Source organism: Phocoena sinus, chromosome 6, assembly GCF_008692025.1.
Source record: "Phocoena sinus isolate mPhoSin1 chromosome 6, mPhoSin1.pri, whole genome shotgun sequence".
In the NCBI taxonomy this organism is placed as follows: domain Eukaryota; kingdom Metazoa; phylum Chordata; class Mammalia; order Artiodactyla; family Phocoenidae; genus Phocoena; species Phocoena sinus.
The window spans coordinates 80,335,619-80,466,109 of NC_045768.1; the positions used below are offsets into that span (position 1 = coordinate 80,335,619).

At 42.0% G+C, this 130,491-nt stretch overlaps 1 protein-coding gene and 1 long non-coding RNA gene across 4 annotated transcripts; one reads left to right on the plus strand and one right to left on the minus strand.

Moving 5' to 3' along the window:
- The first annotated feature begins 17,900 nt into the window (after nt 1-17,900).
- Nucleotides 17,901-77,768, plus strand: ACO1 (aconitase 1). Of its 2 annotated transcripts, XM_032634699.1 has the most exons (22): nt 17,931-18,011; nt 19,471-19,699; nt 38,370-38,488; nt 39,542-39,710; nt 40,771-40,908; nt 48,791-48,860; nt 48,991-49,174; nt 49,746-49,885; nt 51,544-51,715; nt 53,005-53,105; nt 54,506-54,622; nt 55,723-55,882; nt 57,151-57,286; nt 59,907-59,991; nt 60,775-60,931; nt 62,334-62,458; nt 64,318-64,422; nt 64,893-65,035; nt 67,501-67,648; nt 71,821-71,943; nt 75,197-75,382; nt 76,889-77,765. In XM_032634699.1, exons 3-22 carry the CDS (start codon nt 38,392-38,394, stop codon nt 77,000-77,002), a joined length of 2,670 nt encoding a protein of 889 aa, XP_032490590.1. In that variant the 5' UTR covers nt 17,931-18,011; nt 19,471-19,699; nt 38,370-38,391; the 3' UTR covers nt 77,003-77,765. The 2 variants fall into 2 exon arrangements, with proteins under 2 accessions (XP_032490589.1, XP_032490590.1); XM_032634698.1 differs by lacking the exon at nt 19,471-19,699 and having other exon boundaries at nt 17,901-18,011; nt 76,889-77,768.
- On the minus strand, nt 51,626-75,759 carry LOC116755362. 2 transcript variants are annotated; one of them, XR_004350339.1, is made up of 3 exons: nt 75,708-75,759; nt 71,148-71,202; nt 51,626-51,729 (listed from the first exon to the last, which is right to left on the minus strand). It is a non-coding gene; the product is annotated as an uncharacterized LOC116755362 (long non-coding RNA). The 2 variants fall into 2 exon arrangements; XR_004350340.1 differs by having other exon boundaries at nt 51,710-51,827; nt 75,708-75,751.
- Nucleotides 77,769-130,491: the final 52,723 nt, after the last annotated feature.

Sequence of the window (130,491 nt, forward strand, 5' to 3'; positions counted from 1 at the left end):
ATCCAAATCGGAAAAGAAGAAGTAAAGCTGTCACTGTTTGCAGATGACATGATACTATACATAGAGAATCCTAAAGATGCTACCAGAAAACTACTAGAGCTAATCAATGAATTTGGTAAAGTAGCAGGATACAAAATTAATGCACAGAAATCTCTGGCATTCCTATATACTAATGATGAAAAATCTGAAAGTGAAATCAAGAAAACACTCCCATTTACCATTGCAACAAAAAGAATAAAATATCTAGGAATAAACCTACCTAAGGATACGAAAGACCTGTATGCAGAAAATTATAAGACACTGATGAAAGAAATTAAAGATGATACAAATAGATGGAGAGATATACCATGTTCTTGGATGGGAAGAATCAACATTGTGAAAATGACTCTACTACCCAAAGCAATCTACAGATTCAATGCAATCCCTATCAAACTACCACTGGCATTTTTCACAGAACTAGAACAAAAAATTTCGCAATTTGTATGGAAACACAAAAGACCCCGAATAGCCAAAGCAATCTTTAGAACGAAAAAAGGAGCTGGAGGAATAAGGCTCCCTGACTTCAGACTATATTACAAAGCAACAGTAATCAAGACAGTATGGTACTGGCACAAAAACAGAAAGACAGATCAGTGGAACAGGATAGAAAGCCCAGAGATAAACCCACGCACATATGGACACCTTATCTTTGATAAAGGAGGCAGGAATGTACAGTGGAGAAAGGACAGCCTCTTCAATAAATGGTGCTGGGAAAACTGGACAGGTACATGTAAAAGTATGAGATTAGATCACTCCCTAACACCATACACAAAAATAAGCTCAAAATGGATTAAAGACCTAAATGTAAGGCCAGAAACTATCAAACTCTTAGAAGAAAACATAGGAAGAACACTCTATGACATAAATCACAGCAAGATCCTTTCTGACCCACCTCCTAGAGTAATGGAAATAAAAACAAAAATAAACAAATGGGACCTAATGAAACTTCAAAGCTTTTGCACAGCAAAGGAAACCATAAACAAGACCAAAAGACAACCCTCAGAATGGGAGAAAACATTTGCAAATGAAGCAACTGACAAAGGATTAATCTCCAAAATTTACAAGCAGCTCATGCAGCTCAATAACAAAAAAACAAACAACCCCATCCAAAAATGGGCAGAAGACCTAAATAGACATTTCTCCAAAGAAGATATACAGAATGCCAACAAACACATGAAAGAATGCTCAACATCATTAATCATTAGAGAAATGCAAATCAAAACTACAATGAGATATCATCTCACACCAGTCAGAATGGCCATCATCAAAATATCAAGAAACAATAAATGCTGGAGAGGGTGTGGAGAAAAGGGGACACTCTTGCACTGCTGGTGGGAATGTGAATTGGTTCAGCCACTGTGGAGAACAGTATGGAGGTTCCTTAAAAAACTACAAATAGAATTACCATATGACCCAGCAATCCCACTACTTGGCATATACCCTGAGAAAACCAAAATTCAAAAAGAGTCATGTACCAAAATGTTCATTGCAGCTCTATTTACAATAGCCAGGACATGGAAACAACCTAAGCGCCCATCATCGGATGAATGGATAAAGAAGATGTGGCACATATACACAATGGAATATTACTCAGCCTTAAAAAGAAATGAAATTGAGCTATTTGTAATGAGATGGATAGACCTAGAATCTGTCATACAGAGTGAAGTAAGTCAGAAAGAAAAAGACAAATACCGTATGCTAACACATATATATGGAATTTAAGGGGAAAAAATGTCATGAAGAACCTAGGGGTAAGATAGGAATAAAGACGCAGACCTACTGGAGAACGGACTTAAGGATATGGGGAGGGGGAAGGGTGAGTTTTGACAGGGCGAGAGAGAGTCATGGACATATACACACTAACAAACGTAGTAAGGTAGATAGCTGGGGGGAAGCAGCCGCAAGGCACAGGGATATTAGCTCGGTGCTTTGTGACAGCCTGGAAGGGTGGGATGGGGAGAGTGGGAGGGAGGGAGACGCAAGAGGGAAGACATATGGGAACATATGTATATGTATAGCTGATTCACTTTGTTGTAAAGCAGAAACTAACACACCATTGTAAAGCAATTATACCCCAATAAAGATGTTTAAAAAAAAAAATATATATATATATATAATAAAACATCTCTATACTTTAAAAAAATAAATAAATAAATAAATAAATAAAATGTTCTACTCCAAAATAGTTTTTTAAAATAGTCTCAAAGTTAAAAATCAGTGTGTCACTGGAGAAAATCTTGCTGATAAACTAGCCAGATCCAAATTCATGATGAAAAAATATATTTATACATATATATATATATATAAAATTTGACTAGAACTTTATTCTCCAACCGAATTAATATTTATACTTCTTTTTCCCAAAGGGCTAAACCATTTTTTCCAGCTGTACTGAGGTGTAATTAACAAATAAAAATTGTATATTTAAGGTATACAATGTGATAATTTGATATATGTATATTGAGAAATTATTACCACAAGCAAGCTAATGAGCACATCCAACACCTCACATTGTTGCCCTTTTTTTGTGTGTGGTGAAACACTTAAGATCTACTCGGTTAACCAATAAAACTATACGACATTAATGAAAGAAACTGAAGAAGACACAAATAAATGGAAAGATATCCCATGTTTATGAACTGGAAGAATTAACATTGTTAAAATGTCCATACTACTAAAAGCAATCTAGAGATTCAATGCAACCCCTACCAAAATTCCAATGGCATTTTTCACAAAAATGGAAAAAGCAATCCTAAAATTCATATGGAGGGCTTCCCTGGTGGCGCAGTGGTTGAGACTCCACCTGCCGATGCGGGGGACATGGGTTTGTGCCCCGGTCCAGGAAGATCCCACATGCCGCGGAGCAGCTAGGCCCGTGAGCCATGGCCACTGAGCCTGCGCGTCCAGAGCCTGTTGCTCCGCGATGGGAGAGGCCACAACAGTGAGAGGCCCGCGTACCGCAAAAAAAAAAAAAAAAAATTCATATGGAACCACAAAAGACTCCAAATAGCCAAAGCAATCTTGAAAAGAACAGTGCTGAAAGTATCACATGTCCTGGTTTCAAACTATATTACAAAGCTATAGTAACCAAAACAGTGTGGTTCTGGTTAATATTACACTTTAAAAACATCAAGTTTTCAGCTTTTGCCCTCGTCTCCTTAATAGCATAAAATGACTATCTCAGTGCTTTACACCTTCAAACCATCCTTGTCAACAATTATTTTTCTTCTCAAGATTCCTGCTACTGAAATGTGTGGCCTCTAGTTTCAACTATAATTTTGATCAAAGCTAAATCAGGAATATTTTGATCTTATAATTTTATTTATAAATTAATATTTAAGAAATAGAAATTTTTAACAAGTACAAATTATCAAGTTCTCCCATCAAATTAAAAAAATTAATATCCAGCATTATGAAGGATCCTAAAAGACAGTTATTCTGCCTCAGAAGGTGGAAATTTAAACTATTATAAGTTTTCTGGAGGATAATTTATAAACATAATTTAAAAGTTTTAAGAATGTACAAACCCTTTGACCCAGCAACTCTTCTTCTAGGAATTTTTTTTCCTATTTTTTGGCCATGCTGTGTGACATGCAGGATCTTAGTTCCCCGACAAGGAATCGAACCTGTGCCCCCGAAGTAGAAAGCACAGTGTCTTAATCAGTGGATTGCCAGGGAAGACCCTCTTCTTCTAGGAATTTGTGCAAAGGAAATAATTATAAATGTGGTCAGAATTTTATGCATAAAAATGTTCATCTTTATAACGGAAAAATAAGGAAATTTTTACATAGCTGAAAATGTAGAATGGTCAATGGTTAAATATTGGGTTGGCCAAAAAGTTCGTTCGGGGTTTGCTGTAACATCTTAATGGGAAACATGAACTAACTTTTTGGCCAACCCAATGAAATACAATCTATTTGTGTGATGCAATATTATGCAGCAATACAAAAATCATGGTTTCAATTAACTTTCAATGGTCTGAGAAAAGTTTTTGATGTTATGTTTTGACAAAAATGCAACATACAAAACTACCTGTTGTGTGTTCCCCACTATTGAGATAAGACAGAGACCAATAGAACTAAACATACTGCCAGTGATAAGTCATTCATGGGTGGTAGGATTATGGGCAGTTTTTAATGGAGTAGTGTGTGTGTGTGTGTGTGTGTGTGTGTGTGTCTGCATGTGCACATGGGTATATTTTCAAAGTTTTCTGCAGTGTATGTGTTTTACTTTTACAATGATAATGAAAGTGATGTACAGAACTGTTCTTAATTTCACCTCTATTTAAAACCACTTTTTTATTTCACTGCACAGCCATAAATGTCTCCTTCATGAATACCTCATTTTGCTTTCTCCAAAAGTTGCAAAAACAACTTAGATAATGAGCAGTTTATTTGCAGTAATAACGTATTGGCTCCACTTAGGGAACAAGCTCACAGAACTTTTCCCTATGGCAAAACAAAAATGTCACACAAAGAGGCTTTACAATGTTTATGCTAACTCTGCCATTTTACGTGCTTGAGCTCATTATTAGTCTCATTAATTTTGTGATTGTTAATAGTGCTGCTATTTATATGATGACTTAACCTTTACAAATTTCAATCAAAGATTTCAAAACTTAATGAAGAATGTGTCTAGAATATAAGAGGATTTTTTCTCTGAGTGATTTTCCCCAGCAGGAGGCATATTTTGATCCTCAATATACTTAAAAGACTGGAATGCCTAGCTAGGGAGAAGTCAAGAAACAATTATTTTATCAGTACAGGTATAAAAATTGTAGATGAGAAATTGGCCTTCATAAAAATATGTATGAATGTCAAAATATACATGAAATGAAAACAAACTACGGGGGTATTTTCTAAATGGTCCCTTTTATGTAGGTAATCTTAAAATAAGCAAGGAGTAAAAACGTTTTTTAACGAAAAGTCTTAAGTTATAGCAAAAGCTGTTCTAGGCTTAAATCTGAGCAGGATAAACTAAAATTTCCAAGGGATAGAAATACAGAAGATTGCACTGTTCGCTTTTGCCAACAGATGGTTTAGGCCATCTTGCACAACCATTTTATCCTTGGTCATAGAGTTGTCCACTAGTCTGTGTCAGCTGTGTTTCTGTATAGTTGTGTAGTGTTTTACAGCATTGTTAAAGCCATTATACATGATAAACACAAAAGCAGTAAGAACTATTATATCTTCCATCTTTTTCTCTACTTCAGAACAGTTTATAGGGCAGATAATTACCTGTTGTTTAAAAGAACCATCTGATGGCAAAAATCTGCAAGTCTGATGAAATATTCCATTGCTAAGGCTGTGGTGAAAAGGCACTGGGTAATTGAAATGCTTAACAGTTCTACCACACCTGTGGAGATAATGAAATTGCTGCCTCTCAGCTCCAAATCTAACCTTTCGTACTCTGCTTTTTGATCCTGGGGCCAGGACTCTCCAACCACCTTTCTGCTTGGTCAGGTGGCTCTAAGTTAGGATGTGTCAGTGCGAGCCTGAGAGGCTACAGGAAGATGAAGGGACTTGCTTCTTCCTGTCTGCTTCCTGGGGGCTTCCTGTTTGCTTGCTGTTCCCAGGAGCTGGCCCTGCAGTGCCTTCACTCTGCAGCAGCAGGTACCTTTGCAGAGCAGCAGCCAAATTCAGTTTTCAGTTTTCCCCATACTTGCAAACCCCTGTCTCCCACAGAGACATCAGAATCAGCTGGCCCTCTCCTCCTGCAAGGCCTGGGCCCCAGGCCCATAAGGCTCCCCGTATCAGACTCAGAACCTCCCACCAGTCCAGCAGTACCATCTCCTCGGAGTTCTGAGTTGCAGCTCCATAGGACCTCTCCTCTAAGTTTCCTCAGCTGAGGTTTGGGAGCAGCTGCCTACAGTTGCTGCCTTTTGATACCTTAAAGTTCTCTTTTTACCTTCAGCTATTAATAACATTATACCTAATGAACAAGCCTTTATATTAAATTCTTTTGGTTCACATAACTGGTGTGGTCTCTGTTTCCAAATGTGACCTTGTCTTAGTCAGTTTAGGCTGCTATTACAAGTTACCATAGACTGGGTGGCTAAAACAGCAAACATTTATTTCTCATGGTTCTGAAAGGTAAAGTCCAAGATGAAGGTGCTGGCCTGGTTGGATCCTGGTGAGAGTCCTCTTCTGGGTTGCAGAAGAAGTTACAATTGCTAACTTTGTATGTTCACATGGCAGAAAGAGACCTAGCTAGCTCTCTAGACTCTTTTTCTAAGGGCACTAACCCCATTCATGAGGACTCCACCCTCATGATCTAATCATTTCCCAAAGGGCCCACTTTCAAATACCATCACATTAGGGGAGTCAGGATTTCAACATATAAATTTTGGAAGGACACAAACATTCAGTCCATTGTAGAACCTAACTAATACAGAAAAGAAGTGGGCAATATCTAGCAAAAATGACATGGATTTACCCTTTGACCCGTCAATACCACTGCTAGTACTCTATGCAGAAAGATATATGGTCTTTCTTTGAAATGCTATTCATAATAGCAAAGATTGGAGACAAAAATGTCTACCAATGGTACATGCACATAATAGGATAAAAAGAAATAAAGTCATAAAAAGAAATGGGAAAAGGCACTATATACAGCCATGGAGTGATCTCCATGATACGTGGTTAGGCAAAAAAAAAAAAAAAAAGGCAAGAGGGAGAAAATGTGTGTAGGATGCTGCTGTTTGTCTAAGAAAGGAAAGAATAAGAACACAGTCACATATTTACTTTTATTAAATTAAGTTGAAGGATAAAACAAAAAACAAGATACCCATTGGAGGTAGGAAAGAATAGGTTGAAGAAGATTGGGACAGAAGCTAGACTTCTCTACATTTACCTTGTTTTACAGATTTGACTTTAAGAGGTTCTGGTGAACAATTCCACCATGTAGGTGTGTATGTGGAGTGGGGGTCCCCACACCAACAAGCAATTCTTCAACACCAGCTAGGTGTCCTAGAAATCAACTGAACACTGACAGTACCTGGAGATGGCATCAGATCCCACAGGTTAAGGGCTCCATCCTATAAGACTGTCCCCCTGACACCCCCAACTTTAGACACCAATCACAAGCCCAGGTTATCACCTGTGCTTCTGACCAACCAACAGTAGATTGGAGGCTCCAATGACCTTCAAATTCAATTAACTTGCTAGAATAACTCACAGAACTCAGAGGAACATTTTACTTATGAGATCCATCAATTTATTATAAAAGGATATAACTCAGGAACAGACAGATGGAATAGACACACAGGGCAAAGTATGGGGAAAGGGCATGGAGCTTCTATGCCCTCTCCAGGCACACCAGTCTTCCCAAAGCTCCACATGTTCACCAGTCTGGAACCCTCCAAACCCTGTCCTTTTGGGGTTTATGGAGGCTTCATTACATATACTGGGTTGATTAAATCATTGGCTATGACTGATTCAACCTCCAGCCCCTCTCCCCTCCCTAGAGGCCAGGGGGTTGGACTAAAATTTCCAGCCCTAATCACAGGTTAGCTCCTCTGGCAAAGAGGTCCCATCCTTAGGTGCTTTCCGAAAGCCACGTCATTAACATAACGAAAGACACCTTTATGCTCTTATCACTCAGGAAATCCCAAGGGTCTTAGGAGCTCTGTGCCAGGATCAGGGACAAAGACCAAACATATATTTCTTACTACAAATCACAATATCACAACTTTGCAACCATAAAAATAATTTAAATAATCATAAATAATATTTAATTTTTTTAATGATGTATTATATAAACAAATAAACAAAAACTATATCCACTGAAAAGGCAGTGTTTCTACAAAGACCAATCCAACAGCAATGAGGACCCCTAGTGCCCAGGTTATGACTCTAAATACCATTTCCCACTAAGAGGAATCAGGGCTCCTTTGAGAAATGGCAGATTCTAGGTCAGGAGCAGAAAATGTACAAAGCAAGTAAGGAAGCTCTTGTTATACCAGAAAGCAAGAACAGTATCAAGGGACTTCCCTGGTGGTGCAGTGGTTAAGAATCCGCCTGCCAATGCAGGGGACACGGGTTCGATCCCTGGTCAGGAAAGATCCCACACACCATGGAGCTACTGAGCTCGCGCGCCACAACTACTGAAGCCCGCGTGCCTAGAGCCCATGCTCTGCAACAAGAGAAGCCACCGCAATGAGAAGCCTGTGCACCGCAACAAAGAGTAGGCCCCGCTCGCTGCAACTAGAGAAAGTCCACGCATAGCAACAAAGACCCAACACAGCCAAAAATAAATTTAAAAAAATTTTTTAAATAATATGTTTTTAAAAAAAAAGAACAGTATCAAGGATGACTGGGTTCTGTCAAAAGGACTCAGGAGTCAACCTGAAGAGATTCTATTAGAATATCTTCATTTGCAACCCCTAATGATTAATGAGTCTAAACATTGATCATCAATGCCTGCTCACATTCACAAAAAAAGAGAGACAGTCAGATACAGTAAGTCCCCTACATACAAACAATTTCTGTTCCGAGAGCAAGTTCGTAAGTCCAATTTGTCCCTAAGTCCAACAAAATTAGCCTAGGTACCCAACTAACACAATCGGCTACATAGTACTGTACTGTAATAGGTTTATAATACTTCGCACACAAAAAATACATAAAAAACAAACACAAAAAATAGAGAACACATTCTTAATCTTACAGTACAGTACCTTGAAAAGTATAGTGGTACAGTACAACAGCTGGCATACAGGAGCTGGCATCGAATAAACAGGCTAGAAGAGTTACTGACTGGAGGAGGGAGAGGAGGTGGGAGATGGTAGAGCTGAAGGATCGTCAGCAATAGGAGACGGAGGGCAAGCTGCAGTTTCACTCACACCTGACTTTGATGGAATGCATCTTTGAAATTTTGCAACTGGAAATTTCACAACTTGAAGGTTCGTATGTACTGGACTTACTGTATTATATACCTCCTGATAAAAGTACACAGTATCATCTTTGAAGTATTCTTGTGCAAAACATGGGAACATTAATCTAATCAAGCTTCAAGATACATGTATCTATTTGCAGGGGACAGAAGAACATATTAATGACATCATGGAGATGCAATTAGCAAAATCCAGGTGGTAGAACACAATTATTTCTTCAACAAATAAACTACAAGAAAAAAAATAGAGTGTAAATCTGTAGCTTAACAGAGAAAAGATAATGGGCGTGGTTTAAACAAACAAATTGTTTCAAAAACTTTATAAGACAGGGAAATTTGAACATGGGATATTTTATGATTTTTGGAATTATTTTTAACTTTGTTATGTGATGATACTATAGTTACATTTTTAAAACAAAATATATAATACATGAAATTGTATAAAGACAGGTATTTACTTCAAAACTGTCAGGTTGGGCTTCCCTGGTGGCGCAGTGGTTAAGAATCTGCCTGCCAATGCAGGGGACACGGATTCGAGCCCTGGTCCAGGAAGATCCCACGTGTCGCGGTGCAACTAGGCCCATGCATCACAACTACTGAGCCTGTGCTCTAGAGCCCGCAAGCCACAACTAATGAGCCCACGCACCACAACTACTGAAGCCCGCGTGCCTAGAGACCATGTTTTGCAACGAGAGAAGCCACCACAATGAGAAGCCCGCGCACAGGAACAAAGAGTAGCCCCTCTCGCTGCAACTAGAGAAAGCCTGTGCGGAGCAGCAAAGACCCAACACAGCCAAAAATAAAAAATAAATTAAAAAAAAAACAAAACTGTCAGGTGTGAGGAAGAATTGAGGATATAGAAGAAAGAAAATTGTCCAAGAATTTATAATTGTAGAGTCTGGGTCATGGGTATGTTGACTGAAAAAAAAAACATATGATGTAAAAGTAGTAAGTTTCAGTTTTATTTGGAGACCTTGCTGAGGACAATAGCCCAGAAGACAGCCTCTCAGGTAACTCTGAGGAACTGCTCTGAAGAGGTAGGGGAGGAACTAGTTTATATATGAATTTTTTGGCTGGAAAATACATGTAGTCAAGCATACATCTTGGCGAAAGGTTACTGCTAATTACAAAAAAGGATATCTCAAGCTAATGACTTTAGTGTTTTTCTATGAATGGGAAGATGCAAGAATCTGGGGTCGTTGAAATTCTTCCTTAGATATGCATCTTAACTATCTAGTGGCCCCATACCCAAAGCACAGAATGCCATTTTCCCATTTTTCTCCATCCTGAATTCCCCTCAGGCGTGCTAAGACTGGGCGTGCTAAGGCATGGGAGACTGCAGCGGGTTTCCATTTGACCGTTTGGATCAGGGTGACACTCTTTGTTCTTTTTGCTTACAGGTACATGGGGGTTCATTATAAAGTTTTTTATGCTTTTTTTATACGTTTATATTTTCCATAATAAAAAGTCCAGGGCTTCCCTGATGGCGCAGCGGTTGGGAGTCCGCCTGCCGATGCAGGGGACGCGGGTTCGTGACCCCGTCCGGGAGGATCCCACATGCCGCGGAGCGGCTGGGCCCGTGAGCCATGGCCGCTGGGTCTGCGCGTCCGGAGCCTGTGCTCCGCAACGGGAGAGACCACAACAGTGAGAGGCCCACGTACCGCAAAAAAAAAAAAAAAAAAAAAAAAAAAAGTCCATTTAAAAGGCAAAATCATCTCCCTTAAGAACATTTTTGAATGTATCTCTTTGATAACTTTTCCTATTACTTGAGTGATTATTGTACTAGCCAAGTTTTTCATTTCTTCTAGAGTCAACTTTTGGTGATACAATAATATCAACTTCGTGTGTATTTATGTAGATTTATTAAAATAAAAAGCTTAAGCGACACATTTACCACTATGTACAGTTTTGGTTACCTCCAAAATATTTCAGGTGTCAGGGAGAAGGAGAATTGTGATGCTTTTCTTATAATTATTATTAGTGGAGCAATATATCCTATGTTCACAAAATAGCTCTTGAGAAATTCAAAGAATACAGATATTTTAAAACAAAGCAAATTCCAGTTAATGATTTTAAAATAAAATATATTACAAATGAAATTATATGATTTTATAAACATGCTTCAAAATTATCAGGGATGGGAAGCAGATATAGAAATAAGAAGACTGGCTGAGCCAGTTGAACTGAGTGATGTCTATATGGATGCTCATAATACTAATATCTCTACTTCTGTAAATGGCTGAGATTTTTCATTATTTTAAATCTTTTAAATAAAGCTGAAAAGGTGACAAAATTAAAAAGTTCTAAATTTCCAGCTTTGCAGAATTTGGCACAGCTGCAAGACAAGTTTAATAAACTGAATTTTTTCCCCTCAATGTAAAAACAAAATTACACAACTAAATTTGTGCCTGGTGATTTCAAACAAACACCAGAGCATCCTTCACCCTCCCCAAAAAACGCAGATACCTATCAGGGTTTGGGATTTTACCCTACTTACAAGATAATAAGAGCCTGTTACTATTTTATGAATATTGGCAGGAGACAGGAGACTCCTAAGTCAAAGAAAAATGTTATTACTCAAGACACAGCGAGCACCATGAGCATCACGTCCTTTCCTTGGGTCCCATGGGAGAGATGCGGAGGGTCCAGAAGGATGTAAGACATACAATGGGTTTGTGCTGCAGAAGAGGAGCACTGAGCTTGGGAATTCACTGCTTTTATGGTGATAACAAAGTCTGCACTTTGAACCCACATGTACCCATGACCCAGACTCAACAATCATAAATTCTTAGACAATATTGTTTCATCTATACCCTCATTCAATTCTTCCCCCCACCTAGTACTTTTGAAGCAAATGCCTGACTTTATATAATTTCAGAGCTCAAAGCCGCTCTCTGTAATCACCACCCTAAGGAACGGCCTGGGTAAAGAGTAGTCAGGACCTTGTGTACTTGGCATACCCAGCAAAAATGTGCAGGGCTGCTCAGGGCCCATGGAAGTTTGCCTTCCCCATCAATCTACCTGTTGTCCCTCCACATCTTGGCTTCTGGCAAAATTCACAAACGCATGCCACTCTGCTGACCACTCTGATTAATTTAACCAACAGAGGCTAGAACTAAATCTGTTCAAATGGCCTCATACAGCATTTAATTAAGGTTACTATCAATAGGATTCCAAACAAGCCAGACAAAGTTAGCCTGCAGTATTGACCTCAAATATGCCTTTGGGGGTCCTGGAGTCAGACAACTGTCCCGGGGAGACCAGAGGATTTTATTTCAGACAGTCAGGATGTAGTCTAGTGTAAGGCCAGTCCATTATCCATTACAAGCCATGAAACAGAGTTTACACAGACCTGCTGATCTTTGGTGTCATTGCCAATAATTACAGAAGGCAACAGATAAGCCAAAAAAAAGAAAAACACCCAAGACAAAACAAAACGAACAAAAAAAAATCCATCCCCAATGGAGAGATATTCTATGGCCCATTTCCAGTCATATGCAAACCCAAACAGGCACAGGTAATTCTGATCAGGTTTTTCATTAAACTTGATTTGGATCAGCCTTAACATTGGTTAAGTCACATGGGCAGTGTCACTGAGTGGTTGTAGCTGGCATAACCTAAAACCTCTCAAGCATCAGAAAAGCACGTGAATTTATAACAGTCAGAATGAAACAAGGTTGTGCCAGCCTGTGTGTTTGTACCTGCTTAAAGGGGGTCCGTGTTGAGAGCTGCTCTTGATGGCATCAGGCACAGCAGAAGAATTAAGAATCAGCCATGTCCACAGAATGACAGCTGCAGCTGCTATGTGACTCAAGTGGCAGTGGTGGATCTAGGGGACAAAGGGATTATTAATTGCCCCCACTCTTACACATTTTGGGTCTAAAGTGTTCCCATCAGAGATGCCAGGGTTGTTTAATCTATGAGTCTATAGTATTTCAATTGGCAGACCAGATAGCAGACCAGGCAGCTAACTCATTGGCAATATCCCATGAATCAATAAAAAAAAATCTTTCATCAAAAGGAGTATTGGCCAGAGTTATGAGAATGGCCTTGAGTTCTGCCCACTATGTGGACAACCACACCAGTTTTCAAGATGGCATATATTAAGCAGCACTTGAACAGCTGAAGCAGCCCGGTGGACACTAACAGGACCCAACTAAGCCAAACCATCAGTGAACAAGAGTTAGGCTTTAAGGAGAACCTCTGGGAGTCAAGGGCCCCATTAAACCAATGGATTTATTTCAGGTTATATACGTAATGGAGAAGAAAGTTTCTCCAAAACAATAGCTGCCCCTTTTTCATATACACTGAGATGCTGCTGGGGCCAGGTCACTGTGCCCTTAAATATACAATCTCCATTTGACAAGCAAGTAGACTGGACCTTTTCCTTATTAGTTGTCAAGTCTGAATTGACCCACCCAAAAATGGGGACAGCAGGCTTCAGAGTCCTAAGCCCTCTATGCATGTCAGCTTGGCAACACATTAATAGCCACCCCACTTTTTAAAAGGGGTGCACGTAGTGCCTGCATCCGGCAGGTGGCGATGTTGTACTGGGAAATTGCCTCTCTGAGCTGCCACCATTTAAGTCTTCAGAGCTGTGATTTCCATTTCTTCTCAGATTTTATATTCTTTTGGGAGACCGCCGGGAAGAGGACAGAGATTACCTCTCTACACGCCACAGCGCCTGAATGAAAGAATCCCTTCTGGACTTCATGAGCATTTACAATACAAGCATGTACAACATAAATATCAAGTAGATGTTCAGCAGTGAGAGACTCATTACCAAATCATTTTCTGGAAAAAAGTATTAAATAAGTCAGTAGGAGCAGCCTCAGAACAGTAAAATTACTGCTCCTTATTTCCAACACCTCCATCCCCAGGATGGGGAGTTTCTTTACCTGTGTGCACCTAAATCACAGGGCAGCAGCAGGGATCTCCATACTACCATAAAGGAGAAGCAGCCCTGAAAATTTGTGAATAAGGAATTCTAGACCATATGGGAACAGACCACAGTTCCCTCCTAGAACATTTAAGCTCCTCTTCCTTTCTGCAAAGAATTAATAACTTATAATCTCATGGTATCCAATGATTTCATTTAAATAAAATTGTATTTGTTTGCACAGGGTTTCAAGCACAAGCTCTGGAATTAAGACCAGGCTTTGTTCAAATCCCAGCATCACCATTTACAAGTTATGTGACCTGAAGCAAATTACATAATCATTCTGAATCTCAGTTTCCTCATCTGTGAAATGGTAACATGCCACCAGATACAAAGTGTTCTCGTAAAGATTCAATGGGACATTTAATCACATTTGGTTTTTATTATTAGCTTTGTTGAGGGGAACGGTGCTTAATTGTAAAGCCAATGGCCAGAGGACCCTGGTTCCCTGGGAAGGCAGCTCAGGAGTTCAGGCATTTAGGCAGTAAGAAAGCACAAAAATTAAGACTATGAGAGGCATGGAAGGGGATGGCAGTTGGATATCTGTTGGGGGCCAACATAAGCCTAAGAACTGCCTTTCCTTTTTATGAATGTAGCATTTTTTTGTAGAAGAACAGAAAACATTTATCTCAGACTTCCTCTGGTATGAGGAAGAAATACATTCAGTGATGAACTCAGGCATTCTTGAGTCATACCAAACAGGAATTTCAGAAGGGACCACTTTATACCTCATTCATTGCCATACAGATATCTCCCCTCTACTATGGTAGAGAATACTGAATGGTTCCACTATGCTAGAGAACACTGAACACCAATGGAAAGCACAGAGTAGAAGGCAGTAATTAGTCAGCAAACTTGTACTGAGCAGCTTCTATGTGCCAGGCTCTGTGTTAGGGGTGATGAGCAAACTGACATTATCCCACCTTCAGGGAGGGTATATTTCCAGCTTGCAGCTCCCTGGGGGGCAATATGCTGAACATGCAAGAGCAGAATCACCTGTAGTATTTAGAGTCCTCAAACTCTGAGCACAGATCCTACTCCTGAACTAATTCTAGGTCGGGGCACAGGAGGCTGTATTTTTAATACATTCTAACACCCAGTTTGGGAACCACCACTGGTGTTACTCAAAGGGTAACACCTTTGAGTAACTCAGTCTGTCTAAGAGTGCAGTATAGGAATGTGTTTTTTCAATGAACCTCGAGGTTTGAGAACTGCCATGCTAGACTGCCTCTCTCTCTCTCTCTCTCTCTTTCCCTTTTCGGCCACGCATGGCATATGGGATCTTAGTTCCCCTGACCAGGGATCGAACCCATGCCCCCTGCAGTGGAAGAGCGGAGTCTTAACCACTGGACCTCCAGGGAAGTCCCTAGACTGCCTTTCTCTTACACCACTTCCTATTAGATAATATGTGTGAAAATGCATTATGACAGCAAAGCACGATGCCAAGTTAGTGGGGTCCAGTTTATTCAAGCAACTGAAGTCAATGTGGAGCATAATGAGGCATTCCTCAGAGCTTAACAGGTCTCTGACCAAAACCTCATGATTCTTTCTCTTTTTTCTTTTTTAATTATTTTATTTATTTATTATTTTTGGCTGCGTTGGGTCTTTGTTGCTCTGAGCGGGCTTTCTCTAGTTGCAGCGATTAGGGGCTACTCTTCATTGCAGCGTGCAGGCTTCTCATTGCGGTGGCTTGTCTTGTTGCAGAGCATGGGCTCTAGGTGTGCAGGCTTCAGCAGTTGCGGCACACGGGCTCAGTAGTTGTGGCTCGCAGGCTCAGTAGTTGTGGCGCATGGGCTTAGTTGCTCCGCAGCATGTGGGATCTTCCCGGGCCAGGGCTCGAATCCGTGTCCCCTGGATTGGCAGGCGGATTCTTAACCACTGTGCCACCAGGGAAGTCCTCATGATTCTCCTTATAGTAGCATAAGCTTCTGGCAGGTAAGGCTGATAGAACAGTGCTGTTACCTCACTGAAGGCCCTTCTGCCACTGGCCCCTGGAGCAGATTCATGGTGCCTGAGCAGTTACCACACCTGGAGGACTTCCTCTCAGAAGGCCCTTAAAGTCTACACATTCCTCTGGGCCACTTGCAGAATCTTTTGTATCATGACCGAAATATTTATTAGGCGAAACTTGTATGAGCATAGTGATGTGGTTCTAACCCCCTTAAATGCTTTCTCAACACACCATGAAATCCAAACTCAGGATGTGGGATTCAGGATGAGGAAGAAACTGGATGGGTTGGAGGGGACAGGCAGATGTCTAGAGAAGACACTGAACTGCCACTTTAGATGTAAAGAATGGCAAGTGCCTTGGGAATACTCAGGTGGTGATGCCCCACAAATGGCTGCTGACAAAGAGTGTGGAGATCTGAAGAGGGTTAAGGTCAATGACAGAGGCAGAGGGGACTTCAGCTGGAAGTTTGCATACAGAGAAAGTAAACGAAGAATTCATCAGTGTATGGAGTCACGTGTGAAGTGAGAGGAGAAAGAGTGCAGTGAAACAGCCTAAGAAAGAGGGACCAAATTCAGAAGTGAATCATGAGAGCAGAAGGCTCTAAAGCCAAAGGAGGTTAACATCTCAAGGAAATACCTGTCAACCAGTGTCAAACACCACAGAGCAGTCAGCAAGGGCAAGAACAGAAGAGAGGTCACTGGATTTGCAATCCGCACATCACTGGTGATGTTTCCCAGAGCAAAAGAGCAGAGTGATGTGGGAACTAGTTCCTTCATGGTTTTGGCCAGAGTGTTTACTAATAAATCTCAATTCCTTTTATAGTTCTGATTTAATTATTTCCTGTCAAGGATTACCAGTTCTTATATTATATGTATGTTATCACTGAACATTAAGAAACTTTGCTTTTTGAAGGGCTCCCTCAGTAAGAACCAAAATGTAGCTGGATGTCTTTTCTCCCTACCCCTCAGCTTTCCCTACACTCTAACTTCCGAGGCGACCCCAGTATTATTTTTCGGGGTTTGTGGTGAGCCTCTGGTATATGGTGGCCACTCAAGGAAAGTTTGCTCAATGAATGTGAATGCAAGGACTTTAGGAAGTGGGTGGGAAGAAAGTCTTCTCTCATACAGTAAATACGTAATATTTACTATAGTAATATGAAATATAGCAAATATGTTCTCTTTCAAAATTAAATATAACCAGGGAATAGCTGTACCCTGCAGTGCAACATGATGAAGTGTGGGCTTAGGAGTCAGATAGAGCTGAGGACTGAATCCCAGCTATGGATGTCTGTAAAACGGGGTCATATTCCTCACTTCATGGGGCAACTGGAGGAACTGAACTAAATAACATATGTAAAGACCCCATCATCGAGCCTGCAAAGAGTAGGAGTGTGGTAACTAGTAGAGGTCATTATCAGTATCAGCTATTAGTCATCTTATAAGCTGTTTATTCAGATAAGATAGAAAACGACAATAACTCTCTATATAAGTTGGGCAGGAAAACCTCACCTTTCATCTAGAAAGATCTAATCACCCACATTTACCTCAGCGGGCGCAACTCCAACCAACCTACGGAAAGTAGGTGCGGTGAAGAAGGCCCTCTTAGCGTCTGCTGAGCCATTTCTCTGACTTCTGACAGGGTGAACAGCGTACATTAGGAAGAGTTGTTACACGTTAAAAATAAATAAGTTGATTAAACATTGAAACTTTGCACTCCTAGCCACGGAAACGTTGAAGTCCCGCCAGGTCACTCAGCACGCTTTGCAAGGCATTAAGGTGGCGATGGGGTGAAGGCAAAAGGGAGAGAGGGGAGGTGACCACACGTACCGGGGTGCCAGATAGGGAAGCCTCCAGCTTGACGGCCAAATCATTTTAAAAAGCGACATTTTCCCCTCGTCCCTTCGGCTCCCCTCCTAGAGAGCTGGACAGTCACACTCCACGGCCCAGAGTGAGCGAGTCCCAGGCCTGGGCCCGCAGGGGAGGAGCCTGCCGCTGGCCCCTAGCAACCCTCCCTCCCGCGGGGGGCGAGGTCTCCTTCGCCCCGCAGACCCCGCCCCGCCCCGGCTCCGCCCCTCGGCCGGTGGCCCCGGGGCGACAAGGGGAGGAGCTCGGCGTCTGGAATCGCGCAGCGCACGGGATCGTGCCCCGCAGCCTGGTTCCCGGCCGCAGGTCGGAGCCTGCAGTGCAGTTCGCGGTAAGTGAATACGTCGCGGCCCGACCGACGTCCGGCCCCGGGCGGGAGAGCCGGCCGCCCTGGCCCCGGCAGGGTGGGCGCGAGTCCGCGGCGCCCCGGGCACCTTCCCCGAGCCTGGACTGCCCGGACTGCAGCGCGCCGGGCGGCCCGGGGCGGGGATCCGGGGAAGGCCGAGGGGAAAATCGGGGACTAGTTCCTGGGGACTGACCCCTTCGCCCTGTCCCCAGCCTGTGCTGAGCCGAGGACAGGTCTTGGGGACTGGAAATGGCTCTCCTAGGCCTTCTTTGTCTGGGCTGTGCGGGCCGCCCAGAGTCCACGCTGAGACTGTTCCGGCCGACTGAACTGGGGAGTCCTAACCTCAGGGAGGGTGTGCGGGCCTCACCGGGGAGTCCTCGCCGAGCTGGGGGTGGCGGGATAGGGAAATCCTCGGAGGTTCTGACAGATCGGGGAAAACACACCAAGTGGTAAGGGGAAAACGGAGTGCGGGGGGAAGAGACCCTCAGTGGAAGGGGTGGGGATAGAGCCCATCCTAATAGATTCAGAGATCCAGGAAGGAGCACGGGCTGCCTTTACTAATTCAGCCAGCACATCAGAATGGCACATCTTCCTTCCTGCCACATATATAACCCTCCTTACAGCGGTGTGTGTGTGTGCGTCTTGGCGGGGATGGGGGTAGGGAGTCGGGGACAGCCTCTAGGGTAGCAGTACTCAAACTTTTCTGGGGGCGGTGCTCAAAAACCCCTTTAGACTCAAAAATCAGTATACTAAGGAACTTTTATGTGGGTTATATATTTCAATATTTGCCAAATATAACTAAAATTGAGAATATTTTACTATATTTAGTAATGCATTTAGACATAATAGTGGACGTATTGTACATATCTTTATGAAAATAACCATCCTTTTCAAAACAACGTTACTGAGAAGAGTGGCATTGTATTAATTATATTTTTGCAAATCTCTTTAATGTCAGATTTAAGAGACAGCAGCTAGATTCTTTTTTTGTTTTTCATTTGCTTTTTCATCAGCTAGATTCTTATATCTGCTTCTGCATTCAGTCTGTTGCAGTATTACATGTCATGTAGCCTCTGGAAAAGTCCACTGTGTACTCCGCAAAATGTGAGAGTGAAAATGTCAAATAGCATCTTGGCATTGTTACGAAAGTGGTTTTGACTTTGTGGATCCCTAGAGTCCCCTGCACCACACTTTGAGAGCCACCGTTGTAGGAAAAGCTTCAGAGGCTTAAATCATTGGGCCTGCTTCTTGTTTGTGATCCTTCCTCTGAATGGGAACACACACCACACCATGCATGGATGGTTAACCTCTGGTAGTTGCAACCAAGCTTGACCCCACTCAGGAAACCAAGAACTAGGTCCCCACATAAGGCATGATGAGCCCTGCTGGCCTCCTGAAAACTGGCAAGGCTCTCAGATGCCTTTGGTTATTTCTGTCCCTGCAGAGGTGACCTGTGCGTGAGTCCAGACTGTACCAGTGATGTGACACACAGGACCCACGCACTCGGAGACGTGCGCATGGGGACCCCATGCCAAGTGTGGAGGGGTTTGTGTGAGTTTGCAAGTGTTTGAGAAGAGATTTGCAAAAGAATAGGGAGGCGTGTTGTTGCCTTCCTGTCCTCCGTGATCATTTGTTTGTGGTTGAGCAGCCTTGAGTTTATTGGAATATGACTGGTGAGTAAGAGCACCCAGCCTTGGTGCTCTTTCACTTTCCACTTTCAGAGGAGTGTCCCTGTGAGTGGCCCTTCCTCAGCCTCTGCCAGAGCCCAGTGCCCTGCATGCTGCTGTGTGGTAGGTGGGATCACTCACTGGATTACTTCCGTGGCTCCTTGTTCTGTCAGCACAAATTCCAGATAGAAATTACATACATATTTAGCCTTATAAATGTTTGGAAGACAGGCATACCAAACTATCAACAGTAGCCAGTTCTGGACAGTGGAGTCAGAAGGAAGGCAGGGAACTTATCTTTGTTACTCTTTGTGGTAACATATGTCTGCCTACCTTGCAGCATTCATGTATTGCTTTTACAACCTGAAAACAAAACAAAAAACTGAAATCCCAACAACCTATACTTTTTCAAGGAAGATAAGATTATTTCTGTTAGAATGTTACCATCACTCCCTCTCTCCTGATAAAACAAATTACTGCATCCTATTTCTAAACTAGTATATATGATACTAGTATATATTAACTCAAAATAATATTGAGAGAGAGAGCCCTCTCAGATCAAAGCATTTTACTGAACAATATTTGTTTGACGTAAGCCCCTGTCCAAGGTTAGAAGCACCAGATCAGACTTTTTAAAAAATTTTTTTGAATTTTATTTTATTTATTTATTTTTATACAGCAGGTTCTTATTAGTCATCCATTTCATACACATCAGTATATACATGTCAATCCCAATGGCCCAATTCATCACACCACCACCACCCCACCACTTTCCCCCCTTGGTGTCCATATGTTTGTTCTCTACATCTGTGTCTCAATTTCTGCCCTGCAAACTGGTTCATCTGTACCATTTTTCTAGGTTCCACATATGTGTTAATATACGATATTTGTTTTTCTCTTTCTGACTTACTTCACTCTGTATGACAGTCTCTAGGTCCATCCACACAGATCAGACTGTTTTCTAATGGACTATTATGCAGCCCTTAAACTGATGTTGTAAAACGCTGTTTCATTAAATGCCATGAAGTACAGTTTTAAAATTGAAAAACATGTTACCCAAGACTGTTTCTCTGTGATCCTACCGTGACGAGGAGAGAAAGCATGTGCATGTATGTACAGATGTGCACACGCGTGGACAGAGGCAAAGGATGTGCCAAACGCTAGGTGGTTTTTCTCTTGGTGGTGGGGTACAGTGGGTTTTTAATTCTCTTCACTTTGCTTATTAATATTTTCTAGCAAGTACTAAACAAATATTAAAATTGACTTGACCGGACTTCCCTGGTGGTGCGGTGGTTAAGAATCCGCCTGCCAATGCAGGGGACACGGGTTCGAGCCCTGGTCTAGGCAGATCCCACACGCCACAGAGCAACTAAGCCTGGGCGCCACAACTACTGAGCCTGTGCTCTAGAGCCCGCGAGCCATGACTGCTGAGCTCCCATGCCACAACTACTGAAGCCTGCACACCTAGAGCCTGTGCTCCACAACAAGAGAAGCCACCACAATGAGAAGCCCGCGCACCGCAACGTAGACCCCCCTCGCCGCAACTAGAGAAAGCCCACGCGCAGCAACGAAGACCCAACGCAGCCAAATATAAATAAATTAAAAAATAATTTGACTTGACCAAAAATAACCCCTACAGTTATTTGTACATTAAGGGCAACATAGTTGGCTTTGTTTTTCTTAGACTGACTTAGCACCAACTTGGCCAGTAGCAGACCCCTGCTACTCCCTTCCTCCCAGTGGGAAATTGAGAAAGAAGTAAGGAGCAAGAGGCATGGGGAACCGAAAACAGCCCTTAGTTATGTTGTGCAGTGTCTACTTCCGCCTGGGGAGTCAGCTCCAGCCTCAGCCCTGCCCGTTCCCTCCAACTGACCTAGAGGTTAGAATGTTCTTATCGGATCAGCACCATCACCTGAGAAGCCATCAGCTGACCAGACTGAATGGCCTTCATTTCTTTTTTAGCCATTTTTAATGGAAAATTGCATACATCCAAAGAAGTGGAGAGTATAAACCCCCCGCTTCAACAATTATGAACATTAGCATTTGACCAGTCTTGTTTCATCGGGACCTTTCCTCAAACTCACTTCTTTTTTTCCCTCTTCCAGGAGTTAGCATCTTCATTTTCAACTGTATAAACTAACAAAGTATCTTTGTTGTGTCTTTTAGTAACAAGCATGTACTAACTGCTTTAACAAAATCTTAAAACTTCTGTCTTAATGTCAGCACAACCGAACCCCCGGGCAGACTTCGAACACTTGCTGTGTGGTCCCCCTTCTCTGCTTCTGCATTTCCTCTCCTCTCTGCCTTCTAGGCTAAATCAGTCTTCCCTCTTTCCTTCTTCCAATTCTCCTCTGTTAAGCCTTTCTCAACTCCCTTAGTTATAGCTGTCACTTTCCTCTGACCTCTCTTATGACCCTTAGCATATTATAGTTCTTTGTGAGCTTATCTCAGTCTCCTTAGATCATAATCTTCATGTAAAACAAGATTTTCCTTATCTCCCTTTCTCCTATGCTACTTAAAAATGCTTAATGCAAAGAAGATGCTCAAGAAATAGATGCTAAATTAATTTAAATTGATTAAGTTCATTGGAGAAAAATTTTGATTACAAAAGAAATGCATTATGTTCAAAGGAAAAATTTCAGGTATTGCCTAGGACCACGAACATTTTATCTCACCTGCAAGATTTTTAAAGATTTTAAAGTACTGCAACAAAAAGAATCTTCAATTTGAGCCAGTATAAAGAAGACATCTTTTTTTTTTTTTTTTTGAGGAAAATGGTCTTTATGGTCTGTTGTCATTTTTTTCACATATATCTGGAGTGTTTAGGTCTTCTCTTATTCTAGAATGCTTTTTTTCCCTTGGTAGGGAAGAGTGACTCTGACAACATTAGAATATCTATTATGTTTTAAGATGTAGGTTTAAATCTTCAGTAGAAGAAACTGGCTATGTTTAGGGTCCACATGCCCCATGAAGTAAGTTGGTATCAATCTCATGAATAACGGCAGCTCATAGGTATAGAGTTGCAGCTCATAGGTATAGAGTTGCTCCCGGTGTTCACCATCTCTTCATCTGTTGCCTCCTTTAATTATCACAGTGGCCCTTGTGAGCTGGGCAGGGCAGTGCAGGGCAGCTGTTGTTGCCTTAAATCTGCAAAGAAGTAAACTGAGGCTTAGGCAGATAGAGGGAATCTTGTCTATGGCAGAAAGTGGCAGAGTCTGATTTTAAGTGTAGATTGGAAACCAAAGGGCTTTGGGATTGGATGTTGGGAACGTGCAAAGACGGGAAACTCTCTCTCCAAGCACTACATATATTTGGGGAGCCAGACCAGGTTCTCGAAGTAAGTATGTATATCCCACTGTGTAGAACTATCAAAGTGATATCACACTCTCTGAGCCAGTCACTTCCCAGATTCCTCAGGTTCTGCTTTAGTCTTTGTCCTAGAAGTTAATCCACTTTATGATGAATTGGCAAGGCTGCTGTGCGTGCATGCTGCTGGGGTTCTCTCTCATTCTCTTTTCGTGCCTTAAGAAGAAATCTGGGGAAGCCCATCTTTGAACAGTGTGAATTGCCTGAGCTGTTACTCAGACTGACGTGTATGGAACACTTAATTATTCCTTAACCTCGTCATTCTTTCATGACCATTACTGTAAAATTACAAAGCAAATTGTACACATTGTGGCCTAGTTCATGAAGAAGACATGTTGGTCGAAGAAAGTGTCCTCCTACAGGATTGCCAGGTTTGAATTTTTGGTTGAGAAGCGGAGAAGTGAACAAATCATTTGTGGATAGTCGGTTACATGCAAGAGCTACACAGATACGCGCAGGACAGTTCTATAATAGTGGTGGGATAAAGACCAGCCTCCAGACTGGTCTTAAGAATTGCTGTGTTTCATAAAAGGCTTATTTGCTTAGATAAGGAATCAGATACATTTTAAGGGTTGGTGATGCCTGGTGATGGGTTTTTGACATCAACCCATACTTTAAAAGTTATCTGTCATACAAATTTTGCCAAAATCAAGGATATTTTAGGGGAAATTAGAGGTTGACTATCTAGTCCTCACATATGTACCTTAGAGTTTGAAGATTGTTTTAAAGTGCGATTTAACTTTTTTAATCCATTTGGTGAATGTGGGTTTTTGGATGAGGAGTGGCTATAAAATGCTATGCCTATTTGGAAGCAGCAGGGTGCGAGGAAGTTGGCCCTGACATCAGGGGCCCTGGGTTTCACTCCCAATCTGGCCACTTACCAGCCACAGGGCATTGGCAAGTTACCCTCTCTGATCCTCAGTCTTCTCATCTGTATAATGGGATGGTAGTCCCTATCTCACAGTTGCTGAGGGACCATATTAGACAATGTGTATAAGATATCTGGCACTCCACGGGCACTCGGCACATGTCAGCAGGCTGCAGTGCCTATGGAGTGATATAGCACTCATGGCAGAATGCCTGTCCAAACTTCTCTCAGCCCAGACCTCCTGAGCTCCTGGCACATATATGCTGCTGCCTGCTGTTCCTCTTCAACCCAAATTCCCCATGTCTAAAACCGACATCCCGGTTCCCATTGGCTCTGCCAGTTTGCCCAAATGAGGAACACAGGAGCTATCCCAGATCTCTCTTTCTTTCTCACCCACCCTCAGTCCATTCTCCTTTCTTAACTCTCCCTGGGATTTATGGCCCCTGCCCCCTTCTTCCGACTTGATGATTGTAATAGCACCATAACCTGCCTCCGTGACACCCATCTAGCATTATTCTCCCAAGTCAGCTCTTACCACTACCAGAGTGATCTCTGAAAATCAAATCAGGTCTTGAAGATTCCAGCTTAGAATCTTTTAATGTGCTTCCTTGTCTTCAGGATAAATCTGAGCCTTTCTGCGAGGTCCCTCATGATGTGGACCCCGCCCCTCCCTTTCCCTCTCCTCTTACCCTGCCCGTTGTGAACCCTGTCCTTCGTCCACATGGAACTGCTTTATGGCTCCCACAGGGTCACGCTTCTGCACCTTTTTTTTTTTTTGCGGTACGCAGGCCTCTCACTGTCGTGGCCTCTCCCGTTGCGGAGCACAGGCTCCGGACGCGCAGGCTCAGCAGCCATGGCTCACGGGCCTAGCTGCTCCGCGGCATGTGGGATCTTCCCGGACCAGGGCACGAACCCGTGTCCCCTGCATCGGCAGGCGGACTCTCAACCACTGTGCCACCAGGGAAGCCCTTCCGCACCTTTACATGTGCTGTTTTCTCTGCCCGGAATATTTTTTCCCCAACTCCTTCCCTCAGTGTAGTTCTGGAAGGCTTGTGCATGGCGTGCCTGTCCCTGGAGGTCTTCCTGACCCCCTCCGATGCTGGATTAGGTGCTATCCCTAGATGTTTCTTTTTTTTTTTTGCCTGCACCGTGCAACGTGCAGGCTCTTAGTTCCCCAACCAGGGATCGAACCCGTGCCCCCTGCAGTGGAAGCTCGGAGCCCTAACCACTGGACCACGAACAAATTCCAGCACCCCTAGGTGCTTCTTTATCGCTCTCCATCCACTGCTGCTGTAGCATGGACTGCTTGATAGTCTCATAAACTCCTGACCAGTCTGTGTGTGACTGAAGAGCAGGCGGACTCATCTTTTTCCCATCAATGTCAAATCAGTGTCTATCAATGTCAAATGTATGAATGAATCTGGGTCAGTCCCTTTTCTTAGACAAGCCGGCGAGGCCCAGGTAGTAGATGTGTCATGGTCGAATGCTGCTCTATTACTTGTCACATCTTTGACCCAATGAAATGGCCATTGCGTGTAGATGCCATGCCACTCTGTGGGCCGCTGAGATGGGACTAGAGCATCATTGCTTAAGAGCTGGGCTTAAGGCCAGATGGACGTTCCCTCCATCTGGGTTGAGTTCCCTCTCAGCACACCTGCAGTCTGGCTGCAGCTTCCCAGCTCCTAACCACGTGGCTATACCACTGCAGGGAAAGAACGTGCTGGTCAGAAAACAGGAGCTTCAGGTCCTCCCGGCAGCTGCCTTTCTTCTCAAAAACCAAGAAACGTGGGCTTATACCGCAAGCTTCTGGGAACTCTATTAGTACGAGTCATCATTCTTGGGTCTGAGCAGTGCTGAAGTGGGTTGGGGTAGATGACCTCAGAAACATGGTGAATTCATGGAGAGAAATGCTGCCCTGTGAGACCTCCGGCAGCCTGACACCTAGCCTTTCGTGGTGACACTCTTTCTAATTCCTAAAATTTGAGTTAGAAAAGTTACCAAGGATCTACGAAATGAGTTTGGAGCTTGAGGAAATCACGCCACTCTTAAAGGATGGCTATCGACGAGGCCTGCTCTCTAATGCTAGTAACACCTACAGTTGCTGCCCCCTCGCACCCCCTACTCTCAGGACTTAGATGCAGTAGGACTTCAGGGCTCTGCAGGCATCATTTTTGAAGCCCTGCTGGCAATGGTGGGTTGCTGCAAGGTAGGGGACCCACAGTCTGAGAAGGGGCTGAGGACTAGCCTTAAAGAGGAGAGGATGGAGCTTCCCTGGTGGTGCAGTGGTTGAGAGTCCGCCTGCCGATGCAGGGGACGCGGGTTCGTGCCCCGGTCCGGGAAGATCCCACATGCCGCAGAGCGGCTGGGCCCGTGAGCCATGGCCGCTGAGCCTGTGCGTCCAGAGCCTGTGCTCCGCAACGGGAGAGGCCACAACAGTGAGAGGCCCGCGTATTGCAAAAAAAAAAAAAGAGGAGAGGATGAGGTCAGGAACTGAGGACTGGCCAGGACACCTAGTTCTGAGGGGGTCCTGACCTGCTTCTTCCTTTACTTTCTGGACAAATGTTTCATGACCCCACAAAGACTTTCCTTTCTCAGTGCATCTCTGGAATAATAAATCTGAAGTTCAGCAAGACTTTTTGTGAAACTCTGTTTATATTAGTTCATAGTGATACCAGAAAATAAAGGTAACTATTTCTGTTCTTTGGAGTTTGTGCTACTGCAGTTAATTTAAAATGAGCTTAAAGGATGTGTCAGGCAAGTTTTCTCTCGGGAATTTCATATGATGTTGTGCTGTCTTGGCCACTGAGCACAGCACAGTGCCGTGGTCACGGCTCTGGCCCCCCAAATCCTGACCATTACCTTTGGCAGTGGCTATGGATATCTGCTGAGTGAGTCATGATCATTTTTATGATACATCCTGAAAATTTCCAGTGTTACTTAATGAAGTTCAGGGAAACAGAAGGGTTAGATTTCAGGAAGGTAGCTACTTTTTAAATGACAACCTAATGTTTTCATATTATGAGTTAATATCTTACCAAACCTAAATTCTGATGTTGGAAATGTACAATTTAAACCAAGTGTAAAGTTAGGAGAGTACTTTGTAGTTTGTCCTTAGTCAGAGTTCCTACAGTAGCTGACTCTACCACTCCCCACCTCAATCTTTTCCTTTTCTGCCCTCGCTCACTCTGCTCTGGCCTCCTTGCCTTCTCTCAGACCCACCTCAGGACCTTTGCACATGATCTGACCCCTCCTCAAGATTGCGCTGAGCTTGCCCCCTCACTTCCTTCAAGCTTGTTCTCAAGTGGCTCCGTATCATTGAGGCCTTCTTCGATCTCCTGATACCCTTCACGGCGACACTCCTTAGTGCCCTGTCCTGCTTTATCCACAGAACTGGTCACAGTCTGATGTTCTGCTTCTATGTTTGTTTATTGTTTAGTCTATCTACCTCCACTGAAATGGAAGCACCATGAGGGGGCTTTGTCAGTTTTGTTCCCAGGTTCATCCCTGGTGCCTAATACAGTTCCCGGCACATATTACGCAGTTAACATAAATATGTGTTGAACAAATGAATGAATGAAACAGAATTTTTTCACCCAGAAGGGACTTTTTAGATCATCAAGTAACCTTATATTACAGACTGGGAAACTGAGGCACAGAAAGGTTATGTGGCTTATTCAGAATGAAAATGAATCATTTAAAAACTGTTATAGCTCTTTTTAGAACTCTAGGAATATATGTGGAGCATTCTGGTCAGTGGTCCAGGATGAGACAAAAGAGTTAGTGAAAACAGACTGATAACTTAAAATTTTAGCAAAAAGTGACAAGTTATTGTGTGATGGCAAAGCTCTTTGAAAGCAGAGTCTTGTTGACTTTTGTGGTATAAAGTGCACTTTGCATTAATTAGTGCCCAAGAAAAATGTGTTGATGGATTTGGTTATACTGTCATAAAGTCATTCTTTCTCTAAGACCCTCCTTCTGCACTGAGACAGGAGGGACAGGGGCAAGGCACAACCTTTAAAAGAATGACATATCCTGAGGATACGACAAAAACTCATTAAAACCAACTAGGTCCAAGATGGAAGAAGATTTAACTTCCCATAGACCTTGAGCCTCATTACACACTCATTGTAATATATTAGCATATGCTAAACAACACACAGACAGGCACCATGACAGTTCTGAGGCCAACCGTGAAAGGCCAAAAGGTGGGTGGTGCCCTAATTCCTGGAAATCCCCACCCCCTCTCCAAGATAGAATATTCCACTCATTAGCTATGAAATTGCCCAGCACATAGAAACTAACCAGCCCCACATTTCAGGGGCTGCTCTCACTTTCCAAGAGAACCCCACCCCTGGGGCTGCTTCTTTCTGTGGAGTGTGTACCTCTGTAAATAAACCCACTTTCACTTTACTATGGCTTACTCACTTGGCCAGCCATCCCAAGGACTCTAGGCCTGGGACATGACCATTCTCTCATGCCCCATTTTTCCTACAACAGTACTACTTTTTTTCCGTTTTTTTTTTTTTTCCTTTCTTTCTTTTTCATTCTCTTCCAAAATATACAATTGCACTTATGGCTTTAAAATTCTTTTGGTTACGAGTATCACATTTAAGAGATTTTTGTGTTGTTTTTGGTGTGTGTGTATTTTTTTTTTCAATACTTTTATGAACAGCTAAGAAGATCAAAGAAGTGACTTGGTCTCTGGGAAAATTCAGAGCTATTCAGCTATTCCATTTTTCCAGATGCGTCTGCATCAAATAAAGCAAAGAACTAATATTTCTAGCTCTCCGCTTTGTAAAAGAACTGAGTTGACAAGCCATGGTGGTTTGAGGGCCTGAATGGTTCTGACCTCAATCTTGTTTATAGACATCCATGGAATCTCACTTTTGACAAAAAGTTGTTTATAAGTAGCATGATGTTTAGATACACAACAGTTTGGGGGTGGGACCAATTAATTTCTCTTTAAACAGAAAAAAATGAAGCACAGCTAATCTTTTTAGTGAACTGAAGTAAACCCTAAAAGATGCAGTGATACTGCTTTAACTTCGGAGTTGGAAGCCATGAAAATTCAGGGAGGGTATATTTAAGAAAATGTGAGAAGAGAAGGAGAGAGGTGGGTAAACCACATGAATACAGAAGAAACCTCTTTCTGTTGTTAGCATAGATTTTAAAAAAAATCTACTCTTGTGTCTTTAGATATCCTAAATAAACAATTCTGAGGGTGTGTTGTCTGTACTTTAGACCACACAGAGCAGTGATTCTCAACGAATCACCTGAAGGCTCTTTCAAACTATCCAAACTCTCCAGGAAACTAATTACACACAATCTCCACCCCACCCCCCAACTTTATTCTCCCCATCCCATTACTGAGGGGAATTCTGCTGCCCAGGGTTACGCCTGTCCTCTGCTCTTTCCCACTGATGCGTGGAAATCCTGTGGCTGGTGGTAGGGCCCATTCATATGCATGCCTCTTTCTCTATCATAAGACAACCTAAGAAGATTCAACTCCGACAGCATAAGCAGCTAAATCTTAGATTTATATACTCCAAAGGCTGGAAAAACACCTGAAAACGTGACTCTTATTTTATCTGATCGTTGGCATTTAGCTAAAATCAGTCGACTATTCCAAACATCTCTACAAATCTGGCTGTACCAAACAGGCATCATGACTGTCAGCTGGGGTATAGTCCCAGGCGATCCTCTAGCAAGAGCAGTGATTTAGCATTGTACTACCCATATGCTGTACTCGGGCTCCCTCACAAAACCCATTTGCAAGACTGCTGCCTGGGCTTGGAAATGGTCTGGGTTACAGGTAGCAAAGCTCACTGACCCCAGTGGGGATTTTGCCTGTGAGGTAAACTAATTGGTCACTTACTTTGCTATAACCAACTAGGTTCACAGTGCACCTGAGCATGGGGTCAAACTGTGCATTAGATTTTAGGGCTCCCTTCAGGTAAAGGGCAATCTTACAGACTGCAAGTCTCAAGAGCAGGTAGAGGCCACAGGCAGTCCTTGCCTCTCCAGGACTGCAGAGCTGAGTCTCATCCACAGGAACAGTGCAGTGAAGTCCCCTCGGAGATGAGAACATTTGGTCACCAGAGGCCATCTTAGTGACCCTCAGTTTGCCCTTTCTGGCAGACAAGGAGTTTACAAAAGAAGAAATTCAGATTCTAACAGAGGGATGGAAAGGTATTCACCTTCACTAGCAATTAGAGAAATGCCCAAGGTTAGCTTTTTAATCTCTCAGTTTGGCAAAAGGTAAAGACCAATTATGTTGCCTGGTTTAGGCACCTTCATTTACTCACTGCTTCAGAGAAGGGTCATAAAATTGGTACAGCCTTTCCCTGGCAACCTGGTGATGTGCAACCCAATGGAGATATCAGATCCTTTCACCCAGCTGTCCTACTTCTAGGAACTGAGAGCTACGCGTTTATTTTAAGGAAATGGATTAAGGAGCTATTCGAAGAAATGTATACAAAAGTTGCAAGCGGTATTTGAATGTTAGTACTTGGAAACAACCTATGTATTTTAATAATAAGAGATTTAAATAAATTATATATCTGAATGATAGATTTTTATGGTGTAGTTAAAAGTGATATAAAATATCACATGATGGCTCTATAAAGATGTTTGTGGTCTACTGCTGAGTGGGAAAAAAAGCAAGTTACAAAACAATGTGAGGTCTAATCATTTTTTAAAAATCCAAGTACATTTAAAAGTCATGTTAAATGAAACTCCAAACCATGGTATTACAGATGACTTTCATTTTCTTCTTTTTGTTCACTTGCATTTTCTTTTTTTTTTTGTGAGTTGTGTTTTTTTTTTAATTAGGTTCTACTTCTATACATTAGTGCAATCTGATCATACAGTATTTGTCTTTTTCTGACTCATTTCACTTAGCATAATGTCTTCAAAGTCCATGTTGTCACAAATGGTAGGATTACCTCATTTTTTATAGCTGATTAATAGTGTTTCCACAATGAGCATCTATTTTTAAAATTTTCTTTTAGGGACCTCCCTGGTGGTCCAGTGGCTAAGACTCCATGCTCCCAATGCAAGGGGCCCGGGTTTGATCCCTAGTCAGAGAACTAGATCCCACATGCATGCTGCAACTAAGAGTTCACATGCCACAACTAAAGATCGCACATGCTGCAACTAAAGATCACACATGCCACAATGGAGATTCCAGGTGCCCCAACTAAGACCCAGCGCAGCCTAAATAAATACATAAAAATTTTGTTTTTAAAATTTTCTTTTAATGTATTTTTCTGATCTTTTTTCTAAGTTTTTTTTTAAATTGAAGTGTAGTTGATTTATAACATTATATAAGTTTCAGGTGTACAATATAGTGATTCACAATTTCTAAAGATTATACTCCATTTATAGTTATTATAAAATATTGGCTATTTTCCCTGTGCTGTACAATATATCCTTGTAGCTTGTTTATTTTATACATAGTAGTTTATACCTTGAAGACCCCTACCCCTGTCTTGCTCTCCTCCCTTCCCTCTCCCCAATGGTAACCACTAATTTATACTCTATATCTGTGAGTCTTTTATAATACTTACTCACTGATTTGTTTTATTTTTTAGATTCCACATAGGTTATAACTGGTCTCAGTTTTTAATTGAGTTGTTTGTTTTTTGGTATTGAATTGTATGAACTGTTTATATATTTTGGATATGAACTAACCCCTTATTGGTCATATCATGTGCAAATATTTTCTTCCATTCTATAGGTTGTCATTTTGTTTTGTTCATGTTTTCCTTTGCTGTGCAAAAGCTTTTAAGATTAATTAGGTCCCATTTGTTTATTTTTGCTTTTGTTTCCTTTGCTTTAGGAGACAGGTCCAAAAAAATATTGCTATGACTTATGTCAAAGAGGGTTCCATCTACGTTTTCTTCTAGGAGTTTTATGGTTTCTGGTCTTACATTTAGGTCTTTAATCCATTTTGAGTTTATTTTTGTATATGGTGTTAGAAAATGTTCTAATGTCATTCTTTTACATGTAGCTGTCCAGTTTTCCCAGCGCCACTTTTTGAAGAGACTGTCTTTTCTCCATTGCATATTCTTGCCTCCTTTGTTGTAGATTAATTGACCATAAGTATGTGAGTTTATTTCTGGGCTCTATAGTCTGTCCCATTGATCTAAGTGTCTGTTCTGTGCTGTTTCTGTTTTGTTATATTCTTTATCCGTTTTATTCTTTAGATTCCACAGGTAAGTGATAACCTTTCTCTGTCTGATTTATTTCACCAAGCATAATACCCGCCAAGTCCAGTTGTTACAAATGGCAAAGTTTCATTCTTTCTTATGGCTGAGTACTATTTCATTGTATATATATAAACCACATCTTCTTTCTCCATTCATCTGTTGATGGACACTTAGGTTGCTTCCATATCTTGGCTACTGTAAAGAATGCTGCTTTGAACATAGGGATGCATGTATCTCTTCAGATAAGTGTTTTCGTTTTCTTCGGGTATATACACAGCAGTGGAATTGCTGGATCATGTGGTAGTTCTGTTTATAGTTTTCTGAGAACCTCCATACTCTTTTCCACAGTCGTTGCATCAATTGACATTCCCACCAATCGCGTACGAGGGTTCCGTTTTCTCCACATCCTCGCCAACATTTGTTTTTTGTGGTCTTCTTCATGGTAGGCATTCTGACAGGTGTGAGACTGTGGTTTTCATTTGCAAAACCACTGACATTGTGGTTTGCATTTCTCTGATGATTAGCAATGTTGAACATCTTTTCACGTGCCTGTTGGCAATCTATATAATCTTAACTTTACTCTGTATCTTTCTTTTGTGTGTTCATTTGCATGTGAATGGTATGTGGTCTGATATTTACATCGACGGAATTGATTTGTCATTCCTCCGCCTCTCTTGGAATAAACTAGTCATCAAGAGCAGTTAAAAACTTAACCACAGGTTGTTTTCCCAAAGTTTAGCTGTCAGTCAGTTCTCTGGAATTTTGAACCACGGAAGGTTCAGTGAATGATTATAGAACTAACTCACAAAAGTGCCAGAAGACTGTGATACGCCTAAGTCGTACTTTTTTCAACTCTACTTACGAAGGATTTTAAGGTGTTTTTGTTTGTTTGTTTGTTTTCTCTGCCAGAAATTTGCTTTTTTACTGGAGGGAAAATCAGCTACATTTCTCCTGGTGCTACCACTTATAATCCTGTGACCCCAGGCCATCTACTTCTTTTTAGGGACTCTATTTTCTCATCAGGGGAATGTTGGCCCCCTGATGTAGTCCTAGGTAAAGTTCTTTAAGGTAGGCTCACCATTCTCTGATTTATCTCACTACCTCCTTAGCATCTAAGATCAAAGTGTCCCTAGCCTGTGGTGACGGATCAATGCCAAGCCACACATGTACAAGTGAAGGTGCCTCTCCAAGTAAGTCACATGCCAGTGTCCTAAATTGAGGCCAAAGGTCAGTTGGCAGCGACACTGTCTGTGGCTGGAGAGGATCCCCAGCACTGAACTCCCTCAACCTTTTTTACTGGGAGCGTTGTTCATGTGTTAAGTGTCTCAGATCTGCCTGCCTGTGCCTACTATTTAGTATTTTTAGTAATTTACTTTAAAAATCTGGTGTCCAGCACTCCCTTCCCCACCCCTACTCTTCGATGTACAAAATGTATCTGTAAGGATCATACCAAGTCACCCAGCTGGTATTTCAGGATGGGTTAGCTTTGAGAGACACCGTTTTGCTACCAAATAATTATCTTTTCTTTCCGAATGTGAACAGATGTAGTGAAGGGTTTCAGAGATGGTGCAAGTGTCTCTTTTTGGATTCCTTTTCTTTGAGAACTGTCCATGGGTCCCACTTGATTCAGAGGCCAGGCAGATATCAGCAGTCCTAGCCTTCTCAACACAAGTGTTCAGGAAGGGCAAGTTCTGAGTGAGCTGTAAACTCGCTGCTTAAAAGATATCATTTGCCCTTCTTTGCTTTTTTTTTTTTTTCTTTTTTTTTTCCTTTGCCTCCATGCAGTACCACCTTATTCTGTGGAACACAAGAGGCAGCAACCCGAACATATTTCCATGCATACTAATTCTTCCCTCTTCCAAAAGAGAAAAAAACCTAGGATGACACTCCACCCTCTCCTCCCAGATCCTCTCTGTTTGCTCATTCCTCTCTTTTATTAGTATTGAATGGGCATTAGACAAAACAGAAAAAAAGGCAGGAACAATGCAGGTAAGAAAGGAATTGAAACAGTGGGGTCTGTGCTTTCTGTGGTTGTGGAAGTAGACAGGATTCCCTGGCCAGTTGGTGGCGTTTCTAGCAAAATCACAGATCTTGGGATAATTTGGGGTAATACTCAAGGTTTGGGGATGGGCTAGGATTCTGGCCAGGGTAAGGCAGACCTAGGTACATTCACAATGCCTAGATTCTACTTTGTATCTGGACTGTTCCCAAACCAAAGATCTTTCCCCTCACACCCTGCTTGGCACGTGGTTGTTCTGGCTCCCTCTTGGGATTACTAAAGCACTGGGAACTCCTATAAGGTCATTTGAAACAAGATTGATAGAATGAGTGAAACTGTGGAGTGGCTCTGATTTCCAGAACCCAACAGGCTTATAAGGGGGTGGCGGGGCGGGGGAGGTCCATTTCCCAACTTCCAAGCAAAGCCAGTTTGGGGTTGCAAAAACACAGCTCCTGTTGCTTTCCACTGACCTGTGGCAAGGGACATGTGACAATCAATGCCTGCTCAGGCCCCTGTGCTGGGTGACCCCTAGAAAGAAGGAAAGGCAACTCTAGTATTCAAAACTGCCTCTTGGAGGAGGATTTCTCAGGCCCATGCATCTCCTGGCTTTTTTCAGCTCTGGGGGTTGGTTGGTGACCTCCAGCTAGCGCCATCTTCAAACCAGGAGTTGCCACACCTGGAGAGGCAGCCCCAAGGGGCTGGTGGAAAAAGCCAGAGTTCAAAACCTAGCTCTGCCTCTTACTGGATGTATACCCTGAGGCGAGTTTTTCCATCTCTCTGAGCTGCAGTTTTCTCAGCTGTAAAATGGGAGTAATGATAGGCTGGAATTTACAGAGATGTTGCCAGAGTTATAGAAGATGGTATGAAGCACTTGGCACGCGCTGATACTTAGTAATTAGTCACTGGCTCTTCTCTCTCCTAACTTCTGCAAGTAAAATTTCCTTCATTTATATAGTGAAACTACACAATTATCTAGTCTCTAAGGAAAAAAGGAGGCAGATGGAGAGTGCTTTATATGACACATTTTCTACAAGAGCCATACTGGTCACTATATCCATCCTGAAATACCAGCTGGCTTTGTAGGGTGGTAGGAACAGCAGGAATCGTGTAAGGCTTCCAGAGTTCTGCCAGGGCATTTATAAGGTACGGGGAAGCAAACTGACACGTTGTGTCCTGTGTCCTCACTGCATCATGGCAAATATGGGTACAATTTGGCAACTGGTTTAACCATAGAATTTTGGCAAACTGAGCCCCTTTAGGGATGATTCAGTGACTTAAGGCTTTTGAAAGGTATGAACAGACCACCCACCGTGCCCAGTTCAGCGAGGGGTTCCTACCACTTCCGGAGTTTCCTGCCTGAGTTGTCTCTCTGTAGTTACCTCCCATTCCTCCAAAACATCTGCCAGGCTAAGTTAGAACACAGGTCAGGTAGTGCCCCTCAGGCATGTTTGGTTTGGCCATTGTGCTGCAGGCCCACTCAGTAGTTTAGAAAAATCTAATTACTGACATTTATAAATCAAGAATGTTCGTGTAGAAATCCAGATTGCCAGCCTCGCTTGAAAACTTGGCTCTGTCCACACTGGGCTGGCGTATTCCAGCATGCAGCCCGCGGCTGGAGCCGAGTGGCTGCCGCTCCCTTAGCCGGGCAAACGTTGCCCAGGCTGCCAAGCCCCCATGCTGCCTGCTTCACTTGTTCAGGCCCCCTTCCTGAACTGTGTGGTTATTTTGGTTGCGATTCACTCCCCCTCTCAAACATATACTTTCCATGGTACCTCCCTGCTTTCTGAATCAAGTGTACCTTCTTCACCTGGTCCTCCACGGTGTCCAGCAATGATTCTCAAACTGGACACGTGCTAGAGATACCTGGGAGATTGTCGAATTCCTGGCGCCTCCCCCAGTCCCTTCTGATTCAGTAGCTCAGCGGTGGGACTCGGGAGCCTATTTTTAACAAGAAAGAGCCCCAGGTAATTCTACTGCAGATGATCTAGGGCATGCCCCAGCATCCCGTGCTAGGCTTTCTTTAGTTTCAGTTCCGGAACTCCTAGAGACGTCAGTTGGCCTTCCCTCTCCCCCACCAAATGGCAGCTCCTGCAAAAACCACGTGGGACTAGGGGAAAGAGGCGATTCCTAATAAAAAGGTGCTCGGCAGACCACCGCACTCTTCCTTCTCATTCTCTCACGCCTGTTGCCGGTGCCCGGCTCATCCCATTGTCTCTGCACTCGTAACTCCAGGAAGGCAGGGGTTGCTTCTCACTCAGCTGCCTCTCCCCAGAACTGCCTGGCACTGGACTTTAGACACAGTGGGTGTGCTCATCATCTATCTCTTTTAAGCTTTTAACTAGGTTTCAAACAGTTATATTTGTACAGTTAAAAATGCAAATAATACCAAAGGATATACAATGAAGCTGAGTCTTTCTCCCAATCCTGACTTCGAGGCCGCTGTCCCTCTTAAAGGAACCAGTCTCTTTTGTGTCTCAATGAAGACATGGGCCTGTCTATGGAGACAAGGCCCACTTGTCACTTTTTATCCCCACAAACAGTCGTTTTCTGTACAAATGGTCCTCGACTCACAATGGTTTGACTTACAGTTTTTTGACCACTTTGGTGCAAAAGCGATAGGCATTCAGTAGAAACACACTTTGAATTTTGAAGTTTGATCTTTTCCCGGGCTGGTGATATGCGGTACAATACTCTCTTGTGACGAGTCCCAGTCAGCCACACGGTCAGGAGGATGAACAACCGACACCCTTACAACCATTCTGTACCCGGACAACTACCCTGTTTTTCATTTTCAGTACAGTATTCAATAAATTACATGAGATATTCAGCACTTCCTTATAAAATAGGCTCTTTGTCAGATGATCTTGCCCAAATGTAAGCTAACGTAAGTGTTCTGAGAATATTTGAGGTAGGCTAGGCTAAGCTGTGATGTTCAGTAGCTTAGTATATTAAATGCATTTCAACTTACGATATTTTCAGTTTACAACGGGTTTATCAGGGTGTTACCCAATCATAAGTCGAGTAAGATATTGTACTTTGTTTTCATTTTATAGTAATATGTTGATCATTCCATATCAGTCATCCCCAAAATAGGTTTTATGAATATTTATTCATAAAAACCTTGGATTAGATAGGGGAATGTTACTATTATTATCTTAAAATTAAGACTATTGGAGAATGGATCGATTAAAAGACTTTTGCCCAAGGGGTAGGACTAGACAGCAAGTCTTCCGACTTCCACCCCAGAGTGTTTTGCTCTAAGTTATATAGTTATTTGAAATTGCTGTTTATCTGTGTGGTGGAGGCCAGGAACAGTGTCCTTTCTTGTTCACCACTTATAATTTATAAAAAGATAAGGAGAGGGCTTCCCTGGTGGCGCAGTGGTTGAGAGTCTGCCTGCCGATGCAGGGGACACGGGTTCGTGCCCCGGTCCGGGAAGATCCCACATGCTGCAGAGCGGCTGGGCCCGTGAGCCATGGCCGCTGAACCTGCGCTCTCGGAGCCTGTGCTCCGCAACAGGAGAGGCCACAACAGTGAGAGGCCCGCGTACCGCAAAAAAAAAAAAGATAAGGAGAAATTCTGCCCAGAGCTGGGGTAGAGGGTCTTCTCCAAACATATCTGGGGAGTTTGGGCCTTTATGCCACCACAGTGTACCTTAAAGATTACCTGATGTGAACTCACTCTTGCTACCAACTCAAAAGTGAGTTGGGAAGACTTCCAACTAACAGGTTTATTTAAAACGCTGCAGACACAGTTACAACAGAAAACAGCTGCTTTCAAGTCCGCTCTTCCAGAGTTCGAGTTTTATACAATTGCACAATGTCACCTGCTCTGGACCTCTTAACCTCCTATCAAGCAAAACATGAGTCCAGCTCAGAGGTCTGTCCACATATTCGAGATTCACCATGCAACACATCCTTCATTTCCCTTCTTCCTCATGACTTATCAGTGCAAGAATTTTGGAAAGTTGTATACAGATAAGGCAAAAGAAGTTTGGAATTGTATGCACCCTTGAGAGGTGAATCCTAGCTTTCACAAATAGCTTCACAGAGCCCACTTTCTCTGCTAAGGATATCATTTTTTATTCATTTATGTCCCACCTTTCCCCTACTCTGAGAAGATAAGTGATTTCTTGAAGTGAATGTATCATAATCGTTAAAGAGGGCAAACGCTCATTGAATAAATAAGGTCCAGCTTTGAGAGTAGAAATTAAATGTTCTCTGTTCTTTTCAGGGACACGTGGCCATCAGGAATAATGAGCAACCCATTTGCACACCTCGCTGAGCCTTTGGATCCTGCACAACCAGGAAAGAAATTCTTCAATTTGAATAAATTGGAGGATTCAAGATATGGTAGGTACATGGCTCTATGATGTAAGTGCTCTGATAGTAATTGGAATATCATTTGCATAATAAGTAAGCTACTTAATAAATTAGGCTTTAGGAGAGTTGGAAGAGGGAGTAGCAGAGATGGCTGAATGGTCTTGGGTTAACCACACAAATACACATCTTTCTTACATTGCTCGTTTTCAAGTAGATAATAATGATTATATATATGTAACATTTACATAACATTTAGTATAGAGAGTGTTTGTACATATATATTGTTTAATCTGAATAACAACCCTATCATGTTATGTTTAAAAACATAAGAAGTCCTGAGGAAGCTGAGGCCCAGAGAGAGTAAATGATATGATTAAATAACAACTATGTAGGTAGCAGAAGAGGATGAAAACACAAGCCTTTTTTATTCCAACTCCTATGCTTCTCTACCTTTGTAGTCTTGCCTTTTCTGGATAATACTGGTAAATAATTCTCATGTATCCGGATGGACCATTTCTTTTATAAACAAAATAACTTTTCTTAATGAATTACCATTGTTTTATTCTAGAAAACACAGTTACCAATGACCACACTACATGGTGTTTAGGGGTTTATTTCCTTTGAAAGATGTATCTGACTATTCTTTAGTCTTATTATAATAATTGTAAAGGGGTTATCTTCTCATTTCTTAAACACTAGGTTTCATAAGAAATACTACTGTATGTGTGTGTACTTGCTAACAGTAATACAGTAAATTATCTAGACTCATGTCTTTCATGATGACTTAAGGGAACTTCTGTTACTGGATTCCAAGGCTAGGCAACCATTTATTATGAAAGATTTAAGTGTAATATTTTCTTTTTGCCTAGGCTGTTGGCATTTTCTAGTACTGAATGTCTCCTAAATCCATTCAATAGTCTTATATTTTAAACTGTTGGAATCAGTTTAAATTTACTCTCTTTCCCTGCTGGAAGAATAGTGTGATGCCTTGTATCGAGTTTGTATGGAGTTTGGCTTTAGAGAGCTCTTATAATAAGATGTCTCATGGGTTTGGTTTTGTTATACTTTCTCCTTTACTCCTAGGACGACTACCATTTTCTATCAGAGTTCTCCTGGAGGCAGCCATTCGGAACTGTGATCAATTTTTGGTGAAGAAAAATGATGTTGAAAATATCCTAAATTGGAATGTCATGCAGCATAAGAACATAGAAGTGCCGTTTAAGCCTGCCCGCGTCATCCTGCAGGACTTCACGTGAGCCTCATGTCACTTCACTCTGTTTTTCTCTGCATCCCTTGTCAGCCTTTAAAGAAAGCTTCTTAAAAGCAAAAATAAAAAACACAGTGACTGTATAATTTTTCACTCAACATTCAGAGACGGTTGAAAGCAAAAGAGGGCAGTCATCCCAGACGGGAAGAGATAATCTCAGGCAAATCAGGATGCATACTCACTCCACCTTTTCCAGTGGCAAAGATCTTTGTCCTTGGTCTTCAAGATCCTAGTTCTAAGTGTACTAACAAAAGTTGAAAGAAACAGTATGGAGTGGAGCTATCTCAGAATCTTTTCGCCCCTATGTCCTATCACCCAAGGAGCCAGGTTTCAAACAGCTGTCCTTGGAACGTTGATATGTGTCACCTGAGGGGAGATACGTAGTTCACAAGGCGTGATGTGTTGCTGTTAAGCCTCTGTTCACATCCTGCTATTCCCAGGAATTGCTCCCTGTCACGGCTTCATTTTGAGACATTACCGTTTCATTTTGAAATGATGTTATTTTATTCCTTCTGGAGAGCAAATTTCATTTTTTTTAGAGGAAAGATCACCCAAATTTTATTCTCTAATAAAAAGGAAGCATTCACTTAGTATAAATTTGATTCACAGCCTACTTTTCTGAATTATATCCATTCCTTTAAATTTGGTCTGAAGTTGAAGGGTGTGATCCGTATATCTTGTACAGGTCTTTGTCAGCCCACCATATGAAAAGGGAACAGTGATGGCAGAAAAAGTTCCAGAGTTTTTAATTGCCAGCTTTCCCACAGCTTCTCTGTTTAGACCATATTGGCTGTGACCTTCAATGCAGGGATAAAATTGCATATAGAGATACCACTCAGTCGCGGCACTTATTACTGATGTGATTTCTGCTGAAGGGAATGTGTTTAGACACTTTCACTTTTCTAACACATCCATTGTTAGCACCACTGATGAAACAGCCGATGAAACAGCCCCATTGCCAATATTATCAGCAGAGGCAAAAGCTGAAAAATCCCATGGCACTTGTTTAACCGATTTGTTTTCTGCTTAATCTCCCTTTTCTTAGGGGTGTGCCAGCTGTGGTTGACTTTGCTGCCATGCGTGATGCTGTGAAAAAGTTAGGAGGGAATCCAGAGAAAATAAACCCTGTCTGTCCCGCTGACCTTGTCATTGATCATTCCATCCAGGTTGATTTCAACAGAAGGTGAGAGACTAGGATGAATAGTTGGGTTTTCTGCTTTGTGCAAAATCTCAGAGTGTAAGTCTTTTTTGTGTGTAAAAGGGAACCCTCCTGCACTGTTGGTGGGAATGTAAATTGATACAACCACTATAGAAAACAGTATAGAGTTTCCTTAAAAAACTAAAAATAGAACTATCATATGACCCAGCAATCCCACTACTGGGCATATACCCTGAGAAAACCATATTTCAAAAAGACTCATGTACCACAATGTTCATTGCAGCACTATTTACAATAGCCAGGACATGGAACCAACCTAAATGTCCATTGACAGATGAATGGATAAAGAAGATGTGGCACGTATATACAATGGAATATTACTCAGCCATAAAAAGAAACAAAATTGAGTTATTTGCAGTGAGGTGGATGCACCTAGGGTCTGTCATACAGAGTGAAGTAAGTCAGAAAGAGAAAAACAAATACCGTATGCTAACACATATATATGGAATCTAAAAAAAAAAAAAAAAAAAAAGTTACTGATGAACCTAGTTGCAGGGCAGGAATAAAGAGGTAAACATAGAAAATGGACTTGAGGACACAGGGTGGGAGGGTGAAGCTGGGGCAAAGTGAGAGTAGCATCCGCATATATACACTACCAAGTGTGAAATAGTTGGCTGGTGGGAAGCAGCAGCATAGCACAGGGAGATCTGCTTGGTGCTTTGCGATGACCTACAGGGGTGGGATAGGGAGGATGGGAGAGAGGCTCAAGAGGGAAGGGATATGGGGACACATGTATGCATATGGCTGATTCACTTTGTTGTACAACAGAAACTAACACAGTATTGTGAAGCAATTATTCTCCAATAAAGATCTATTAAAAAATTAAAAAAAGAAGAAAAATCTTTAAAAAGTATATTCAGGAAAACTCAAACTTAATAAATATTTTCCCCTGAAGTTTTTTTTTTTTCCAGGGTGGGAGCAGGGGGGATTAAGTCTTTTTTTTTTTTTTCTATTTACTTCTTGGGTGAGAACAGCCTGTGTTTAAGCTTGAAGTCTGGGTGAAAAACACATACAAATTCTGCCATGAGAGCTTGTCAATACAAGTATGTGTTTGACTTGAAAAGAGTTTGGCTTTTTTTTTTTTTTTTTCCAACCACTGGAGTCTTATTCCTTTTTGATTCCAAGTAACTATTTCATATCTGGCCATCTCTGCCTCTCCACGTGGGTGTCCATAAACTCTATCCTTTTCCTTTTTTCCTCCTATTGTTCAGGATATCCACTTCTCTCTTGCTGCTAAAATCGTACCAACAACCTACCAATCCTACCAATAAAATCTCAGTAGCAGAAGACAATAAGAATTTATTTCTTACACATCTACAAGTTGGGTGGGAGCTCAGCTGAGCTCAGCTGAATGCAGTTGGGCAGCTGTGCCTCACCCAGCCTTGGCTGGGTTGACTGCTTACTCTGCACTGCACATCGGTAGGGCAGCTGGGACAGCTCCATTCTATGTGTGCTTCTTTGGGAGCCCAGGCTAAAGGAGAAAGCAGCTATTTGGTGATCACAGAGGCTCAAGAAGGCAAGCGGGACCCTGCAGCATCTCTTGAGGCTTAGATGAGGACTGACATAGGATCACTTCTATTCACAATCACATTAATCAAAGCAAGTTGCACAATTTAGCCCAAAGTCAGGGGTGAAGGAGTACACTCCAGTAACTGCAAGGTTACACAATGAGGATTTGGATACAAGGAGGGCAACCAGGTGCTACTAGAAGGCTGATATCTTAACCTAGAAGTATAACTAAATAAAATTATTTCCAACTTTAGATAGAACTTTAGTTAGAAAGAAATAACTGTTCTGCATACAATGCTGGGAAAATTATTTGGTAGAGAGAACAGTTCATATGATTTAAAGCATTAATATTTTAAAAATTAAATCATCAAAGATTTTGAAGAAAATTTATATAGTGTCAAATGTCTTGATGAGAAAAACCTTTCTAAATTTAGAAGCAATGAATGAAACAAAGGGGAAAAAAAATCTATAGATTTAATGACTTCAAAGTTACCAGGAGATAACTTGAAAAATATTTTCAATAAAGAGTTAATATCCCTAATATATAAAGAGTATGTATAATCTATTAAAAAATAGTAAAACCCAGCAAATAAATGGGCAAAGGAAAGTGGACATTTCACAATAAAAGGAAATACAAATGGTAAACAATATATAAAGCCTTTTCAACTTTACAAGTAATAAAAAGGTAAATTAAATCCTTGAGATACCATTTTCTCTTAACATAGTTTAGAAAATAAATGTTATTAATTATAAATGTGTCATGAGGGAGACACTTTTATACACTGCTGATAGCACTACAAATTAGAAATGAAAGCAATGTGCCATATCCTTTGTCCTGGAATTTCCACTTCTAAACATACACTTTATAGATATCTGAAATTCAGCAAAAGCTTAATGACTAAATAGTGCTTATTAAAGTATTATTTATAATAGTGAAAACTTAAAAGCATTCTAGGTGTCCAACAAAGGAGAGTGATTTATTAAATTATGGTACATCCTTAAAGTAAATTATTAAGTAACCTTTACGGTTATATTTTAATCCTTAATAACATTTGGAACATGCTCATGTCTTGGCTCAATGAGCTAGATAAAAATTGCATGTATAGAGTGATCTCAGCTCGATGAAACTCTAGGCAAAGATTACAAAATTGGAAAGAGAAGTGCCAAACTGCTAAGCGATTGTAACTATTCTTTATTTTTACAATAAAAAGCTATTGTTTTTATAATAGAAAGTCATTTAAGAATATGAAACCAACCACTCAAAGGAAAAAAAAAAGCAAAAACGTTTATTTGCTTCCTTGGGGATTTAAGTGGGTTCCATACAGCCTCAAGAGAAATGTAGAAACTGGTCATTCTCAAATTAGTATTGCCAATATCCAAACCAGAGAAATTCAGGAATAGAGAGAAAACTGCTTTGTCCCCTGAATTGATGGTTCTTGGAACAAACAGACTGGATACTTGCTAGCTCTTTCCTTTTCTTTGGACTCAACCCATCCTTGGGCAGCATGTCTTTTTTTTTTTTTTTTCCTTAAATCACATGAGCTCAATTTAATGTTTTGATTTCAAAGGGAAGAGTTAAATTTACACAAACTATTATCCTATTGGAGAGTATGTTTCCTAAAGTCCCACTTCAGAAATTATTGAAAGGAGCCTCACAAAATCATGGGCAACTTTTTCTTGAAGACTCATTGGTGTTGATGGATTTACCTTCATTTCCCTGGCCTGGAAGGTGAAAGTACTGGTGGAGACAGAATTGTAATTGTTTTAATGTCTAAAGTTATTTGACTCAAAACTCAAAAGAGCTCCTGACAATTAAGCAGGTAAAGAATCTGAGTCAGCACCAAGTTCATTGTGACTTGGTTTCCTCCTTAAACCCTGACATCCATCAACTCTGGTTTCAATTTTTTATGGACCTTTTTCATTTATACTGTAATACTAAAAACATTATGATGAAAATAGCAAAGTCTAAGGGTGAACTTTGATCCAAAATGATATCCAAATCTAGCAAACACTTCTTTTTTTTTAATGAAAGAGAAACACTTCTATGAGAAGTATTTTCTTTTTTTAATAAATTTATTTATTTTTGGCTGTATTGGGTCTTCGTTGCTGTGCACAGCTTTCTCTAGTTGCGGTGAGCGGGGGCTACTCCTCGTTGCGGTGTGCAGGCTTCTCATTGCAGTGGCTTCTCTTTTTTTTTTTTTTAATAACCTCAGGCTATCCTGAGGAAGAAGGTTTTTTTTTAATTTATTTATTTATTTATTTTGCGGTATGCGGGCCTCTCACCGTTGCGGCCTCTCCCGCTGCGGAGCACAGGCTCCAGACGCGCAGGCCCAGCAGCCGTGGCCCACGAGCCCAGCCGCTCCGCGGCACGCGGGATCCTCCCGGACCGGGGCACGAACCCGCGTCCCCTGCATCGGCAGGCGGACTCTCAACCACAACAGTGGCTTCTCTTGTTGCGGAGCACAGGCTCTAGGTGCGTAGACTTCAGCAGTTGTGGCACGTGGGCTAGTCAGTACTTGTGGCACGTGGGCTCAGTAGTTGTGGCTCGCGGGCTCTAGAGTGCAAGCTCAGTAGTTGTGGCGCATGGGCTTAGTTGCTCCGTGGCATGTGGGATCTTCCCGGACCAGGGCTCGAACCCGTATCCCCTTCATGGGCAGGTGGATTCTTAACCACTGCACCACCAGAGAAGCCCGAGAAGTATTTTCATTGCTAGTGTTTTGTTTTTATTTCTTGAGTTTGGTTTTGCAATTTGACCTCCCAGTCTCTTTCCTCATTTTTGTAAGGAATTAAGTGTGATATCTCAGCTTTTGTGGAACTGTGTGCTGTGGGCTTATTTCCAGCTATTTCCAGAATGAAGTAAGGAGTGGTGGGATGGTGAATTTTCTCAGTTAAGTATTTCTAAGCTCTTTCCCTGCTGTGAATAATAGTAATTGGCTTCACACCATCTTTAGGAATCAAGGATCTAACTAATGCATTATTGTAATGTTTTACAAAGTTATCTCAGAAATAACCTTTTTTAAAATCCCAACAAGAATATCATAGCAATTTCTGACCAGATTTCATGAGTGTCAAAACTATCTTCTCTATAAATACTGTCTGTGAATTTCTAGAGTACCATTAAATGTAATACTCAGAAACTTTGAACTACATCCAAATCTGATTTCAACTTACGTAAATAAGGAGAAATTTCCTCTTTAGTGTGTGAGGCCATTCACATTCAGAGATCTTATTGAAAGCTCACCAGATTGGGTAAATCTAGGAAAGTTCTGAGTGGTGGAAAAATCTGAATTCTAGGTCTGTTTATTCATTCGAATAACTAGAACTAAGTTAACGAGCCAAGGTTAGCATGAAAGATTTTTTGTTTTAGTGAGTAAATAGGGTTGTTTTTTAAATTTTATTTTTAATTTATTTTTAATTTTAACTTTTTTTTTTTTTACCTAGAATTTAACATATCTTAAAGCAGCCTAAGCATTTCTGGCTTCTGCTTGTCCTGTGACTAGGTCATGTATATCGAACTGACGGTCCCAGCATTCTCTGGGGTAAATGGTCCTCTTCCAACCTTGCTTCTGTTGTGAGAAACTCTGAAATCCTCTGGAGACAAGAGGACAAGGCATAATGACTGGGAGTCCACATGGGCTCAGAGCTCAGCAGAAGAGATGGGGCGGCAGGGCCATACATGATTAAGAATAACGTTCCAAGATGCCTTCCCTTTTTTTTTTGTAAAATTAAATCCATTTAACAGACCTACTGTATGTCAGTATTTATTCAAGAAGCAGGTTAGTCTAGAAAAGTAGAGAGATTAGGGAATGCACAGCTTGAATGCAGTTAGTAAGTGTAGGAACCAAATCACTAACTTGGAGAGTCAGGGGGGCTCTTCCAGGAGTGTCACTTAATCTGGGTCCCCAGGCATGTTTACCAAAGAGCAAAGAGCTGGAAAGACATTCTACACAGAGAGAACAGAGCATGCAAAGGCATGAGGGAAGTGGGGTGTGAGAGAGTATGAGGGCCACAGTGCAGCTGAAACTAAAAGTTTGGACTGGAGAATGAGAGAGGACTCATGAAGGAAGTCTGACGTCAGACTGAAGGACCTTGTTTTTTTTTTTTGCGGTACGCGGGCCTCTCACTGCTGTGGCCTCTCCCGTTGCGGAGCACAGGCTCCGGACGCGCAGGCCCAGCGGCCATGGCTCACGGGCCCAGCCGCTCCGCGTCATGTGGGATCTTCCCGGACCGGGGCGTGAACCGGTGCATCGGCAGGCGGACTCTCAACCACTGCGCCACCAGGGAAGCCCGAGATCAGCAAACTTTTACTGTAAAGGGCCAACAGTAAATACTTTAGGTTTTGTTGGCCACATACTGTCTCCGTTTATTTGTTTTCCAACCTTTAAAAATATAAAAATTATTCGTTGCTTGACAGCCAAACATATACCGTATTGGGCCAGATTTGACTCATGAACCATAGTTTGTAGACCAAGCCCTGCTGTAAGATACTCTCAGAAATTGATTCCATCAAAGCAACTGACACTTATCTGGAAGAATATTCACATCAAAAGGAAAAGAAAAAAATCCGCATGGTAACTGAATGTGTATTTGTAGAGTAAATAAGTGCCTCCAGTCTTTTTCTTCTCAAGCAGTGCCTGCCTACCCATGTTCATCTGGCAGACTCCCCCTTGCCCTCCAGACTACATCGATGTCATCACCTCCTGGAAGGCATCCCTGGCTCCCTGGTCTGAGTTCATGGCCCTGTCTGGGTGCTCCCATGGCACCCTGTACTTCCCGTATCATGACATTAATAATCACACTCTCATGGTTGCCTGGTTGCTGGTCTGTGTCTCTCGCTAGGCTCTGAGCTCCAGCTGGGCAGCACACGTGCCCCTTCTGCACATTTGTATGCCCAGCATGTGGCACCAGGTAGGCTCTGTAGATCATTAACAAGTGACAGAAGAAAGTGGGTATAGTGGTTAAGGTAGAGGCTCCAGGACCAGTCAGACCTGGGTTCAGGTGACCACTCTGTAATGTACAAGCATCTGACCTTGGAGAAGTTAACTAATCTTTCTGTGCCTCCGCTTCCTCTTCCATACATTGGGGTAATGGTAGTACCTACGTGAGGGGTTGTTATGATGATTGAATGAGTTCATGTGTGTAAAGCACTTAGAGCCTACGATGCACCATGCAGTCTTGCACTTTGGCTCCTGCTGCTATTATTATTATGGTAGTTGTTGCTATTACCACCACCACCATCGCTGCTACAGTTTCTGCAACTACTACTACAGGGAGGCAGCATAGGGACTTAGAGCATCATTCTTGAGTCAGACTGCCTGGGTGTCAATACCAATTCCATCATTTACTAGCTGTGAGGTCCCGAACAAGTTTCTTACCCTCTCTGTGTCTGTTTCCTCTTTTGAAAAATGTGGATATTAGTTGCTCCTAGCTCAAAGGGCTATTTTGAAGACTAAATTAGAAAATAAATGTAAAGCACTTTGGGGCCTAGTTCATAGTAATGTCAATAAGTGTTAACTATCAATTAGTGAAGTCTGACTTGGGTCTTAGCTATTAATTTCACTATCATATCCTATGTTCACTCAACCCATGACAGTTTGTAAGCACTTCCTGTGTGCTAACCATGCCGAGTTGTCACTATGACTTACTCTACCTCAAAACAATGTAGTTTGATTATAAAAATTCTGAAAAAAATAAAAAAAATAAAATAAAAAGTCTGGAAAAGCTTCCTGATGCCCTGAATTGTCCATGTCAGTCCTGATGAACTGAATGACTTGGAGCAAACCTCAGTATATAATCTGTGCTTTACTCACGTCCTTGAGTGGCACCATCCTCCTCATAAACCTCCTTTTGCAAGATAGGAGATTGTGATTCTATAAATTCCTGTGCCTCCTGGCATCACTGGTTCCCTACCTCCCAACATAAAACAGATGAAAATGCCAGCCCAGATATGGCTCAGCTCAGAGAGGTGTTGTAACAAGGTCATAGGTAAGAAAGGAGTACAGAAAGAAAGCTTCTTTAAATATCTAAGCTGCTACTGTCATCATAAATGTCTTGAGTCTGTTCCTAAGAGTCAGACTTTATGATTAGAATAGTTTTAACTTAAATCCACTTAATGTTTTCTACCCACCATGTTTAAAGGCATTATAAAAATCACCTGAACCAAAAAATAATTATTCTTTTTACTTTCTTTAATTACCTCTTTCCCATGTTAACGAATGCACACCACCACCCAGCAAGCCTGCTCATGAAACTGCCATTTTCTTTATTATCACCTATAAATTTGACCAGTAACATTTTACGCCTTAAAATTTATACATTTAGTCTTTCTCTTTGACAGGGCAGACAGTTTACAGAAGAATCAAGACTTGGAATTTGAAAGAAATAGAGAACGATTTGAATTTTTAAAGGTATGGGCAGAGTCTGGCTCCATTGGTTGATTCTTTATGTGTGTGGGGTATGAGGAAGAGGTGCCAAGGAGGTGAGCTGCATAAAGGTGTGTCTGGTATTCATAGTGTTCTCCCCATTTTTCAATCCTAGTGGGGCTCTCTGGCCTTTCGCAACATGCGGATTATTCCTCCTGGCTCAGGAATCATCCACCAGGTGAATCTGGAGTATTTGGCAAGAGTGGTATTTGATCAGGATGGATATTATTACCCAGACAGTCTTGTGGGCACGGATTCGCACACTACCATGATTGATGGTTTGGGCGTTCTCGGTTGGGGTGAGTGTTCTTCTGGGCTCCTATTCCACTTATGCTGTTCTATGTAAATACCTTGATTTACTTTGATACCCTTACATCCCAGCAGCATGAATTTGAGTGACCACAAATATCAGAGAGGTTTTTTTTGGTCTGTTTTCCAGTAATTTCCAGTACCCAGAAAAGTGTCTGATGCCTTTTAGGCACTCAGTATAATGTTTGGAAGAATGAATTGGAATAAGCAGCTGGAATTGGAATAAGCAGCTGGAATTGGAATAAGCAGCTGGAATTAGAATAGGCGAAAATCAGCTGGGGTGTTTGTTAAAAACAGCGACTCCTTGAAGCCCATTCTTCTTTTTAGTGTGGAATCAAGGGGATTTTGACACAGGTGTTTGGGGGACCACACTTTGAGAAACACTTGTTAAAAATTCTATAGAGGGAAATAGAGAAAAGATAACTGTCCTTTATGGAAATATAACTCTACACTAGTAAAACACTATAAGTGGGTTGACTACTTGTTAATCACAGTGAACTATGCCTGAGGGATATCGTGAGGACTAAGGAAAGCATTACTCTGTCACGCCTTTCCACACAGGTGTGGGTGGTATCGAAGCAGAAGCTGTCATGCTGGGCCAGCCAATCAGCATGGTGCTTCCCCAGGTGATTGGCTACAGGCTGATGGGAAATCCCCACCCCCTGGTAACATCCACTGACATCGTGCTCACCATCACCAAGGTAACAATGTGCTGCCTCTTCTGTGGTCTGAGTCGCAGTGACAAATAGGAGGAAAGTCCATGATGGAGTCTCTCTTGGTTTCCATGTGCTCTAGAAGTGCTAGGAAACAGTACGTTTATGACTTTAAAAGAGATGACATAAGGAGAGAACTCTGCAGTTAGGTTCCAGATCATTATGTTCATTTTACTCTTCTGTTGCTGCATGGATCTTTTTCTTTAAAAAAATTTTTTGAAATTGTGAAACAGTTTAAATACACAGAAGTTAAAATGACATTTATACGCCCACCATGTAGACTTAACAGATGGTAACATTTTGCTGTATTTGCTTCAGAGCTCTCTCTGTATGTATATTTTTTAAGAAGTGAAATGTAATATTTATGGCTAAAGCCACCCTCTTCATTTCTAGAGATAATCACTGTCTTGAGGTTATAAGAAATCATTTCCATGCATATGTTTATACTTCTACATTTTTTCCACATGGTTCTTCTTTATATGAAAATAACTATGAATAATTTTTGACTATTTAAAATTCCATTCTCTGTATTATAAGTTACATTATTGTAACAGATGTTTCTCCAAGCTGGAAAATATTAGTTTTGTTTTGTTTTGTTTTTCATTTGCCCTTGTCAGAAATAATCCTTTTTGGTGATTTGCTTGCTTTGCAAAAAGAAGGCAGTTTCATTTTGAAAGACTATTAGAAAAGTAATTTCTTTTTTATTATCACACAAGTTTTTCTGGTTGTATAGTTTGAAGGCTTGGGTTATGTGGGATGGATGCTATACTTTTGATTTAATAGTCATGGACATCGGAATCAGATTTATTTGAACACTATAGCTCATCAGAGATGTCCACATCGTTCAAGTGTGGAATAATATAGGCTCTGCCCACAAAATTTGGCAGAATTCCATGTAACCAAAAGGGCCTGTCCGTGTGGTTGTCCACACTTCATACAGCTGATCTCATGCAGAGCCAAGCCAGTCATGAGGCTCCAGCCCTGGCTGATGGCTTGTATGGAAAAGGTGTGAGAGTCAGACTGCCTGGATCTTTTGGTTACATTTGACTTATACCTGTGTTCAGGATATTTTTTCATTATACCCTTGAAAACAAGGCATTTGCTTATTCAACAAGTGCAAATCATAATTTATTCAAGTTGAAAGAATTTATTTAATTTTTAGAAAGAAGTTTTCTCATTTGGCAAAACTTTTCTTATTATTTGTGTTTTTATATTACTTTTTCTTTCTTTTTAAAGAAATGTTTCAACATAATTTTAGATTTACAGGGGACTTGATGTAAAGGTAATACAGAGTTCCTGTTACCTTTCTCCCAGCTTCCCCAGATGTTAACATCTTACATAACCATGGTATATTTATCAGAAACAGAAGTAGTTAACATTGGTATGACATTTTTAACTAAACTAGAAACTTCACCAGTTTTTTCAGTAATCCCTTTTCTGTTCGAGGATCTACTCCAAGATACCATGTTGTATTTAGTTGGCCTTACTTTTTAAGTTTTATTTTTAAAAGTAGTCAAACATATGTTGGGCTAATTCATTTTTTGTGTTTACTCACAAGGCTACTTTATGAGAATTGCAAGGGGATAGTTCTGCATTTTAAATACAGGTTATCAAGTCTCAAACTCTGCTATTGTTCTGTTGCTCAGCACCTCCGCCAGGTTGGGGTAGTGGGCAAATTTGTCGAGTTCTTCGGGCCAGGGGTAGCCCAGTTGTCCATTGCCGACCGAGCTACAATTGCCAACATGTGTCCAGAGTATGGAGCCACTGCTGCCTTTTTCCCAGTTGATGAAGTCAGTATCAAGTACCTGGTGCAGACAGGTAAGTGCAGAACCCTGAAAACAGAAGGCCGTTTCTAAAGTTCATAGAACACTGAGAATTGGAGCACTACCTTCTGCCTCTGTCCCTCGATTAAATAGTTGAGGCACTCAACCTAAAGAAGAGAAGAGAAGGGATGGTGGGGAGGGGAAAGCTGCAAAATACATCCAGAGATGAGATTAGTTTCTATGGCTCGAGAGGTGGCCACCGAACCTCTTACTGATCTGGTACCGAATTTGTAACATCTACTGATTTGAAACCAATGGTTTCAGAGAAGTTGAACACTTTCTTAAACTGAAACCTAAAAGAAATTTCTCCTGCATGTCTTCGTGGAGAGGATGACAGGGGATGTAATGAACACTGGGGCCCAACAACAGGTCATGATAAATGTTAACAAAGATCAGACAGTCATCTGTTATAAGGTCCATGCTGAAAGCTGATGACCTTTACAATTCAGTTAAAATGAAGAGGAGAAAAAAAAAGAATGCTGATCTGTTGTGGATCCAAGAATCAAGCTCTCGAACAGGCTTATTTAACTGTCAGAAAACTGGGAGAACTCCGTGTCCATTGGGCAAACCGTAGGTATTATTTCCTGCAACCAGGGTCTTGATCAGAATGAAACAGCAGAGCTTTCAGGGTCATATTCCTGGTGATATAGCATCACGAGTTAGGACTTTGAACTCAAATCTAAACTCAGCTTCGGATCCTGGTTCTGCCATTTACGGCCCATGTTCCATGGGAAAGTTAATCTTCTTGAGCCACTATTTCCCCATCCATAAATGAGGATAATAACAGTGCTTTTCTCATAAGGTCATGATAAAGGATTAGATAATGAAATAATGCATTTAAAATGTTTAGCACACAGTGCTGGGCATACAGCTGGTGATCTGTGGTGGGAGACTGCGGGGATTACTATAACAAGAATCATGTGGAATGCTGAGGGTCTGTGGCCAGTTGAAGGCAGATGTGTCGGAGGTATGCTTTGACAATTCGCTGAGGCTTAGGCTCCTCTTAATTAAGACCCATAACCAAAGAGAGATGAGTGCTTATAAGTGAGAATCTTCTACAGAAAATGGTCACTTCGATAGAACAGCAGATCAGTCAATGGCCCCTAGTAAACAGCAGCATCGGCTAGAGAGTCAGACTGTTAGCCTGAAAGCTGCAACATCAGCAGAGCTCTTGGTGTGTGTTTAAGTGAAATGCCCATTCCTTGTATAGCTTCTGGTAGAGGCATTAGTTTAATCAGGAAATATTAACATCTGTTACTTGTTACTTCTTAAAATGCCCATTAGGTCGTGATGAAGAAAAAGTAAAGCATATTAAAAAGTATCTTCAGGCTGTAGGAATGTTTCGGGATTTCAGTGACCCCGCTCAAGACCCAGACTTTGCCCAGGTATGAGAGTGCCTTTCATAAGGTCATGATAAAGGATTAGAGAATGAAATAATGCATTTAAAATGTTTAGCACACAGTGCTGGGCATGTGTTTCCTCTTTCTCAAGCCTGTGGTTTTAGTTGTGAATGTGTTTTCTTGGGGGGTGTATTTGTAGGAAATTAGCCACTGCCAAGTTATCGCAGAAGAACAGGGTGTTCAAAGGCTAAAAAATCAAAAAGATAAGGAATTGTAGACATAAAATAACGTAACTTGTCCCATTCTTCCTGGCCATTAGGTTGAGTATGCTCCCGCCACCCACCGCTTTTTTTAAAAATAAATTTAATTAATTAATTAATTTTTTGGCTCCATTGGGTCTTCGTTGCTGTGCGCGGGCTTTCTTTAGTTGCGGTGCGCGAGCTTCTCACTGCGGTGGCTTCTCTTTTTGCAGAGCATGGGCTCTAGGCGTGAGGGCTTCAGTAGTTGCAGCACGTGGGTCCTAGAGTGTGTGGGCTTCAGAAGTTGCGGTGCATGGGCTCGTTAGTTGCGGCTCGTGGGCTCTAGAGCGCAGGCTCAGTAGTTGTGGCTCACAGGCTTACTTGCTCCGCGGCATGTGGGATCTTCCCAGACCAGGGCTTGAACCCATGTCCCCTGCGTTGGCAGGCAGATTCTTAACCACTGCGCCACCAGGGAAGCCCTGCTCTCCTTTTTTGCTTTACTCCTCTTATGTGGAAGATCTTTGGAAAAGGAGTTTAGAAGGACTGGAGCTATTTAAAGGCTGACAAGCACATCATTATTATAGATGGGGAAAGAAATGGAGGTGCAAGCGAATCAATTTGTTCTGATTTACCCATAGACGTGCTTATCTTCATTCATTTTCTAGGGTGCAAACTGAATCCACATTTTTCTCAGCAGCCAAGATTGAAGGGTAAACCAGATGTGGGATCCTTGTTTCGTTTCATATTACATTGATGGAAGGAAATATTCAATTAGACTAGGGCCCATTTCTTGGCATTGATGAGTTAATGGCTGCATTCCCCCAGTCATCTTAGAAAAATTACAATGGTTTATCTATCATTTCAGTAGAAAATCCATCTCATTGACTAACTTAAGCAATAAAAAGGATGTATGAGCTGCTTTGCAAAGATGGCTGAGTGAAAGACCCTGGAGGCAGCCACAATGCCCACCCTGGTCTTTCTGAGAGGTGGCAAGGCTTCTGCCTGTCCCATGCTACCAAAGTGCTCATCTGGAACTCTGGAAATTCATCCCTTCAGCGTAAAATGGACATTGACTTCCTTGGTTTTGAATGTGGTAGTTTAGTTTATTTTTATTGTTGTGGTGTTTTAAATTCTCTGGCACGGCTGTGTTTTTTTCTTTGTGAGTATAATGTCAATTCCATGGTTCCTTTTCTTTTGGGTGCACAGGTTGTGGAGTTAGATTTGAAAACAGTAGTGCCTTGCTGCAGTGGACCCAAAAGGCCTCAGGACAAAGTTGCCATATCTGACATGAAAAAGGACTTTGAGAGCTGCCTTGGAGCCAAGGTAGGGACCTGGGAGAGGTGGGTAGAAATCCTCCCCAATCCTGCCCCATGCTTGGCTTCTTTGTGCACAGGCTTCACCGCCCTCGATGATGAGTCTTCCTGAAGCCTTGGTGCTGCGGGCGTTTCCTCTCCATCCTATAGTCCTCGATGCCTCCCTCTGCATTAGCTAAGAGCCAGGCAGCTTCCTTAGAGCACTTGATTGCCTGTAAACACAACTCAACCCTCCTTTTCAAAAGCATACCTCCTTTTCACATGACTCACCACGGTGTTCACTCGGCTTGCCCACACTTTTCTGGCCACTGTACTTTTGTTCATGCCATCCCCTGCCTGCATGTCCCTTCCCCGTCTGCATGCCCTAATCTCTCAGCTCTTCCACAATGTGGCCTCAGATCCCATAGCACAAAGTCATCTCTCCCTCATTTGAACCTTCATGGCATCAGTGGGAAACCCTGTGATGGTGTTTCATAGCCTTTAATTTCACTGTTGGTACTGTATAATATGTGCATGTCTGATTTCCTTTACTACACTGTAGATTGAGGATAGGATTTATGCACAGTCACCTTTGTATCCCACAAAGTGCCCAGCATAGTATCTTGTACACAGTAGATTTTCAATGAAGATTTTTCAAATGAATAAGATTTGTGATGGATTTTATCCACGGGATGCCAGCATTTTACCAAATGTTCAGCTGCACTGTGTTAGCCTTACTGCTTATGATTGGTTGAATCTGGCCAAAATGGCACCTTTTTCTAAATTTCCATAAAGGTTAGTATCAGCGCCCTCAGTGTAGCCATTACATCTGTACTAATTAGCTCTAATTAGACTCAGCTAAATTTGTAGTTTTAGTCTTTCGGTATTTGAGGTGGGGAAGAATTGTTAATAATTTCAAAGCAAAATCAGATTCAGAAATCATGACTCCCTTTTATAAAGATTTAAAAAGAGTAAATTTAATTTTTCTGTAGCATTTCAGAGTTTACCAGCTGAGATGTTTATGTTTTGTTAAGAATTGGCCTTTAAAACTATAGTTACCAAAGTATTTCTTCTTCTTCCAAAGTGAGAACTTTTGATCATATATTTTTTTTTCTTTTTTTCTTCCTATAGCAAGGATTTAAAGGATTCCAGGTTGCTCTGGACCATCATAATGACCATAAGACATTTATCTATAATAATAGCGAGTTCACCCTTGCTCACGGTTCTGTGGTAATCGCTGCCATTACTAGCTGCACTAACACCAGTAATCCATCTGTGATGTTAGGAGCAGGTAAGTGCCTTTGATGGTCATGTGGACATGTGGGTGAAAATTTCCCAAGACATAACCCAGGGGCTTAACTGAGTTCTACATATAGTTCCCTGAACCTTATCCTTTCCAGATGCAGAGATTAATTTGGCCCAGAAATGTTTACACAATAAATAATGCAAAGTATTTAAAGTAGTATAGTCTTTAGAATCAACACAGAAAGAAGGAGAAGAGAGGAAAGAAAGATGAATTTCTGGTAAAGCCTAGAATCTTATGTCAGACTTTAGAAGAAAAAACCTGTTTTCATTTCATAGACTGTCTTCTCCATAATACCCCTGATAGGCCTTTTTGTACAGTAGAATTTAGTCTGTCTTAGATGCATTGTCAAGTGCATCTGAATTATGGCACAGGGCACTGGTCGATAAAACTTATCTACCTATTATGCAATTCTGTTTAATTATTTAATATTTACAGGCAGAGTTTCATTACTCTAATGTCCCTTTAGTTTCCAAATTTTAAAATATCCCTAAGAGTTCCTCTTGTGTCCACAAACAGTTCTTTCTTTATGAATTGGACAAGTGCCTAAGGAGAACCTTCTTTGTCCAGGAATTCATCTGTTGCCACCTAAGCTTTGGACAAACCAATTTCCTTAAGATAAGACACCAGCTTGTCTGTAGCCTTTTGTCTCTTTATACCCCTGACTCCTTATTTCTTTCCTACTTCCCTGATATGTCCTAAGTCAGAGCACCCAGTGTCCCTGTAATAAATAGTCTCTGTATTTGCCCAGAGTCAAGTGGCCCAAGAGCCCTTGATCTTCCTCTTCAAGAAATATCTGAGGACTAGATTTTATCTTCTAGGCAGACTGTATTCCTCACCAACAAGTACACAATTCATATACTTTAAGAAGGGGCCCTTCCTATTATTTTTCATCTAAATAAAATATAATTAGAAAGATTGCTTTCCCTCCAAAAATTAAAAACTCATTCTATAATATAATCATGAATGGTTCAGGTTTATCTCTTTTTTTAAAAAAAAAAAAAAGGCACAGCTCTTTTTATCTTTTTCTTTATGTCCATGGCTAATTTTGAGTTTACTGAATACATGTAAATGACTTTGGGCCAGCGAGCTTTTGATTTCTGTCAGGCAACAAAAATGGCAGAAAGCATCAACATGAATGGGGCTCTGTCAAGCAATGCAGGAAGTGCAGACTGAAGTCAGCCTCTTTCCTGAAATGTCCGTGGCACCTAGAGTGGGCAGCCCCACACACCGTGTCTGTGTTTACCATTTCACAGGCTTGTTAGCAAAGAAGGCTGTGGATGCTGGCCTGAACGTGAAGCCTTACATCAAAACTAGCCTATCTCCTGGAAGTGGTGTGGTCACCTACTACCTGCGAGAAAGTGGAGTCATGCCTTACCTGTCTCAGCTTGGGTGAGGGAGAAATCTCTTACACCATTGCTTTTGTTTTATTGTATTCCACAGGTATTTTGCTAAGTCACCTTGTAATGGATGTAAGCTTATCTGATGGTGTCTAATTGTGTAGTCTTCTGTCAGATGGTAAACAGACAAACCCTCAAATTCCGACAGAGCAGGGCCCTCCTGTACAGTTGTACTGGTTGTTCATCAGACAAGGGTGTCTGTGAAGAGAGCAGGGGCTGATATCAAGCCTGTGCTCTGCTGTAGCGCTGCACTCCTGGGGCAGGGGGCATCTTTTCTCAGTTGTATGAAGGTGTGCTATGGGCTAGTGTTGGCTCTGCAACTGAATCTGCCCTTTGGTATGAAAATAATTATTTCCCATGCCTGAAAATGTTCTCTTTCCTTGAAGTCAATTAGTTATTTGTTGCCAAATACAGTTTCTCCAATTAATCCACTATTCCTAATTTGGATGACATAGATTTTTGTCATGTGCCTCATAAAAGTCAGAAGTCCTTGGGATTATATAATAAGAGTAGTGAATAAAGACATCAAATGGCATATCTGATTTCAACTTTTAAAAATTCCAGATCAGATAGACTCCTTATAATTTTCTTATAAATTTAAAAAGTAAATTACTTATAAAAGTAAATTATATGGAACAGAATAGAGAGACCAAAAATAACCCATACAGCTATGGTCATTAATCTTCAACAAAGAAGGTGAGAATATTGCAGAAAAGACAGTCTCTTTAGCAAGTGATGTTGGGAAAGCTGGACAGCCTCATGTAAATCAATAAAATTAGAATATTGTCTCACACCGTATACAAAAATAAACTCAAAATGATTTAAATATCTAAATGTAAGACATGACACCATAAAACTCCTAGAAGAGAACATAGGCAAAACATTCTCTGACATAAATTGTAGCAATATCCCAAGGCAAAATAAATAAAAGCAAAAATAAACAAATAGGACCTAATCAAACTTAAAAGTGTTTGCACAGCAAAGGAAACCATAAACAAAACGACAAGTTACCGAATGGGACAAAATATTTGCAAATGATGTGACCGACAAGGGATTAATTTCCAAAATATACAAACAGCTCATACATCTCAATATCAAAAACAAACAAACCAACAACCCAATCAAAAGATGGGCAGAAGACCTGAATAGACATTTTTCCAAAGAAGACATACAGATGGCCAACAGGCACAGGAAAAGATGCTCAACATCACTGACTTTTAGAAAAATGCAAATCAAAACTACAATGAGGTATCACCTCACACCAGTCAGAATGGCCATCATCAAAAAGTCTACAAATAGGGGCTTCCCTGGTGGCGCAGTGGTTGAGAGTCCACCTGCCGATGCGGGGGACGCGGGTTCGTGCCCCGGTCCGGGAAGACCCCACATGCCGCGGAACGGCTGGGCCCGTGAGCCATGGCCGCTGAGCCTGCGCGTCCGGAGTCTATGCTCCGCAATGGGAGAGGCCACAACAGAGAGAGGCCCGCGTACCCCAAAAAAAAAAAAAAAAAAAAAAAGTCTACAAATAATAAATGCTGGAGAGGGTGTGGAGAAAAGGGAACCCTCCTACACTGTTGGTGGGAATGTAAATTGGTGTAACCACTATGGAAAACAGTATGGAGCTTCCCTAAAAAACTAAAACTAGAGCTACCATATGATCCAGCAGTCAGTGGAATATGTCCAGAAAAGACAGAAACTCTAATTTGAAAAGATACATGCACTCCCATGTTCATACCAGCACTATTTATAATAGCTGAGACATTGAAACAGCCTAAGTGTCCATCAACAGATGAATGGATAAAGAAGATACATATACACAATAGAATACTAGTCAGCCATAAAAAAGAATGAAATATTGCCATTTGAAGCAACATGGATAGACCTAGAGAATATCGTACTAAGTGAAGTGAGTCAGGCAGAGAAAGACAAATATTATATATTACCACTTGTATGTGGACTCTAAAAAAAATAATGCAAATGAATCTATTTACGAAACAGAAACAGACTCACAGACATAGAAAACAGACTTATGGTTACTAAAGGGGAAAGCAGGGATTGGGGGGAGAGGTGGGATTAGGAGTATGGGGTTAACAGATACACACTACTATATATAAAATAGATATGGGACTTCCCTGGCCGTCCAGTGGTTATGACTTTGGGCTTCCACTACAGGGGGTGCAGGTTTGATCCCTGGTCGGGGAACTAAGATCCCGCATGCTGCGTGGTGTGGCCAAAAAAAAAAAAAAGATAAACGGCAAGGATTTACTGTATAACATAGGGAAAACTATTCAATGTCTTGTAATAACCTATAGTGCAAAATAATCTGAAAAAATATGTGTGTGTGTGTGTTTGTATATGACAGTCACCTTGTTGTACACCTTAATATTATAAATCAACTATACTTCAGTTTTTTTTAAAAAGTAAATTATAAAAAGGACTCTTAATTGAATGATCTAGAATGGATGAATAGTAGATCAAGATGTTCCCAAGAATGAAAGCTTTATAGAGACAGCCCTGTACTAAACTTACTTAAGTCAGTGGTCTCCAGGCACTGTAACCAACAGGTGAGCCCACTGAGAGTCATTCTCCATCCTGTGCTTCTCTCTTGCACCTAGGTTTGATGTGGTGGGCTATGGCTGCATGACCTGCATTGGCAACAGTGGGCCCTTAGCTGAAGCTGTGGTAGAAGCCATCACGCAGGTGATTACAGAGGAACTTGTGGGTCTTCAGAGCTGTTGTCATGTTTCATATGATGTGTGATCAAAAGGCTGGTAATTTTAAGAAGGTCCAGGGAAGCATGGGATGTGGTTAAGAGTACGGTCTTTGGAGTTGAGTGAAACTTATTAACTGTATACCTTTGAGCAAGTTAATTAACCCCTTTGTGGCTCAGTTTTCACAACTGTAACTGGAGACAATAATAGCACCTGTTTCATAGAGTTGTGAGCACTAAGGTGATAGTGGACACGAAGGACATAGTGCAGCGCCTGGCACACGCGTGCTCCCTAAACGTGGTTTTGACTGCAGAAGGCGCCAGAATCGTTTGTTCCTGTTGTCTGAAAACTGGTTCCAAATCAGACAAATGAATGTAAACTAAATTGCATTGGCTTGATTTTTGGCCCATAAATTCTGTAGCGTTGAGAAATACTATTTGGTTTGCTTTGCATTAATTATAGAATCCCTGTCAGTCAATGTGGCTTCCTTTAGCTTTCAACTTGCAGTCTTCCCCGCCTGTTCTCAGGCCCCAGCAGCAAAATAACCAGGATGCTGCCTCCTGACCAACCTGCTATTTTCTCATGAGCAGAAACCACTGAATGTGTCTCTCAGCTGCTTTTGACCCAGAGTGTCTCCCACAGGGTCACCCTGTGTGCTCTTCTTCCCAGGGAGAGGACCGGGTGAAGGGGAAGCTTAAAGGGAAAACTTTGACAAATGGAGCCTAGGCATTCTCTTCTCTTTGCGACCTGCTTTTCCCCTTGCCTCACACAGGGGGACCTTGTTGCTGTTGGAGTACTGTCTGGGAACAGGAATTTTGAAGGGCGAGTCCACCCCAATACCCGGGCCAACTATTTAGCCTCTCCGCCTTTAGTAATAGCGTATGCAATTGCGGGGACCATCCGGATCGACTTTGAGAAAGAACCACTGGGTAAGATCTTTTCTGGGGGGTTACAGTTTTTCCAATGTATCTGAAAACATTACTGGGAGAAAGTTATTGCTTTCCTTAATAAATAATGAAGGCTAGACCCTCCAGAGATCAGAGGAGGAGCCTTTTCTTTATGCCCCAATACACAGCTAAGACATAACTGAAATAGTTAAACAAGAATTTACTAAAGGGGGAGGGACAACAAAAGGGAAAGAAATACCCAAAGTAGTGGAGATCTTGCCATTCTGGCTTCTTCTCCAGTCCCTTCCTTTCCAGCTCCTGCTTTAATCTAATGATAGGCACTGTTTTAATGTCTCCTCTGTAGGAACACATCCACATAGTACAGCTTCTTGAAATTCTGGGGACAGGATGCTTTGTTTCCTTTCCTCTGGTCTCTTTGCTGTACCCTCCTCAACCCATGCTAATAAGCAGATTAGATAATATGAAAATGGTGCCCTGGAATTTACTTTCAGGAAATCATAGCTTTAGACATACAGTTGATCCTCATTATATATGGATTCCATATTTGCAAATTTGACTACTCATTAAAATGGATTTTAACCCCAAAATCAACGCTCATCACTCTCCCATGGTCACTCACAGATGTGCACGGGGTGGGGGCGGGGAGGGGTGCAGGTGTGAAAACCTTGAGTCCCTCACTGTGCCTGCTCTCAGCTGAGGTCGAACAAGGCAACATTCTGCCTTTTTTTTTTTTTTTTTTTTTTTTGCTGTACGCGGGCCTCTCACTGTTGTGGCCTCTTCCATTGTGGAGCACAGGCCCCGGATGCACAGGCTCAGTGGCCATGGCTCATGGGCCTAGCCGCTCCGCGGCATGTGGGATCTTCCCGGACTGGGGCACGAACCCGTGCCCCCTTCATCGGCAGGTGGACTCTCAACCACTGCGCCACCAGGGAAGCCCCATTCTGCCTTTTTATTGCAGGTGTTACACTGCAAACAAGTGTCCTGTTCGAGCTCTGTTTAGCACCATGTTTTTCACATTTTTGTGCTTTTTATTGGTGATTTCACTGTTTAAAATGACCACCAAGAGTAGTGCTAAAGTGCTGTGTAGCGTTCCTAAGCCCAAGAAGGCTGTGACGGGCCTCGCGTTAGACAGGCTCGCAAGTTCAGTGTGAATGCATCAACAGTATGTATGAAGTAAGGTGTCATGAAACAGAAACACACATAAAACAGGGTTATGTCTTGATCAGTTGACGACAGTGTTGTGGATGGAGGCTCTTGGGAGCCTAACATGTGTGTCCCCTGGGGGCAGTGACTGAGTATTCTCTGAGTGTGCACGTAGGCTTTACAGAACGTAACTACCCTGAACGAGACTTGACTGACTGTATGTGGCGATGAAAATGGGGTATGAGATGTTTTTCTCACTAATAAACATTTTTTTCCCCAGGGGTAAATGCAAAGGGACAACAGGTATTTCTGAGAGATATCTGGCCAACCAGAGATGAGATCCAGGCAGTGGAGCGTCAGTATGTCATCCCTGGGATGTTTAAGGAGGTCTATCAGAAAATAGAGGTGAGGTCCCAGCCCACCTGTGAGGGAAAGCTACTCTTATGCATCATCTCTGCCACCCTTGAGGCCAGTGGCGGTGTCAGCTATACAAAGTAACATTTCTTCAGATGATTGGGGAAGTGGTTATCCATCATTTTTCTCCTAAGACTCACGTTTTTCCAGACCCCACACTCCCCAGATGTTCCCAGAGTTGGACGAGTGAGTGGCAGCCTCAGGAGGAAAGGCCTCAGCTGTGTGTGGTTCCTGGCCAGCTCTCCACAGCTACCCCCTTCCTCAGGCAGCCTGGGGCGTGCATCAACTATGGTTGAGGACCCCCTGATGTCACTGTAGTGTGTCACTGAGGCATCAAATGGTTGAATGCACCTCTCAGATGTATTTGCATGCTTAAAAAATAATAATAAAAATAAAAGCCACTCAGTAGGAAACACCACCCTATCAAACTACCGAAATAAAAAAAAAACTTGCTGTGCATTTTACAAATACAGGGAAAATGTATGGGGCTCAGCATCATTTTCGGAGCCTCTTGGATGTTACCACTTTCCCTAGTCTCTGTGATAGGCTGACCCAAGGGCTTCAGCCTAGGGCTGGTGGTTTGAATGAAACAAGAGGGCAGACTGGGTAGCAGAGTCACACGGGGGTCATATTCATGCACTGTGAATCCCACAAGCTGCTCACTGGGAAATGGTATAAGGGAGTTTGGTAGATATTGGGTTAAATGTATTTCTCCAGAGTCTGAGTCAATGGACATGTAGAGCTAATTCAAGCCAATTTGAATGCATAGCAGCTGTCTTTTACTAGCTAATGTCCTTATGACCTGGAGGTCTACTTCCCAGAATCTTCAGAGCATACATAATTTCCCCTGGGGTACAATCTGGATTATTTCATAAATTATATTTATAAGTATATGTATTAGTTATCTATTGCTCTGCAACAAATTACCCCCAAACTTAGTGAGTTAAAACAGCAAGGTTTTTGTTTTTGTTTTTGTTTTGCGGTACGCAGGCCTCTCACTGTTGTGGCCTCTCCTGTTGAGGAGCACAGGCTCCAGACGCACAGGCTCAGCGGCCATGGCTCACAGGCCCAGCCGCTCCGCGGCATGTGGGATCTTCCCGGACCGGGGCACGAACCCGTGTCCCGTGCATCGGCAGGCGGACTCTCAACCACTATGCCACCAGGGAAGCCCGCAAGCATTTTTTTTATCTCACAGTTTCCATGGGTCAGAAATGGAGGTGCGGCTTAACAGGGTGTGTGTGCCTTCACAAGGCCCCAGTCAAGGTGTCATCTGGGGCTGCAGTCTCATCTGAAGACTCAACTGGGGGAAGATCCATTTCTAAGACCACTCATGTGGTTGTTGGCAGGATAAAGGACCTCACGTGCTGTGGGTGAAGGCCTCAGCTCCTCACTGACTGTCAGCTAGAGGCTGCCCTCAGTGCCTTACTAGTGGGTCTCTTCACCTGCTCTTCACAGAATGGTAGCTGGCCTCCATCAGAGCAAGTAAGCAAGCAAGCGAGGGTAAGAGGGTGAAAGTGACAGAAGGCAGAGTCTCTTTATAACCTAATCCTGGAGGTGAGTCACTAGGCCCAGCCCCTACTCAGCAGGAGGGGATCACTTAGGGGTATGAATCCTAGAAGGCAGGTCCGTGGGGGCCATTCCAGAGGCTGCCTATCACAGAGCACATGTATTTTTAAATTACTTAGCATGGTGTTGTCTTAGTATAGAGGAACTCTGTTGTGTGACCATTTAGAATAAGAATGGTTTTCACTGTGCTCTTAGCTTGAATATATGTTTGTGTTCGCATGTTAAATTTTCCTTAGGATGGACTGTGATTAGATCTGCCTTTCCTTTTTTCTTTTTTCCCCAAGACTGTGAATGAGAGCTGGAATGCCTTAGCAGCCCCATCAGATAAGCTATATTACTGGAATCCCAAATCTACATACATTAAGTCACCACCATTCTTTGAAGACCTGGTAGGACTTTTTACTTTTTAACAAAACGAGTTCTTCAAAAAGTTTCTTGCCTTGCAAAATCCATATTTAAACCTTATATCCATAAAAACAAGGGAAATCTTCTCTGAAACTGATGATCAAGGAGTCTGCACTGCCCTGGGTGGGGCGGGGAGGACTCCTGCTGTCCTCAGCATCTGAGGCCTTCTCTGGATGTGGAGAAAGAGAATGTCGTTTGCAGCAGCATCCCTGTTGCTTTTGAGTGGACAGTGCCAATACTTCACCTCCCTTCAAGAGTGAGATATGAATATTTTGCATAAATTCACCTCACCTTTCTAAACACCCCTGAAAAAAACAATAAAACTAGAATTTTCTATGCACTGATATAGGGCTGTCATCTGGTTCAGGTCCATGGACCGCTACTGTTGGGGTTCCCCTGGTGACATGTTGGGAGAAAACCTGGGCAAACACTGACTTACTGTGTTCTTTGGTAGACTTTGGATCTTCGGCCTCCTAAATCTATAGTGGATGCCTACGTGCTGTTAAATTTGGGAGATTCAGTAACAACAGACCACATCTCTCCGGCTGGAAATATTGCAAGAAATAGCCCTGCTGCTCGCTACTTAACTAACAGAGGGTAAGTAATGAATAAGGGGAGGAAGGCCTGAAGGCAGAAATGGAGAGAGTGAGGCCAGTAGTTCTCTTTTCATGAGGTCTCCTTGGAGTCACACTTCGGTTTTTCACTGAACCCTGGGGCTTGAAAACCAATTGCTCTTTCTGTTTGCTGCTTCGAAGCTTCCCTGGGGAGAATCCATCAGCACGTGAACCCCAGCAGGGATGAGGACCTTCTTTTTGAGCAGGTGTACTCATTAGACTCAGCTGTCATCCCAACCCCCAGCTTGGCTGACTGTTAAAGTACAAGGCTCTGCTCTTCACCCGTGGCAGAGCCTGGTTCCACTTGAAGTACTCGACAGGGCTAGAACTGGAAATGCATTGATATTTCCTGGTTGAGAGACGTATTCTTTACAGAGATCCACTTCAAGGATTTGCAGTTTACGCATCCATTCAGCAATCCTTCAGTCACATACCGATTTTAACAGTATTATCCACTGTTATTTAATATACCACTATCAATCAATGTCGGTCCCAAATGGGACTTTCCATGAGAGTCATCTGGGGAGATAAAAGTTCCTGGTTCCCGTCCCCACCTCCTGAATCAGCTTCTTCAGGGATGGGGCCCAGAGCCAATTTGAGGAACGAAATTCAACACCTTCTTTTTTCCCAGTAGGAGAGGACAGCTACCTTGCCCCTCATCTCACTTGCCTGGTGGCTAACCCATTTTCTTCATGAATTTCCCTTTCTATCCTGCTCACTCATCTCTGCCTTTTCCTAGTGCACCCTATGGGACAGTCTATTCATTCAGACCAAGAATATTTCATATTCTCCAGAAATGTGAGTGTTGTAAGTTTAAGAAGATAGCCCACATCTGGAGGAGATGATGCACAGTGGTCTGTGTCAAGATTTTTCTTTAACGCAGGGCAACTACTTTTCAAAATGTATGGGAACTGCCTATACATAGATACATATTGTGAGATTTTAAAGGGATATGATTCTGCTTTGAGTGGGAGACACAAGTCCATCAGCAAGTAGAAAAGGGCAGGTGATATTCAAGATGAGTCAGTGAGTCCCTGCTCTTCCACTCACCCACACTGCTCGGGACACATTGCCCACCACCTTGTTCATCGAATGTTCCAAGCAAGGCCAAGTACCCTTCTGCCTGAGAGCCTTTGGTTGAGCTGGCTGTTTTTTCCTCTTGGATGCCCTTCCCCAAGATACCCTCTTAGCTAACTCTCTCGCCAAGTTCAAGTCTTCCTCCATGAGTTCATTCCCACCATACTCCTGTTCTCCTTGCCCTGGTCTACCTTTTCTTTTTTCTAAGGTATTAACCACAATCTAGTAACACTTGCGTAGGATGCTCTTTAAAAAAATTTCTTTGTCTCCAGCTTCTAGAATGTAAGCTCTGCAAAGGCAGAGATCTTAATTTGTTTTGTTCATTGTTCACCCACAACAGCTCCTGGCACATAGTTGGTGCTCAATAAAAAGTTGTTGAGTGAATGAATGGGAGAAAAGGCTTCTAAGAACAAACAGAGAAACTAGAGAAACAAGATTGAGGCTGGAGGAAGAAATTAGAAAATAAGCAGTGACCAACACCTTTTTAGATTGGTGATTATTGATACTCTAGAGAATTGAATGAAAGGAGATATACCTTCTCATAAAAATGCACATGCACATTTTGGACATAATTTCAGGAGTTCATAGCCACACTCACCTACTCCTGGTCCTGAAGCCCATTCATAGACTCTCAATCTTCAAATCAGATCTAACTAATAAATCATTAACCACACGCTTCCTAGCATTATAAGAAACAGCCCAGTGAACTGGTCGCCATGTTCATTTTAAGATGTTGTTACTCACTTTGCAAAGTGTCCTTTCATTGGGACCCACAGATAAGATTTTTCTTTGATTTTAGGACCACCAATAGCTATTCCCGTCTGCCTCTTTGGCACTGCCCTGATTTTGATCTTATGAAAATTCTAAGTCATGTCACCAGTTATGTGTCTTTTCATTGCACTGAGCTCCTGGTAACTCGGGGACAAATTTGAACCTACTTCTGTTTAGTTTATAGAATGTATTTTATGTGTCCCCATTCTTGGCTCTACCTGACTGGCCTACCCTGAGTATTCCCTTTGCTTCCTTTGTTTTTCTTACCCATTTTTAGTATTTTACCTTTTGTGAAGCTTTATAGGCTACCCTACTGAATCAGTAAAATAAATACTCTTATTAAAGTCCCTCCCGATTGCTCTACTCAGATTTATAAGACTGTAGGTTGCTGCTGGGAGCATACTGATTCACAGTCCCACCTGCGACCTCTCACTCTGCCCTCAGTTGAAGCCATGGGAATAGCTTTTCTGCCTTGGAGAACAATACTTAGCAGACATAGAGAAACACCTAGGTTTGTGGGTTTTCTCTTTTCTTGGGGTAAGCCAAGTTTAATCTTCTCTCAGTTCACTAAACCAGCTCCCCTCCTGCTTTCGTTATCAGCTTGACTCCACGAGAATTCAACTCCTATGGCTCCCGCCGAGGTAATGACGCCATCATGGCGCGGGGGACATTTGCCAATATCCGCTTATTAAACAAATTCTTGAACAAGCAGGCACCACAGACTATCCATCTGCCTACTGGCGAAATTGTGAGTATTGTGTCTTCTACTTCATTAAGAAGCCAGAATTTCTCAGGCTCTGGGTGGGTGGATGTTTGCACCATCACTTTCCTTTTGGTCTTATTTTTATTTCACAGCTCATCCTACCTCTTGCTTTGTACAGTCCCTCTTGCCAGGTGTCCATGTATATAGAGTTCATCCTTGATGGAGAGGCCCTTTAAACTGGGAAAACTTTTCCTGCTTAGAGATTCTGCTTCATGCTTTAACTAAGTCTAGTTTCCTAGGAGTTGAGCTTAAAAACCTCTGAGTGAAATTTCGTCAGTTCAGAGTACTTGAAGGGGAAATTCCAGGTTAAGGTGGAGGATATTTATTAAGAAGTGCTATTTTATTGGGTTGGCCAAAAAGTTCGTTTGGGTTTTCAGTAGCCTCGTATGGAAAAACCCAAATGAACTTTTTGGCCAACCCAATATAACTTTAATAGCATTTAATTAATTTACCATATCACTAGGAAAAGAAGGAATGTACGGGATTGTGCAGGCCTGCTTGGGTCCTAATGGGGACCATCTGGAGTTGGCATATTACAGCTGGAATTGTCTATTCACAGATGGCAGGCATATGAGAGGTGGGGAAGCCTGTACTTTAAGTCAGACAAGCCTGGGTTCAAGTCCCATCTCCACCTCATATCAGCTGTGGAGCCCTCAGCAAGTTATCTCCCTCTCTGAGCCTCATTTTTCTTACTTGAGAAGTAGAAATAATATCCACTTTTTAAGGCTCTGAGGCTTAACCTCAAATGGAATGACACGTTAAACACCTAGCATAGCATCTGGCACAGCAGTAGGTCCTCAGGGTCACTTCCCTTCCCAGTGAATGCTGTGAAACCGCATGAAAACTGGTTAAGCTACTTAAGAAATAACCCTCACAAATTATTTTAAAATGATAATGACCAAATACGTCTGTGGAACTTACTCCATCCCAGGTGCTGTTCTAAGCTCTTTGCATATACTGACTTGTTCAATCCTCAAAACAACCCTTTGAGGAAGGTACCATAATTCTCCTTGTTTTAAGTTGGCAAGTGGAGCCTAGAGAGCTCATGTAACTCCCTAAATTCACAAGTCTGAGGAGCTGAGATTAAAACCCATGGAGTCAGGCTCTGTCCGAAGTCAACGCTCTTTACCACCAAACACACTGCCTCACTTGTAACTGGTTCTATGTTTGTAAAGCAAATTCATCATAGATACTCTGATCACCAGGATCCAGCACAAAGTCAATGCCCAGGAGATATCTGTTCAGTGAATAGCAGGGACGATAAACTATTAAGTGAAAAAGATACAAATAAATGGTAAAATCCCCGAGAGATGAAGGGGAAGGACTTGCAGTTACAGACTTTGGAGGCCTCCAGGATACTGACTGTCACAATGAATCTCCCTCATTTACAGCCCGGCCATTGCACAGAACTCCTAGTCAGTTGCTTAGTGCCTCAGCTTAAATAAGGAGACAGAATGAGAGATGAAGAGGCATTTGAATCAGGCCTTGAACTTGGAAGACAGACAAAGAACAGAGGAATATAAAGGACAACAGATAATGCAAAGAGTAGAAGAAAACTAAGGAAAACAACTGTCTCCTCAGAGTGATAAGAGATGATTTTCTGTTGCTGTAAAGTAATCAGAAGACAAGAAAGAGCTCCTTAAAAAAAAAAAAAAAGCCCCTAAAATTTCACAGGAAAAGTTGATTAGTTGAGATTATCTTCCAGAATATAGAAAGACAAAGGGGAAATTAGAAAATGTAAGAAAATTAAAGACTGAACTGAGGAGGGCCAACATCTGACTGAATAGAGATGCTAAAAAGAACAGACAAGATCTGAGAGGAAATTATTAGAGAATTAACACAAGAAAATTCCTCAGCTGCAAAATCTGAGATTCCAGATTCAAAGGTCCACTGAGTGCCCAGCCACATGATTAAAGAAGACCCACTCCAAGTGACATCATTATGAAATTAAGACAGCAAAGTTGGGAATTCCCTGGCGGTCCTGTGGTTAGGACTCCGCGATTTCACGGCTTGAGGGCCTGGGCTCGATCCCTGGTTGGGGAACTAAGATCCCACAAGCCGCGCGGCACGAACAGCAGAGGCAAGGAGTTCTAGAAACTTCAGAGAGGGAAAAACAGCTTATGTGCATTGTCCTGGGGATCAGACGCGCTCACAGCAGCCCAGGAAACAGACTGAGGAAAGTTATTGGGACCCTAAAATCTGTGTCCCTCATACTTCCAGCCAAGTGAGATTAAAGTAATAACACATTCAGATATTCAAAAACTTTAAAAATACCCTTAGTCCCAGTCTCAAGAAGCTACTTAGTAAATGTATTACACCAAAACGAGGGAATAAACCAAAAAAAGAGGAAGATGTAGGATCCAAGAAAAAGAAATACAGGGAATCGACAGGATGTTGGGGAAAGAATAGGAATGCACCATGTCCTCAGAGAGCCATCAGTCCACACAGGAATGTTGGGTTCCAGGAGTGACACCCCATGAAAAAGATTTTTAAATTAGATTGCCTGATAGATTTGAATGTCTTTAGAGAAGACTTGTATTGATACTTTAGGCAGTGCATTTGGGAATTAATTAACAAGTAGGGACACAGAAATAGGTGAGCACACATACAAAAAATTTATTCCGGTGGAAAAAAAATTGTTTAATTGCCAAGAAAAGGAAATCAGAGTATATTATATGGCTCAGCTATAAGTGGCATTTACATAATCAAAATGTATGACAATGATATTAGAAGGCCGCGGAGAGTAGGGGGTGGGGGAGGGGAAGGAGCACAGTGGTTAAAAGAACTAAATCATCAAAGTAGGAAATTAACAATAAAAAAGGAGAAATGAAGAACTGGCTGATTAAATACTTAGGGATACAGAGGCACAATAACAGAAAAAAACCACTAAATTTTATGTTTTCTTCAGAAGAGCGGGAGAGTACAGGAGCTGATGCTTTATAAGCTGCTTACTACTCTGTTTGGCTCATGTATGAGAAAAGCCAGGAGCTCGCAATTCTAGACCTGCTTAGTCCCACTCATCTTGGGTTCCAAGACCTGCTTTGCCACGGGATTGTCAGCTTTGTGGTAGTTTTAAAAGCACTTTAAAAAACACACACTCCCACAGTCTTAAATACAAAGCTACTAATAGATATCTCTGAAAATATCAGGTAGGTTGTTTCTTTCTGGTCTTTGAAAGGATCCAGGCTATTTGGCTAGGGCAGGCTTTCACTGGTTTTGTTTGTTCGTTTGTTTTTAAACAGTTTCTATATTCATGAGCTCTATCCAGCTAAAGACATACAGAATCCTACCCAGATTTAGGCGATGCCGTGTGACATCAAGCACAGTCTCCATCCTTTCACCGCAATAGCAATCTGTGAAAGCCTACGTAAGAATTTGATTAGACACCTTTCTAGAGCTCCTTTCAAATCAAATACTCCTTCTTTTGGACAGATCTTATTTTCTGACTTAAGTAGCCAGGAGAAAACAATGTTTTATTACTCACCAGCAATGATATCATCTCTTTGTGAAGTCTCAGCTCAGCAGAATATTCAGAGCTCCTGTGAGAAACAAATGAATCTATTTGTGTAAGATGTTTCTCATATGTACCAAAAGATCCATTAATCCTTTCCTGTCCTTTATTGATTGGTGCTTCCATCAGTGTTTCTACTGTCTCTCCCTTGACCTCCATGTAGAAGGGTGACACATAAGAGTTTGCATTTTATGTAATTCCTGAACACGTGACCTTCTTTCTGTTTGGCTACCCTTCACAGCTGACCATCGCTGAGCTTCTGGTACTCAGTCAAAACCCAGGTTTAGGTGGGATTCTCTGCTTTAGCTGTAAAATATTTTAATCAATGGAAGAGTTAGAAAAAAAAAAACTGATCTAATTTCCTATTTTTCCCCTGATGCCCTAGGATTTGAATGTTTTTCTAAAACTAGGATAATGAGGCATTTCACTTAAGAGTATAACATTCAATTTGATAGAGGTACGTAGATGGAGTTAACTGGAAATTTGTAGACCAGGCAACTGACTGGTTGAGTGTTCCATTGACTTTACGTTGGCTTGGCCGACTACAGACACTTCTGCCCCTGAATGTCCCACCAGGACTCACTGCCCTGTGTCCACACTCTGTGCCTTTACTGTGTCTGTAAAACCTTCCTCTTCTCTTCCTCAGCTTGATGTGTTCGATGCCTCTGAGCGGTACCAGCAGGCGGGCCTTCCCCTGATAGTTCTGGCCGGCAAAGAGTACGGCTCAGGCAGCTCCCGAGACTGGGCGGCCAAGGGCCCTTTCCTACTGGTGAGTAGGATGCAGAGACATCCCCGCAGGCAGCTGCCCCTCTGAACCAGAAGGGAAGCTGGGAGGGAGGCCAGAAATAAAATGCTTTGCTTTACTTTCCAAGATGTAGAAGAGCAAAGCAAGCTCGGGAAAGCAGGGAACGTTTATTCATCTCCTGCTTCTTGGTAGATCAGGATTTACTTCACTGAGTGAAGGGTAATCTAGAGTTCACCAGCTTCCCTTAGATCAAACATTGCTATCCTGGGAGCTGTGGATCTTTGGGGGCGTCTACAGAACAGTTGGGGGGAGGGTCCCGAAGTCTATCCATCCAGAAGTGTGTAGTATGTGTCTTTTTTTTTTTTTAAATGGGGAAAGTTTCATGGTTTTCATAACGTTCTCAGAGGTTATCACCTGAAGTTTATTCAAGGCTCTTGTCCCAGGTGAATGTGAGGAATAATCTACTGCTACTGTATCGTCAGGTTCACAGAAGGGAAAAAGTAAGGAGCCTGAGCTTTGGATAAGCTCGGGGAATGCACTTTTTAACAGTTGCTTATCACTGCCTGTGAAAAGTCTGCATACAGGCTCAATAGAAAAGGAAGCCCTCTCTGTATGTAGACAGTCAGCTCTTTGGAACCTTCAGCCATTTCAGGGCTTGACCTGCGTCAGGTGTCCCTGGGGGAGGGGCCACGCAGGAGCTTTTACCTCTCGAGCATTTGCTTGCCCTGAAAGCAGGGCACACTCCTGGTGACTGACTTTAATCCTCAGGATAGGGTAGAATAGCTTAGCTGATATCAATTTAAATAACGATGGCTCGAGCAAATCAATGCACTTGGCAGATGCTAAGTAAGTTGATATCCACAAGTACAGTAAAAAAAAAAATATGGCTGTCTGGCAGGCAGCCCTCCAGACTCCCAGGCTTCTGAAAAATGTCTTTGAACATCACACCTATTTTTTTTTAGGCAATCAGTTTGCAGTGGGTGGGGGGGAGATGTTCTTATTGGTAATTTGTCAAAGGCCTGCCTTTTCTAGAAACTGCTGAAAAGAACCTAAGAAATTACAGAAGAAAGGATTTTAGGAAGGGAGCTGGGTGCTGCAGGGAGCAGTCAGGTGGGGACAGTGAGATCTGGGAAATAAGAAGAGACCTGGCACCGAGGGGCTCTCTAGGGGCTCACTGGGCTGCACCAGCCACGAGACCAAAGAAGGAGCCCGGATACAGCGACAGAGAGACATCAGTGGTTTAATAGAGGGGGGCCTCTTACACATCGGAAGCAAGGTCCTGGGGCAACACCCCACCGTGTGCAGCAAACAGCAAGCAGGACACAGCAAGTCTTCCCTCCCCTGGGGGAGAAGGAGGCTACCATTTATAGGGGGGGATTGATGTCAGGTTGGCTCATCAGTTACCAGGGAAACCAGCAGCTGGGGCCTGTGCCTCACAGCCCCTCAGGTTAACCACCACCACTAGGGCAGATGTTTCCCTTTAATAAGCTAGCAGGTGGGGCCGTTCTGACTTAAGGGGCAGGGGGCAAGCACATTCATGTGAGTAGGGCAGAGGTGAAGCAGGGACTGGTCGAGCAGGGGATGTACAAAGAGCAAGAGAACAGCCATCTTGAGGGGCCTGACCATACACGTCTAGACTTCTCTACAGAACTGCTCCAAGTTCTGTCTGCCCAGGCAGCCGTACACACTTCATTCTGTAGCTGCCCAGCCTCGGCCACTAGGCAACCCCGGGCTGTCCTCATGCAGAGAGGGACAGACAGCTGTGATCTGCAGTGCTGCAAGGCCCTTTACACAGAGCTTGAGACGTGAATGACCTGTGTTTACAAAGATTACCACTTCCCCCAAAATAAGTATACAGTACATATATACGTAAATCCATACAAAATATCTACTGTCCTAAAGAATCTGCCCTTCCTCTATAAATTTGCTTTTAAATTTGGAAACACCTTGAGATTTTAAAAAAACACCTGTGCCTGGATCTCATTCCCAGAGATTCTGGTTTAACTGGTAAGGGGAAAGGCCAGGACATCGGGCTTTTAAAAGTCTCCCCAGTGATTCTAATATTCAGCAGAGTTTGAGAACTACTGCTCTATAGCCATGGTTCTCCTAAATTAAAAGAATCACTATCTTCTCCCACCCATGCTCCCTGTTAGAGATTCTGATACAGTAGACCTGGGGTAGTACCCATGAATCTACATTTTTTTAAATTAATTTTTATTAGAATATAGATTTACAATGTTGTGTCAGTTTCGACTGTACAGCAAAATTAATCAGTTATACATATACATATGTATAACTCTTTCTAAGATTCTGTTCCCATATAGGTCATTATATTGAGTAGAGTTCCCTGTGCTATACAGTAGGTTCTTACTAGTTATCTATTTTATATATAGTAGTGTGTATATGTCAATCCCAATCTCCCAGTTTATCGCCCTCCCTTCCCCCTTGGTAACCATAAGTTTGTTTACTACATTTGTGACTCAAGAATCTACATTTTTAACAAGCTTCCTGAGTAACCCTGATTCAGGGGATCTTAAAAGTGGACCCTAGATATTGAGACCTTTTAGGGGTATCTTACTATTATATTACAGTTAACTAATATTTGAGGATGGGATATTCTAGTTAATCAAGTATCCTGGTTTATTGATCACTGCTGTACATTGCCAGTTATAGATCATAGTAAAATGTACTTTATAGGAAGCTTTATATCAAGATTATATTCAATGTAATTTGATCCCTGAAACAGGAAGTATAAAAGCAGCACACAGTAGGTAATCATTTACTTTCTCTGTAGTATGTTCTGAAAGTTGTGTTTTTATTAAATCTTCGGTGTCTGCTGATGCACCTACAATAATAGCAAAATTCAAGGGGAAAAATGAATTTTCTTTATGTTTCTTTGTGCTGAGGTTTCCAGATACAGTGGAAGTTTGCTGAGAAATGTTGTATCACAAAGTGGCTAAGTGTGTGGTTAGACTGCATGGGTTCAGATATTGGGTAAACCACTGACTACTAGGGTACAGGGGCACAATAATAGCGAGGGTTGGGGGAGGGTGGGAGGAGAGTTCATTTAAGCGCCTACATGCTGCCTACACAGTGCAGGCAATCAGTTAAGCCTGGCTACTGTGTTATTTATAACTAGCGGGCAACATTTTATGTAAACGATTAATTGGTACTTATGAAGAATTTAGGTGTGAGAAGAGTTCTGACTTACGAAGCCTTTGTAAAGTGTCTGTGTAACTAAAGAAAAACTGTCCAAACTACTCTGTTGGCTCATCAGGGAATCAGAGCTGTCCTGGCTGAGAGTTACGAGCGTATTCACCGAAGTAACTTGGTCGGGATGGGGGTGATCCCCCTCGAGTATCTCCCCGGGGAGAATGCAGACACCCTAGGACTCACAGGGCGGGAACGATACACTATCAGCATTCCAGAAACCCTCAAACCACGAATGAAAGTCCAGGTCAAGGTAAGTCGGCGCCTTTCCATGCCAGGCCCAGCTCAAAGGCCCTGTGTTCATCATCAATCTTGTTAGAAGGAAATCAGTGGGATTTGGAAGGAAAAATAAATCCCTCAGTAGACGTGCTTTAGACTTAGGAGATCTACTAGCACCTTTCTGACCTGCCAGCACAGTGATGCCACACTATGTCGGTTTATTATTTATTCTGTTTACTCATAGAGTTATCAGTTCCATCCTTCTTCCCAAACCTGCCAGCCCCACTGTCTCCTGTTCCTCCCAATCTCAGCCCAGAGAACGGTGATGAAAGCTCAGCCATAGGGCATTTTCACATTACCTTAAAAACATCTTTTTAGGGGCTTCCCTGGTGGCGCAGTGGTTGAGAGTCCGCCTGCCAATGCAGGGCACAAGGGTTCGTGCCCTGATCTGGGAAGATCCCACATGCCGCGGAGTGGCTGGGTCCGTGAACCATGGCCGCTGAGCCTTCGCGTCCGGATCCTGTGCTCCGCAACGGGAGAGGCCACAACAGTGAGAGGCCCGCATACCGCAAAAAAAAAAACAAAACACCTTTTTAGGGCTTCCCTGGTGGCGCAGTGGTTGAGAGTCCGCCTGCCGATGCAGGGGACGTGGATTCATGCCCCGGTCCGGGAAGATCCCACATGCCGCGGAGCGTCTGGGCCTGTGAGCCATGGCCGCTGAGCCTGCGCGTCTGGAGCCTGTGCTCCGCAATGGGAGAGGCCACAACAGTGAGAGGCCCGCGTACCACAAAAAACAAAACAAAACAAAACACCTTTTTAGGGCTTCCCTGGTGGCGCAGTGGTTGAGAGTCCGCCTGCCGATGCTACAGGACGTGGGTTCACGCCCCAGTCCAGGAAGATCCCACATGCCGCGAAGCGGCTGGGCCCGTGAGCCATGGCCGCTGAGCCTGTGCTCCGCAACAGGAGAGGCCACAACAGTGAGAGGCCTGCGTACCGCAAAAAAAAAAACAAAACAAAACACCTTTTTAGGGCTTCCCTGGTGGCACAGTGGTTGAGAGTCCGCCTGCCAATGCAGAGGACACGGGTTCGTGCCCAGGACCAGGAAGATCCCACATGCCGCGGAGAGGTTGGGCCCGTGAGCCATGGCCGCTGAGCCTGCGCGTCCAGAGCCTGTGCTCCTCAACGGGAGAGGCCCGCGTACCGCAAAAAAAAAAAAAAAAAAAAAATATCCCAAACACCACTACTAGCTACTGCCCTGAGAGGCTATTTCTAATTCTCAGGTGTCTCTCACTTCCATCACTTATTCTCTGCAGTGCTTGCTTTACCGTGTAGATCAGTACACTGGGGATCTTGTTAAATAAAATGCAACTTACTGCTCAGCGGGTCTGGGCTGGGGCCAGCGTGCGCCTGTCCCCGGCACTGCCGGAGTGTGGACCACACTTGGAGGGGTAGCCTGAGGGCAGGCCGGGCAGGATGCCTCTGGAAAGGGCTGGCTCACTTCCTCACTCAGCGATTCTTCTCTGCTTCTTCGTCCTCCCAGCTGGATACTGGCAAGACCTTCCAGGCTGTCATGAGGTTTGATACCGACGTGGAGCTCACTTATTTCCACAACGGGGGCATCCTCAACTACATGATTCGCAAGATGGCCAAGTAGGCCCTGGTTTCCTCGGAGATGGGCATCCTGGCCGCAGCGGGGAGGAAGCGCAGTGCCTACAGCCCGCAGGCCCTGGCATGGCAGTCTCTCCACCCCAGCCTTTCCCCTGCCCTCTTCTCCCCTCCACGCAGGGGCGCTTCCAGCCCAGGGTGCCCTAAGGTTCCGGTGCCCATCCTCTGCACACAAAATCAGCAGTCTCTACATGCTCTATTTTTGTTAATCTTTTTATCTTTTTCTAGAATTTGGAAGCTTAGAATGGTGGGATTGTCAGTTGTGCCAGGAAGGGAGAGCTGAGCCCTTTACAGTTACTGATCACAGAATATGTTGATTTTTCACTCTTAGCCTGTACTGTTCAGCTGAACACAAATGTCTCCTGCCCGATTTTTGGTTCCTCTGTTACCCTCTGCTCAATGAAACCTTTCCCTTGAGAGTCCTTTGCCTCTGCATACTGTCCCAAAGTTAACTGACAAGGCAGAGAAGAACTTTTTCACACTTCAAATCCTAGCCGTGACTGTGATCCCCTCGCCCCGCCTTTTCCTCCAGAGTGAATGATCCAGACACCTCGTGGATGGCTCAGAGGTTGAAATTTTTTGATTATGTACCTTTTGATAGATCAACACTGAAGAAATATGGAGGTTTCTTTTACTATATTCAAACATTTTCCCCAGAAAATGTTTCATGTATCGAGAGAACTTTAGATGTGGTTTTGGAGAGAGATGCAGAACATTTCTAATTTGAATACGATTAAATCTATTTTCAAGGAAAACTTTTTGACTTTGACACTGAATTCTGCTGTGTGTGTGTGCCCCTCATTTTGGGATATGTAGAGCAGAGCAGATCTCTGAAGGATCCTGAAGCCTGGATGACCTTCGAGTTCTCCTCTTTTTGTAACCACGTCAGTAATATGCAGGTTAAATGGCTGTGTTGAACCTCATTTGGGAGCAAACAAGAAGGTGGCAATAGCCTGGTAGCAGTAGCAATCATGTAGTCTGGTGAACGGATCATAATTTTTTTATTTTCATCTAGGTTATCTGCTCATTTTCATCACTGAAGTCATTTCAGGGCACATGTCTTAAGCTACTCCAGCTGCCATAATGAAATATCATAGGCTGAGTGACTCAAACATCAAAAATTTATTTTCTCACAGTTCTGGCGTCTAGAAGTCCAAGATTGAGGTTCCAGCAAATTCATTTTCTGGTGAGAGCTCTCTCTCTTCCTGGCTTACAGCCAGCTACCTTCTCACTGTGTCCTCACATGGCCTTCCCTTAGTGCGTTTGCACGGAGGGAAAGCACGAGTGAATGAGCTCTCTGGTGTCTTCGTCTTACAAGGGCCCTACTCTCGTGACCTTTTTTAACCTTAATTACTTCCCTAGAGGTTCCATCTCCAGAGTCACAGTGTCCAGGAGGGCTTCGACATATGAATTTTGGGGGACAACATTCAGTCCATAACAGGGCACCTTAACAGCTTACAAATTAATCTTGTAATGAATTTTAAGTCTCAACTTTAGCACTCAGGGTTTGTGTGCTGGTCAGTAGAACACCTAGGATCAAATCCTGTCTCCACCTCTTCCCAGATGACGGACAAGGCAGGTTATTGAGCGTCCTTGCCTCTGACATCCTGGGATCTAGCTTCTGTTAATGAATAAAAATTACAAACAGAACCCTGTTGCACAAGAAAAGGCTGTGACCCTCAAATTAAGAGCAGTCCTAGGATAAAAACACTAAGAAGGGCTGAGAAAACAGACGTCCACCCCTCAGCCCTCCGTTGCAGAGCGTGGGAGCAGCCTGGTTCCCCACAATCAGTGCTTATGAGGAAACAGATTCCTGCAGCTATGACTTCTGGAATGGGGTCCCTTCACTTCTGGACTCCCCTCCTCTACCTCCAAACACACTATCTTGTTCATTGATAAAATGTCTCAGCCAGTGTCCCATCCTTGCTCTCCACAAGGCTTAACAAATAGACCCCTTTTACCTGGTTTCTCAAGAAGGCACTGGGCTGCTTACTCTCCGGATTAGAAGTGTGCTGCTCTATGCTAGACCCAGCCCCTCCTTCCTCTCTATGGGGTTCCCATCTCCTTTGTTCTTAGTTTTCTAAATCCATTCCTGCCTGTTCCTTCCTAGGGAAACAAGCGCTCCTTGGTGTGCACAGTGAGTTCACTGACCAACTTTTTTAATGCAGCAAATAAGCACATGTGTCTCTGGCTATGGGACAGCCTTCGTGTAAGTGGAGAATAATCTAGGAGAAGGATATATTAGTCATGACTCTTAGTTGTAGTGTTAGAAGCACAATTCAAACTGCCTAAAGCAAAAAAAAAAAAAAAAATTTGGCTCAAAGAACTTGAAGAACACGGGTGGCCATGGCGGCAGGTTTGATTGGATCTATGACTCAAACAGGTTCCTTCCCTATCGTTTCCCCTCTCGCCCTTCATTTGTGACGGCCTCTTTCTGGGGCGGGCCGTGTGCGGGGGGATATGGCCACTGGCAACTCTGGGGTCACAGTTAATAATTTGTGGTTGTAGAGATCTGTCTCCCAGTATTCCCTAGGCTAAACATACTGGAAGTTTGCTAGTCACCTAAATGAAGAACCTTATTTTTGACACAGTTGGCCTTTCAGGGTTGAGTTAGGACAGTGTGGCGCACCCTGCACGTTATGAGGAGCAATGGAGAGCTGCTTCTGAAAAACAGGAGCCAAGGTTCTACTGGCTACCTTCTTTGGAAGTTGTTAAATGTCATGACCACAAACAGAATTTAACATCCAAGTAGTTTTTGTTCACCCAGACAGCCTAATCATTGTGCACAAAGATTATAGAATTACAGCTGATTATTTTTAACAGGTTTAATAATTTGCATCCCCAAAACTGAGATCTACTTTTTAAATACAGATTTGTTGGGTGGAATTTAGTTTTATTACATAGTATAATAAAACAGAGTTACTGGTATGATCCTGAAATTAATACTCCAGTTTGGTTCTGGTTGTCTAGTCAGCATCAGGGCTGAGTATCTGCTACTGTGCTCCTACAGGATGTTAACAACGTCCAATGAATAAAAGGGGTCCAGGGTCGGGGTATCTGGGAACCACTGGGTTAAACGGGCCTTATTACCACAGAATTGACATAAGGACACACAATGGCAGTGTGTACTGGAAATCACTCATTTGAGGGGAGAGGGGGCAGCAGACAATACAGAATCCTATCTGCCCACAGAACTGCTTTCTTCAGAGCATCTCACAGCACTTGGGTTTCAAACGACACACTTGAGGAAACACTGACCTGATGGCTTGTTTTTAAATTCAAATAATAATGTCAGTTTTAAGGGTGGGAATCAGTTTACTGGCCTTGTGACACAATCAGGCATTTGACTGAAGGTGACTTTTCATTTCAGGTGAAAATATCACAAGGTGAGCACTGGTGGGGATCACAGAGTTAACAAGATCGAGTGGTTGTTATCAGATTTTATCAGAACCACCTGAGGAACTTCAAAACGTACACGTGGCTAGACACACCCTGGCAGGATGTTCTAAGGGGGCTGGGCATGTGCCATGAAAAAGACTCCCCAGTTGGTTCTGAAATGCAGCCTTTGACCTAGAAATCCAACGACCAGCATTTGGACATCAGTTAAGAGTGTGCAATTCTTAAAACCCTACCTACTGGTTTCTTTCATTCAATAAATATTAACCAAATGCTTACTCTGTTCCATGCTCTATGCCTGCAATGGCTTGACTCCAGGCTAAAGTCAAACAAGGAAATTATTTTTCTTGTTTCAGCTTTAGACTGCATTCTTCTGTTGGCTGTACTATTCACCTTCATCCAAATTGAATTATTTAGATACTTGCAAGAACTTTTCTCAAATAGATTTCCAGTGGACGTTGTATACATCCTATTGGAGTCCTTAAATAGCAGCATCCAAAAAGGGCACTCACATATACAAAGAGATACTTGTTAGATTGGGATTTATAAGAAATATATATTTGGTCTTTGTCCCTAGTTTCTGGCACAGAGCTCCTAAAACCCTTGGAATTTCGTGATACGAGCAACAAAGGTGTCTCTTGTTATGTTAAGGAGCGACTCTTGGACCACCCCGAAGGATGGGGGCTGGTTACCGGAAAAACAACCACGTGATTAGAGGGTTCGACCTTTCAGTCCCATCCCCTGACCTCAGGGGAGGGGAGAGGGGCTGGAGGTTGAATAAATTACCAATGGCCAATGATTTAATCAATCAAGCTTACGTAATGAAACCTCCATTAAACCCAAAGGACAAGGTTCAAAGAGCTTCCAGTTTTGTGAACACGTAGAGATTCAGAGAAGACACAGAAACTCTGAGCCCCTTCCCCAAACCTTACCCTATATATCTCTTCCATCTGGCTGCTCCTGAGTTACTTCCTTTTATAATAAACCGATGATCTAGTAAGTAAAAGGTTTCTCTGAGTTCTGTGAGCCTCTCTAGCAAATTAAGCCCACAGAGGAGGTTGCTGTAACCTCTCATCTGTATTCAATTGGTCAGAGGCACAGGTAATAACAATTTGGCTTCTGAAGTAGGGAAGAGGTGGGGCAGTTTTGTAGGACTGAGCTCTTAACTTGTAGGGATCTGACGCCATCTCCAGGCAGATACTGGCAGAATTGAGTTGAATGGTAGGACACCCCGTTGGTGAATTGGTTGGTGGTGTGGGAACAAAGCCCATATTAAAACTGGTGACCAGAACGTTAATACTCTAATAAAATATAAATGGAAAATGAATAAAAATTAGCAAGCAAGTTGGCTTAAATAACCCATTTTATTGTGTCTTACTAAGAATACTATTAATAACCCTTATCAAACAACTACTATGTATATCAAATACTTTATGTTATTTCAGTTAAAAACTCTCTACTAACTCTTACAGGTATGTATTATCCTTGTTTCACAGATGAAGAAAATTAAGCCTAGGAGAAGTTATGTAACTGGCAAGTTCTCTGACTCTCATCAGATCAAAAGGAGGAAGAGGTGGCTGCAGCAGGTCACCCCACTGATCTCCAGGACTGATCTGGGGGTCTGGATGGCCTCCTGGACACCAATAAGCCTTCAGATATAAGTGCTATCTGAAAAGAGTTATGCGACCCCTTCTGCTGAGAATATTAACGTTTTATGATGTTTGGAGGTTTGTTAAAGCCATTGATGGTCCTAGTGAATTACAAACAACTAATCTGAATCTGTTTTAAGAAGATGCTTAAATTACTATAGAGGCTATCCTGAGCGGAACATAAAATACCTTGGCCTGGATGGAGACAGTAAAACTCAGGTAGTTGTCTCCATGTCTGGAAAACCCCAAACTAAGCTCTGGAGCATCAGCCTTGTTAAATGACACAGGAATGCCATTTGGATATGTATTCTAAGTTTTTAAATAGAAAGGACAGCCAAATTAAACTGCCTCCTCAGTATCATCCAAGGGACCTACCTGAGAACAGAGTCCGAATGTTGACCATCAACTATTACTGGAAGATGGCTTGAAATGACCATTCGAAGGGAACAATGGCACAGGTTAAGAAAACAAATTAATCGGTCAAGATGTACAGTAAACCAAAAGAACAGAAATCAACTTCTCAATGAGTACTGTATTATTTAAATGCCCCCATTACTAAAAATTGTCCACTGTAGAATTTTAAGATCAGATGCCACACATAGAGAACACAAGTGTATGTGACTATTATGCCTATGTATGTGTATATATATATTGAACCTTTGGACTTACCAACGTGTAAAGGATCAGCAAAAAGGAGCCAATAGAAAAGACCGGGGTAGAGTTAGAAGCGCTAGTGGCCAAGAGGGAGTTCCAAGAAAGGAGTATTCAACAGGGCCAAAAGCAGCAAAGAGGTCAAACAGAGGGAAGGACTAAGACGTGCCCAGTGGATTGGGCCACCAGAGTCTCTGGTGACCTTGACAAAAACAATTTCAGTAGATTATTAAGGGCAAAAGCCAGTTTACAGTAGGTTAAGGAAAGAAAGGGAAGCATGGAAAACCTTTCAACATTCCATTCACTCATTCATTTATCTCAATGTGTACTGAGTGGCTAGCGGTGCACACCGGCAGTGAGTTCTGAAGGGAAGAATGGCAATAAGTTAAGCCTTTTTCATTTTTCCCAAGCTCTACTGACCTACAAAGTGATTCACTGAGTGCTGTGATTCATTCACTCGTGTTTTACGTAAGTGATACAGTACAAACTGCTGAAAACAACAGAAGTTAAGTGATATATACTCAGTACAGTACAAGCCTTAGGGAAAATATCCTGACAGTGGTACAAGTGATCTGTGATTCACCCACTGGTCTAATTTCTTCCTCACTCAAGGTCACCCATTCCCTGCAGACTGAGGTCCTGAGCTCAAGTGGACATTTCTGCAGCATCAAATGGGATCTTCTCAAAATGAAAGTCCTTCCACTTTGCATACCGTGTCTGAGCTCCAGTTGCAACATCTTCCACCACAAAACTTTCAGTCTTTATAACTGGAATCTCAAATACCTTATACTTCACATGGATTCCCCAGTCATAGCTGCAGTCCTCCCTGGCACAGAAGATCTTTGCTCTCTTCTCAAAACTCCCAAAGCTCTTTGGTCTGGGGTGTAACTTACTCACAAAATGCTCCCTGAAAGCAACTCCAACCATAGTGAAATGGCATTCCTACGGATGAATGGATCGAGTAGCATACAAAACAGAACGTTAGAACCAGAACATAATTGTGATTTAAAAAAAAGAAAACTCCACAATAATCAGAGATGATGAGAATGCGGGATCCCAATTCTTTTACAGATGGAGTAAGAAGGAAATGTGGATTTGCCTCAAGGCCAGAGTAGAATCCACGCAGCCTGACCACCAGTGACACAGGTGGAGGTTAGGGTGGAGGTGGAGGTGCAAGTGAGGGGGCAGGGGACACCTCATGAAGAGGAGGACTAAGAAGTTTCCAGGCAACCTGGCTCCCCAAAATAGATACTCCTTATTAATTCAGAGACAAAGGGGTATTTATTGAAGATCTGTGAAGCCTGAGTTCACCAGTGGCCCTGACAGGAAGAATCCAAAGGATACAGAGAACAACAACAAAGGGTCAATGTGTATCTGAAGAGGCTCAGGGACTAATGTGTCCACTGGCCCCGCCCCCAGTCAACGTTAGAATAAACTGAACAAACACCACAGTGCACAGAACAAACCCAGATCCTACATATCCAGTCCCTCGGGAAAACATAGTCTAAAAGGGCCATTTCAACAGAAGATCACCCAAATTGGAGCTGAAAGGACCTTCCTTTTACTGCTAAAGAAAAAGACTCAGAAAGGTATGGGAACTTGCCAGTATTACCCCTAATACGCTTCTTGCTCCAATGTTGGACTGATTAAAGACTCAGCTTTCTGAAGACTAAACAGAACCCTAAAGTAATAACTCCTCATCTGACCTGGCCCAGGCCCTCCACTCTCCCCAATCGGCAGCAATAGTTACAGCCAATTTTTGTCTTTGGAGATTTTTCTAACCCTTATCTAAGAGTTTTAGAAAGCTAACCTGCAGATGTCATGTTTTTAAAATAAGGAGATTTTGCTTCCATTGTAAAAGTGATCCATATCCCCAGAAGAAAGTTTAGAAAACACAAAATAGTAGAAAGAGAAAAAATCATGGTGTCTCACTGCAAAGTATTAATACATTTTAGTATACTTCCTCTAGCCTTTTTTGTACAAACGTAAGTGTTTTTTTTGGTGGTGGTGATGGTGGTATTGCTGCTATTATTTTGCACTGCTATGATCATAGCATATTTACTACTTTCTATCCTCATTAATTTTCCCACTGTACCATTAGTTTGTAAGAAGTTTTTCATTATACTATATAAGCTTCCTAATCACTTTGTTTAATAAACTTTATTTTCGAGTAATTTCAGATTTACACTGAACTACAGGTTTTACCCCTTTTTCTAATAATATCCTTCATCTGTTCTAGGATCTAATCCAGGATACCATGGTGCATTTAGCATAACCATTATTTGTAATGGCTACGTAATATATAATTAAGTAGCTGTGCAGCAATTTTTAAGCTATTTCTTTATTGTTGAACATCAAGGGTTTCTTTTAAACTTTTTAGCCTTTTAAAAATACATGGACCATGGCCATGATAACAACAGAATAATAGTATTCTTACTATAAATATCTCACTGATAGATAATAAGCTTTAATGAGTGCTAAAAAATGACCCAGTGCTATTTGTTAAAAAGACTGCCTATCTCCATCGCTCTTATATCAGCTGTATAACATGCAAAGGTTTTGCACTTTCTGCAGAGCAGTTTTTTATTTTCCTTATCAAGCACAGGTTTTACTTTTCCTTGATTATCCCTGATGAATTTTTCATGAATCTGTATCTGGCAAACCTAGATGCAAAAAAACAAAACAAACAAACAAAAGAACCTCCTCAAATATGTAATTAGAGTATAACTAGGATATATATACACACACATATATATGTACATAATCATTCATTCTTATACAACTTCCATGAACATACAGTACCTGGCTTTGTTCATAAAAATCTCATAGGTAATTTTATTGATTCTCCTAATAGGAGAATTCTTTGTTAGTTAATGTTTAATTGTGGCCTCCAATTAGCCCTTTAATATCTTCATCAAAGATGCCCATAAAAGCACTAAAGATGTCCGTAAAATAGTGATGTGAACCATGCTTTCCACTTTAGTAGTTGGTAAAACTTTAAAAATCCTTCACAGGGACTTCCCTGGTGGCACAGTGGGTAAGAATCTGCCTGCAACGCAGGGGACATGGGTTCGATTCCTGGTCCGGGAAGATGCCACATGCAGCGGAGCAACTAAGCCCGTGTACCACAACTACTGAGCCCACGTGCCACAACTACTGAAGCCCGCACGCCTAGAGCCCACGCTCCACAACAAGAGAAGCCACCGCAATGAGAAGCCCGCGCACTGCAACAAAGAGTAGCCCCCACTCGCCACAACTAGAGAAAGCCCATGCATAGCAGCGAAGACCCAACACAGCCAAAAATAAAATAAAATTAAATCTTTAAAAAAAAAATCCTTCACAAACAGACATATGATATGCATTAACTGTTTCAGGAATAATTACACCCACTCTCAAGGCATAAACCCACTGAATGGAACAGTAGGCAGAAGAATCCCTCACCACCTAAAATCTTTTTTCTCTCTTCCTTTCCAACCACAGAGAGTATTGTTGAATTACAGTAAAATTAAATGTCTGTATAGGATGACCATATTCTATCTCAAAATTTAGGCCTTGGCTAAGTACAACTAAGAACCCTGGACATTATATATAAAATAACCATAAGATTCTGTAGGGTGAAGAGAGGAAGGCAGACCAGCTAGGAACCTTGGGACCCTAGAAACAACATGGTAGTGAGTTTCCTGGGTTTTCGTTTTGCCTCTTATATCCCAGACATGGAGCTGAAGAAGCTGGCAACCAGAACTGACTATGGGGACAGACAAAGAAATCTCAACAAAACCCTATCTCTCTAGCTACTGGTCAAAAGACCAGGACAGGGGCAGCCACCAGAACAGGGGCAGCCAGCAAGACAGAAAACTTTCAGACAACAGCTGTTCTACCAAACACCACAGGAAAAAACAGCAACAACAATAACAATAACAACAACAAAAAACCCTGAACCCTGAGGCTAAGCGTGGAACCTAGACTTCCACTCTGCAGGTCTGTTAACAAAGCACCTCAACACTCCCACCTGCTGGTGTCAGAGAAAGCCAGGATTTTCAGTCCTGCCAAATGGTAGCCCCCCTCACCTGTGGCGTCCATGGAGACCACATGAGGAGCCAGAACGCCCATCCCACACAGCAGTAACAAGGAGCCTCCCCTTGCTGGTATCAACAGAGGCTGAGTAGGAAACCAAGACTTCTACCTTTACCTGACAGTGATGAAACAATGTCCCCCATCTCCCCTGCCAGAATGATATCAGAAAGAAGCCAGCTGACACAGAAGGTTAAATAAGATCCCAAGTCTCATCATATAGTATGAAAATCTCTGGGTTTTGATTAAAAATCACTCTTCATAGCAGAAACCAGAAAGATCTCAAACTGAGTGAAAAAAAAAGACAACCAATTGATGCCAACATGGCGATGACAGAGATGTGAGAATATCTGACAGATTTTAAAGTAGCAATAATAAAAATGCTTCAATGAGTCATCATAAACACTCTTGAAACATGAATAAATATAGAGGCTCAACAAAGAAACGGAAGACATAAAGAAGAACAAAATGGAAATTTTAGAACTAAAAGATACAATAACCAAAATAAAAAACTTAGTGGATGGGCTCAACAGCAGAATGGAGAGGAAAAAGGAAAGAATCAGTGAACTGGAAGACAGAACAATAGAAATGACCCAATGCAAACAACAGAAAGAAAACAGACCAAAATAAATGAATAAATAAATAAATAAACAGAGACTCAGGGACCTTTAGGACCATTTTAAAATATCTAACATTTATGACACTAGGGTCCTGGAAGGAGAGGGGAAAAAGCAGAGCTTAAAAAGTACTGGAAGAAATAATGATGGAACATTACCCAAATTTAACATAATGTAACATAAACCTACAGATACAAGATGCTGGACAAATCCAAATAGGATAAACCCAAAGAAACCACACCAAGACACATTATAATTAAACTTCAGAAAACTAAAGACATAGGAAAGAATCTTGAAAGCAGCCAGAAAAAAACTGACACCTGACCTATAGGGGAAAAACAATCTGGATGACACCAGATTTCTCAGCAGACACTATGGGAGAGCAGAAGAAAGTGACACAGTATTTTTCAAATGCTGAATGAAAAACCTGTCAACGCAGACGCTTATATCCAGCAATATATCCTTCAAAAATGAAGAGGAAATCAAGACATTCTCAGATGAAGGGAAACTAAAAGAATTTGTTCACCAGTAGACCTTCCCTAAAAGAAGAGCAAAAGGAAGTTCTCTAAACGGAAGGACATGATAAAAGAAGAAAACTTGAAACATCATAAAGGAAGAAGGAACGTGGTGATTTCCACAGTATCAGCTGTAGAAGGATCCGCTCTGTCCCAGTGGTTTGTGGTGCTGCCTCTCTTTTATCAAGTGTTCCAGGTGGAACCAGATAGCCTAGGTGCAAATCCTGTTCCTACCACTTGGCAGCTGTGTGATTTGGGGCAAGTGCCTCAGTTTCCTCAATTATTATACAAAATGGGAATAGTAATAGCATTTACTTTGTGGGCTGTTGGGAGGTAAGATGAGTTAATAATTGCTCAGGGCTGCCTGGCGTAGCTTTAATGCTCCTTGTTGTTAGCCTCGGTCTGTTAGGCTAGTCTTTTGGTAAGAACCATGAAAATGTTAATGATGGTGATCTGTACTTTAGTATTGGGTAGGGCAATACCCATTCATGAGTTATTTTTTCAGAAATGTCATAGCTGTTTTCATTTATTTATTCTTCTGTATAAACTCAGGAACCATTTTACCAACTTAAAATATCATTTAGGGCTTCCCTGGTGGTGCAGTGGTTAAGAATACGCCTGCCAATGCAGGGGACACGGGTTTGAGCCCTGGTCCAGGAAGATCCCACATGCCGCGGAGCAACTAAGCCCATGCGCCACAACTACTGAGCCTGCGCTCTAAAGCCCGCGAGCCACAACTACTGAGCCCGCGTGCCACAACTACTGAAGTCCGCGCACCTAGAACCCATGCTCTGCAACAAGAGAAGCCACCGCAGTAAGAAGCCCGCGCACTGCAATGAAGAGTAGCCCCCACTTGCCGCAACTAGAGAAAGCCTGCGCGCAGCAACAAAGACCCAATGCAGCCAAGAAGAAATAAAGAAATAAATTTTAAAAAATCATTTATACTTTGATTATGGGTTATGATAAACCTAAAAGAGAATTTGCGGCAAATGCACATCTTTAAAATATTCAGTCATTCCATTCAAGAGCATGGCATTTCTTTTGTCTTAATCTACCTTCTATCTCTAAGTAAAATTTTTTTAGTTGTCCGTATTTACACTTCAAACATTTCTGGTTAGGCCAATAGATGTAGTAGTTAAACAGAGGGGCCCTGCCAGCTCCACCCCTAACTAGCTGTGTGGTCTACTGACACTGAAAACTTCCATGCCTCAGTTTCCCTCCTGGAGCATGACATAATAAGAGGCTCTACCACATGGAACTCTGTGAGGCCCGTTGATATAAATAAACAAGCATTTGCAGGGCTTGGTGGAGAGCCCATGTTCTGCATGTATGAGTCACAGTTATTGTTGTCACTGTGAATGGAAATGTCCCACCCCCGTATATCTTGTATTGGTTACTGATCATCCATAGAGAATCCATTGATCTCTAAAGCACTTCAAATTCAAATAAAATTTGATTTATATTTAAAAATTTAGGCCTGGAATATAGGTTAGGAAAACAATCAAAATACGATTTTCTGTCCCCCAACTCCCCACCCCATCCCACTTGAAATTATCGTCATTGTTTTTATAAGAATAAAGGATGCTTAATGCTTCCTATTTTCAATTCAAGTTTTCACTGCCATAAAACTGTTGCATTATGTATATTTAATCCCGTTATTTCCTTTGGGTAAATTTCTAGAAGTGAAATTACTGGGTTACATGATATACATTTCCCTATGAGCAATTTTAATTTCTTTTTCTCAGACACGGTTCTGATCACTACCTAATGCAGGCTCACGGTGGGGGGGATTTGATAGGAAAGAGGGTAAAAATATAAACTTGCCCTTTGGGCATCCAATTAAAAAAATTCACTTATATCTAATGATATTCAATTATATACTAAAATTCATTAAATATTAATAACCTCAAATATTTTAAATGTCACTGAAGGCAATAAATATAAATCCTAATAAATTAAAACTAACTATTACTGCTATAATGAAAAGTAAGTAAAACTCAGTAACTGGATAAAGAGGTTCAACCAAAGTCACAAATTAAGTCTAGAGCACACTGCTTCCCCATTGCCCACCTGTGGTTGAGAAGCAGCCTAACTCCCTGCACTGAGGTGGAAAGAGCAAAACTATGAAACCCCGATTGCGTGCAGTCATGGGTACACATCACGTTGGAAGTTATTCCGTCAAATTGAACTTTCAACCCATAACTTATTCTCTACTCATAAGAAAGGAAAGTAGGTTTCCTCATTTTGATTTCAAATGACCCTCCACAACTAGAACTGTGAAAACTATCCTTTATACTTTATTCCTCCAGAATGAAATACTACCAGATCCTGAAGCTTCCATCATAGAAATAAGTTCTTGGATGATTCTGGGCTCTCTACATGTTCAGGTGGCTGGAGAGTAACCAGAGATTCCCCAAGGGCCACAGTGCTCTGGTGAAGGTCAGCCACACGTAGACAATGGACAATGCAGCTGTGGGTGCAGAGAAGAAAGTGTACAGTCTCCCACCCCCCTACCCAGGGATTACCCTAGAGACCTCTGAACTGGTTCCCTCTCTTCTGCAGAGTTTCTTTGATATGAAGGGCCCAGGTGCTCAGATCCAATGCCCAACCCTTAACAAAACACCACAGAAAGGGGGCTTACCCCAAGAACCATAATTCCTTTTAGTTTTAAGAGCATAAGGTTTTCCCTAACTTATTATACACTTCTCCTAAGCCTTTGAAAGCAAGGTCTTCTTCTTTCAACAGAGCAGTGGAGGCTGGTCACCAGGATAGGACAGGGACGACACCAAGACTCTGAGCTCCCAGCTGCCATGGCATTGCCAGCTGCCAATGACTCGTGGCCGCACTTGTGCTGAGCCCTTGCTGATTCTTTACCACCTCTGCCCATTTTTGATCTGTGGGTGTTAGGGGAATCCCAAATGCTATTAAATAGCCTAATTCAACAGATATTTAAACCATTTTCTCCTCACCCCACTCTATGGCCAGGTGTGCTGCCTACAAAAGAATGTCTATGTGTTTGTTCCAGCCTCCGTCTGCCTCAAGACTTTTACTCTATTGCTTCTGCCACATGTGAGTGTAAGCACCTTGTTACTCAGTGGGGGAGATAAAGAATTATGCCAAAGCTAACATGGTTTTAAAGCCTTTATTAGCAGTGTCCCTGTATTCTACAAAATGGAGACGGGGCTCAGTGAAAAAACTCTACCCTAAGTAAAATTAAGGAGGGAAATTAAGAGGAACTAAAGAATTGCCCTTTAATTCTGTTCAGTGAAAGTGTGGAAGAGGTATTTTTAAATATCTTGTTCTCCAAACTTTAGGAAGAAATGTTCTTTAAAATGAGTCAACGCTGACATAACACTGTAATTTTTTCCTAAAATAAGTATTAGTTTGCTTTAGATCATTCATTGCTTCTCAATACTTTTTTGAGCATACAAATTATGACTTTTCAAAATTATGAACCCTATGGAATCGGTCTACTAAATTGTAAGACTCATCTTCATGAAGTTTTAAAGTAGGCCTCATGCCTCTGTCCGGTAACAACTCCCGTTTTTGAGCACTTATTTTATACCATGCACTGTAGGAAGCAATGCATATGTCTCACTTTATCCCCCAAACTAACCTGTGAGTCAAATACTGTTATTTTCCCAACTTTACAAACAAGGAGAATGATGATCTCAACGAGGAACTACCTGAAGTCACACATTTTGTAAGTGGCAGAACTGGGACTGGAACCACTGATTCTAATGTTAAAGCTCCTGCCCCAGACCTGCAGAGTTCAATGCTTCCAAAGAGTCTGAGATAAAATCTCTGCAAATGGTCTGCAGAAAGCATGGGTGTGTGTGTGTGTGTGTGTGTGTGTGTGTGTGTGTGTTTCCCTAATCTGCCCCCCATTTTTCTGTGTTATAAAGGAAATTACAACCAAACTAAGGTCACTACCGAAATGCTGGACTGAATCAGTGCACCACTCCAAAGTTCACACTATTATCCATACCTACGTACTTCCAACACTGGGCACACCTCCCAGGCACGGTGCACTGGAAGCTTTTCCCTGAGGACTCTGGATGTTAGAGAGAGAGAGATTTGAGGAAAAGACTAAGAAGAGCTGTGTCTTGCAGTGTTAGGGTGTAGTGCTCATAATGAACTGTCAACTTAAGAGCAATTTTAGCTCAGTTTGCCTTTTAGATCTAAAAACATAGTTTCAGGTATTAGCACTAATACAATATATTTTAACTCACTGAGACTCAAAGCAGAATGAATCTGATGCTCACTACAGGGTGAAATTTTAAGCATAAACTTATGGTTCTAAAATAACACTCTGGGGACTTCCCTGGTGGCGCAGTGGTTAAGAATCTGCCTGCCAATGCAGGGGACATGGGCTCGAGCCCTGGTCCGGAAGACTCCACATGCCGTGGAGCAACTAAGCCCGTGCACCACAACTACTGAGCCTGCACTCTAGAACCCGCAAGCCACAACTACTGAGCCCACGTGCCATAACTACTGAAACCCGTGCACCACAACTATTGAAGCCTGTTTGCTGCAACTACTGAAGCCCATGTGCCTAGAGCCCATGCTCCACAACATGAGAAGCCACTGCAATGAGAAGCCCGCACACCGCAACAAAGAGTAGTCCCCGCTCATTGCAACTAGGGAAAGCCCGCACGCTTGCAACAAGGGAAAGCCCGCACGCAGCAATGAAGACCCAACGCAGCCTAAATAAATAAATAGAAATGTTAAAAAATTTTTTTAAAGTAAAATAAAATAACACTCAGGGAATTCCCTGGCAGTCCAGTGGTTAGGACTCCACTGCCAAGGGCGCAGTTCAATCCCTGGTCAGGGAGCTAAGATCCCACAAGCCCCACAGTGCAGGGAATGGAATGGAATGGAATAGTAAAGTAAAATAACACTCAGAGCAACATGATAACAGGTACCAGCCATGCTCACAAACAGGGACTGTTTGTGACTTACAGTCAGATTCTGAAAGAGTAACACAGATACAAAGACTTACCTTTTCTTTAAATACTGCTTCATCTCACGTCTGCAGGCTTAAAATGGAGTCATTCATCATTTTTTCTTCGTATATGCTTATTTTTTCTTTTTCGATTACATCGGCATTACTAGTCAGAAGGAAACACTTGCTCCCTCTTGCTCTTCCTCTGCCTATTAGAAAATAAATATTTTATTTGGTGTCTTTGACTTAAAACTCTGATAAATCTGAGAATATGAGAGAAATAGGGGTATTCCTAAAATTCAACTTTGGTTCACTGAATCCCACTTTCTAGAAGAGCTGAGCTGGTAGGGTGTGAAGTCTAACTCAGGTGTGCACCTGCATATTAAACATTCAGATAAACAAGGAGCCCACCTTAGGCAGGCTTCCTTGGGGTCTCCATGGTACAGTGTGACTGGACAGGCACATTATTAGAAATACTGCTTAAAGACAATCTGGCATGAACCCTCAGGATGACATGGTGAGGGCCCCAAAGATGAATAATAAACAGATGGGGAAATGGGGAAATAAGATATGTTCACAACCACCGGAATATAGGTGGAAAATGATAACTGCTATAAGAAAGATGGATAGGGAGGGCTTCCCTGGTGGCACAGTGGTTAAGAATCTGCCTGCTAATGCAAGGGACACGGGTTCAAGCCCTGGCCCGGGAAGATCCCACATGCCGCAGAGCAACTAAGCCCATGTGCCACAACTACTGAGCCTGAGAGCCCGCAAGCCACAATTACTGAGCCCACGTGCCACAACTACTGAAGCCTGCGCACCTACAGCCCGTGCTCTGCAACAAGAGAAGCCACGACAATGAGAAGCCCGTGCACCACAAGGAAGAGTAGCCCCCGCTCACCACAACTAGAGAAAACCCATGCACAGCAACGAAGACCCAACACAGCCAAAAAATAAATAAATAAATTTATTAAAAAAAGAAAGATGGGGTTTCCCTGGTGGCGCAGTGGTTGAGAGTCTGCCTGCCGATGCAGGGGACACGGGTTCGTGCCCCGGTCCGGGAGGATCCCATGTGCCGCGGAGCGGCTGGGCCCGTGAGCCGCGGCCGCTGGGCCTGCGCGTCCGGAGCCTATACTCCGCAACGGGAGAGGCCACAACAGTGAGAGGCCCGCGTACCGCAAAAAAAAAAAGAAAGATGGATAGGGACTTCCCTCGTGGTCCGGTGGGTAAGACTCCATGCTCCCAATGCAGGCGGCCAGGGTTCGATCCCTGGTCAGGGAACTAGATCCTGCATGCCACAATTAAAACCTGGCACAGCTAAATAAATAAATAAATATTTTTTTTAAAAAAAGAAAGATGGATAAAAGGGTCATGGGCATTCAAATTAGAGATTATTGCCAGCTGGGAGAATTAGGGACAGGTGATGTGGAGGCAGGAGAAGAGGAAAACCAAAGGTCAGCAGAAGCAGTACTCGTACAATTCCTTCAAAAAGGAAGAAATGATAAAGTCAGGTAGGCTGAAGCGGCTAATGAATGAAATGGAAGAATGCGGAATAAGGTTGGAAAGATAAGTGGGTGCTGGATTTTGAAAATGCTTTAACACCAAGAAAATTGGGGAAACACTGGAGTTTCTAAACAGGCAAGGAACATGCTCAGAGCTGTTTCTCTGGAAAAAAGATGTGGCAGCCGTTGTTATGGAAATTAGAAAAAGTAAGAGAGACCAGTTAGGAGACTGTCTAGTTCAAGTGGGATACAACTCCTTGGAGTGTCTCTTCTGGAATACAGGGAGCCCACCAGCACCTAAGCACAACCAGAAAAGGTCCACATGTGACTGCCAAAGCGTCAATCAAAGTTGGAATTATCCTTCAATAAATATGTCAGCCAATGTCGGTCCAGTAATCAGTATTCATTGTGAACAAGAACCAAAATGGAGTATATGTTAGTGGACAAAACTGTAGCTACCCAGTCCTGACCAAGTAAGCCACCTTTAGGGCCAATGATACCAGGGTCCACTGTGCCATTGGTCACAGTAAAGGAGAAAGGCTGGAATGACAGACACATTCACAAATCAGATAAAATGGCAGCCTTTTAGTAATGGTATGAAAGCTTTTCTTACCTCTGGTTTGGATCATTTTGGCGACATTGACCACATACTCAAATAGGAGGACCAGATTGCACTGAGCAATGACAATGCCTTCATCAGCAACTGAGGTGGCAATCAGAATCTTGTTATCTCCATCAGTTCTGAATGCATCCAATACACACTTCTGTACTGGGAGGGTCATTCCTGTGTCAGAGTCAGAAGGCAGGTATAACTCACCAAGAGGGAACTTTACCCTTGAAAAAATAGCTATTAATTATGGAATACTTAACGACATGCCAGGTACTGTGATAAGTGCTTTACATCCATGATCTTACAACAACCTTAGCAATAGGGCCTATCCTTGTCCTTGTTTTTGAGAGGATATTTAAGGTGGGGTCCAACAACTTGGACTCTGCCACAAGTCTGCCTGACCTAAAATCCCAGCTGTGGCAACTACTAGCTATGTGGCTTTGGTCATGGTATATCAAAACAAATATTGATTTTTTGCAAAAATATTAACAGCTAATTTTAGCACATTTGCACATGCACAGCAGTTTTCAGCTAACAAGATTCTGGTCTCTGGGCTTAAGTGGTACTCTTCTTGCAAGATGAAGCAGAGATCTTTGAGTTTAGGGTTCTCATTGCTGGGATCCATGGAAATACATTCTAGTTCCTGCAGCTTCTCTGCAAAAGGGGAACATTTTACAAAAGGTTTTTAAATTCTAGCAACGTAGAACACACTGTGACCTTTAGCTATAGTTCAAACAGTTTATCTCCCAATCTCTGACCAGAATTTTATGAGGAATAACCATCAATTTAATGCATACATTAAATATACTGATAAATGCATACATTTTTTTCCCACAGAAATCTGGTTGTTCAGTGTTTAGCAGCACACATATGTATAGTTAATACTTTGGTAGGCAAAAAAAATTAACAGTAATTACCTTTGGGAAAAGCATTTGAGAGAGGAAGAAGAGAGATTTTTCAGTTAATATTTTCCTAAATATGAAGGCAGTGGGATTATGAGCCATGTTGGTTTTCTTCTTTATAAAGACATATATATAATTAGTCTTAATATCATTAAAACACTTTTTAAAAAAATTTTAAACCTTTATAAAATTACTAAAAGTTAAACCAAAAAATGCTACTATCAACTGACTATTTTGATGGGATGTATCCTTTGCAAATCCTATTATTTTTTCCTTCTTCAAAACAAGAAATAGTATAAGCAGCAGATTCTTTTCATAAGCGCCAGATTTCCCTGAAGCATCATAGTCCTGACATGTATAATACCTTCTTGAGCCCGGGACAAGTCCCTGAGCGTAACCACGTGCCTCTAAGTGTGACACAATGTGTGTAGGCTGCCCTTGGAGTCTCCAGGCTCCACTGGCCTTCCTCTCCTGGAAATGCCACCCATCTTCAAATCTCTGAGTGAGCTTGATGCTCAATCTCATCAAATCCTTCTGCTTGGACATTTCTGAAGAAGTCTTTTAAGTAATCCAGAGCATCTTTCATTCGAGCATGCTCATTGATAATGAGGGCATCATTGTATCTGTTGAAAGTGAAAACAGTTTCAGTATGTTTCTAATGCCTAGTGCATTCGCTGTACTCAAGTTCAATTTGCTGTAATTAACACAGAATTAATTTTAATAATAAACTTGTCTCAAATCCATTCCAACTTAGTTTTTTTTAAGATGAATGGTCTCTAACAGTACTATAATAAAACCTTAGAACCACACTATAAAAAAAAACCCTCAATTAGCTAGACTCATTAATTAATTAGGATCACTTTGGATTCTAGAAATCTACCTTAGAAGAGAAAGAAAATTCCAAGAAGAACACATGTCAAAGATTAAATCACACAAAAATGTAATTCAGACATTCAACTTAACCTTTTTATACACCCAAAGCCATCACTGAATTGTAATGGCACCTGTTCAGAATGATGGTGCTGACCACTTACACCAGATAGTCAATTAAATTCATTAAAATTCTACAAATTCATACTGACTGAGTGCATTTTAAAATATTTTCAATGGCACGACAAGCAGAGGTGATGATGGTTGTTGTTGCTTACCTTCTTGATTAGCCAGCAAACAACCAGAGATTCTGGATTTCTCAGCATGTGGCTTGACCAAAAGCAGAAAGACATGTGCTTCAGGATATGGCAACACAACCCACCTACTGAACTTTAAAGATGGCTGTCACTGGTCACGTATCTACAATAATGTGCATCACCACCCAGTGTTTTCCAATTATGCCAATTATGGGAATGCTGAGGCTCAACATACAACCTCGGCCTTTGTTTCTGTCCCGTTGCCTCTAGTGCTAGGTTTCAGAGAGCAAAGAAGACGCTGAATGGGATAACTTTTGGAGTTTGCTTCATAAGAACCACCTGGCAAGTTCCTAAGTGATGCTCTCTCAGCTGCCACAGTGCAGCTCCCAGTAGGTGACACGACTGAAATATGCTTTTCCAAAGAAGCCACATACCCACAAATGCGATGTGTAGAAAAACAGTGCTTTACAAATCCTGCTCTCTTCATCTTTGGCATCTGAAACACCATGCACGCTTTCTGAACTGCGATAATCCACTGTTCATATCTCTGTGTTCCAAAATTCCTATTTTGAATTTGAGATGTTTTCTGAAAAAAAAAAAAGTTTTTCATTGTGCCATCTGGCCAGTCATTTAAGGTTCTAAGCATGCCTTGCCTTCTAATTTTCTTCCTTACTCTCTGTACACAGATATTCCTCTCAGTAGGGTGTCTGTGTACATATACGCTTGTTTACTGAATACCTACTATGTACCAAGAACCAACATGTCTTACATTTAAAATTTCACTTCAGTTCACAAACCCATGAGGTAGATATTACATTTTACAGATTAGGAAATGGAAGCTCAGAGAAGCAAAATCATTATGCCAAGTCACAGAGCTAGCATACAGGGGAAACCTGGGAAGAGAAGCAGAACCAGATTGCACGAGCAGGGCGCAAATGGGCAGGTTACAGCTCGGCCTGGAAGAACAAGGATGCCAGCAGGACACTGACGAGATAAAACTGGTAATTTCAGGCAGACGAGCCAGGTAATGGGGGTTCAATGGGAAACAGAGGTGGACAAATGAGGTGTCAGAATAAGTCTGAAATCAAGCTGTGAAAGAAAAGGAAAGAGAAAAGCAAATTAAGTGTGAGAAGGCGAGACACCAGGAGTTACCTTGCAGACATCAAAAATTCAACATCTCCAAAACTCTGAACTCACCTGTGTCCGCCGAAGCTGCTCCTAGCGCTAGAACCAGTACCACCTGCTGGCACACACACAGGTGCCACGCCATCCTCCCCCCCACCCCCACCCCCCACCCCCCCCACCCCCCCCACCCCCCCCCCACCCCCCCCCGCCTTCTCATTCCCACCCAAAGCCAGCTAGCCCTTAAAGCTGAACACTTCCTGTCTGCACAAGCTTCCTCCCTTCACCACCCCAACTCCACCGCCTCTGTTTGGCTCTCTTCATTCACTGGTGTCCTCATCTCAGGACTAATCAGTTTAAAATCACCCGCTGCTTCCCATTGCTTTTAGGCTAAAATTCAAACTCAGCTTGGCCTACTGGGCCCTTCACTGGCCCTTGCCTCTCCCATTAGCCTCACTCCTTTCTACTAATCACTTGTTAGAATTATCATGAAATCTTGCAGGTCCTAAAATTCACTGCACTCTCTCCTTCCTTCTGCGTCTGATGCCATTTCTTTCCTTTTCTTTTTCTTATAAATTTATTTATTTTAGTTATTTATTTTCGGCTGTGTTGGGTCCTCGTTGCTGCGTGAGGGCTTTCTCTAGTTGTGGTGAGCGGGGGCTACTCTTCGTTGCGGGTGCATGGGTTTCTCATTGTGGTAGCTTCTCTTGTTGCAGAGCAAGGGCTCTAGGTACACGGGCTTCAGTAGTTGTGGCTCGTGGGCTCCGTAGTTGTGGCGCACAGGCTTAGCTACTCTGCAGCATGTGGGATCTTCCCCGACCAGGGCTCAAACCCGTGTCCCCTGCATTGGCAGGCGGATTCTTAACCACTGCGCCACCAGGGAAGTCACTCTGATGCCTTTTCGACCTCACTTGATTACCTCTCCGTCTTAACTTGGCTGACTTCAAGATCTGTCTCAGGCATCACCTCCCCCGGGAAGTCTTCCCTGCAGCCCAGTCCATGCCTAAGCTCCCATATGCTCCCATGATGCCCAGTGTGTAACTCTGCCCGACGGCATGGCAACTATTCGCATCTGATTCTCATTGTTTGACTGTGAGTTCCTTGAGGGCAAGATTGTCTTTAATCTTGGTGTTTCCATTACCTAGCATAGTACCTGGCACAACACCTGGTGAATTAATTAATTAACTAATTAATTAATTTTAAAAAGGAGAACAGAACTTGGTGACTTCATGAGAGCCTCAAAAGAAGAAAGAATCAAAGATCACCCCTAGTTTGAATCTGAGCCTTCACGGGAATGGTGGTTTCATTCATATAAATAGGGAGGTCAGGATGGAAAGCTAATTTGGAAGGCCACGAAAGCAATGAATTGATTTAAATACAGTATTTTTCAGGTGTGCATGTCCAGAAGGATTTACTTTGGATTTAAAAAGAGGGAAAAAAAGCAAGAGAAAATAAAGGAGGACTAAGAAGGCTCCTGAATAACCTATAATCAAGAAAGTCAACCTCTAGATATGGTCTTGACATTGTCTGAACTAAGGAGAGTGCAAGACACCAGTGAATAACAAATGGCTGTTCCCATATGGAGAGAGTACAAAATGAGGTTATTCTCACCGAGAGTTATGGTACCAAGTTCTTCAAAGATACTCTTTACCAGACTCTGTCTCTATCATCAACTGAGATATGTTGCATTTAAATCTGTTGGTGGTCTGTGATTCCACTTTCCTAAAAACTAGAGCCATCAAAGGAAAATGAGTATTTTTCAGGAAGCACACTTCATAGTTCAAAGCATGCCTCTCCAAACCTTTCTCTGCCTTTGTTACTTCCTCTGTAAAACCCTAGGCCCCAAGCTCACAGGCAAGTCATCTGAATGATAAAACAAATACTCAGAAACCTTGCAGCGGCTCCCTAGTGTTTAATGCACTGATTCTAACATCTCTTTCACTGTCTGGGTCTAATTCAACTTCTTACTCAGGCTTTCCTGTTACTCAACACATAGGCCCTGCTCTGACAAGTCTGATATCCATCTTGTTCCTGAAAATGCCACATTTTAAACCCTGTCTCTGTTCTTTCATCTTCTCCCTTCCCACCCAACCCCCAGGAGTGTTCACAATGTTCCTAACATTCATTTTTGCATTGTATCCACAGAAACTTATTAATCATCTACCACATGCCGCGTTCTGGTGATCGCTGAAAAGAACAGGCTCTGTGCTCCAGAGAGGTCTGTCTTCTTAGGGGAGAGAAAGATACACAGCCAAATGACCACACAGAGTGCTGTGACATAGTATGTGCAAGGTGTCATGGAGCATGGGAAAGACTCTCTCATTCTTCCCGGGGAGGCAGTGTCGTGGGATAAAGAGGCAAGAAGGAGTGAGCGCGGTCATGTGCAAATGCTCAGACGGACAAAGCTTAGAGACAGACACAACACATGACCCATTTGAGAAGCCCAAGGAATGCGACTTGGTTGGGCTTATGGGTCGTGAGAGGAGAAGAAACTCAGGGGGCAGAGGGGACAAGCAGCTCCCTGACTATTTCAGGTATGTATGTTCTGCCTTTTACTCATTCGGTCATATGCTATTCAGAGAGCAAGGGGATGAACTCATATGCATCTTCTGTACCCATCTCCCTTGCTGGGTTAATATAGCATTCATATTCAAGAATCATTTGTTAGTTGATCTTATTAATAAAATCATATTCTGATCTTTTGAGGGAAAATATGAGTTCAGATAATTTCATTTCAACCAAAATTACCAGATACATATTCAAATGATGAATGGGAACTCAGTGTCTGCCTCAGGCACGGAAAGCAGGGAAGGACTGAGCCATCTACATGATTTTCTAAGCACCCATCTCTCACTGCCAGTACGTTTATAAGAGTTTTGCAGAAATGAAGAGTAAGAATGTTTGCTGTCTACAGGCCACTCCTGAACTTCATTGGGGAAAGAAGCTGGAAATGTGATTACTTCCCAAGTTTGGGGTTAAATATTTTCCACTAAACAGAGGAAGGGTAAAAATTCAGGGTTCATCTAAATAGCCCTGAACTAAGAATAGCAGAGAGTAACAAAGTCCCAAAGGGCTTGTTACTGGATCCCACTTACACTTCTGGGGCTTATAAACAATCTCCTCCAATTCCTCCAAGTTGTCTTTGTTGCTACCACTGATGTGTCAAGAGAAGCACACAATTTGCAGATATATTCTGTGGCTTCAGCTGTATTTCTGGCATCCCCAGTGCCAACCAAGGCAGTCAGCCCAATGACCTGTGAGGAGCACTCCAAACCGTTGGATGTCTGGGAAATAGCATGATGTTTCCACAACCCTTCATGTAACTCTTTCCTGCTAAAGTAGGTTTTGTTCTGTTTTTAAAACTAACTTCAGATAAAGAGCAAGAACGTTATTTTTTTTTCTGACATTCTCCATGACATCAAAAATGGAAAGGTCCCCATTAGGCAAAGCACTGAATAAATGCAGGAATAGTTACTCAGCACTGAATAGTTACTCAGCAGCTAAACACAAATCAGCATAGAAGCCAAAAGAAGAAACCCTTTCAAGGCAGGACTTTTCTTTACCCTTGTTTCCCCCATGATGTGTAGAACAACATACTGAAAAGGAAAAGGACTAAAATCAGACATGCTTGCATTCCAATCTCAGCCATGTCACACTGTCTGTGTGTCCTTGGACAAGAATCTTCAGCCGTCTCTAAAGTTGGGAAACAACAGCCATTTAAAATGGTAGCTGTGGGACTTCCCTGGCGGTCCAGTGGTTACAACTCTGTGCTTCCAGTGCAGGGGGCATGGGTTCGATCCCTGGTCGGGGAACTAAGATTCCACATGCTGTGTGGTGCAGCCAAAAAATAAGAAACTTAAAAAAAAAAAAAGGTAGCTGTGTGACATAGAGCATCGACTTGTGGTTGCCAAGGGGGAGGGGGGTGGGAAAGGGATGGATTGGGAGTTTGGGATTAGCAGATGCAAACTATTATATATAGAATGGATAAACAACAAGGTCCTACTATATAGCACAGGGAATTATATTCAATATCCTGTGATAAACCATAATGGAAAATATTATTAAAAAGGATGTATATCTATGGATAACTGAATCACTTTGCTGTACAGCAGAAATTAACACAACATTGTAAGTCAACTATACTTCAATTTTTAAAAAACGGTAGCTGTGTGAATTCAGTAAGATAACATTTGTAAAGAATTTAGTTTAATGGTCTTCTAATAAGTATTTATTCCTTCCTCTCATAGCCACTCAAATATTGAATGACTGAATCATTCAATCAAACAAGGAATCTAGTTAACTACCAATTTTATTCTAGAAGAAAAATCTGTAAGAAATGTGATTTCTACTGAATTTTGTCTATGGGCACCATACTGAATTTCTTTTAAACTGTGCTTCCTAAACGGGTAATTATTAAGGTTAGAGAACATAACTCAAATGTGAGATCAGTAAACCATAGTCATGGTTTCCAACCTCATTTGGCCCCAATATGACCAGGCGATTCTTCTGTGTTCCTCTCAGTTCTGTCTCGACCATTTCAAATCCTCTCCATACACCCTGAGCTCCCTCCTCCATTCCCATCTTGATTATCCTCAGTGAACGATCTCTCTCTCCTACATTCGAGAGAAGAGAGGTTATACGCCAGGGATTCCCTACCCTTCCTGCCTCCGTCTACTCTCTGTCTTGACTCTCCTCAGCCACTCCTCTCTGATGACACCAAAAATGGTGTTTCATCTGCTCTCCCGTACTAATGCATCTACTTGCCTACCTATCCCATACCCTCTGGTCTCTCCTGGAATCTTGTTCTGTCAGTCATTCCCTCTCTCCCATCCTGCCTCACCAGCTGCTATTCACTACTTCACGCTCTGCACTCAGGAAATATCAAGAACCTCAATATTCTTGGGAATTCCCTGGCAGTCCAGTGGTTAGGACTCAGCACTTTCACTGCCGTGGCCCAGGTTCAATCCCCAGTCAGGGAACTAAGATCCTGCAAGCCGTGCAGTGCGGTCAAAGAAAAAAAAAAGAACTTCAAGCTTCTTGAGCACCCCATGCTCTTTCATAACTCTCTGCCTCTGGACATACAGTAGCCTTTACTGAAAACCATCTTGTAAACTCTTGTTAGTTTTTGCCTATCCTAACTTCTGTTAGGTCTTGCCTTACTTTCATAGCACATTTAGGATCTCTGTCATTCCTGTTCTGTACCACTCCATCATGTGCCATCACCATAAATTATAACATAATTCTCACATATTTTGCTCCCCACAAAACTTAAGCTGTTTGTGGGCAAGTACTTTGTCTTTTTATATTTATACCCTAGTGCCTAGCACAGTGCGTGACACATGGAGGCACCTAATACATATTTGTTAAGTGAATAAATGAATGAATCAATCAAAATTAATGAATGAGTTGTACAATGTGCACTCAGGATCTCAGAAGGACATCCTCAGTATGGCCACCAGGGTAAATAAACAGGATTTAGGAAGGTTAGAACTCTTCTGAGAAATCCATCTGACTTTAGAGATACCTGGGGCAGTGAGTCTGAAGACCCTCCACGTTTCTGAACTAGATAATTAAACATGATCATATTATAAGGATGATGTTTACTAGTGTTGTAGCATTCATCAAATATCATCAAAGACAGAGAGTGATGGAATAGTCCCATTTTTAAGGTTGTTTACAAGAATCTGTGGAGTTAAAATGATGATGCCATTGTTCTCAACAGTCTGTTCCACTGAGACATTGTCACATGTTACTCCCGAAATGCCTACAACTTTGTACCTGGAAAATGACAGAAATTTCCTATTACCAACCATGATGTGAATGACGAACCACAAAGATATGAAATACCAGGTCAGAACATCGAGGGATTAAATTCTCCCTAAGTTCAAAAGGAACAGATCTGGAGAAAAGTTAAGTGCCAGCACAAAGCCTGACACATAGTAAGTGATCAATAAATGTAAGCTAGGAAGAATTGCTAGTAGAATATATTCCATGTGGCACCTGCAGATACAGAGGGCTGACTGTAATTCTTGTAAGCCACTGAGAAAGAAAATAGTAAGGAAAAGAGTAATATTAAATAAATTATAAAATCATTAAAAAGTTAAATGTGCCATTTAAATATAAAAGTTATCTTAAGTCATTTACTCATTCGACAAGAGCTAATCAAAGGAATTTAGGATTTCAGGTCTATCTAACAAAACAGACTTGAATCCATGAAGGAACTACATCTAGATTATATAAAAGCTTAATCTACTATAAATTTTTTGAATCATGGTTTTCCAAAAGCAACACAAAGCAGAAAACACATCAGTTACATGAAGCTAGAGAAAAAGAAGTTGGACCAACTTATACCTACCCAAGTCTTCTAAAATGCTTTGAGAACACAGATTTCTGCTGCCCATACACTGGGAGTTGCATAGCAAAAGAAGACAACTTTCCCCTTTTGTCCTTGTGGAAATTTTTTAAGATGATGTTCACATATAAGAAGTGAAACAAAAGGTTTTCCACAACCTTTTAACATATAAAGAGAAAGACAACATGTAACTAATAGTATACTAAAATACTTCTGTAGAAAGGTCATTATTTTAGGCTCCCCTAAACCCACTGAACTGACTAGTAAATTGGTGATGTGGGCAGGTTAACAACTGCAGAATTTACACTATGACTGAAAAATCAAGCTGCGTCCTAGTTAACATGCATTCAGACAGTCAGGGCCTGCAGGAAGCTAAAAAAGGGCATTTTTCGGGGGATTCCCTGGTGGCGCAGAGAATCCGCCTGCCAATGAGGGGGACATGGGTTCGAGCCCTGGTCTGGGAAGATCCCACATGCCGCGGAGCAACTAAGCCCGTGCGTCACAACTACTGAGCCTGTGCTCTACAGCCCGTGAGCCACAACTACTGAAGCCCGCACACCTAGAGCCGGTGCTCTGCAACAAGAGAAGCCACAACAATGAGAAGACCGCACACCGCAATGAAGAGTAGCCCCCACTCACCTCAACTAGAGAAAGCTCGCACAGTAACAAAGACTCAACACAGCCAAAAATAAATAAATAAATTTTAAAAAGTAAATAAAAGAGGGCATTTTTCTTTCCTTCCTCATGTTCCTTAAATACCTTGAGACTATATTAATAGAATGGTTGCCTCAAAAGACAAATGGAACAATCAAAAAACTGAAACTTGCCCATTGTGTTCCAGTGTTCAATAAAGGGGAAAAAAGGAAGCAAATAGAGAAACAAACTATATCAGTAATGGCAATTGGCTTACCAGTAGGAGCACATATTATTGTGTTTTTTCCTTTCTGAGCAGGTAAGGCAAGCGCTAGTTGGTAATTTCTTGGCTTCAATGGGCTGTTAAGTATGAGGCACTTCTGTAAAACAAAAGAAACTAAGTTACCAAACAGTGACTGCTCTGAGGAATCAAGGCAACAGGTATTGTCCAACAGACAAGAATTCTCTCTCTAGAAAGAAAGGCCTCATTCAAGAAAGTTTAGAATCCTTGTCTCTAATTAAGCATTCCAGCTTCTGCACTGACTTGAAGTACAGAATTCTCCCCCAATGACAAAGTACCAATGGCAAAAAGGAAAAAAAAAAAAAAACCCACAAAGATTTCTTTCTGAAACAATCATGGAAGCCTAATAAGGAGAAACTAAAGCAAGAATGGCCTAATTCAGGGCAAGACAGATGGCCACCAGTTAAAGGAAATGCTGTATGAGACAAAACAACCACAAACCCCTCCTAGATCTTTGAAAAACACCTAACTGTGAATAATGAACTCCCAAAGTAATCTCTTACTGACGAACAACCATGCTTTGTAATTCTGCAGGCTCTCACATGGTATTCTCTCTTCATAGAATCAGAAGTTTTAAAAAATAATCAGAGGCTTTTCTCACTAACAGGTAAGCATACAGAATATTAAGAGCTAGAAAAGACCTTGGAAATCATCTATTGAGTCCAACCTACCCATTTTAAAGAAAATGGGAATTTCTTAAAGGTTAAGTGAGTTCCACTAAGGACCTTTACGTGTCAGAAAAAATGAAAGCAATTTACATTCATTGATTTTATTCTGGAATAACAAAAAATATGTATCATTCGGTTGCAGAAGCAATCTATAAATTTTCACCTTATGTTGCTATCCCCAAATCACATCTTTCTTCTACCACTATTCATTATCGATCCTAATTGTTTCCCTGATGCCCTTTTATAAATAACTCTTGACTATGGCTTACTATGCAACTTTCTGGTCTCCTCATGAAAATATGCTTCAAGAAACATAAAGTGGGCCTTATAGGGCCGTAGCTAACTTATGTGAGAATTAGAGAAAGGAGCTCCTTTTGGAGGACACAGCCCCTCAGTGTATTGTTTGCCAAACAAGACAGGCTGGATCTCAGCCCCACTCAACCTCTCAGCTCCACATGTCTGTGCAGGGCACACATTTCATCAACATACACTGCAGCCCTGAGATCTTGAGAGGAAACTGAGCGAGTGACTCACAAAGAGTAGAAGTATTTCTTTAGAAAGCAGGGCTGATTTTGGATTTCATAGACATTGAGTTTCTGGGAGGACTCTATTTGCATTTTCAATGTATATATGCAAATACTTAGTGATAAAAGAAGACAAAAAGAAAAAAAAGGGAGAAGCTAGCAATAGCTATGGAAGGGAGAGAATGACATTTCTAATTACAGAGAAAGTATCCATTTTAATATAAATTCTCTTTTCTTTCTTACTTTTCCTTAAATAACTTTTCATTAGGCTATGACTTTTGGCACTGCAAAACATGACCCCACACAAAATACCTAAAAAGCATCATTATGGATAAGAACAAACGATGCTGAGTACCTGAAGAAGGGCATGAATTCTGACTAAGATTCTGGTTTTCTGGTTCTTCCCTGTAGAAAATCTGTACATCCAAAGTTTTCATTTCATCATCCTCAAGATCTTTCATTTTGACATCTTTTGCACCTTTATGAGACCAAAACACATCTTAGAATCTTTACATTATTTGATTACGATCTTGATGGTGAAAGCCCTACAAAGAGATCATAATACTAAAATTTTAAACTTCCATTAAGATTTCTCACAACTACTCCCTCCACCTTTTAAAACAACCAAAGGAATCTTTTTGATTTCAAATTGAAATCTCAATTTGGAGTTTGAACTCCAGTGTCATTTAGAACTTTATTATTCAAAATGTGAAACATGGACCAGCAACTTCTTTAGGCGCTTGTTAGAAATGCAGACTCTTGAGCCCGGAATGAATCAGAACCTGCATTTTAGCAAGCTCCCCCGTGATTTACAATCAAACCAAAGAGAAGCACGATTTAGCAGACACTCATGTCTTCCATTCCTGACCTGACCCAAGAAATCAGATGTATATTTACACAGATAATTTCTGGAACAATTTGTGATCTTAAAGAAGCCTACAAAAAGGCTAAGACCAGATGCTCAGATGGTTTACCAAACTCAGCCTTTAAAATAATGCTCTGAGAAGATGTTACTAGCTTCAGGAAGCCAAATGATGGCTCAGATACTTAATCACAACAGATTCTTTTTTCCAATCCTGTTCTAGTTCAGTTCCAGATGGCTTCCAGGCAAGAGAACCAGGCAATGTCCATCATAATTCTACTCTGAAAAGTGGGTGAGTCCTGGAGTTTGAACCTTTAACTCTAGAATTTTCAAGCTATTTTTCTGATAATCTAAACCCAGACGGCGAGCTCAGACTCTGCCTTACCCAAATGCTTTGGGCAGGATGGGCTAATTCTGGATGAGAGTGGTTTGTTAGGGGTTATATACAACCTAACTAATTCTGTAGATTAAAAAACCACCTGCCTTCCAGAACTCAACTTCATGCTGGTCTCTCACTAGAGATGTAACCATGAGTATTTGCAGGGGAAATGCCTCTGACAGTGAGAGAAAAACAGGCAGGACTGAAGGAAGCCCTAAGTAGAACTATGAGGAAGGGCATGTTTTCAGACCCTCCCACCCTTCCAAATACCCTACCTTTCTCTACCATCCACAGTTCACTGAACTTGCTCTCTTCTTTCTCCAATGCAAGTTTCAAAGTTTTCGGCCAGTTCTCCTTGTCTGATCTGAGAAGGCACTCAACCATTTACTCTGCACCTGCCATCAGCCCCTTGTTGGAACAAATCTAAGCAAGACAAATGCAGTTGATTAATCAAGTTCAAAAGTTTTCGTTTTATGAGTTTTTACTGAAGAAATATCAATTCAACTACTATCTGATTTAAAATCATTGTGTACTTTGGTTCACTAGGTCTCCTTCATGACCGTTCTTGCCCCATCCAACTCAACCATTTAATAAGATACGCTTTCCTTCATCCTTGTCTTCTACATGTGATATCAACATGTCAAGCCATGTGTTCTTACCTCCTCTGAGATGTTATATGTATCATCATCAGCTATATTAGGAAGACAACGAACCTATTTGACACCCATTCAAAATATGGGTATATTGGCATAGGTATATTTGGAAGGATATGACAAAATATTAACAAATGTTTTTTCTGGGTAGTGGGACTTACATGACTTTTATTATTAATCACAATAATTAAAATTTATTGAGCACTTATTATGTGCCAGGGATATGTAAGCACTTTACATATATTATCTCATTCAATTCCTATAAAAATACCATTTTAATAAGGTACTATTATTATTATTAATTTTATTTTTATTTTATTATTCTTTTTTTTTGCGGTACGTGGGCCTCTCACTGTTGTGGCCTCTTCCATTGCGGAGCACAGGCTCTGGACGCGCAGACTCAGTGGCCATGGCTCACGGGCCCAGCCGCTCAGCGGCATGTGGGATATTCCCAGACCGGGGCACGAACCCGTGTCCCCTGCATCAGCAGGCAGACTCTCAACCACTGCACCACCAGGGAAGCCCTGTGGTTATAGTCTTTATAGCCTAATGAAAAGAGTGTGGGCCTATAGTCAGACAAGCATGGTTATTCTGCTAAGAATCTTAGGGCCAAGCATTCTTGGATTATTACAGTAGAAAATAATTTTTTCTCCTCAAATTTCCCATTATACTTACTATTCTTTTCTTGGAATAATGTAGGAGGTAAGCCTCTGAGGGGCAGGAATTAAAATTTCTATTTCTTTTTGCCTTTTTTACTAATTTGCACTGAGGAGATACTTAATAGCATGACGGTTTGACTCATTTGAAAGGCAAATCAGAGGCTGAGGTGAAGTCCATGGGGTACCTTGGAAGGAAGATTTCATACTAAGACCAAATGTAAGACTTCAAATTTAACCTTAGTACTTTCTCCTAAGAGATGGTAAACGTTGTTAGAGGACCTGAAATGTGGGGTGCCTAAAATGAATACTGAATTTTCTTTTTGAAAGATCATAAATAATGGAGGTGATTTACAGATATGTTTTCAGTCTCTTTCATATCATGATTTTGAGATATTAATCTCAAAGTAATTTTTAGTTGGCGTTCTAAAAGCCCCATTTTCTTCCTACTTTTCAGGTTATTCTGGACTTTATGATGCCATTGAAAGTTGGGATTTCCAAAAACTTGAAAGGTTGGAGGAGTATAGATTACTTTTAAAGTGTTTACAACCAGAATTTAAAACCACGATCAATCCAAAAGGTATCCTTCCTGAAATATCTGAACGTTTAATTAATCAGGAATGTGAAGAAATTATTCAGGTATTTTAATTAATATTAAATATTGAATTTGGGGAAAAAATTTGAACGTGGGGAATGTCTTCTATTTTCTATGCTATTTTAGACCTGAGCAAGATCATTGAAATCTACAAAAGTCCTCAAATCTAAGGCATAATTACCTAGAAGAGTACTTTTGTGATCTGAGTAATTTTTGTGTCACGTTTTTTTCAGGTTTGCCCTATTTTCAGATAAAATTATTTTATTACTTTTGAGAATAATATTTTATGCAAACTTAAATACAACCAAACAGTTTAGCAAATAAAAAGAAAAAAGGGGGCTTCCCTGGTGGCACAGTGGTTAAGAATCCGCCTGCCAATGCAGGGGACATGGGTTCGAGCCCTGGTCCAGGAAGATCCCACATGCCATGGAGCAACTAAGTCCGTGTGCCACAACTACTGAGCCTGTGCTCTAGAGCCCGCGAACCACAACTACTGAGCCCGTGTGCCACAACTACTGAAGCCTGCACGCCTAGAGCCCATGCTCCACAAGAGAAGCCACCGCAGTGAGAAGCCCGCGCACTGCAACAAAGAGTAGCCCCCGCTCGCCGCAACTAGAGAAAAGCCCACGTGCTGCAACGAAGACCCAACACAGCCAATAAATTAATTAATTAATTAAAAATGGCAAAAAAGAAAAAAGGCTATGGACTCCAGTGGTTAAGTGTTCAGGCTCTGGACACAAATACATTTTGTTAATCCAAGCTCAACCACTTATTAGTGGTGTGATCTTAGGCAAGTTATATAGTTTCTCTAAGCCTCTGTTTCTTCCTGTATAAAACAGAAATAATAATAGTACCTTATTGGGCTTCCCTGGTGGCACAGTGGTTGAGAGTCCGCCTGCCAGTGCAGGGGACACGGGTTCGTACCCCGGTCCGGGAAGATCCCACATGCCGCGGAGCAGCTGGGCCCGTGAGCCATGGCTGCTGAGCCTGCACGTCCAGAGCCTGTGCTCCGCAACGGGAGAGGCCACAACAGTGAGAGGCCCGCATACCGCAAAAAAAAAAAAAAAAAAAAACTGCAGAAACTAATCATTGGATGTAAAACCATTAATCATTGGAAGGGTTGGTTGTCAGACCAAACTTCTCAAATGGTACTGGGGAGTATAACAAATCACAGCGACGAAAGGAACTGCAGGAAGGCAGCAAGTTCTCTGCCCAGGCCAATCACACCCATTCTTGACCAAATCCCCCTCTTACCCTCTCTGGAAACTTCTCAATAGTTTGGTGTGGAAGTCTGGGAACACGCTGGAGGGCAGTCCTTAAGAAAAGGAGTTTCTTAAAGATGTTTGCAAGAGTCTCCCCATAACAAGAGAGAAGTTAGGGTAGCACCGGGTTAGGTGGAAGAACAAAGCCTTCTTCTAACATTTTGATAGCTTCTTGTTCAAAAGTCTAAATTAATTACAGGACTAAAAGAGTGTGAGGATAGGACCACTCATGTCATCCGTAACAGTTACAGTGGACACAGCAAGCAGAGTTAGGATAAACAGAGATACTTTCATGGTCCTTTTTCCAGGCTTTTGCTAAGACGTGTAAAAAAATTAATAAACAGAAATCTCAATTAAATAGAGTCAGGAGACCAGAAGGGGTCGCTTTCATGCCCTGTGAACATAGCAGAGCCCAAGAGGAAGAAGACAGACTCTTCTTTCCCGGTAACGACTCGGCCAATGAAAAGCCATGGACTCTTTGTTTACTACAGCCCTCCCAGCCTCCTTTCCTCTCTAAAAAAGTGTTCTCCTCCCTTTGCCCTGCAGGGACTTGCACACGGCTGCCATGGTTGCAGACTCCAGATTGCAATTCTCTGCTGACCCTGAAAAAACCCATCTTTGCTGGAGAAATATCTGGCAGTCTATTCATTTCAGGTCAACAGACAGTAGGAAATATAGCAGAAAAGAGAAAGCAAAAGAAGCTAAAGAGAAACACAGTGAGGCCAGGTAACAGAAAACTATCCACCAACCAGCTGGTGGTCATACTGATTTTGTACACTAACTCCACATCTGGGCTGGTGACCAAAACTTTGCCTTCGCATGACCTGACATTTGATAATTTTCCATTTTTTTTCCCCATTGTCAATGGAATGTAAATTCCAATGGAGTAAGCCAGTTGTCTGGCTGGTTAATCTCTGTGTTTTCAGAGTTTAGAAGAAGATCTAGTACTTAATATACACTTAACAAAGGTATGCTGAATGAATGAAAGAAGAAAGGAAAGAATGCATTCCTCCTCTGCAACACTAAAACAAACCCTTTTAAAGTGTAAAATTCAATAGTTTTTAGAGTTTTAAATCTAATTTTAGTGCCTTTTCCTTACTGTAAAAATAGATCTCGTACCCATTAGCAGTCATCCCCATTTCCCCTCCCCCTAGCCCCAGGTAACCACTAATCTTCTTGGGTCTCTCTGGATTTGCCGGTTTGGGACATTTCATATGAATGGAATCAGATAATATGTGGTCCTTGTGGTCCTTCACTTAGCATAATGTTTTCAAGGTTCATCTATTGTGTATCATTTATCATTCAATCCTTTTCCTTGCTAAATAATATGTCATTGTATGGATATACCACATTTTGTCTATCCATTCATCAGTCAATGGGCATTTAGGTTGTTTCTACATGTTGTCTTTTATGAATAGTAATGCTATGAACATCCATGTACAAGTTTTTGTGTGGACATATGTATTCATTTCTCTTGAGTATACACCTAGGCATGAGATTGCTGGGTCCTATGGTAACTCCATGTTTAACGCTGTAAGGAATTGCCAACCTGTTATCCAAAGGAGCTGTACCATTTTACAGTCCTACCAGCAATTTATGAGGATTCCAATTTCTATACATCCTTGCCAACACTTTTTACTATCTTTTTAATTTTAGCCGTCTATATTAGTTTCCTGTGTCTGCAGTAACAAATTACCACAAACTGGGTGGCTTAAAACAATAGAAACTTATTCTCTCACAGTTCTGGAGGCCAGAGTCTGAAACCAAGGTGCTGGCAGGGCCACACTCTCCCTGAAGGTTGTAAGGGACAAGGCATTCCTTGCCTCTTCCAGCTTCTGGTGGCTGTTGGCATTCCTTGGCTTGCAGCCACATCACTCCACTCTGCCTCTTTCTTCACATTACCTTCCCCTCTGTTTGTCTGGCAGCCACATCACTACAGTCTCTGCCTCTGCCTTCACATGCCATTCTCTTTGTTCCTCTATGTCTTCACATGGCTGTCTTCTTAGGAGGACACCAGTCATATTTGATCAGGAGCCCAACCTACTCCAGGATGACCTCATCTTAACTACATACCTATGTAAAGATCCTATTTCCAAATAAGGTCACATTCTGAAGCCTGGGGTTAGGACCTCAATATACCTTTTGGGGGAGATAACTCAATCCATAACAGTAACCTATCTTGTCACCTATCCCAGCATCCTTGGGCACACAACCCTTTGCAATAGTTAATCCTTTTCCTAAACCTAGTCCTTACAGCTGGGTTCTTGCTCCCAGGCTTCGCTGCTGTTTGTTCTTCTGCTAGATGTGCTACCTATGAGCCATTACGGATAGTCCACATGGAGGTCCAGATTCGTCTAGTCACAATTGAGACCTTCCCAGGTAAACTGCCTCGCCATATCCTGGGCAGTTTAGTTTTACTCTGCACATGGTTGGGCCCACTGTGATGCTGCCTGGCCCCAATATCTGCTGCTACTAGGTAGTGTTACTTTCCTCAAAAGCACTGGAAGTTCAATGCATGGAAACTCACATTTTTGGCAGGCAGTATCTCTCACTCCTTTTGCCATCCTGGCCACTCTGTGATGCTATCCTCAGCTCCCCAAGGCAGAATTTCTTGGTCTTTCCCTGTGCTTTCAGTTAATTTACATGCCTCTGACTGGAGCACTGACACTGCATAGTATATAGTAATCATTTGGGGGCCTGTCTTCTCCCTTTGACCATGACCATGAGCATGTTGTACTCATTTTATCTGCATCTTTGTCTTCTAATCATCAACAAAGTGCCCGGCTCATGATGTGTCCAGAATATGTTACTGAAGGAATGGAGAAATGCTTAGAATATTGCCCACCAGCACCCTTCCAGGATAAGTGTTAGTCTTGACTCCAAAGGCATATTGCAAAAAATCTGTAGCCCACACCCAGGTCTACACTGAAACATTCTGGATAACTTGTGAATAAGCAAAGCCCTGAGGTACCCCAGTTACCAAGCAAGCTCTCCAGAAGAAACATGGCTGCAGTGCTCCTGTTGCAAGAGGCACCTCATGCACAATATCCAACATGTGGAGAGAAGGATTACAGTAAGAGATAGAGGATGTTGCTAGTGTAATTTAAACATATTGGTGTATTTGTGTGTGTGTGTATGGGGAATGTATGGGCATAAGGAGAGTATGGATAAGCTCCCATTGCCTTCTAATGAGGGCAAAAAAAAATGAGTCAAAAAGCTTCTATCCAGCCATAATGCTCTTTAGTGTCTGTGCTCCTTCACTGAATCCTGATGATAAAATATATTTGTCACAGTTAAGGTTAACCAATAGAATCCAGAGCTTCCAAAGCAGCCACGAAAAAAAAAAAAAAAAAACAGGGGATAGAGAACTTTATCAATATAACAGAAAACAGAAAGAGATGGGGAGAAAGCAAAGAGTTTATGTGATAAAATATAAAGAAATGAACAGGAAAGATGTAAACCAACTAAATGAAAACAGCTGCCTCAGGAAAGGGCTCGAACTAAAAACTCTATGGTATCGTTAACAGTCAAAAATAAGAAAATATTATACAGTGTTCTTCAGCTTGCTTTTCTAACTTACCTTTTGGTATTTTTGTTGTGATTGTATTGTAACTATAAATTACAACTTATATATATTAAAAGCTATCCCACTTATGTGCTCCCTTAGCACACTACGGTTTTCCATCAAAGCACTCAGCACACTTTATTACCATTGTTCTGTTACTTGCCTTCACATGTGCACTCTAATCCCTTAGAGCAGGAACCATTTCTATCCAGCTCACCAGTGAACCCTCAGTTCCTAACAGGATGCTTCCTATTAAATAATATATGTAGTAATATGTGTTAATTGTCTCCAATGCTAGCCTAATGCCTAACACACACCTTAACTGGGGTTAAGTTGCTGGTAATTGAATCAATACATGAGTGCATGAAAGAACGGGATTCCTAGCATTGTTAGGGTTTCACTCATTCCAAGGATTTCTAGAAAAGACAGATGTCTTGCATGGCTTACATTCTCCAAGGGCCCAAGCTACTCTTTTGTTACTTTTCTTTGGGTACAACTAGAAAGTAGGGGTCTATTTGTGTTGGTGGCATTCTTTCACTCCTCACTCCACAACCTGTGATTTGCTTTTGCACAGCAATTAGCACTCAAGTTACCTGTCTGCTTTAATGCAATTTCCAAAAACCACCTCACATCAGGAAAGCTACATAGGCACTTAGAGCAGATTCCTTCTCTCATCTCAACCCTTCCAGGCACCATCTCCCTTCTCTTCTCCCCAAGCCTCTGCTCACCTCTGCCACAAAGCACTTCAATACAAATTTGTAAAATGGCCATTATCCATCATCAAGGGACTTATAAACCACATGGAAACACCTGAATTGAAGCCTAAAGCCATTCACTCCAGGGAGTCTTGCTCCTCTCATAATTCAAAAAGATTCATGCACCCCAGTGTTCACAGTAGCACTATTTACAATAGCCAAGACATGGAAGAAACATAAACGTCCACTGACAGAGGAATGGATAAAGAAGATGTGGTATGGGCATCCTTGGTGGCGCAGTGGTTGAGAGTCTGCCTGCCGATGCAGGGGACACGGGTTCGTGCCCCGGTCCGGGAATATCCCACATGCCGGGGAGCGGCTGGGCCCGTGAGCCATGGCCGCTGGGCCTGAGCATCTGGAAGAGGCCACAGCAGTGAGAGGCCCGCGTATCAAAAAACAAACAAAAAAAAAAGATGTGGTACATATATACAATGGAATATTACTCAGCCATAAAAAAGAATGAAATAATGCCATTTGCAGCAACATGGATGGACCTAGAGATTATCACATTAAGTGAAGTAAATCAGATAGAGACAAATACCATATGATATCACTTATATGTGGAACCTAAAAAAGTGATACAAATGAACTTATTGACAAAACAGAAACAGACTCACAGACTTCGAAAAGAAACTTGTGGTTACCAAAGGGGAACCCTAGGGGAGAGGGATAAATTAGGAGTCTGGGATTAACGTATACACACTACTACATGTAAAATAGATAATCAACAAGCACCTACTGTATAGCACAGGGAACTCTACTCAATATTCTGTAATAACCTATATGGGAAAAGAATCTGAAAAAAATGGATATATGTATAACTGAATCACTTTGCTGTACAACCTGAAACTAATACAACACTGTAAATCAACTATACCCCAATATAAAATAAAAATTAAATTAAAAAAAATTTCCAGTTATTTGGTAGTGCAAATAAGATCGAGATCCAGCAGAGTAAGCCTCAACTTCCTTTGAGTTCTGACAGCACTTTGCAATCATTTGTGTACTTCTGTCCTCAACAGTCTTCCATCTCCAAACCCTTGGACTTTAAAGTATTTTAAGGAAGGGCTTGTATCTTATTCTGAATCTCTGATGTCAGCCCAAAGACAAACACAGGAGACGCTAAGTATTAGTACAAATAAATGAAATGGACAGCGACTTGTTTCCCCAGCTTTAAATCTAAATAGATGTGCCCCCCTAAGCAAGTCGTTTCACCTCGCTGGGACTCAGTTTCCCCATCTGGGCCTCCAAGTGCTCCTCAAACTCTGACAATCTCTAGTCTAAAACGCTGTGGAGATCTTGCCACAAACCCGGTGTTCCCAGCAGGCTACCTGTATTGATTGAAAGACCGGGGGAAAGCAAGGCGGAAATAAGTCCTGAACTGTTTTCTTGCCCCAAGGGGCAAGCGCCGCTGGGAACCACTCACCGTCCCTAAACCAGGGGGTCACGTAGCTCAGGATGTAGGTAGAGTCCACTATGTTCCTGACATGGTCCCGGAAAGCGTGCAGATTCTGCCGCTCCTCGCTCCCCGCGAGGTCCTCGCATCACCTGCGCTCCGCTCCCTGCGCTCAGCTCCCAAGAAAGCCCAATGAGACAAGAGGGATTGTCCAAGAAAAGCACCCAGCGCCGAGAGCCGGAGCTGCAGGGAAACCAGGACTGCCAAGGAAAAATCAAAACTGCAGTCACGGGTGGGAGGCGGCGGCCGCCCAGTCTCCGCTCGCGCAGGTCTCCTGCGCGGTTTCGTTTCCTCTCTGGCTGCCGGGCCCGCCCACCCGCGGGCGCAGGCTGATCCAGAGGGACCCAAGAGGAACCCTGCTAATTGCTTTCTGATGTTCATTTTATTCATCTTACTTTCTATTTTGCTTTTACATAGGTAAAATTTAGTTAAAATAAAATGCACAGATTTTAATTTACAATTCTGAGTTTTGCAAAATGTGTGCGGGTGTAACCACCTTCCCCAGGTTGTGTGGGTCCTGTGGCCAAGTGTCTTTTAACTTTACAGGGAACTGTCACCTGTCTTCCAAAATGGCCATCCCATGGTCCCTTCCCTCCTGGAGTGTGAGACAGCTCCAGGTGATGCACATCCAGGAAATACACGCGTCGGTCAGTTTTTTTGTTCGCTTGCATGGTTTGGTTTGGTTTTGTTTCTTGCCAGGTGTGAAATGGTGCATTATTGTCAAATATATGTACTCCAGATATCTTCTCCCAGTCTGTGACTTATCATTTCATTTTCTTCAAGGTGTCTTTTCAGCACAAATCTATTTTGGTGCAATCTAATTTATAGGGTTTAAAATTTTTTGTTTACTGCCTTTTGTGTCCTCTTTAGTAAATCTTTGCCTACTCCAAGGTCATAAATATATTCTGTTTTCTTTAAGAGTCTTTGTGCTTTTAGCTTTTACGTTTAGGCTGTGACCATCTCAAATTAATTTTGTTGTGGTGTGAGGCAGAAGTCAAGGTTTCATTTTATTCCTGCACTTCCAACTGTTCGGCACAAACTGTTTCATTTGTTGAAAACTCTTCCTTCTCCCATTGAATGGCCTCTGGCAACTTTGTCAAAAAAAACCAGTTGACTGTATGTGTGCAGGTCTATTTCTAACTCTTGTCTAGTTGCTGATACTGCTTTATTCTTCTTTGTAAAGATTATATTGACTATTCTGGGATTTTGACTATATTGGGATTTTGATCAGAATTACATTGAACCTACAGATGAACTTGAGAAGTGACATTTTTAACAATGTCAAGCCTTTGAACCCATGAACATAAATTTTCATTTATTTAGGTCTTTAATTTCCCTCAGCAATATTTTATAGTTTTAAAAGTACAGATCTTCTACATATCTGTTAAATTTATTCTTAACTATTTTATGTTCTTTGAGGCTACTGTAAATTGAATTGTTTTTAAAGTTTCATTTTCAAATTGTTTGTTGCTAGTATATAGAATTCACTAATTCACTTATTAGTTGTAGTGATTATTCTATAGATTTCTTTAAAATCTCTAGGTAAACAATCATGTCGTTTTTGAATACATGTTTTTTACTTCTTTTCCAATCCTTATGCCTTTCATTCTGCTTCCTTTCCCTATGGCACCTCCTATGGCTTCCAACAGAAAGTTGAATAAAACTGCTGAGAATTGACACCCTTATTACTTGTCTCAGCAGGGAAACAATGTTTCACTTTAATTACAAAGTTTGTAACAGAGAAGAACAAACCTGACTCCATATTGAATCTATTCCTTTAGCTCTAACCTTTGTGCTCTGTTGCCTGTGGTTAGTCATGCTGGCTCTGCACCAAGGGCTCCTCAAACTCAAAAGAATATCGCCTCCAGCCTGAAATACACAGGATAGCCCATTCTCAAGGCTCTGACCTTTAAAGGTATACCACTTTTCCGTTCATATAGAGATTAAAAGTTGCAGAACAGAGAATAACATTTGTCTTGTTGGAGGTTTATAGAAACATGTGACCAGACCTACCTTGACAGCTGCAAGAAGAAAGGATTCCTACACCAAGAAGTCTGCAGCAACCAGTCACACCCCCTCTCATTTTAGTATAAAAGAAGCCTGAATTGTGACTCAGGCAAGATGGTTCTTTGGTACACTAGTCCACCATCTTCACAGTCCACTGGCTTTCCGAATAAAGTCGCTATTCCTTGCCCCAACACCTCACCGCTTGATTTATTGTCCTGTCGTTTGGTAAGCAGTACAAGCTTGCACTTGGTAAACAAGTTGGCTGTTGTTTTTTCTTAGATGCCCTTTATCAGATTAATGTTTTCTTGTATTCCTAGTTTGCTCAAAGTTTTTATCATGAATTGGTGTTGAATTTCTCAAATGTCTTTTCTGTATCTATTGAGGTGATCATATATTGTTAACATACTAAACATTGATATTTATTTATTTATTTATTTTGGTTGTGTTGGGTCATTGTTGCTATGTGCCAGCTTTCTTTCTAGTTGTGGCGAGCAGGGGCTACTGTTTGTGGTGGTCCGTGGGCTTCTCATTGCAGTGGCCTCTCTTGTTGCGGAGCACAGGCTCTAGGCGCGTGGGCTTCAGTAGTTGTGGCACGCGGGCTCTAGAGCACAGGCTCAGTAGTTGTGGCGCACGGGCTTAGTTGCTACGCAGCATGTGGTTTCTTCCCATAGCAGGGCTCGAACCCGTGTCCCCTGCATTGGCAGGTGGATTCTTAACCACTGCGCCACCAGGAAAGCACCATTGATTGATTTTTTTTTTTTTGGTGGTACGCGGGCCTCTCACTGTTGTGGCCTCTCCCGTTGCGGAGCACAGGCTCCGGACGCACAGGCTCAGCGGCCATGGCTCACGGGCCCAGCCGCTCCGCGGCATGTGGGATCTTCCCGGACCGGGGCACGAACCCATGTCCCCTGCATCGGCAGGCGGACTCTCAACCACTGCGCCACCAGGGAAGCCCTGATTGATTTTTGAATATTAAACCAACCTAGAACTCTTGGGATAAATCCCATCTGGTCATGATGTAGCACCCTTTTTAAAATTATTCTTTTCTCCTACTTCCTTTGGGTTTAATTTGCTCTTCTTTTACTAGCTTGTTAAGGTAGAAGTTTAGATCACTAATTTTATACATCTTTCTTTCCTAATATAAGTATTTAAGGTTATAAATTTCCCTTTTCTCATCTAAGTTCTAACATCCCATCAGTTTTGATACATTGTATTTTCAATGTCATTCCATTTGAAATAGTTTCTAATATCCCTGTGATTTCTTCTTTAACCTATGAGTTAATTAGAAGTGTGCTGTTTATTTTTCAAATATTGGGAATTTCCTAAACAGCTTGACGTTATTGACTTCTGATTTTAAACTGTTGTGATCCAAAAGCATACGTTGTAAGATTTCAGTCTTTTGAAATGTACTGAAACTTGCCTTATGGCCCAGCATATAACGACTATCTTGATATATCAAGTAGCTTCTAGATACACTTAAGAAGAATGTGTATTCTGCAGTTCTTGAGTATAATGTTTGATAAATTTCAATTATGTCAGGTTGGTTTATTAGTGTGGTTCTAGTATTCTATACTCTTACTAATTTTGTCTACTTGTTATATCAAGTAGTGAGAGGGGGTGTTAAAATCTCCAACTATGATTATTGATTTGTCCATGTGTCCCTTTTGTTCTATCAGTTTTTCCTTCATAAATTTTGTAGCTCTGTTATTAGATGCATACACATTTAGGATTGTTGTTTTCCTGATAAATTATGTCTTTATCATTATGAAATGTCTTTTTGATACTTGTTATATCAAAGTCTACATCATGTGTTATTACAAAACTCGTAACAGCTTTCTTAAGCTTACTGTTTGCATGGTATATCTTTTTCCATCCTATTGCTTTCAACCTCTCTGTTAATATTTAAAGTGCACCTCTAGTATATAGCTTATAGTTAGGTGTTCCTTTTTTATCCAGTCTGACAATCTCTGCCTTTTAACTGGAGCATTAAATTATTTCCATTTAATTATTATATGGGTTTAAAACTGCAATTTTGCTGTTACTTGCATCTGATTTTGTTCCTCTGCTTTATTCCTTTGGGTTAGTCAAATATATATTTTACTTTTATCTTTCTTAGCTATAAATTCTTTGTTTTCTTTTAGCTTTCTCTTCCTCCCCCCACCCATATATGTGTACACATAGTAGTTGCTCTGTTGTTTACAACATGCATCTTTAATTTATATCTGTCTACTTATTTTTTTAAAAAATAAATTTATTTATTTTATTTTTGCGTTGGGTCTTCGTTGCTGTGCACACGCTTCCTCTAGTTGCGGCAAGCGGGGGCTACTCTTGGTTGCGGTGCGTGGGCTTCTCATTGCGGTGGCTTCTCTTGTTGCGGAGCACAGGCTCTAAGCGTGCGGGTTTCAGTAGTTGTGGCTCGCGGGCTCTAGAATGCAGGCTCAGTAGTTGTGGCACACGGGCTTAGTTGCTCCGTGGCATGTGGGATCTTCCCGGACCAGGGCTTGAACCTGTGTCCCCTGCATTGGCAAGCAGATTCTTAACCCCTGCGGCACCAGGAAAGCCCCTATATCAGTCTACTTATAATCAATATGATAAGATCAAGTAAATATAAAGTAAAAGATCCTTGCAACCATGTCATTCCATCCACCCCAGGCCATCATTTGTGCTATTGTCCTAACTTTTACTCTTCTATATATTATAAACCACATAATACAACATTATAAGCTTTATTGTAAAAAGTCAGTTGTCTTTTAAATAAAATAAGAAAATGAGAGTCTTTTCTATTTTCCTGTGCTTTTTACCATTTCTGATGCTATTCATTCCCACTTGTAGATACTGGTTTCTTTCCCTCTGATGTCACTTCCCTTCTGGCTCCTCCAATACGTTGTTTAGGCTTCCAGTGAATTTTTCATTTCAAGTATTATTTTGAAAAGTTCTAAGAGTTCTACTGGCTTTTTCTACTTTCAATTTCTCAGCTGAGAAACTCTGTGTTCATTATAGCTATCTTCTCTTTAAGTTCATGTACATATTTCTAATAGTGTCTTGAAAGTCTTTGCTAATTCCATCATGTGGATTATCTCACAGCATGTTTTTGTAACTGTTTTTTCTCTTGCCTATGGATTTCTTCACATGTCTAATAATTTTTTATTTTACACTGGACATTTACAGATATGCTGTAGAATCTCTGGATTCTATTATTTTCTCTGGAGAGTGTTGCTTTTTGTTCTAGCATGCTAACTTACCAGCTATTCATTTTGAAATTACAGAGGCCTTGTTTCACACATTGTGGTGGGTTTCACACATCTGTTAAAGTTTTGCCTTTAATGAAAGGTGACTCCCTTATTCAGGGGTATAGTCTTTTCTGCTAAGGCAGGGTCCTGAGGGGTTTCAAGTGAAAAGCCCTACATGTTTCCACTGCCTTTCCAAGTTGGTGGGACTCAGACTGCAAATTCTGCCTTCCCTTCCCAGCTGAGATATCTGTTGAGCTTTTCCAGCCTTCCAGCTATTGCTTACCTGGGCCCCTTGGATTCTCCCCTGCATGTATACATTGCAAGGACAGCTAAGGATTTAAGTGAAGGTTATATACAAATTCTAGGGGTCCCGCGTGTGTTTCCTTTCTTTCAGAATTTTCCCCTTCAGTATCGTCACTTTGGCAGCCCCAGGGTTCATCTTCTAATTCAATGCCTGTGATTTTCTGCTTGTCTGCAAACCTCCATGTGGACTGGGCGGGGGAACCCTTAGAAGAAAAGCCAAATAAATGCAGTTCTCATGCAGTACAGTTCCTGTCTTTCAGTAGTCTAATTCCCTCTAGTTTCTGCCTTTTGATTTTTTTTTCAGTGCCTTCAAGTACTTGTTCTTTATATTTCGTCCATTTTTATCACTTATACAAGCTATTCTGCCACTAGTTGGGTTTAGATTTTTAACTGAGAAAAAGAAATCAGATCCAAAATTCCTTAAAAAAAAAAAAAAAAAAGACACGCTTCCTTTTATGCTACCAGTAGGAAACAACAGAGCTTTGAATAAGTGGATTTATTAAACATCAACAATTATAGTGTAGAATCTCAAAGAACTGAAGTCCCAGAGATACAGTCATGTGATAGATCTGTACGTAAAATCTGACCAAGGTCGGGGAAGAAGGGAAGTGTCACAGAATGGTGAGAAGAAAGGATTCAGCAGACTCTCTACCTCACCTGGGCATTACTTCATCCAATACATTTACAGAGTATCTACTGTATGTCAGGTATTGTGAAAAGAACTGGGTATCTGGAGATATGTGAAAAACAGTCTCCCTCAGAAGCTTGGAGTCTGATTGGAGGAGGGAGCAGACAATAAAGATATAAAAGTGTAAACAATTAAGAAATTGCCAAATGTGAAGTAATACAAAGAAAGCAAGCAGAGTCATGAGATGGAAAATAATGGACATTGGAAAAAACTATTTTAATACAATGGTAGGAGAATATTTTTCTGAGTAGGTCACATTTCAGCTGAATCTTTAAGAATGAGAAGGAATCAACTATTCAAAAAAAGCCGGGACGGGGGATTCCATGCAGGAGGACAGAAACAGAAATAGGTCAAAAAGAAAAAGTGAAAGACACTTGTAGCTGGAACTTCAAGAACAAGGGGTAAATGGTAGGCAGTGCTGCTGAAGAGGTAAACGGGGCCTTGTAATACAAGGAATGAAGTGCACTGGAAACACCTTGCAGGGTTTTAAGCAAAAAATAACATAGTCTCATCACATTTTTTGAAAGAACTCTCTGGCTCCTACACAGAACGAGTAGTTCGGTTGGGAGGTGACTCAAGTAGGAGACGATGAGGGCTTAGGTAAGGACAGTGGCAGTGGGAGTAGAAGAAGAGATATATTTTAGTGATAGGATTGCGTGAACGGCAGCAGAAAAGAAGAGGGAAAAGAATCAAGGCTACAGTCCAGGTATCTGGTTTGAATGACTGTGAAAATGGTGGCACCATGACTAAAATGGAGAAGTTAAGTTTAGAGCTTATGACATTCTAGTGTGGGAGTCGGATAAGAAAGTATTGGTAGATGCCAGGTAGTAGTAAGGGCAATGAGGAGAAATAAAGCAGAATAAGGGAATAAAGATTAACGGGGGCTACTTATACTACATGAGTTGATCAGGGAAGACACAAACGAAGTGAGGGCATGCCAACTGGGCGAAGAGCATTCCACTCAAAAAATAGAGAAGGTGCCAAGGCGGGAAGGCAGTAGTGAACTGGGTCCGCAAAGAAAAGGTGTGCAGGGTTGTGGGGTGGAATGGGTTGGGGAGAGGGAAGACAGAGGTGGCCAAGGCCGTTCACGTAAAGCCTGACAGACTTATCAAGATAAGGACAACGGTTTTGATCCTAAATATGCTGGGGTACCACCGCAGGATTTTGAGAGGGAGAACAGAAAACAAACTGCAAGGGGGAAGGGGGAAGCAGTGACCTGGTAAGAAGCTACAGCAGTAGTCCCAGTGCGAGACATGGCGTATCGGACTAGGATCAAAGCAGTGGAAGTGGTGAAGTTGCTGGATATATAACCTTAAAATCCCACAAAACTTGCTGTTGAACTGGATGAAGGATATGCGAGAGAGGAGTCAAGGAGAGCTCCCATTTGTTTAACCTGAGGCGCTGCACGAATGGTGGTGCCAACTATTAACAGGGACACTGGAAGAGAGGCAAGCTTGGAGGAGGAAATCAAGAACATGCTCGCTTGCTTGCTGATGAAAACTACCCACAGGCGGTGCTTCTCAAACATTAATGCGCACACGAATGACCCACAGGTCTTGTTAAAGTGCAGATTCTGATCCAGTAGACCTGAGACTCTGCATTCCTACCAAGCTCTCAGGTGATGCTGACGTTGCTGGTCCACAGACCTCACTCTGAGTAGCAAAGTCACTGAAAAACAAGAGATAAAGGAGGAAGGAGGATAACTGAGACATCAAAATTGTGATTAAAGTGACGGTAAGTGAAATCCAGAGCACATAGGGAGGATTAGCCTCCATCAGTGGTTCTCAAACTGGTTTGCAGGGCAGCAGCAACAGAACCACCTGGAAACTTGTTAGAAAAACACATTCTTGGCATCCCATACCTTCTGAATCAGAAACTGTGGGGGTGGCGCCCAGCAATCCATGTTTTAACAAACTCTCCAGATGCTTCTGATGTGTGTGAAAGTTTGAGAACAGAGGCCTAGAGCAAGAGGGCTTCATCCACTGAGTGGAGAGATGAACGTCATGGTAGGTCGAGAGCGAAAATTACAAGTCACTTTTCCCAATATTTACACCTTTTACAGTGTAACTCTGCAGTTCCTCTCATCAACAGTGGAGTCTCTTTTCCCTCCCCTTGCAACTGCCTGGAATTATGACTGCCATAGGCAACACAATGAGGGAATGACAGTGTGTTGATACTGAGCCCAGGTTTCAAAAGACTTTGCACACTTCTGCTCTCTCTTGGACCCCTGTGACCACGATAGAAACAAGCTCAGGCTAATGTGCTAGAAGACAAATGACCACATGGAAAGAGCCCCATAATCCCAGCTGAGGCCATGCTAGGTCAGCAGGCCCACCAGTTGATTGAACACATGAGAAAGCCAGTCGAGACCAAGTAAGCAGGCAGTGTCCCTAATAATGTGCTAGAGGTACTGTTTTTGATAAACAGGCTGAGTTTGTGTTTGCCTGACCTTGACACTGACCAGAACTGCCCAGCCAATATGGAAAGTTGTGTGGTAGAGAGAAATGGGAGATTTGAGGAGGAAAAGGTGTGAAATATTCATTATGTCAATGGGGAAGAATAATAAACTTGTACAGTAATGTATATCATAGGAAGCTGAGGCTGGTGACTGTGTTTTCACGGTGACACCAATCTATACAGTTACTGATTCCTTCAGGAACACTTCGCAGGACGCATGTAGGGACAAGAGCTGGGTTCATCCAGATTGAGGTCTTGCTAGGTAATGGGTTAGCAAACTATTGCTTGCGGGGAAATCTAGTATGTGGCTTGTTTTTTACAGGCTGCAAGCTAAAAAATGCTTTAACATTTTTGAAGTGTTATAGAAAAAAACAGACTATATACAACAGATTGCATATGGCCCATAAAAGTTGAAAATACTTACTATTTGGCCCTTTATAGGAAAAGGTTGCCAACCCCTAAACTAGGTGAATGAGGACAGAAAGGCAAGAGAGTTGGAGGGTATTGCAAGGAAGTGATTTAAACCTAATCCAGAAAATCATAGCTGGGCATGAAGGAAAAGTGTTAACGAAAGAGGGTGACTGAGTAAGGTCAAAAGACTGTCATTCCTAGTGCTGTACTCTGTCTAGATCATATTAGATATCCTCGGAGGTGGCCTCACCTGCTCTACGCAGAGCAATGTTTCCCGATACAATGATCACACGAAGCTAACAGTGAGGTACTCTCAAGAACTTGAGTAAGTTCTTGGAAAATCCACTTACGCCCTACTGTGCGCAGGACACTGCATTTAGCACAGGAGATACAAGACAAAACTGGAGGAGAAAAAAAAAAGTACATGGCATTAGAAGAAACACTTTTCAGTCTCTTTTGAAAGCATCTCTTCATCAGCCTCCTTAAGGTTGTGTTCCCTAGAATTCTCACCTATGTCTGCTTCTCTTCTTGCTCTACCTCCCCTCTCTGGGAGATCTCATCCATTCCCACCGCTTCATTACTACTCTATTCCCAGTGACTCTTAAATCATCTCTCTAGCCCCAATTTTTTCTCCAAGATGCACACTCCTATTTCCAGCTACCCACTGGAAATCTTCATCTGCATGGTATGCTCTATTCCATGCTGTACAAAGAATTTTCTGAGGTGATAGAAATGCTTTCTACCTGTACTGGCCAATATGGTAGCCACAAGCTTCATGTGGCTCCTAAATGTAAGTAAAATTCCCAAGTTCCTCAGTTTCACTAGCCATATTTCAAGTGGTCAATACCCACATGTGGCCAGTGGCTACTATAGTGGACAGCACAGCTCTAGGCAACTCAAACAGTCTCAAACTGAACTTTTTCCTCCCCCAACTGTCCCTATTTCTGTACTTCCTACCTTGAATATTGTCACCATGTGCCTCTCACAGCCCATTCTCATCAAAATGGTGCCCAAATCTCATCTCATCTACCCCAGAAATCTACTCAATCTAGCGTCTCTTCTGGATCCCTATTTTCACTGTTCCACAGGCCCTTTTGATTTCTGGTTTGAACTACTGCAAAGGGCTTCTCAAACAGTTTTTTACTGAGACTTTCCCCACTCCAAACCTTCTACATTATCTCTACTTGTTTCTTAAGAGCAAGACTAATTGTTCCATCCCCACTTTCTTTAAAATTCTTGTTGGTGCCCTCCTATTCATCCTTATAACCCTAGCATTTAGCATAATCTTGGTCCACAGGTACACAGCATCTGATGAATAAATGAATTTTACAGATAGAAAAGCAAAGAGATAGCCTCTTGCCTAGGAGAGAACTGTTCACCTATATGAAGTGCAGATGATCTTTCAGAGAAACAGAAGCCAGCCTACACCAGGCAAATACTAGATGCTTTAATTTTGCCCCATGTCTACAGAAAGCACACCACCTAATGTTCTGGCAAACATCGCAGTTGCGGCTCCTACTGGGATGAATTTAGACTCAGGCCTTGGCCTAAGTTGAATTCTATTTCCCTTACCTCTTGCTTTTCTCAGGCACAGATCCAATGGTATTTACCATCCAATATCCTTGCAAGTAAAGTAGGAAATAATTTACTAATTTCCATGACATTGTAACAAGCAACTGGACTTTTTTAAGTGGCCATATAACACTTACTGTTTTCCAATACCTAAGAGATTCAGGTATTGACTGAAAACTCAAAATGAGGAATTAATCATTTACCAAGCTTTGGTTCTCTTCTGTGCATGAGTCAGCTGCTGCGGCAGAGCATGAGTGTACAGGACAAGATATAACACCAGTGACACAACTACCATTTTCTTGTCCATCCTGTATCTCCCACCATCATCCAGTGTTCTTCCAAGTAGAGAATACTTGACTGCCTCATAGATCATTAACCTCAATTCCAATCACCTTCACCTCCACCCATTTTCGTTACTTCCAGTCATGGCTAGAATTCGGTGCTCTCTAAAATATTTTTTCAGTCTTGTTACTCCTATCCCCACTATGCCTACTTGAACCTCACTGGAAAATAAATCCCCTGATATCTCACTGTTCTCTAAGTATAATGGTCACCTCATAGCTTCACTTCCTTCCCTACACAGCCCAGACACCAGAATGCACCAATTCAACTACACTCACCAGTATCTCCCTCAATTCCCTTGCCCCTTTTTTGACTACTTACATTCAGCGATACGTCAACCGTACATCCATTTACTCATTCACTGTAGAAATACTGAATGCATACTAGATGTCCAACATTAGTTTCTGCTTCTATTTCCATATTGTTGAATGCTACCAGGGCAAAATCACAAATTTCAGGGTCCCATAAATTTAAACATCCCAGTATCTCAGGTGAGACCTCAAAACTCATCAGCAATTCTTAACTAAGCCTCTCTACACGACCCTCAAGGAACATTTTTCCACTCCTCTCCTCAAGCCCAATCATACTCGGGATGCATCTTTCTCAGAAGATGGCATTGCTTCCTACTTCATGGAGAAAAGAGAGGCTTTAGAGAATGAACTACCTCACCTTAATCATCTACCCACCAGTGTCTCTCTGCATTTTTACTTCCTTCTGCCACTTTGGAATAAGACTCGCCTCTGCTTCTATATCATTAATTCACATACCCGTTTCCTGGATCCCCTTTGCTACAGCACTTACTGTTCTCCTTTATTTTCAACTTCACCCCATTCTAGGGCCTCCTTCCCCCAAATCTCTCCCTCCCACCTGAAATTTTAAAAATAAAGCAAACTCTCCTTTTCTTTGGTTTTATACCCTCACAAGCTTGCTTCTGAGCATGGAATCAAGAGTAGATTGTCTAGTGACTTCCGTTCTTTCTCATGGAGAAAGTGGCTTTAACAGTCACATGTTTGCCTTTGTGATTTTTTTCTCCCTTTTGCAGGATATACAAGGCTGATAACTCACTGACACATTCTCACATGCAGGCAACCTTGCAGGCCTAAAGAAGCACTTTTGAAACTATTTCAAACTTACATGAAAATTACAAGGAGTACAAAGGATTTCTGTATGTTTTACCCTCGTTCACCAATTTTTAAATTGTACCACAACTTATCATTACTCCTCTCCAACTATATACGCATCTTCTAGAACCATTTGAGAGTAGGTTACATAATGATTATGATTTACATGCCCACGTGGGTTTTCCTAAAAGCACCGATCACCAGACATGTCTATACAATTTCTGGTCTCTACATTATCATAGTAATTTAAAATGTCACCATTTCGATAGTACACAGGTCTAATGAGCTTAATGTTAGAAATGGATCCATGCTCAGGAATTCCCTGGTGGTCCAATGATTAGGGCTCCACGCTTCCACTGTCTTGGCCCGGGTTTGATCCGTGTCGGGGAACTAAGATTCCACATGACACGCAGTGTGGCCAAAAATAAATAAATGAATAAATTAAAAAAAAAACCAAACAACAGAAATGGATCCATGCTCTGAATCCTGATGAAATCTGGTTTGTGTGGAGGAACCCCTTTCCATTTCTCATCCCCTGCCCCAATTCGTGGGAACAATGGGTGCTGGTGGTTTCCAGTACCCCAAAGCACCTTCTGAAAAAATTTTCCAAGTCCAGAGATGCATTACCGGCTGGCTCAGGTGTCCACAGCCTACGGTAGAGGGGACTGCAATTATTCCCCGTGGTGTAAAAATAATTCCCAGTAAGTACAGGACATCAGCTGACCTTGCATAAATTCTGCTCCTCTGTACACACCACCTATTGTTAGTACAGACTAGATGGGTTAGGGAAGCCCTTGGGTTGCCTCCCCCAAGAGGCAAGGCCAAATTTGACTATTTAGACAAGGAAGTAATAATAACAAGTTTTCCAGCTGTGAATCCGAGGATGAGACTGAGCAAGTGCTTGCCCAATGAATGAGCAAGTGCAAATGCCTAGTTGCATTTCCTTTACAGAAATAAGTCACAAAAACACTGAAAACCTGAGGTAAAATGAAATGTCTCATGGACAACAAATTTGGATGAATAGGCTAAACGAATGCAGAGTTAGGTTGAAAGTTTATAGAAAGTATAGCTCTGTGAAAGCAGAAAGCAGGTCTTAGCCAATTTAAAAAGATCTCTAGCACCTATACATCCACCCAATAAGCGCTTTAAGCACATCCTATGTGAAAGATAATAGAGAAGGGATATAGCAGAACACATACAGTTGCCAAAGAACTTTCAGACTGGTGAGAGAGAAGACATTAGTAATCAACAACTGCAACTTGTGATGCATACCCTAAAGGAGTCCAGGGTTGTTAAGAGGAAGTAATTGAGAGGAAATAATGGAGTGGAGGGGCACACTTTAACATTAACCTAGTTTAGCCAGAGAATTCAGTTCCCAGCAGAAGAAAAATGCTATGCATGAAGGCTCTGAATTAGTAGGGAGCAGCACCTCCACAGACCTGAAGCTGGCTAGTGTGGCCAGAGCACAAATGAAGTGAGAGAGAAGCTAAAGATGGACTACAGTCTAATTAAGCAGAGATCTGTAATCCATATTATGTTGGACTTTTGTTTCCTTTTAATAAATATCCTAAGAATAATA

Excerpts from the sequence above, each read along its gene's own strand:
- ACO1 (XM_032634698.1), top strand. The coding sequence starts at position 38,392 with ATGAGCAACCCATTTGCACACCTCGCTGAGCCTTTGGATCCTGCACAA. Across the intron at positions 60,932-62,333 it reads CTTTGAGAAAGAACCACTGG|GGGTAAATGCAAAGGGACAA; the intron begins GTAAGATCTTTT and ends TTTTTTCCCCAG. Across the intron at positions 75,383-76,888 it reads GAATGAAAGTCCAGGTCAAG|CTGGATACTGGCAAGACCTT; the intron begins GTAAGTCGGCGC and ends TCGTCCTCCCAG.